The sequence below is a fragment of the Battus philenor genome, unplaced genomic scaffold (genome assembly GCF_028537555.1).
Source record: "Battus philenor isolate CCGP_79_NKW_IND1 unplaced genomic scaffold, ilBatPhil1.0.hap1 SCAF_19, whole genome shotgun sequence".
NCBI lineage: Eukaryota > Metazoa > Arthropoda > Insecta > Lepidoptera > Papilionidae > Battus > Battus philenor.
In genome coordinates this window covers 7,285,698-7,429,876 of record NW_027181681.1, presented here as the reverse complement: position 1 = coordinate 7,429,876, position 144,179 = coordinate 7,285,698, and the positions used below count along the sequence as shown (strand labels likewise).

The 144,179-nt window shown below is 31.7% G+C and overlaps 4 protein-coding genes across 4 annotated transcripts; 2 read left to right on the top strand and 2 right to left on the bottom strand.

The window, feature by feature from the left end:
• Positions 1-29,354: 29,354 nt before the first annotated feature.
• Positions 29,355-32,398, bottom strand: Polr2E (DNA-directed RNA polymerases I, II, and III subunit Rpb5). The gene is made up of 6 exons (XM_068764057.1): positions 32,243-32,398; positions 32,032-32,120; positions 31,015-31,193; positions 30,482-30,644; positions 29,556-29,634; positions 29,355-29,453 (listed from the first exon to the last, which is right to left on the bottom strand). Exons 1-6 carry the CDS (start codon positions 32,297-32,299, stop codon positions 29,388-29,390), a joined length of 633 nt encoding a protein of 210 aa, XP_068620158.1. The 5' UTR covers positions 32,300-32,398; the 3' UTR covers positions 29,355-29,387.
• Positions 32,399-32,803: 405 nt separating this feature from the next.
• LOC137921350 (leptin receptor gene-related protein) lies at positions 32,804-36,661 on the top strand. The gene is made up of 4 exons (XM_068764059.1): positions 32,804-32,913; positions 33,754-33,827; positions 35,251-35,437; positions 35,880-36,661. The coding sequence occupies exons 1-4, from the start codon at positions 32,896-32,898 to the stop codon at positions 35,991-35,993; spliced, it is 393 nt and encodes a 130-aa protein (XP_068620160.1). The 5' UTR covers positions 32,804-32,895; the 3' UTR covers positions 35,994-36,661.
• A 1,537-nt stretch (positions 36,662-38,198) lies between these two features.
• Arp3 (Actin-related protein 3) lies at positions 38,199-40,994 on the top strand. The gene has a single exon (XM_068764047.1). It carries the CDS (start codon positions 38,340-38,342, stop codon positions 39,594-39,596), a length of 1,257 nt encoding a protein of 418 aa, XP_068620148.1. The 5' UTR covers positions 38,199-38,339; the 3' UTR covers positions 39,597-40,994.
• A 2,540-nt stretch (positions 40,995-43,534) lies between these two features.
• Dscam4 (Down syndrome cell adhesion molecule 4) lies at positions 43,535-100,487 on the bottom strand. Its single transcript, XM_068764492.1, has 37 exons — positions 100,415-100,487; positions 98,821-98,939; positions 83,615-83,813; positions 83,037-83,192; positions 81,532-81,663; positions 81,310-81,445; positions 73,476-73,663; positions 72,401-72,673; positions 71,569-71,676; positions 70,006-70,150; positions 69,225-69,487; positions 67,029-67,190; positions 65,803-66,102; positions 64,854-64,973; positions 64,578-64,751; positions 62,045-62,195; positions 61,304-61,454; positions 60,757-60,886; positions 59,991-60,158; positions 59,751-59,881; positions 58,249-58,459; positions 58,021-58,167; positions 56,998-57,153; positions 56,781-56,920; positions 56,548-56,704; positions 55,453-55,630; positions 54,780-54,970; positions 53,849-54,034; positions 53,234-53,370; positions 52,364-52,520; positions 50,491-50,631; positions 48,075-48,230; positions 46,608-46,765; positions 46,269-46,341; positions 45,396-45,554; positions 44,492-44,657; positions 43,535-44,023 (listed from the first exon to the last, which is right to left on the bottom strand). The coding sequence occupies exons 1-37, from the start codon at positions 100,485-100,487 to the stop codon at positions 43,870-43,872; spliced, it is 5,946 nt and encodes a 1,981-aa protein (XP_068620593.1). The 3' UTR covers positions 43,535-43,869.
• Between the last annotated feature and the right edge of the window lie 43,692 nt (positions 100,488-144,179).

Here is a 144,179-nt window from a genome sequence, read left to right as displayed (position 1 = left end):
TCGAAGTTGGATTAACCAAGCAGGCCCATTTGTCTAATATATATAAAATCATCTACAACTTCAAGCAGCTTTTCCATCAACCACTTTAGTAGGCACGACATGGACATTCACCATGATGACATGACATCAACTTCGTCTCGTCTATGTTTATTTTGAGACCTACTTGTTCAGAGACTCAATTCACGTTCAAATAGCAAGTTTTATTATCACTTAAAAATTAGTAATACTAAAAAAAAATTTACAAGTTTTTGTTTAAATTTTTTATAATTTAGGGATTGATAACTCAGAAACATTACATAGAAGCATATTATAAAACCGTACACATGTGTCCAAAAATTCATAACATTCGACACAATTCAAAACAGTTAAGCTTGAAACGCATAAAAAAAAGTTGTAAATCGTAAATATATGCACAGGTAAAATATTTTTTCACCGCATAATATCTTTTCTATTACTTTTTACGATGCAGCTAAATTTATTCAAATATATCGAAACCGTTTTGAATGTAGAAAGTTGAAATGATACCCACCTACCACTTAAAAGAGTCTTTGCGAAAAAGTCCTGTTACTAATAAATAAAACAGATACACTAACAATTAGCATAACGATTTTTATCGGCTAAAACTTGCTAAAAGCTGGTCACGTATATTTATTACTTTTCGTAGTGTGCGATATGCAGTTATTTAGAATATATTATCTAGTCATTAAGAATACCAAAAATCTATTTTCTGTAAGCAATCAATTTAAACCGAATATTTCAAAGCTATATGCATATATGTGTTTATGTACGTATATATTATTAGTACATAAATATTAGTTAAACTGCATAACAATTATATAGTAAATTATAAATTAAAAAATTACCCTTTAAAACTTTGGGCTTCGGTATAAAATAAAACTGTTAATAAAATTTCTTTTTGTTGATAATATTTAAAAGAAAATTAATTTTCAATTTCATTAATTTAAAACTGAATTAAATTTGTGTTGTCTTCTAAAATTGTATATTTTTCATATTACTGCATAAAACATTTATAACAAATAGTTATAGTAATATTAGAAAAATAACAAGCTGTTCTTAAAAATATTTTAATTTAAGTAGGCATTTACATGCACTTTTGAATTATCAATTATTTTAATATTATAAGTGGTAAGCTACTACAGGCTTGGATTTTTTGTTTGATAAGAAAGAGTCAGCCAAACATTTAACAGTTGCTATTTTTAAATGGAATTTATCAATGTTTGGTTTATACATTATAATATCAACCATGTAAATGGCCCGACAAACCAAGTTCCATACATTTCGGTCAAATAAATACTCTTGAATGATAAATATAATAACAAGATTTATTTAATAATGTACTTTTAATTTAAGATTTGTAATTACAAAAATAAGGTTCAAGATTTGAGGAATTGACTCGGAACCCTTTGCCTTTGCAAAAATACATACTGTGCTATATACAGAGGTATAGTAAAAATTATTATTGATCCCACTACTTATTATTATTTCTAAATAAAATTTAATAATACGCTCCATTACAAAACACTAATTAATATGTATTTTTGCATACATTTATTATATGGATAAATAAATAATAATAAGTTTACTTACAGCGCATTGTTCACAGTTCTTTAATAAAATCCCGCGTCACAATATAGCCATACAAATAGTTAATCAAGTAGTAGATTAAAAATAAAACAACACTGTCTGTCAATTTTATAATCACATTTTTCCCGCGCGATTTTCACTGCGAGGATGCGCTGAGGTTAAACCAGCAAGACGGTCCGACAACAAATGTTGCCATTTCTGCAAGCAGGGGCAATCTCATAGCGGACATTACCTTCGCATCACTTAATTCCGGATAGTTTTGATCACACGTGGTTAGACTGAAGAAGGTCAGCGAAATGACCCATTTATTAATATTGAAATTTATACAGCCACTTTTTTAATCATTTGGATAAATGGGCAACTTAATTTGTTACGGTTTATAACCATGTGCTTGCATAATATTATGCTAGATTTTTCTTTTTTTTTTTCATTTGAGTAATAATATTATTTAATGTTGTTATTCAATATTTAACATTTTTAACCTATAACATATTTTAAATACATTTTAAAATTACTTTTTTATTTAATTTTTCTATTTAACTCAATTAAAACTTTTATAAAATAAAAAGTGAAGGTTAAAAAAACCTCAGTTCTATTTGTGCACTAAAAGAATCAAAGTCTACATTCGCAGATATTTGTCCGATATTAACCAACTATTACCTATTTCATTCTTTTGAGCAGTGATAGTCCAGCGGTAGAGTACTTACACTTATAGTCGTAGGTCGCGGGTTCGATTTCCGCCATACGATCTTATATAATTCATACTTTATGCATTAATTATATAGGATTGCCACTGCACATAAACAAGTTTCCAGAGAATGTTGTAGTTATGGTAGGCAGCGTCATCTGCCTACCATAACTACAACACTGCCATCTACAACCCGCCTGGCAATTGTGAAGATTATGTTATATTCCCCCATAGACATTTCTAATACAAACTGCATTATTTTAAATATAATAAAAAATACATACACTGTTATGAGATGAGTGTTTCTTAAAATTACTATTCTCAAACAATAATAAAAATTACCTACCTTTTTAATTTCCCTATTTAATCTTAAATAAGTACATTACACAACTTTTTTTGTTTTTATCACAACAGTGTATTTTGCGTTTCCATGCACGTTGAATTTCCTCACATGCTAAATCTCTTACTTAATCACACTGTTGAATTAATGAAATGTCTATATATAAAATAGTTCATGGAGTATCGTTTAGTTTGACAACAACTATAAATATATTATTAAGCAGGCGTTCAAGAATATAAAAAATTTAATTAACACTGACCTAATTTGAACATATACGTTTTTTAGTTTGGTTGTACGTGTTATAAAAGTATTTTGTAATAAATAAATAAAATAATGGTTGCGCTTAATATTAAATACATAATTGTTACAAAAGAATTAAAATGGAACGACAATGGTAGTACACAAGAGAGATTTGCAAAGGACATCAGAAGACGCTGAATATAGGCTGCATCCGAACGGTCCTATTGGAAATCTATGGTGGAGACGGCGATGTACGTAGTATGGTGATGTACGGATGATGAATAGTGATAAAGTCGATCATAAAAAAATGCAGTGCCTTCATAAAATGGGACAGCGAAGCAATAAAGAAATACCGTTTTAGCTATGGACGCTATTTCATCGTTGACAACGTTACCGTGTTTGAGGCATAGCTCTAAAGTCGCTTGGTAACTATGTTCGAGATCTCCCTTTCCAACCTGGGCCTAGTCCATTGCATTATTTATTTCACCAGATCGAAAGGCACCCAAGATCAAAGGCTGCTTAGGCAAATGCTGTGTAGTAGCAGTGTATAAAAGCCAGCAAGAGAGTACTATAATAATGTAGTTATAGCTAGAGATATTTGGAATCGCGAATAGCATTCCTTTTCGAGGTTATCGGAAGAATATACAATGATATATAAAAACGCAGCGAAGAAGAGAGAAATAAAGAGCATAAGCGGTACAGCCTCGAGCGTTGATTGCAGACCGACGGAACGGAGCGGCCGATACTCGCCGCGCGCTTACCGAAGGCGCGGTATGGTTGTTTGGGTGGCATTATATCTCAAGATATTGCTACACGCCTATAGCTCTGAATAAAGCAAGCTGTCTTCAAATTATACCAAACGATTTGACTGAAATTCATAATAAAATACTGAACTTTTTTAACATGTAAATATACAAAACTTGGGTATACATCAGTTTAGAATTTTTGATATGATGATGAATATATAAATACGAGCAACGCAAGACCGGTCTTATAACGATCTTTGGGCGAGGCCTATGCCTTGCAGTGGGCATCTATCGGCTGAAAACAAGAAGAATAAGATAGAAACCAACATTCGTTAACGAAATATAAACCTTCATTTTAAAAGTAAACTTAAACTTTCACTTTTAATAATTTACATGAATTAATTAATCGTGCGTGCCACACCGATCATCTCTGTTCATTTTATGAAACGTCGATAATTATGGGTTATTTGTGGAAGTTTACATATATTACACGGCAAGCCTATATTATCTCTCATTGACGCTATCTATTCAAAATGTTATTAAAAATACTGTAACATTTACTTACTTTTTTAATACATGTACACACAAAACATTTATTTTTAATATTCCGTATTAGTTAATATGATTTTATAGCTCAAAAGTTGCAAATCTATTACTTAACCAATTTGAAATCAGCAGTCGAATCTTTGATCCAAAGTTTTAACACCTTGGCCTACTACATTACCTCAGACTGATATACAGGAAATATATTTTTATTAAAAATACTTGACTCATATGTAAATATCGAAGTACTATATAAATATAAGCAACGTCGAAGAAGTACATAAAGTTTTCTTCCATCATTTAAATGTAAAAGTAGTTCGCAATTTCCCTTAACGCATGACTGCTGCCAATAATAAAAGGTTCTTTTTCTCATGTTTATTTTTATTCTTAACGTTTAGCCTATGAGTACGTCGTTACCTATTTAGATAACTAAATTAGACTAATTATTGATTCTCACATATTTTTGAAAGAAACGGGATTTTTTTTAGGAAATATGTAGGAATTATGAGTAAATTGTTCAAACAACACACACAACCTCAAAATGATTTATTTCGAAAAACAAGGATGTCTATTTTGTAAATTCTATAAAATATTAAAACGTTTGAAGTAAATAAATACTAAATATGCATGATGCAGTTATCTTCGCTACGCTTTAATGTTGATAAGGCTGTATTTAAAGTACTTCAAGTTGATTAATATATTAATCTATCATTATCTTTATTTCACCGGTGGATATCCTACTGCTGGATCTCATAGACTTTTTTTAAGACCTGCAGCCTGCATCCTGTTTCTTTTGATTACCTTAACACAGTCGTTCATTTACCTTGTAGGTGGACTTTCTCCACTGCACTCACGTATGTATGGTATCCACTGGTACAAATTAAAAGCCCCGGCGGCCATCTGTTCTGCGCTCTATGTGGTCTGCCCACATCAACATGCTATGTCGGTAACTTTTGTTCATCCACGGGTCTCCTCATCGCTGTTTCGATGTCGTACAGAAATCCTGAGCATAGTCCTCTCCGAAGCTTGTTGAACGACTAAGAGCTTTTCAATGAGGCCGCAGAGAGATACGACGTTTCGGTGACGAAAGTGTTATCGTGTTATCATCACCGTCATCATTATTATCGTATAAGCCAATAGGGCTTCTACTACAAGACATGGTCTCCGCCAAAAATCGCTCCAATGACCGGTCTTTCACTGCTCGCATACAACGACTTCCCGCGACCTTGACTGTGTGGTCGTTTCACCTAACGTTTCAAACTATACCTGTTTAAAATAATGATCGCGGAAGTTTCTCTGTTATCATTAACTCCTCTGTGTGGTTCTTTATGTCTTTGTAGCTTTTATTTTACTGCTTTTCTAGAAAAACTTATTGCGTATGTCTTAATCAAGCAATATCTTTTGTTGCATAGATATTGAATCAATAAATATAGTGATATATGTCTGTAATATACTTTTTGTTTTATTTATTGAATTTGTCTGCTAAAGCTGTGTGTAAGGAGTTATGATCATGTGAATATAATTATTTAACTCACAGGTTCACGACCGGTTTTGGAATAAGTGATTGGAAATCGGTAGAGTCAAATGTCGCGTCGGTCTTATTTAATGAATGGCTAATAAAATACTTAGTGGTGGTGCAAGTGCGATTTATTGTAGTAGTCGACACTTCTAGAAACCGTAAAGCGTATGTGTATACAAAACTTTACGTACAATGTAATGTTTACTAGCTGTCCTTTGCCTTCGCATAGCCCCCACAACCTTTTGTCAGTAAAATTTCACTATTTTTTTATAATTTTAACATTCCAAAAATATATTCTAGACTATGTTTATATATCTATAAGTTGTAGTTTCAAATAATTATTTTTTTATCAATATTATCAAGTTTTTTATCAACAGAAAACGCACCTTCGACCTTTATGGTGGGTGAACTTTTATAAGATTCGTTCTTTGTTGACCTGACCATGGCGAATGAAATATTTCTCCCAAATTTAAAGCTTCCAAGCCTTATGGTTTTAGAGATTATTATATTTTTTATTGAAATGCAACAGTCCATTAACTATTAATCTTCTATTGATATCCCTGATAATAAACAACAATTAATTTTAAAATGTGTGAATTCGATTTTTAATATCCTTTTCTTTGATGTATTATCATTACGTTAGTATTTCTGAAACTATAATTTTGGATAGGGTTGTATGGGTCATTTGCTACCATATTTATGCGTTAATTGACAGCAAATGACCCTTACGTTTATCCCTCATAAAGCTTTTACATCAATAAACAGTAATCTTTTATAAAGTGTAAGTAATATTCATGGCCATGGAGAAAACACGTGATAAACCATTAACTAGTATATAATACAACCATATAGGAACTTTGTATCAGAAGCAGCTCATTCTGCATTTTAGTCATTATCTATTCCGTTAATATTTTTTCAATACGTTTTGCAATAAGAAAACTTTCAAAATAAACTGGCAGCTTATAGCAAATGAATATTTAACAAATATGTAGCACTGACAACGTTCTCCTATTAAAATATTAAAAAAATAAAGAAATTTGTAATAAAACTAACGTCGTCATCATATGCCTCCTTCAAAGGTATTTATACCATAATGGCCACGCTTGGCAGGCGGGTTACAGGTCGCAGTATGGTATTATGTACGCAGAGGATGCTGCTGACCATCATCTAGAAACTTGATTGTAAATAGTCATAATCCTATATAATTAATGCACAAGATAAAGAGAATTATATAAAGTTGTTTCTCAGGAATCGAACACGCAACCTACGATAACAAATCTGAGTAATGGGTAGAGAAACTAAGGGCAAAATACAATTTGTAATACAATATTGAATGTCTATTAATTCTTTAAATTCTTTGTCGATCAACAATATTTGATTTATTGTTTATCAACATTTTACAATGGTTAAATTACGTTAATAATTCTAAGAAAAAAAATCGTAAAATTTATTAATTCATTTTACTCCTTACTGTATCTACCATACGATTGATTTCTTCAAGCGTAGTCTTGAATTCAAAGATTATATTATAAGAAATAAAGGTCTCATTAAATATCTACAAAGGAAGTTGTTGAAAGTCCATAATTCTGGAGAAATACGGATAATAAGAGACCCTACGGATCACGTCCGACATAGTGGTTTTAAGAAGTGGTTAACATAGAAATTGAAAATAACGCTAGAAATCGAGAACTCATTCCAACTGACCTAATGATCATAATGTAATGTTTCATCTTTGATTTACCTTCTGTCTGTCAATATATTTTATCACTGTTGATGTTAAGTATTTTAAAAATATATTCTTATTATTATTAATTAGCCATATATACAAAAATCGATTTGCTTCTCGTATAACTCACAATGTGTTAATATCATTCATTTGTACTGCTTAACAATGTTTAATAATATAAGTCATGATCAAAGCTATTTTTTAGTAGTTAAAACGCTAACCTGTTACTAACACAGGCTTTAAGTTAAAATTGTTACTGGATGACTAATATTCCATGTACTAACTAGTAACTAAAATAATATATATGTAATTATTATATACCAGTCAAGGCGTAGAAATCTTTAGCTAGAGGTCTTCTTGGTTGTTACCACCAGATCGTCTATTTCTCTTAGTAGTAGGGTATAACAATAATCAAACGTCTCATTCAATTTTCCTGATAAACCTGAATCAATAAGAAAACTTAGAAATTAAAAGATAAATCGTATTATTATATTTAAAGTACGTATTAAATCTGAAGTATCAGTACACACACTTTCCTTTCTGCACACATTTTCAATTACATTGATGTAACTGTAATCAAAGGCAGGAATAGATTAACAGCCATCCATCAAGCCAACACCATCAGTTGGCGCAGGCAAATGATCATTAGCAAAAACTTAGGTCCGACCACTCACGGAACTAGAAAATATAGGTCAATGCATCTTATTGCCCTTGTGACTAGCTATCACATGAAAGTCGTTGGATACATAAAAAGATGCAGACGTTGTTCACCTCGCTGGGTGTGGTTTCATTTCAAAAAACAACTTTCGTATTTTAATTAACGTTGTTTGCTATCGATACGAATTAACGGAATACTTAAACCCTATTATTCGAATCTAAGAAACGTTTGTAACTTACACCTTTTCGCCGAAGTTTTGATGCGTTCACGTGGAAAACAATGCCGCAATTCCGTTGATTGATCCGCCATTCTTACTCCTTCGATAAACATGCATTTTTCTCACCGATCGCGCTCATTTCCTTGCGTGTAATTTAGCTACTATTACACATGAAAACTAAGGTATTTTTTTTATAGAATAACATAATTATTGCGATGTTCTCGTTTATGTGCAGTGATCCGTATATCGCATTGTATCTTCCGTAATTGTTTTTGGAAAGAAAAAAGAAAACCATTATTTGTTGAGACCTTCTATGGGCAATTAAAATTTACATAGATTCTCGGGTAATAGCGAGTATTACCTATTATTATGGGAATTAAAGGTAGATTTGGCGATTGAACATTAGCAACGATTTGTGCTGCATTGTCTCAAAACTTAACTCGTGGACATAGTCACAGACAGATAACGCATTAAGGACTATTGTAAAAGTAACTGCAGTTTGTGTTATTTATTATTAATTACAGGCTTTAAGGGAAGCTATACTTTTACGAAGTCATACTAGGACAACACTATAGAATAAATAATTATAATTTTGACAATAATAACATCAGAAATTTTCTCTACATCTACAAAATAAATACTTCAATATTTTAGCCATTGAAATCTAACTTACATGTATTCCGCAACAAATTACGGTTTAAAAAAAAACTTAATTTCCGTCCCGCGACCTTCAAAGTTTTCATCAATTTTATCACGGTTACAAATTAATTTAATGTTTACGACCTAATTTTATCTAATGTGTTTTTTAATTTTATGTCGTTAAATAGAAAATAAAGATAATGGCAAGAACTGTGATCTTTAAAGATGGGCCCTTCACTTGTAAGAATTTGAAATGAGCGAAAGCGAAAATAACTTTAATGCAATTAACAAGTTAACATTTTATTTGTATTTTCGTTGCTTAAGGTTGATTCTTTATTGAGTCACGCTTTCTTTGCTTTTTCGAAAAATTTAATGAACTATACGAGGTTTCTGGCGGTTAATTAAGATGAGTGATGTTGATCATAAAAAATCTCATCAAAACTATAATTAACTTGTAAATCAAGTCCCTACTAGATATAATAGTTTGTTAATAGCTAAAAATAGTTGGGTTACTGGTAAAGAATGCATTTAAGTCCTTAAGTCTGACATGACATGTTCTAAAATAGAGTAAATTAATAAATAGATACATAAATATACGAATAAAAATAAACCGAAAGCAAACTTTTATTGACCTATTTTAAACCTTTACTTATTTGATTGTATCACAGATAAAGTTCCAGGTTTCTTCATAAGATTCTGTTCCCCGTATTTAGTCTAAAATATGAGCTTTCGCCGTTTTCTCAATCATTTTAATATGTCTAACAGAGAAGGAATACAAAACAACTTTCCTTTTGTGATAAAACTATCAATCTACAAAATAGAGCATAACATTTTCTACTTAAACGAGCTGAAATAAATAATTCATGAAATTTATACTAAAGTATTAATTTCAGTTGACAAAAGTTCTTTTTATGAATTTATTTAGAGTATTCAAGCTTAAATTGTCCCAAGAAAATTTCTTAAAATGAGAAATAGTAGTAAGTAATGAAGTGTGCGTTGAGAATTAGTAGTAATTTCAATTTGTTTTTTCTAAACATAGATAACCGAAATTTTGTTAATAACCAATGTTTGTTATATGTTATCATTTATTACTAACTTGTTACTTCATAACAACGAACAATTATAAAAGTTTTACTTTAGTATATTGTAGTATTATTTTATAGTAATTCTTGTTAAGTTACAACGCCTTTTATATGTCTCACTGTACACAAGTACAATTTATTAATTAGATTATCAATATCGCCATAATTTCAGTTGAAGGACATCCCCTGCTATGTTTAGGCCTTCCCTATAGATTTTCGATAACAGCGGTTGGAAGCGCCTTCAACTAACCTTTTCTAAGATTAACAAAGTCATATGTTCACCTTTTATATGAATGTCCTGCGTTATTGAATCATGGTATCCATCCCAGAACCATAAGGTCCCAGATGCCACATGTTCTGCGTGATATGAAGCCCGCCTACTGTCACTTTAGAATACCAATCCGTTGAACACAATGGGTTACTTTTGTTCGTCTACGGATCTTCATACCTAATTCAATCTTGTAGAGAAATCCCGAGCATAGCTCTCTCCATAGCTTGTTGAGCTTGCTAATGAAGCCAGAAGGAAAAGACTACGATGCTTTGTATTTATGCAACATAAAATTTAAATAACTATACGTAGAACGGCGGTGGAGGTCAAAAATAACCAGTCCACCAGATCGCTGTGAAGCTGACGATGATTGAAGAACATACGTAGAGAACCAATAAACATTATCACATTGAATTTATTACATTTTTACATTAAAAAGTACGAAGATTACTATAATAAGTGTTTTAAAAATCACATCAGTTAACACGCTTTAATTAGACTGCCTCTGCCTCTTAAGAAACTATTGCAGCTTAGGGTTAAGAAGATTTTCTCCTTCATAATTATATGCGGCGATCTGTTCATTGATTCTCTACCAACAGCAACCTTATTTGCTGGGCTATTTCAATCACATGAAGAAGGCGAAGAGGTAAAAAAAAATGTCAAAATAATGTTCGAAATATTTATATTTTTAACATATTCATTATTGTTGTTACATATGTTTGATGCATATAACTTCATTATTTCAGCCCTAGGATGTGCACTGTATATACGCCTTCCACATAGACATGAACATATGATATATACGTAATTGAAACAATTTTTGTATCAAATATGAACAATAAAAAACCCTGATTCCTAAATGAAATGCTACGGCAATGAATAGTTTTAGAATTATTCTTTAAAATGAAATAGAAACTAAAAACTTTTAGCTTTTTAGCTTTTATCTTCCAGATAAATATACAAAAAGATTGGTAATAGATGTAAAATATCTATTGTGCACCCTATCCGAAAATAAACCAATTTATAAGAATTAGCCTCGTGACAAGGTTACAAAGATATAAATATAAATATGTATTTCAAAATAAATATGTGTATAAATATAAATTTACATATAAACAGATTGACTAATTATACCTGCTAAAGCTTTAAAGGAGTGAATATATAGAGTTTTTGCTGTTAAATGTACAATACACTATATCCAAAAAAATCATTTCAGATATAAAAACAACGTAATGATAATGTAGTAAAAGGAATCGTTTTCGGAATTCGAATTACAACCAATTAAAATTAATAATCATTTACTCCTTGTCCCTGTAAATTATATACTGACAGTAAAAAGTGGCCAGTTGTATTCCAATAAAAAAGGCATATCAATGTGATCTATTTTTACGGGGTGTTTGGAAATAGGTGGAAAAGCTTTAAAGCTTTTAACTATGAAATGGCTATTCATACCTTTAAAATTTTTACACCTATAACCAATAACCATGTGTAAATACGAACTGTATTACAAAAGAAACATTCTTAAAATAAACTTGTGATTGTAAGCGATTGTTCAACATGACTGTACATAACTCTCGTTAGCCTACATGCGCGCGTTAGATAATTCTTAACAAATACGCACCTGCACAAGAGCAATCGTCCATGTCTAGTGCGTAGTGGTGTGCATCAGCGTATGAACGATTTCAATACATTGTGTTTTGTAACGTGTTGTTGTTTACGTTGCATTTAAGACGCACCACATATTATAAAAAATTTACAAAGGAGTTTCACTGCTGCCCTAATGGCGTTTGTAGATTCCATTTTGCGTAAAACCTTTTTAAGATACTGAAGCCGGAGGTCTGATTGCATACAACTATTTCTCTCTTAGATTATTTCGGCAGATGTTCGTGAGATATACGAGTATTCCATTAAGCGCTGTTATAACGGCTAAAAGTCGCCATCGAATCAAACTCAACTTCTGGGAATCCGGAATTCGTATATAATTAACTTTGATTTACGTTGATTGACCTAGGCTCTATGCCGAGTTGACATATAACAGTTGCAGGTTCGCGTCTATGTTATAAATTTACCTTTATTATTTTGAATAAATTTCTGTTTTATTTTTTATAACAATGCTTAGTGCTTAAATACAAAACTAATACGATTCTATTTATTCAGATACAGGGCAAATATTCCGATAAACAAGTTTTTATATTACGTATGATTACATACATTATTACTAATACCTTTCTAAATTAAAATTTATTTCATATTATTAATTTATATAAAATTCTATATATGACTGCAATGCAGGAGAAAATTTGCAAGCTTTTAGGGCCATTGAATAAAAACTCAGCTACAGCGTGATTGGTAATAATTATAAGAGCTTTTATGAAGTTAATGTATAGCTCATTTGTTGTTAACTAAACATTTATTGTTATTATATGGTACACCTTATCCGAAAATAAATGGTATCAAAAATAAAAATAATATAGTAAGAAAGCGTTTTTAAAATTTAACTATAGAGAAAGATTCATTATTTTATATTCCTGCAGGCTTGCTGCCATAAGTTACGAGGGTGGATTGAAAAGTACTCGGCCTAACACAGATCCATTCAATTCTGAAAATCAAATCTGGGTACATTATTTACTTCAGTTCAGACTAGTTCATTGTGTGAAGTTTGAAACGTGTGCGATAATTAGTTGTGATTTTATAAATTTATTAGCAAAGTAATCGGACATAATTTCCGCGAATGGAGCAAATCGAGCAGCGTGCCGTCATTAAGTACCTCCATAAGAAAGGGCTATCATCAAAAGCCATCCATGATGACATGGTCAGTACATTAGGCGATTGTGCTCTGTCATATTCATCCGTCAAAAAATGGATAGCAGAATTTAGGCGTGGTAGAGAGAGTGTGAAAGATGAACCCCGCTCTGGAAGGGCTTCGACGTCAACTACTGACGAAAATATTAAAAAAGTACTTGATTTAATAATGGGAGACCGCAGATTAAAAATTAGAGAGATAGCCGAGATTATAGGCATCTCTTATGAACGAACTCAAAACATCATTGTCAACGAGTTGAGTTTTCACAAGGTGTCTGCGAGGTGGGTTCCGCGACTGCTTTCAGTTGAACAAAAAAGGACGCGATTGACTATTTCATGCGATTGTTTGGAGTTATTTGAAGCCGATGCAGATGATTTTTGAATCGTTTTGTTACTATGGACGAAACATGAGTTCATTACTGTACACCGGAAACGAAATAACAATCAAAACAGCGGAGAAGACCTGGTTCACCACCCCCTAAAAAGGCTAAGTCGATTTTGTCGGCAAATAAGGTGGTGATCAGTATTCTGGGACTCGAAAGGTGTGATTATGATTGATTATCTTAAAAGGGGTCAGACTATAAACTCTGATTACTACTGCACCTTACTACGTCGTTTACGAGAGGAAATAAAAGAAAAACGTCGAGGAATGCTCAGAAGAAAAGTCCTGTTTCATCAAGATAACGCCCGTGTTCACACGTCAGTACAGTCAATGGCTGAAATTCCCAACTGTGGCTTTGAACTGTTACCGCATCCGCTATATTCATCTGATCTGGCACCATCAGACTTCTTTCTGTTCCCTAACCTAAAAAAGCACTTGGGAGGTCAAAGATTTTCGACAAACGACGGGGTCAAAGCAGCTGTAGATGCATATTTTGACTCTAAGGAAGAATCATTTTTTTTAACGGTCTAAGTGCTTGGAAGGGAAGGTGGCAAAAGTGTATTGTACTTGATGGTGATTAAGTAGAAAAATAAAAATATAACTGATTTAGTATGTGTTTATTTTCTTGGTTAGGCCGGGTACTTTTCAATCCACCCTCGTATTGGCCTGTCCTATTCCATTACAAAAATTAAATTAATCTAACATACTTTAAAGGAATCATTTTATATGGGTTGATTGTAATAAGTGTAAAAATTTTAAGTTTTTGCTGACAAATGAACTGTACATTAACCTAAAGCTTATGCCTTATATCTATTTCTAATCAACCTGTATAAAATAGACGTTATTGCAATTTAGTAAAAAAAAATCGGAAATAATTTAATTTAAATACTAATCTATATCTATATAGCTATATCGAAATAAATGTAGCACTAATGAACCCAGCTAGGGCAGCTGTGCTATTATAAATAATAAACAACAGCATTCAACCTTAAAACTAAGAATTTCTGACGTTTCCACCTACAAGAACAGCGTAAAACTTTAAAGCGAACGTGTTTAATATGTTAAACATCCAATTTCTCCACCTAATTGAATATTTAATTGCCAACGATCATCTAACGTTCACGTCGACTCTCACTTAAATGTTAAAGCTAAAACATCTGATCCCTCTTCTTTTGTTACTTATCTAAACAAAATACGGGTTTATATTACAACTTTAAAATTAGGAATAATTAATTTTGGTAATAATATTTAATCACTGGCGTATTTATGCGGATTCAAAAACCATGTCATTAGAATAACTTGTTCAAGGCTTATTTAGCATGAATAATATAATCTCGCGGCTCTAGAAATTACATCTGACACTAGTCTCTTAGTGCATTAGCGCATTAATTGAGTTGACAAAAAATAAGAGACGATGTGACCTCTTTATCTCTTCAGTTGACGTTGTCTGATTGTAACGGGTTGGCGATAGAATTATATACGCTCATTAAGAACTCTTAACGGTCTGTTTATTTATTAAAAATGTATAAAATTAACAACATTTAATTTATTTATGCTACCTTTACATCAGGTAAATAACATTTTTACTTACATTGTCAATTTAAAATCTGAAATATCATCATTTAAGTAGGCATTTTCGCGCATTTTTATTTCGTCAATTATTTAAACATTATAACTTGTAAGTTACGCTCGGATGCTGATCTGTCCAGAAGAACCAGCCAAATTTCAACAATTGCTCTTTTTCAATGAAATCTAACATTATCTTGTAATATCAACACCGCAAATTAGTCAACAAAACAAGTACCGCACATTTCGTTCAATCAAAAACTTTTTAAATTTTATAATAAGATTTATTTGATAATATACTTTTAATTTTAAACTTAAAACTAGGAAAAGGTATATCAGAAATGGTGTCTTTAAATGACTACTTTATTTGTTTATGTATATGTTTGTGTGTATTATTTTAACTATGAAATTGGAGTTTTTTTAAAATCAGCTTTTTTTAGTTATTGTTCCATTATTTCTATATGGGGCAGAAATCCATAAACTATATAATTTTACTGTTAAGTTTTTAAGGTTTCACGTTCTTTTGATGAGAAAACCATATTAGTACCTATGAAATACTTTTAAACCAAAGTAAGAAAAAGGATTCTCTTTACCATTGAGTCTGTTTGTTCAACTAATACACCAAAATTAATACAAATGAATAATTATTAAATATTAACTAGAAGTACGTCTAAGTCAAAGTCTAAGTCTAAATGAATGAAAATTATAAAACGAATAATAATTTATTAGTAGATCAATTCTAAAAACTTTCGTAGTACTTCTTCAATTAAGTATAATTGCTGTTTTTTTTTTTAATTCTCCGCCCGTTTAGTGAATGAAATGATATTGACATTTTATACTTTTACTTTTTATATTGATTGATTGCAATTTTGCACGGTGCTCATTCTTAAAACATCCGAGAAGAATAATCGATTCAATAGAGTAAATGGAAATATAATTTGTTTGTGTTTTGTAAGATATTTATAAATGAAATATGAGTGAGCAGTGGTGGCCCAACGGTAGACGACTGCGACTAGCGATCGTATGTCGCGGGTTCGATCCCGTGATAAAATCTTGATTGTTTTTGTTTTGACAAAACAAGTTTCCAGAGGACGGCAACAGCTTCATCGTCCTTTGCATACCATCTAATCAATCATCCAATTGCCGTCCCGCCTGTCCAGGGTGAAGATTATAGTATATCCTCTATAGATCTTCCGAGGATGGCTTTCAATGTCCTTTTATGGGCTAAAATTACGACATTGATGACAGGTAATAAAATTTACTTATCTCTTTCGTTAAAAAAAATGTAAATCCCCTCCTAACAAACGCATATTTAGATTTGAAAACTATTTTTTCTATCGGTCGGTTTTAAACATATATACATTAACTACATTGGAAAAATATTCCTTTATCGACAATATTTTGATAGTCTCTTGATATTTCTACGAATTTTTCAAATACTGTATGATGTACAACAAAGTAAATAATAGTAAATAATACTTTAGGTTTAAAGATGAATAACATACTGAACAAAATGCGTTTACTTTTAAACTAGAATTACTTAAAATAACGGACATGTAACGCACAACATCCGGCACCTAATAGACCGGGGTAGCATATTGCGTTATGAAACAAACGCAGCGAAAGTGATGATTTACTGTTCAATTGAGGCGAGCTAACCTCGGAACATTATTGCAAAATGACATTTTAATAACTACCTCAGTTTCTGTTTCGAGTTTAATAATATTTTGTAATACGTGTAATGGAGCATAATTTCATTTTGTATAAGGCCTCTCACCCACGGCATCTTCTTAAAATTTGATGCTGCGACAGCAAGCTAATACCTATTAGTCGTATTTGCAAGACACGACAGTAGAGATGCCAATGTGGTGCTGCATCACAACGAGGAGAGAACGGAGGTTACTAAATCGCGCTTGCATCGCAACAGTATCTCGACTGAATCGTGAGCGAAGGCACACAGCTAGCAACCGCTTCGCAACTGTATCAAACCGGACACGCGACAGCATCGCTACAAAAACTCACCGTGGGCGAGGGGCCTTAGACCTCTCAAAACATTTTCAAACCAGTGAAATTGTATGTAGTCGCCCGAGGCTAAGCGCCCCCTGCGCCCTTTACCCTCGAAATTACGGAATCTGCAAATGCCACTTAGGCAGCAATGTAAGCCTGGTCAAAAAATCATAACATTTTTTTAAAAAAAACTAACTGACTTACGTAAATCGAAATTTCGCTGTAGTTTATTCGTCTACGCCGAAAGTATTAAGCTTGCGGTTAATGCAGTTTCACTGCATGTACTTTTTTACGGCTCCCACTATTGGGGGCCTCTCGTACCCTTTACTAGTTTGGGATAGGGACTTCTATTTTTCTTTTAATTAATTTTTACACATATATTATTTTATTCTCGCGCTCTTCTACCATGCCTCTTGAGATCTTTCATTCTTTACTTCCTACATTTCATCTGTCTTTCCTTTTCATTCCATTTTCCCTCTTGTTCGATGCCTTTCATCCCTTAGGTTTTAGGCATTCAGGCATTCCTCAGGTTATACAATATTTATTTTTATTTTATTTTACAGAATGTAATTTATGTACATGTTAATATTATTTACAATTGTTTTCATTTTGTTTCTGTAAGTAACTCATTCGTGAGGTCATGGCTCATCCACTTTGCATATCTACCCGTAAACAATAAGACGCAATAAGATGTGCTCGAATGAGAAAGACGCCATTGCTAATAAAAATCTCGTACTGCTTATATATAGGACCATTATGAATATCAATATGACTATGGTAAAGTTGGTCCTTCGCAGAGTTTTAAAAGCTTGTTGGAGATTTCATTAGCAAGGCGTACCATTTATCATGTGTAAACGAAAATGCAGAGCCTTGTAACACAAAACCTGTGGTACATATTGAGAAGTAACGTAGAAATAGTGTGTAAATAATGTTTTGTAAGTTTCAAAATATGATTTATTATAACACAAAAAAGGGAGCAATTCAAAACCGTAATTAATTCGAATTGATGCTCCATGATTATTTTAAGGACTACTATCTTCCAAAATTATACAAAACTACATACAGAAGAAGTAATCAAGCTTTGTAGCTATGGTATTACGACTATTTAAGAATTAACAGAGAGCAGAAGAAACAGATATAAATATACATTTATACAAGGTCACTGATTATAGGTGTAAAAGCTTCAAAGAAGTGAATGTATAGGTCATTTGCTGTTAATAAATATATAGTAAACCATATCCCAAGATCTTTCCGTCACAGAAATAATAACGCAATGATAATACAGCAAAAAAAATCGTTTTCAAATATCATGATGACATGATTTACTATCAGAAGTTATTTACCAGTCGCAATTTAACAGAGTCTCTGTGACTTTACTTTTTTGAACCTTTTCATATAATTTATGTGCTAATTGAAAACAAGTAATCTATGTTCATTTTAAATCTTTTCGGTTTTATTTATTTTTGACACTTTCGATCCTTTCATTATTAAGAGATTGCTTTAATCGGATTGAAAAATTAATAGTTAATTTACATAGAGAGTGAATGACACGTCTTGAAAGTGGAACAAAAATCCACTTCCAAAACTTGCGTCAAATTATTGCAATCTGTATCTTGGCCTTGAATCTCGAATATCTGCTATGTAAATAAGCTATCGCCGGACACCGCGCATGAAGTGCATAAATGTTTTTTTTATAACAAAATCTAGAACATTCCGTTAATTGATTCCATTAGTGAACAATTACAAAGGATTAACATTCGAAATTGATCGATACGGAATTTTATACAATCGGCATACATTAAGAATGCATTGGACGAAATTTACTGTCTTTATAACATAGCAGATTTCTAGATTTTAAATAATGAATACTAATAGAGCTTCGTGTTTAAGTGCATGTGTTCATCATCAATATTATTTCACCCGCGAAACATCCACTGGACGTGGACCCCTTCCAAGGAGTCCAAATAGGATGGATTGGAACCGGTTTGCATGCAGATTTCACGACGATCTTAACAACGTTTGTTCACCTTGTGACTGGGTGTCTTATGCTTCAAAAAAAATTAATCGTCATTGTCAAATATTCAATTCAGCCGATAGACGGCTTACAACAAGGCTTAGACATCCTCAAAGGATCGCCACGATGACCGGTCTTAGGTTGCCCGCATCCAGCGACCTTGACTATGTCGTCCACCTAGTGGCGGACCTACCAACAAATAAACAAAAAAACAAATAAAAAAAATCTAAAAACAAAAGGGAAAATTTGTACAATTTTATGAATGCATCTTGAAAACAAGCTGATACAATTAAAATACAAATACGATACAAACGTTTGTAAAATGTAAATTATTTAAGAAAAAATGTATAAACAATGACACAAGACTAAAGTATATTTTAAAAACTTTGTTAGTTTATGACCGTAGAAAGTATTATCAACGATTTATCTGCTTTATCTTAAACACAATGTCCCCAGTGCTCAATCACGTCGCTAGCTGCCATTAGACGCCTCGGGACGCTCTGATAACTTTCCGGAACGTCGAATCTCGCCTTCGTACGGACTTCGACCATTATAGTTATTTACCGAATGTCGCCTGCACCGCAACTTGGCTCGCCAATCGCTCTAAGATTATGGCTCTTCGGTATTCCCTGGCTACATTTTAATCTTTTTATTGACGTCTACACCAACTTTACGTTCCTATTTATTATGCTTTTGTCTTTTAAGTACATAAATGATACTATAAAACTATGCCCTGGTTTATTATCATGCCGATTCTCACTTGTCCAATATAAGATTTATAACAAAAAAAAAAATATGAATAAATACATGTTTAAATTTCCACTATATCAATTCCATCATAGGAGGTGCTTAGCAACCTATTCGTAAGAAGATCTTTTTTTTTCCTTTATTTCATCGTCTTCTGGAAACAAGAGTATTAAATATATGTATACATTGGCACTAAAACCCATCATTATTGTAATAAATCTTTACTAATATAGAGAGTATAGGCCGGAACACACTGGTTATAGGCTGCATCTAAACGATCCTATTGGAAATCTGTGGGATGTCCATTGTTGGACATGGGCCCTCCGCATGTCCAACAATGGACATCCCACGGTTGATATGATGACTACGATATGCCATTTCTCGCCTCGCTTGGCATGCGTGTTAGTGAGAGCAGTTTATTTAATTTCAAATGTATTTGGGACATGCTGTTGCCCATCGTCCTTTAATATTTTTCCCTTGGCCGGCTGTCACGGTAACCACTCACGGGAGGAGAGGATGGGGACAATTTTATGTTCTCGTACCACCACGTCAAACAGTCCTACTGAGAACTGATGGGAGAGGTCTATGTACGGCCTATAACCACCGAAATGATGATCATGGTTTTAGCAAATAGGTATAGCAGAGTTTTTTGAGAGTGTAAAACAATATTTGTATACAGATAATAGTTTAACACGAATTCATGTATTCAATAAAGTAAATACAATAATGCACACACAATTTTGCCATAAGTATTAATTATTTAACAAAATTAATGATGCGAATAACGTAAAAAAGTGAAATAAATTTAAATATTTAAATTCTCGTACATATATTGCATAAATTTGCAAAATTTTAGTTATAGGCTTAGCTTAGAAAGCGTAATTTAAAAACGAATTTTTAATAAAATACTTCTTTCAAAAACTAATAGCTTTCTGCGCCATAGCAGTTAACGGCGTTTACTACTCTCAGCAACACATTATCGTAGTTATGACGTCATGATCAAAACTAAGAATAAATATTATTAAATAAAACCAAATAAAAGAAGCTGTAGAATACCAAATGTTACCAGGAATATAGACGAAGGAAAAAAGTTGATGTGTGAAAGAATACTAGAAATGAATAGGTGAAAGAAAATGTCAAGGATGCACAGAAAGAGAAAAATAAAATTGTGAAGAAAGATTAAAAAATTATTTAAACCAGAAATAGTAAACGAAAGTTCCTGCCACATAGAACGAGAGGCCTTCAAAAACGTAGGTAAAAAAAAATTAAGTATAGAAATATATTACTCGATTAAGTAAGTTATTAGTAACATTTAACGGTGTAAAGATATACATAGAACAGTATGGTCGAAATCAAGTAATCGCATTGGAGCTTTCACTATAATTTTCCTTGAATTAAAAATCAAATACCGTGGTACCTAAACTAAAGTGTTGTTTATTTATCGCAACTATCAGATATGATGCAAGTAAACCAACATTTCGGATTCGTAGTTATCTTAGAAGACATAACAAGCACGTTCCAACATATCATTCGATTAAACGATGTGTGTAATTTTGCTCATTAAGTGGTCTATTGGATGTGAATGATGCACATTCTTTTGCTTATAATCTTTACTAACCGTCTTCCGCCCGCTTCTCGCCCCCTCATGCAACTCACGCCACGCATATGCACAATATATAAATGCACGCCCCCTCAACTCCTGCGACTGGAATTTTGTAAAATTCGTTCTTAGCTGACCCTTAATTAGCAGAAATAATATTCTTACTAGATTTTAAATGCCATATCCCATAGTTCGTGAGATATTGTGATGAGTCAGTACATATGTGGAAATCTCTCATATAGTATATAATAAGATAACAATTGAATTACGAACCTAGTAATAACTTTTCTAATCATGTCGTGCATTTTTGTTTGTTTATTAAAGCGAATGAAACATAAAAAGCACGAAAAACAAGAAAAACAAGAAAACGGCAAAGTTCAGAAAACAACATCGACGGTGTCATGGAGATGTGTATGCTGCAGAGAAAATTTTTTAGAAATTATTTTTTTGGTTATTGGCGAATGCGAACATAATATTTCAAATTTCAAACGGAAGCTCAACTTTTTAGAAATTTCAATTTTTTATAATTGTAAAAATGATAGCTGTAATTAATAACACTTGTCATTCCAGCAGAAGCGTTTTATCAACTTCGATTAGATGCCGAGATATATAGTGTGTGTTGTATTTATTAGAATTAATCATTTATGTTTTATACGGTCTTGGTTGCGTATTAAAAATTTACATGTTAAATATTTTCCCTTTTATTTTTACTCACACCATATTTCCCAAATTATAGGATTACGTAGCAATATTAGCTATACAAATATTTTAAATTAAGAATGGCCACTAAATTCTAGAATAAACAGTACCGTCAGCTGCCAATGCGACCGGTATATATAGGTCCTATTTAAAAAGAAAGTCTTACATTATTTAATCGATTAGTGTATTACTGAATGAAGGTGAAAATTTATAATTAAGGTATTTATGTAACCACCCATGTTTATTATAAGGGATATCTATAAAAATAATTATTGAATTTCAAACGTTTCGATTTTCGTTATTACTAAATAAAGTGCTATTCGTTATTACTTCTCACATTTAATCGTAAGCAAAACATGCATGCACGCTTTACACACGTTTTTGTCGCTTTACTCATGTTGTCATTAAAAATCTATGTCAAATATAACAGAGTATGTTTCATAAATGTGCCGAGTAATAGAGAAAATTTAAAACTAAAAGTTTTAAAATACAAACATGGGTTTGCAAACAACGTGGTAAATTCAAAAAAACAATATTTCTTTCTCACTTATTACACGCCATTAGTCCTATAACTAGGACACGTTATAGGACTAGAAATGGCGTAAATTTTCTGTTATTTTCTATTGACAAAACAGCTAATTGCTCTGTACCGTGAAACCGGTCCGATTTAAATATTCAATACAGAAGCGGTATCATCACGAATTTTTAACTTTCTAACTTGTAGTTCGTGATCGACCCGTGCGTAGTGAGAAGGTATGCCTTCTAATTATATGTCAACATTGCAAATTATAGGGACGTTGGTTGTTGTAGTTGAGCTGTAAAAAAAGCAATGATTTTTAATACTTATTGTTAGCTTCTCATAATCTACTTCTAATGTATTCGAGTACACATGTATACGAAAATAAAATAGTGATTTTTAATAAAAATGTAATCTTTTAGTACAATATTAACGCAGAATTTGCATCGTATCAATACGAATAACGGTTGTTAAAGGTAGTTGATAGATGCTTTGCTTAACAAATTAAAAGCTATTATTGACACAAAATACTGTATAGCTTGATTAAGAAAGATTAACGCTCACTTGTCGGCAAAAATCTATAAAACTTATACACCATTTCCAATCACCCTGTGAAATCATTCTGAAATATGTAACATTATTTTATTTTTTATATTGAAATGCAGACTATTAACTTCTGACAGTACAAAATTAACAGAGACAGATAGTAATCAATAATAAATATTAATATGTAGTAATCGATTAAACATAAAAGTTATGATTGTTTATTACATAATCATTAAGTTAGTTATTTTTTCTGAAACCATTGATTTTTGAACAGGATGTACCATATATTAATTCAAAACAAATGAGCTGTGCATAGCTTTTTAAACCCTTGTGCAGTCTTCACTGCAGTAATTTTCAAGAGATTCTAGTGTAAGAAATTTGTGAAATAAGGAACTCTAAATAAATACATATAGTAAAGATATTAGTATCTGTGCCTCTCACCCGAAAGAAATTAACAAATAATTTTGGAAGAGATGACGCTGTTATTGGGACACCAAGTTCAATTTACTGATGACAATGACCAGTAGAGGACACTTCGAGGAAGTCGAGACCCGTGACGTTGAAAGTACGCCGCAGGCACAAACATTATGTGAAAATTAGAACATTGCCGCTGCTCACAAATAGTCAAAGAAAATATCGTTAGAAGACAGTAATATGAAAAGCAAAGCTACAACAAGAAACCCTAGTAATATTGTTAAATATGTCCACTGTGGCTAACGGGTTCTAGCTAACTCCACATTTGTTGTAGTTCCGTACACGGCGTTAAATGCTACCGTGGGGTTTAAAATTGTTTATGTAATGTATGCGAATGTTACTTGCACGCAACCGATTGTGCATAAAATTTCTATTGAACCGTCTTAACACTTACGATTAGATATGGAATTTTAATACTAGTTGGTTCACTAGAGGTTTCTGTTTACATTGATGACTGTCTACGACTTCAACAACTTACGCTTGGTGGGTTTTGAGATTATTACAAGCGAAATCTTTTACTCCTCAGTGTAAAAACATTAAACATTATTTTTTTTTAAATAAAACAGAATATTTAAGTTGTCTAAGGTGCGATTCCTCGAGAATTCTTACATTTATATGACTTAGAAAGCCTATCATAAGTTAGAATTTACAGTAATATAGTTGATAGAATTCAAAAATTATTGTATAAATCTCTTGTGCATTAATTACTTGTCTATATTTTGAAATCCATAATATGATAAATATATAAACAAAGTGGAGTATACTGGAATTTTTAGGAATTAATTTACTATATATCTCCAGTGGAATAGTCCTCGTGATCCTCTGAGCAGAGATTATTAGATCTCCAGGCGCTTAAACGTGATCTTATGTTCCTGTATAAAATCATTACGAATTAAGTGAATTTCCCTTATCTTCTCAATAAATTATACTTTGATCGCTTTGAATTATGGAACGTATTTATTACAAAACATTGTAGTTTGTACAAAAGAATATCTATGAGTACTGACTCTTGGCATTTTTTATCTTCTTCCATCTCATTTTAGGAAGAATATTTTAAATATTTTTATTTTATGAGGTAATTTTAACAGACTTTTACTTAAGCGTTCTATGTGAAGGTTCTTACATTTATCATATATACCAGCTTTCTTTATGTCATATTTGAATTTATTGAAATTGTGTGTATGGTGTATTGCTAAATATTTAAAATTTAACTTTTTTTCTGTTTTTTCCGAAATAAAATGTAATCCAAAATGTTAACCCGAATAAAATTGTGAGGGAAACTCAAATTAGAGACGAGGTATCCGAAATTTTACGGTACTTTATCGAAATTGAGCTCGCGGAAACAGAAGAGTCCGCGAAGGTGCATATTCATACAAAATTACCTCTGAATTTTAAAGGCTATACACGGATTAAATTCGTTTCGATAACAATTATCAATAATCGTTATGCTATAAGTAAACGTACAGCTGATGTGCATCTAAATGTGTTACACAGAAGAATGAAAAGACACAGTTATTAAATGTATTATAAATATACTGCTTAAATTGTTAAATTAAAATGTTCAAACTTGTTATATACTTACCAACAATGTCATATGCGCTCAATGATAATTGTTATTATTTATTCGTAAACATTTGAAGTTTTATAAACATCAGACACAGAATTAAATCAACATTTTTTTAATAGCAACAACAAAAACTTTAATACGAATAACTTTATAGATAATTATTTGTACACAATAACAAGATTTTAATGTTCAGCATAGCACGTCTTAACTACAGCACAAACTCGTCGACTCTCGGGAAAGCGCAAAATCTCGAGCAGCGCCAATCAAAATTCAATTGTAAAATTAATGTTGTGATGCATTTTATTGTTGTTCTTACTTTTTACGCCGCGATTGTTTTCGCGACGTGTAACAACTGCAATGCGCGGCAAACGTGTGAACAGCAAACAATGTAGCTGAGCCCGTAGTAGTAGCTTGGGCACTACTTTTGAAGAATAACAAGCCACTAAACATTAAGCTTATTGGCTTTATACAAATGAATTCAGTCGTTGCAAATCATTGTTTATATATAAAGAAATATCAGCCCGAAGTTATTACTCCTCACCATATTAACCCTTGGTTCCTTACTAAACATCAACACCATTGTAATGATTTAGTTTGTTACTCTTATCTTTACAATATCTTGCCTGAAATCATTCTAATTTAATATGTAAATAAAATTTCTTTCTTTCTATTAATATTTGGCTTATATATTAAGTGAAAAGTTATTTAGTTAAAAACACATAATTTAACTCATGTCAAATTAGATGTCGCCAACAAAAGGGACGTAGAAATATCTATAAATACATACATATATATATATATATATATATATATATATATATATACACACATATATATACATATATGTATATATATAATATACATATGTATATTTATATATATATATATGAATGTATATGTGTACATATATGTGTGTGTGTAGTAGATGATTGGTCATAAGTCGTAGATGGTTAGTCATAGTCTTTAAACAGGTGAATAACAGTAAAAAAACGTTTAAAGCTTTCACACCTATATCGGATCACCCTACATATAATCATAACTCGGAAATATTTTACATTCATTTATTTTTTTCTATTGGAAAGCGACAACCCAACTTCTGGTAATACCAAGTCTTCAAGGAAAAATTGTAACCAATAATAAATTTTAATATGTAGTAATCCGAATTTTGAAAATACTTTGACTAATATTATCATTATGTTATATATTATTTCTAAAACCATTGATTGTTGGAAAGAGCTCCCTCCTTTAAAGCTTTTACACCAATTACAGTGGTAACCCAGAGCATAAAAAACAGTATTTACAGTATGCTCTGTTTGATATACGTTTTACCAACAATTTAGTATTACTTCATTAATCGGTATTTTTTCAAGTAATCTATTTCTCTGGTCGAGTTATTTCAAGCTACGTATTTAATTGTTAGCCCTGTATACTCGTATTATGTACGTAAAGGAACTTGCAAAACCTGTACTAATCATACGTGGATCTGGATTACTTGCCATTAGTTCGAATCACTTTAATATTAAAAATGTTTAAACTAAAATTCAGGTTTATCCTGTTTTATAGTGTTACCGTAACCACTATACCGCGCCTTAGTAAGGCGCGGTGAGGTGGGGACCAAAGAAAGCATGAACACCGTTGCCGCGAGAGTTGACGGCGAATAGACGGAACGGAGCGGCCGATACTTCCTCCGTCTCGTTTCCCACAGCACGTAAGACGCAGTACAGTGGTTTCGTTGGTTATATTTACCTGCCATGAGTGATTGAATGCCTTTGTTTAAAATATTTCAATTATACCGATATTTTCTGCTTTTATTATTTAGTTATAGACGCTATCACAGATCTAAGTTATTATATTATATACTCCACTCTCTAATATATATATATATATATATATTAATAAATGTATTTAACAGAAAAAAGATGCAGTTATAACTAAAAAGCTGGAGATTCGCTGAGAGATGTTTTTAAAGAAATTGTTTTTTTAATGATTGGATCGCAATATATTTTTAATAACTAGTTATTTGTGAGCCATCATATAAAATTAAGTGTTATATATAGTGTCAGACATAAAATAAACATAAAAATAAACTCGTAACGCCTAAATTTCGTCTTGAAAAAGGAAACAATTGTTCATGGGTATGCATAAGTTCCACAAGTTGTCTTAGACCTTCATATTCTCCAGATCTGACGCCTACAGAATATTATGTGTTTCGGTCACTGCACAATTTTTTGGACAATAAAACCTTTACCACAAATGAAGACGTTTAAAATCACCTGAATCAGTTTTTTTTAACTCGAAGACCAAAAATATTATGAGCGTGGAGTCATTCTATTACCAGAAAGATGGCAAAAAGTGTTCGATCAGAATTGCCAATAAGTAGTATTAGTTAGTAGTCTTTCAATTTAATCAAAACAAAAATGAATTTACTTTCCGAGCAACTCAATAGTTCGAGAACCAATTACTGTGTTCGCGATTGAGAAATAACAATTATGTTTAGGAACTTCTTTCAAGCTGTATATATCAGGGGGACCGGAAAGAAATGACGTTTCTGTCGACATATTTTACAGAACAACCGATTGATTTTTACCGCTCCGGCACTGAAAATTTGTATAGTAATGGCAAAAGGCTATTAATAACAAAGGTGAATATATTGTTGGTTAGAAATAAAAACTTGTTAAAAATGTAGTTGTGTGAATTTAACATAGGTGGTTGCTAGCAAGAAACTACCTGTATCTGTATGCCAAAAATCTGCTAAATTTCTTCATCATACAGGTGGGACAATTTATCTAAACGAAACGTACAATCTTGGTTAAATATATAATCGTCAACATTGGAGAAGATTTAGTTCAATTGAAGATATTATAGTTCTTGTATATTACACTTCTAGTACAACTACAGTTTTAGTACAAAGGGTTAATAATTAAAAACTATATCTAGTATGGATACATCTTCCTTTAGCGGTTCGGTAGTAGTTGTACAGAAAATTTCAATAACAATTCGTCATTAGATTTCACCAGCACCATTGAAATGTTTTGAAATTTTTTAACAATCAGTCACACAGAGGGTGAAGAATTTTTTTTAAAAATTTTTCTGTAAGATGGTCAAATAAGATGCCTTAAAAAGTTTCGCATAATTTTGAATAAATTCAAAATAGCTTTTTTGATACTACTCGGTTTAAAATATTTACCTATTTTTTAAATCGAATTATTTATGAAAGGCAAATTCAAAAAGAAATTAATGTGTTTCTCTATATATATTTAAACATAAGACTATATAGCCAGTGGCGTAGCTAGGGGGTGGCGAGCGGGGCGGCCGCACCAGGCACCACAAGCAGGGGGCATCAAAGTTGAAAATAATTTTTTTGAATTTTTTTTACTGATGAATAATGAAACGTTAAGAGAAAATGAAAACCATAATTTAACATACAAATTATAACATACACAGTGTTTAAGCCTTTCATTCGCAAAACAAGTGTTTTTTAAAAGGGCCCTAAATCACAAAATACATATCTGTGTTCATGAAATGTACAAGAAGATATATATGTGTTCAACATTAAAGGACTTGATCCTCTCCCTTAATGTATAAGCCACAAAGATGGGTTCATAAAGGGTTCCAAAAATTCTGGAAACACATTTTTGTTTTATACAAAAAGGGTGAAGATCATGTCCCTTTAAGAAAAAAAATTATTTTGATTTCTTTAATATTTAAAAGAAAAAAAAAAACAAATTTGTGCTTCGGATTTTTTACTATTTTATGGGCAAAAAATAAAAAATTGTACCAAAATGTGAAAAATATATAAATAAAGAATTTAGACTCTTTGGGGGGGCGCCAAGCCCCAATCTGCCCCAGGCCCCAAATACCATAGCTACGCCACTGTATATAGCATTATATCCTCAACATCTAGTGATTAATTTATACAGAATGATCGGAGAATTTTAGACGCATTTCTTAATAAAAAAAATAGTTATTTAAAACTACCCATAGTTCGTACTTTTCATCAATCTCAAAAATAGGTTATACGAGGTTTTTTTCTGTTAATGTTATTTAAGTGTTGCTAAGATGACGTCCATGAACTCAAACGAACGTTGTTATTTTTACATCCTTATATATTAAGGAATGATTCTAACCAAATAGAACATATATTGACAGATGAACAATAAAAGAAAAATACAGAAAAGTATATTTATTTATAACCTTAACACACTAGCCGATATGAAATGTATCTTCCGGCAGTCTCCGAAGATCTGATGATTTTTACCACCTGTAATATAAAATTATTTATAATTATTTTAATCATAATTAAAAAAAATCACTTCATTAGATCAAAAATAAATCGTCGCGTTGCAACAATATAAATACAAACCTGCCCTCTTTTAAGTCCAAAATATCTTGCCACTGGATCTCCTGCTTGAATTCTCATCAACATATTTTCCTTTAATTTACTGATTTGTGAGTTAAGTTTTAACTAATTCACATATTAAGTTAGATAAATATAAATTTCGGGTCCTTACTGTAGATTACAATCTAAATGAAATGCTTTGGCAACTGTATATGGTATCATTATACAAACTTGTTTAATATAAATAATTACCATGTAATAAATTTAAAAAGTGTATTAAGGTTGTAAAAAAAACCCTGTTGATTTCTCAAGTACTGTATTATTCTTCTTCTATATTGTAAAAATGACAGCAAAAAAATTGTCTGTGTTTAATGTCAGCTTTTATCATATCAGGGAAACACTAATAAGTTAAGGCCAAGAAGAAGTCTTATTCTAGTTTCTATTTAACTGGGGTTTTCTGGTACTTTTCTACTTCTGGCACTCATTACATACACAAGTGATCATTGTATTTAATCCTGAGAAGACAATAATATGATTCACCATCACCATATCAGCTGATACCAGCTCACAGCAACGTTAAGGCCTCCCCCCCCATTGATGATTAGTAGATATACACTCGACAACATAATTGCACTACACTTGCATCCTGTGAAAAGGTTCTTTATTATTTTTATAATATAATAGATGAAAAATTTATAATATTTATAAGAGACAAAACTTCTGAACTGAAAATGCAGGTTATAGAAGACAAACTTAAACTTAATAAACTAGTTAACAATTTATCAAAAACTACAAAAATATACTTGGGTAAATTTCTAGCTACAAAACTTTTACCGTGGTTTATCTCCAAACTTATAATATAATAGCAAGTAGAAAGAATAGTAAAGTAGTTGTAATTTTGAATCAAATTAAATTCTATAAGTAATATCTCATATTTTTAAAAAGGATACTATCTTGCCAGCAACTCCTGCTTCTCATCAGGAGTTAAAACAATATGTTCTGGCACTAATTCATGTTCTGTAATATTGATTAACAGCTCTGATTCTAAAAATTGTTCTAGAATATATTTGGGAGCCATATCAACCAAAGACTGTTTAGCTGATGGAGTCATTCCTGAAAAGTTATAATATGTAACATTTTGTTAAGTAATTAGGTAAAACTTCACTTACACTGCTGCCCAAAGTGCATTTGTAGAATTTGCAGGGAGACATGGTATAGCAGATTATGCACCAATGTTATGGCCTTAAACTTCTTTTAAGGTAATAAAGCTCAAAAGCTACCTGAGGAGACTCAGCTCAGGCCTCTAAATACTACAATTTCAAGGCCTTGGGATATTTTTGTTACATTAAAACTGGTAAAAAAGCGAAACTTACTTTAATTTTCCTGATGTAAAATAAGCACCATGAGACTTGGTTACAGGAACCAGTTCGCAGAGACAAGACAAGTTAATAATCTTATGAAAAATAATAATTTGTGTAAATACCTGCTTGTACAACTACAATAGCTCTGTGAATATTTTCTTCTTGCATTCTGGTACAATAAGTTTTAATTGTTTTAATTCCTATTTTAGCTTCATCAGGAAAGAATACAAACATCTGGTCAGTTGGATCATCATTGTGAGCAACAAGTACAATCAAATCACTTCTTGCTGGCCGTTTTTCACTGAAAAAATATTTAAATTATGAAATAATACAACCTACACTCCAGAATATTCGCTTGAGTAGCCCCTTTAGAAAAAATTAAATATAGTTGCTTAAAATATGAAGATTTTAATAGTTTTAAATTAATTAAAATTTTTAACACCTGTAAATGCCTTCTTTTTTAAAAGTATTTGTTACCTTTTCTTTTTAAAATTTTAATTTTAATTGGGTTTATATCTTTAAAAAACATGGGAAAAACTTTTCTTCTTCCCAAAAAATATTTGTTTACCTTACTTAATTAAGGAAATAGTGTTTAATTTACATTGATGTAGGTTTTTTTACTAATAGTTGCAAAGGTCTCTGTCTATTTATATTCATTAACAAGATGGACAGTCTTAAATCAGTCTTAGGAAAAGAAAGCACCATGTCCAGTATGGCTAAAAACTTTATATAGTACAATATCAGGTTTCAACTATATTATTTTTATATTGAATTTCAAATTAAAAAAATGTCATACATATAAAAATCCAATCACTGCTTACTTTAAATGATAGGCAATTAAAAAAGCAAATTAAGTATTGTCAAGTAATTGACAGTTATCATAAAAACATGTCAATTTTTTAAAACATATATCTTGATTAAAATGAAACAACTTTACAGCAACAGTTAATAAATAATCATCAATCAAATCATAGTAATATTCATTTCACTGTTAAACGAATCGTCATTTAATGGAGACGAAACTTCTGAATTGAAAATGCAGGTTATAGAAGACAAGCTTAAACTTAATAAACTAGTTAACAATTTATCGAAAACTACAAAAATATACTTGGGTAAGTTTCTAGCTACAAAACTTTTACCTTGGTTTATCTCCAAACTGTTCTTTAAATTGCTCTAAAGTTTGATCCAATTCATCTTGTGTAACTAAATAACCCCGATCGTGACATAGCTGGAAATAAAGAGTATAAAATGAATAACATTGTATGACAACGAAAAAAAATGTACACACAAACAGAAAAACTACTTTCTTTTGTAAGTATATAATACAATTTTTAACTATATGAACGGTACCTGCATAACTGTCTTACGAATACGCCAAAGTTTGTATGTTTCTGCATCGTCATCCATATTTTTTTTAATTTACGAAAACGCTTGTGAAAATATTACTCCAAAACAAGTTTAATCTTTTCTGTTTCCCCCTAATTCTGCTATAGGTTAGATGTCACATTTCATAATTTTTTTACTTTTAATATTGTGTAAATCAAGGAACTAAAACACATACAGGTGTTTGTTACAATGGAGTAAGTATTTATTTTATAATACATATACTATATATTATAAAAGAAATCTATTAGAAATGAATCAAAAGCTAGGAATTTAATTAACAGAAATATTTTGAATTTGTCATTTGCATGCAGAAATTTTTAAGTATTTCGATCTTTGATTTGGGGAAAAATATTACCTTAACTATATATACTTAAGTTAACATTTTTATATAACTTAAGCATATAATTTTAAATAATTAAGCGGTTGACAATTAAGGAAACAAATAAAATAGATAAAGTTTGTGGGATATAACTCATTTAAATAACTTTTTTTCGACGGGTAGCACTCGAAAATGTAGTTTATTTATTATCTATAAATTAAATGAAACTTGTATTACATTTGTGTCATCTATTGTGATTTTACTAGATGTAAGATAAGAATTTTCTAATTAAATTACAATGGCAGGAATTAAAGGTACGAATATTATATTAATTTGTCGGGTTTAAAGATATTTGTTCCGTATGTTCAATTTCAGTATGAGTCATACCTTATATTTACAAACACTTATATTTCATGATTTTAATTATGTTTTTTCTTTTTCATGTCGTTTTCATCGATTGCTAAAGGGTAAGTGTAATGTTTTGTTTAATATTTGCCGAAAATCAACATTTCTATAAACCTTTTCTCTACGAGAATTTGAGTTTGACTCATCTTATTTTCCACATTGAAATAATGTCATTGTAACATTTTGTTTTTTACGTATATTTTTATTAGTACATTTTCCATATCAAACAATGCAAGTACTACTATAGAAAAACCGTTTTCTTTTATAACGAATATCTGCATGGGTGATGTTATATCACATCCATAATTGATTTATTTGCTGTAGTTATGTCATTAGCATTAGGATTAACTTATAAGTGTTAAAAATAATTAAAACTAAGAAAAATGCAGTGAACAATCCGTTTACGTATATATTTGATATTATTAAGACAAATCATTGATAATTCTGTGATTTAAAGAAAAAAAAATTATAATTATTACATATTTTTTTACAAAACAGAGTACATTTTAAATAAAATGTGTTATTTAAAATTTAACTGTTTGTGTTTGAATAATTTTTGTAAATCTTTGAATTTAAATTTGATCAAAATGGTTTACCTAATAATTTTGTCACATTTATAAGCAATAGAAAATATTTTAAAACTTTTATTAGGCTATTAATCTTTTTTTATTTTATTGGTAGTGTTAATTTTTAGTATGAATGATACATTTTTAAGCATAGCAAATGTTTTTATAATCATTTAAATTTCAGTTTGGTGTCTCTTGCATTTGCTGGTTCTATTGGAATGACCTTTGTGATCCTGGCATGTGCACTGCCTCAGTTTAAGTAAGTAAATATGAGTATTCGATACATTACTTTGAAATACACATAGTTGGAAATAAATTGTCCTGTGTTTTGTTGACATAAGACTTTTGTCGCTTTATCTCATATAATAAAGTTTTGTCCAGTTTTTTATGCATCTAGAGGAAAATGTTTATCACTGACCATTACAGATTGTATTTACAGTAACTGTATTAAAAATGAGATTTTATCATGTATATGCAAATAACTGGTTTATTTAATCATCAAATAATATTGTATCTTTCGACCCATACTTTAACCAGCATTATTGATTATAGGTGTAAAAGCTTCTACAATACCCCTTGTATTGTATTTAGGTTGTCACTTAATGTATGCTAGACTCTATCCAAAAATTAATGGTTTCAGAAATAATAATTGAAAGAATAGTAATATAGTAAGATTTTTTTAACTTCATTTTAATAAAGAAATTAAAATTAGAACTTTGTAGTCTTCTCACAGTTGAATTTATGTAAATCTATTACCAAGACCACAGTGTTAGATTTGAATTTTATAAATAACACTAACTGTATTGTGATGCTTGGTCGTTAAAATATGCAATTTTTGGCGGCACTCGGGGTGAAATTAGACTGATTATCCATTGCAGTTAATGAGCTGACCTATTCTACCGTCCTAGCGACGCCCACTTCTTTCCCATGAACAATAAGGTCGCTATATTGCCCACTTCTATCAGCCACATTGTTGACAATACCATACATCCTGCACCTGTAACAGAAGTATAATATTTTGTTTATTGCTTGGTGTATCATATATTGGGGAATATACAATAATTGCCAGACTTGGCAGTCGGGTTGGCGATCGCAATATAGTGTAGGTAGAGGATGCTGCTGCTCATCCTCTATAGCCTTGTACGACACCCACGACAGGAAATGGGGTGGGCCTATGCCGAGTCCCCATGGCTAAAAAGTGAAGCGGCAGTGGGAGGGGAGAACCGCTGGATGCGGGTAGCGCAAGACTGCTCATCGTGGATCTTTGGGAGAGGCCTATTTCTTGCAGAGGCCTTCTATCGAATGAAAAAAAAAGAAGAAATTAAATTTTTATCTTTGCTTAATGATTTTCCCTATATATCAGTTTGTGTAATGAATTTGTAATTATATATTATTTAAAAATATATATTTTGTATTTAAATATGTAATACTGACTATGTAAAGCCTTTTTTTGGCGAATTAAATAAACTTAACAAATAAAAAATTAACAATATGAGAAATTTAATATATTTTATGTGTGTATAAAAATTTAAATTTGTGTATATGTGGGTATATATGAAACATTTGTTTAAGCTCATTTGTCTAAATTGAAGAAAAACTTCGTTTTTAGCTAGTTTTACACAAATAAAATATTATGTTTGATAAGAGACAAAATACTTACTGATTTTTGTTGTTATTTTTAGGTTATGGTGGCCGTTTTTCGTAGTACTTTTCTATGTTTTGTGCCCAATCCCGACAATGATTGCACGACGTCACACAGATAGTGCGGGAGGCACCAATTCCTCTTGTATGGAGACTGCAATCTTCATAACAATGGGTATCATTGTAAGCTCATTCGCTCTACCAATTGTACTGGCACGGGCTACAGTGGTGCGTATTACTAGTATTGATCAAATTTTTATACAAGTAGATGCATAAGAGATGGGACATTATATTGAGTGTTAACTACCCTTAACGCTCTTCTACAATTCAATATACTGGTTCATACTTAACCTAACACATTGATCACTTACATATGAGAAGCCTTCTAATCGTCTTAAGAGTTCAGGAATTGTATTAGCTCTGTGGCTCTTATACCAGAATATGTTTCAATTTACAAACATTATGTTTACGCATTAATATTTTGTGACACCTACCTGAGTAGGTCTAAGACAGTACTTTGCTTAGTCCTACTTGTACTCCTACTTTAATTTTTAAAATGCTTTGCCTGTAAAGCATTTTATGTTGTGTTCTGTTTTCTGAAAGTTGGAATCGGTTATGGTGAGGTTTCACAAAAAAATGGTTTTAAAAGCATTTATTTTTTTTCTTTCAGATTATGTGGGGCGCATGTTACTTGACTTTGGCGGGCAATGTTATTGTTTATTTAACCATAATCGGCTTCTTTACCATTTTCGACATGGACGACTCAGATTATGCAATGTGGTGAGAGATCTAAAATAATGATCCCTTGGATACGTCAGAGACTGTGAAACTGGTTTTTGTATAATAATAATGTTGTGGTTATGTCTATATATGTTAAGTCTGAAAATATGATACTGATGTTAGCATTTTTAAAAATGGCTGTATAAGTATACTCAATGACTTTAGTAAGGGAGTGTATTGGCTGCTGCATAATTAAAATGCCTTTGTTAAAATTGCTTGAAAATAACACCTGAGATATGAAAAAACAAAAAAATAAATAAAAACTCACCATAAATTTTTGAATTAAAGTATTAATTATGTATAAATTATTATTTCAAAAAAATTTTCATGTGCATGTTCGTAACATAGGAACTAATGTATATTTTATAATATTTTAAATTAACCTTACATTATAGTATAAATAATGATTGAAGTACATGCTTCAGGTATGAAAATTTTCGACGTAAAATAATTTATTTTATTAATAATTATTCGCCTTATTCATAGAATAGAAAATATGTTATAACTTCTTTTTATCTTATTTATAAATTCATTCAGTTATCTTTAAAACCCGAAAACATAAGTTCTATTTCTATCGTACAACATTTATCTAAATAATAATTAATTATCAAATGAAATATATTGAGATTAATACAAAATGATAATCAATAAAAAAAATTCAATAAAACGTGTTACATATGGAATTTTCAGTACCTTTCTAATTTTGTTACGTCTAAAATTGTTCATTTATTGGTCACATTCCTGTAATATATATTGTGTAAATATATTTTTTAGAAACAGGTCACAATAAAAAATTTGCTTTATTAACAATTTTTCATTTTTTGAATCTTGTTAAATTGCGAAAATGAATTGGTATAAATTTGTTAAGAAAATAAATTTCCTTAAAAGATATGGTAATGTATTAACTTAAACGTTCATATTTTATCGGCCTGCTTTACCAGTCCTGACCAATTCGAAAATAAAGGTCTTGTTGATAGACTTCAAGCAACGACTGATATGAAACACGACTACAGATGTAAAAAAGCCGATTTAAAACATTTAAAACCAAAAGTGGCGGTTTAAAACCCCAAATAAATCTTTTTAAACGGTTTAAAACTCGCCTACTAAAATATAAGAACAGTGTTTTTACACATCATTATCGACAATACTTGGTCTTGTGTTAGTTACCTATGCAGTTTATACCTATGTATATTACATATAAAGTACTATAATTATAAAGAAACAATATTACATACAATAGATTAAAATATGTACCTAAATCATAAAGAAATTGTGGATAGGAGTTTTGACCTTTATTTCCAAGTAGTTAAGGTCTACTCAAAGGTCTCATGACGTCTCTCCGCGTGAGAAGTGCAAGTGTGTGAGTTTGGTTTTAAACCGAACGAAACTGATTGATAAATCTTTTCAAAATAACCAATATAGTTAACTAGGTAATAGTTTTTCAACTTAGCTAGGTAATGTCTACGCTTGGAATAGATAATGTGTTTATATTTAAGAAAAACATAGTCGTCAACATAAGCGTTTAAAATCGAAAAAAATAAGTTTTTTCGGTTTTAAACGGTTTTTTTCGTTTTAAACCGATTGGTTTAATTCGTTTTAAACCGGCCTTACATCTATAAACACGACCCTAGCTTAAGCGCTGCGCGACTGTGGGAGCTTTCCGTGATATTATTCTGGCAGGTATATAAATAGCAATGTAAGTTTGAAAAATAAAAGTTTAACGTAATGATATTCTGTATGGAATAGTCTTGCGGTTTACTTCACTCAACTGTCTTGTATTTCATTTAGAATAAAAGAAAAATTTCTCTACTAAAATACAGCTAAAATCGATTACGAACGGCACAGCGTTTCCGGACGCACTATGAGTTAACGCTATATACGACATATTGGTTATCGTACTATTCAGTACCAGTTGGGTTCATTTTCTAAATATACCAGTAATTTATATAATGAATAGAAATTTCTAGAGTATGAGAATCATAACAAAAACTAACAATATAATAAATAACAAATTTAATTTGTGTTTGGCATTTTCGACAACTGCCCAAGGGAGGCTGTAAAGCTTGGTTATTAATTTATTTTGTGCTGGGTATGGAAATACAAAGAAATTGAAGTTTGTTATATGATTTTATTACTTGATATATATTTTTATGACATGCAATACATTATTATAGCAATATGTTTACGTCCCTAAAATGGAACGCTTTTAATTAATCATCGCCCGTGACATTTAGTATTTGTCATTAGATCTTGGTTTCTGTATTTTTTCATATTGTTCCGGTGTCAAATCGCCGCACCCAACTAGTTTGTGCAATTGTAAAAACATTTTCTAGTGTAATTAAAACTAGCTATGGGTGACCACCTACCAGCATGTGTTATAGACGTAGGAACTGGCTACACAAAGTTAGGATTCGCCGGTAATAAGGAGCCCCAATTTATCATTCCGTCAGCCATAGCGATAAAGGAAACTGCTAAAGTTGGCGATCAAAGCACTCGGCGTATGACTAAAGCTGTCGAAGATTTGGATTTCTTTATTGGAGACGAGGCATTTGAAGCTACAGGCTATTCAGTGAAATATCCAGTACGTCATGGCCTAGTTGAAGATTGGGATCTCATGGAACGATACATAGAGCAATGTATTTTTAAGTACTTAAGAGCAGAGCCTGAAGATCATTACTTTTTACTTACTGAGCCGCCATTAAACACTCCCGAAAATCGCGAATATTTGGCTGAAATAATGTTTGAATCATTTAACGTGCCTGGATTATACATCGCTGTTCAAGCCGTTCTTGCACTTGCTGCGTCTTGGAAGTCTCGTACATCTGCTAAACGCACATTTACAGGAATTGTGGTAGACAGTGGAGATGGTGTTACCCACATTGTTCCAGTTGCAGAGGGTTATGTGATTGGCTCATGCATTAAACACATTCCAATTGCTGGTAGAAATATCACATCATTTATTCAATCTTTACTTCGCGAACGAGAAGTAGGTATACCACCTGAACAAAGTTTAGAGACAGCAAAGGCTATAAAAGAAAGATACAGTTATATATGTCCAGATATAGCTAAGGAGTTTGCTAAATATGACTCCGATCCTGGAAAATGGATGAAAAAATATACAGGTGTTAATACAATAACCAAGAATCCATTTTCGGTAGATGTTGGTTATGAAAGATTTTTAGGACCAGAAATTTTTTTCCATCCAGAGTTTTCGAATGCTGATTTTACTGTACCATTAAATGAGATGGTTGATGAAGTTATTCAATCTTGTCCAATTGATGTAAGAAGAGGCTTGTATGGAAATATTGTGCTTTCTGGAGGCTCTACAATGTTTCGTGACTTTGGAAGAAGACTGCAAAGAGATATTAAGAGAACTGTGGATGCAAGACTTAAGTTGTCAACTATGTTATCAGAGGGAAGAATTACACCAAAACCAATAGATGTGCAAGTTGTGTCACACAATATGCAACGGTATGCTGTATGGTTTGGAGGTAGCCTTTTGGGATCTACACCTGAGTTTTATCAAGTATGTCACACTAAACAGGCATACATGGAGTATGGACCTAGTATTTGCAGGCATAACCCAGTATTTGGTACAATGACATAAGATAATTAATGCTTGCTTGCTTTTATTAGTCTAAATGTCATTGCCACGTCTTCTTTACTTCAAGTATTTAATTTAAAACAAAATTGGCCTTACAATATTCTCACTCAACTTGTTTACATGACAGTAGAGTTGTATCAAATTAGAAAATATCTTCAATGAAATAATATTTGAAGTTTTTTATTTTAAGAATCATTTTATGCTAACTCCAGTAACAAGTTTAAAAGCTAGAAACCTCTGTGCACAGATTATTCTTAATATTAATTTTTTAAGGATGCTCCATGAAAGGATTTTTGTATTCATGAGCTAAAATAGAAATGCTCATATGTAATTTCATTTTTGTAAAATAATTATTTATTCATGTATAATGTGATTCAAATCATCATTAATCATTGTTTTGCTGGAATTGCTTGGAAAAATTATAGGCATTTATTATTTCATTCCAGCTTTTTACCAAATATATTTGAGGAACCTTTTTTTTATGTATTCTTTTTTTAAAGTTTTATTTTTAAAATCTAGCCTAATTAATAGGAACTATTTGAAATGTAAGAAAGATTGAGAATTGAAAAACAGTGAATTCTTTTATAACCCTATGTAAATGCAGATGTGATGTAAAAATACATGTTTTGTTCTTGTGTTTATAACTTTTTTATTGTAATTATAGTACTCTACATAAATTTTTATCCAAATGAATAAAAGGTTTCTTTAGTCTTTAGACAGGTTACTTATTGTTAACTCACATATAGCTATATTTTTTAACAATATGAAAATACATTGCTTTAGAATTTTGAGTTAGTAATGAAAGTTTGTGGAATAAATTAGTCCATGATTTAATTTTGTCCTGATATCTACTTTTGATTTGGATCCACCGCTATCCTGTTTGGTTCAATCTTGTTCTTTCAAGTATCTTTGTATAAAAAAGATTGTATTTTTAAGATTATTGCTATATACTTATTACTTACTTATATAATAATAACAACATAATATAATTTTAAAAATAAAAAATCATTTAAAAATATTTCAACCACTTAAAATAAATTATTGACATTAGTCTAAAATATCCATATTAATTGGATAAAATGAAGAATGTAATTGGATTTTTTTTAAGTTAGATACACTTAAATAAATATGTAATAAAACCTTGAGAAAGAAATGGCCATGTTTTTAGAAACTGGCAATTTTTTTACATTGGATGAATATGTCATTGCTCATAAAGTGACTGGAAGCATTGCAAGTAAATTGGTTACCCACCATTTACTAGGAGTCTAAAAGAAAACCCAACTGCTCTGGACTTAAGAGGCTTACCGAGACCAGGCTAGAATTTCTACAGCGGGAACATGATAAGGCAAGACCTGACAATGATTTGTAATGTTTTCTAAAGCAATAAATAAGAATTGTATTTCAGAATTGTTTTTTTTTTTCTATTCTTTTTGTTTACCTTCACTATTTTATATTGAGTGGATTAGGATCTATTTGACACTTACCTAGGGGCAAGTGATTTTCAGTTGGATCTGATTCTGATTCTCTGGTCTGATTTCAATTTATCACAGTAATTTTTCTAAGCGAAATCAGTGTCTATCCCTAAAATCTGAATATTGTAATATTTGTTGTATATTGAAAAGGTAAGCAACTGTAGGAAAATGGAGGCACTATCAATTGCAAGAATTTTTTTTATCAACCAAAACAGGAACACCTTTCCACCTTTCCTCACCAGCGTTTCCTTGTGAGGAAATAAATGTTTCATGACAGACAGAGGAGGTTAAATGAAAAAAGTAGATTCAAGTAAATGTACTTTTATTTTTTTCACATCATACTGTTCCTAACTCGTTTGTATGCTTTATAAAAACATATCTGCAACAACATTATTAACGCTTACATTATGGTTACTCATGATAACGGAGTGTTAAAAATGATATGGTAGGTAGACTAGCGTCAGGGAGATACATTAATTTTATTTAGTTTCATTTTGGGATTCCATGCATCTATTGATAACATACTTATATGAATAAATATTACGATAAACATGCAGGGGTCTACTGAGGAAATAATATTCGAGTTTTATTATTTATTAGCTATTGTTTTTTAGCCCTGCTAATGAATAAGATAATTTTACATTTAAATTAGATAGTAATTTAAGTAAAAGTTCACTGTAGAATCAACGTAATATATTTGTTTATCAACGTGATGTATTTGAGTGTAGTGTTTAAATTGACATGTAAAAATCAAAAATCATCACAAATTTTTTTTAATTATTTAGACAAAGGTCGAAACATGTAAACTTTTAATTAAAACAGATTTGTGCTACCGCAAAACAATAAGTGAAATTCTGAAATTATAAATAATCTACTTTGTTTTAAATATTTCACTAACAAATAATATCAACATAAACATATCAGCTTGCTAAATCCTAAGATATACTTTTATTTTGATTGACTAGCATTAAATATTTGTGTCTAGATTATATAAAATAGATTTCAATTAAATATAGGGCAGTCTTCGTTGGAATTACGACAGAGACAACATAAACGATTGTAAAATATTAAAAAAACACGCAGTATTCTCTTAATATCGTCGATTACAAAAACCACCAACCACTAACCATTTTTACGTCAACATCAACACTCACAGAGATATAACTACCAAATATAATTGAAATGTACAATTAAAGATAGATAACTTCCTGCCATATTCACCAAAAAACTATAGATAAGTATATTGTCTTTTGTCTTTGGTTTAAAAGTATGGTTTAATAGATTTATCAAAGCAGGCGCATTTAACTTACATATTAATCCATAAAATATTCTCATGGGGTCCATTAGATTGAAATTATTTGTCATTTATCTGAACATATTCGGTTTAACATTTGCGTTAATATGTAAATGGCGAAACAAATAGGTAAATTTTAATAATTTATAAGAAAAAAACTCAAAACAGCTAAAGCTATTGTCGTTATTAGACATTTTTATAACAAAAATTTCAGTCCCTGGATATCCACCATATAGGAAACAACAGTAAAAAGCAACCCCGTCTGTTTTCGTTTATATTAACTTAAGTCAACGGCTACGGTACATGTGTTTGTGTGTAAATATGTATTAGAGTGATAAGTTTCGCCAATGATAAAGTTTTCATAAACTTCACAACGTTTAAACATTTAAACAAGTCGAATTTTAGACGTAACTTTACAATTACATCAGTAACTAGTTTTAAGACTTTGGTCAATAAGGCATTAAGTTTAATATATGTATATATTTATTATTTTAATTATTGTTCTTCTTAATATTTACGTTCGTTACTTGTCTGTTACATTTAAATACAACAATATTTACAACGACACACAGTCGATATTAAAACCTAACTAGACCAATTTCGATTCTAAATATTAAATTTAACTTTTGTATTGCAAATATTAGGGCCGATAATATTGCGAATACGCCACATAAATCGTTTCATGTTGTCATATCTTTTGGAAATGAATATCAAAATAACTATTGGATAGTTTTAAAAATAATTGTATTTGCTAGATCTATAACCATATATACATACTATGAAATAAGTAATTATCCAACATGGCAATTATTTTTAATATTCATTACACATTTTGAGATGACAATTTAATTATTTTTGACTTAGATAATTTGCATACGGACTTTCATTATGTCCACACTGTACATTTAATATAACAAAAAAAAAACTAGTAAGACTTAAAATAGTTATATCTTAGACGTTATGGTTATAAAATTTTTAAAATCACCACCTAAAAACTAGAGCTGTTTGAATAAAATTTGGAATTGTGTAATTATAATTGATTGAAAAAGTCTTCTTAAGAACTTATGTTCTAAATAAGATGTAATAATTTAATGACAATCGTTTTGGTTTCATTTTTTCAAAATGGGCTTAAATATTATTAATACGTCAGTATACATAAGGATTCACAGACAAAGTAAACCTTAATCAAATTAACATTGTTTTTTAACGCGCTTCATTTTAATTTTATAAGACGTAAAATAAAATTTGATAGTTGAGAGTTTTTCAAAGGATGAAAAAAGTTACACTAATTACCTTTTAAATAAGCTTCACCTGCTATTCGGTGGCCATTATAAAGCTTCGTTAACTAGTGACATTTTAAGAAGTTACGATTTACAGTTCGTACGAAGTTTTATTATTTTTATAATTTTGTATTCATAATTTGTATAAATTTCTCGTCAATTTTTAATGTTTGGTTACAACATTTTCTAAACACGTACAATTTATTCATTTTACAAATATTGTATGATATTTAAACATTAATCTGGAATGCTTCACGAGAGATCTTGGGATCGTTGTGGGTTGCGTGGTTTCGTTTGCGGCGATGGTGACTCTCGCGCTCTGTGTCGTCCGAGAATCTCGAAGGCGGGTGAATGTGCTCGTTGAACGACGGGTAGTTTGATATGCTGCATCGGCAAGTAACTTTGTTTGGACATTTTAAACGTATCAGCGATGATTATATGAATTTATACAATTATAAAGATGAGAAAAAAAATTATGTACATTTAAAAACAAATATATGATTCAATGAAATTGATGAAGATGAAAGTCAAAGTAATCATTTAATTTAATTAAGCAAATCTAAACGTTATAATTTACATCACAATTAAACATTGCAATTACTTGTCCGATTGTGACTAGTTTTTTTGAGTAAAATATGTAATGAAATTCAAATTATTTGGATACTATTTGTAGAAAAATATTAGAAGATGTTTAATCATCACGTTCAACTAGTAAAAGATGTAAGAAGCCAAAACTATTAAATTCAACCATTACTTTAACGCTCTACTAAACTAATACCGGCATGCATGTTTTGTGAGTAAAAGTAACTATTTACGTATGAAAAGAGTGATACGAAAATGAAGAGTAATCACCTGAAAGTAGTTTCATCGTTGTGACTGCTGTAACCGCTGGACGAACGGACGTGGCGTTTGCCGAGCGCACCCGCTTTGCCCTTGCGGCTCGGGAACGCTTTGCGAACAACGCCACCTACCGAGTTCTCCGAAGAAGACGACGATTCTTCGCGCTCTACGCTCGGGTCTAACCATCACAATAAAGCCAGTTACAGTTATTAAACAAATTTCTTATACTTCACATTGCTGCAAATGACATGGCTACAAACAAACATTGCTTTTAAATTTGAAAAATGAAATTGAGGAAATTACATATTATTCGACGATATTTCCTAATGCCTGGTTAACGGAAACGTGTCTAATTTTACAGTGGCAGTAGCCGGAACGTGTTTAACGATGAATGGAGATTACACTATTATCATCATCATCATTATTTCAGCCGTAAGATGCTGCTGGACATAGGCTTCAGAAATAAAATTCCAATAGGACCGGAAAGAAGCGGGCTGCATCCAGCATCTTCCGACTTTAATAAAGTCGTCTGTCCACCTTGTGGGCTTCCTTTGCCGGTCGTGATCTCCTTTCTAGAACCTTAAGGTCCCACAGCCACTTATTGTGTTCGTTTTGTGGTATGCCACTTCAATTTGCCAATCCGCTGGGGTATGTATGTTATTTTCGTTAGTTTACAGATCTCATTAGTGATTCGAACACGTAGGGACCATAGTTCTCTCCATAGCTCTTTGAGTGACTAGAAGCTTGCCAATGAGGAATTAGTTGTGCACGCCATGTGGCCCGCTTATAGCCATATCAACTTGCCGCTGCGCTATGACGGTTATTTTCGTGTATGATTACATTATAATATAAATTAAATATTTTTCAACTGTTATTTACAAAATATTAGTGTTAAAATCATAAGCTAGAAATTTACAGGCGGTAGGATGCGCAGGGCGTAGTCTTGCCGCTGGTTCGCTGTCGGAGTGAGGGGCGCTGGCGTCGTCACTGGCGTCATCCTCGTACTCTGTAATGGGCAGGTGCAGGGTTAATATCTTCTTCACCTCCGAGTCCGTGGAGCCCAAGTTGTCCGATTCTGTAAAACAAGCCAAACAACACAATCTCAGGTTCGTGTCATCTCAGATCGCACGATGAAGCTGATTTATATCCACACGAAAACTTCTATTTTGACCACTTGATTTAATTATGATTTAGATTTCTTTTAAATATTTAAATTTCGTTTCATACGATTGTTTTTTATGAAAGTCGTTTAATGAAGCCACGTCTAAAAGTGCATTAAAGAGTTTTCGTGTCGTATAACATCAGCGCGAAGCAAGTGACACACAAATGGATATACGTACGATGTTATGGTTTAAGGACACAGTGATTTTGTTTATGACTCTATGAGGTTATGATATGCTATAACAGTTCACAGTTATGAATGTCGAAGGTTTGAATTTGGGCAGTAGTTGTACAAAGCTCTATTTAATTGAAAGATGGCAATGGAAGGATTTACTAGATCGGAGGTTGGAAGCAATGGGTCGAATTGTCGAAATAAATATCGAATATTAATACGATACACTGTGTGCATGCTTACCTTTATAAATTACAACACCAGTTACGCTCCCATCAGGTTGCATAAAAGGCGATCATTTTGTCAAATTTGAATCTCTGTACTTAAAACTTAAATGGGTTAAATTAAATTTAATCGATACAAAGTGCAAACTACTAACTAAATAAATGTAGCTAACTACTTATTAGTAAGCTTGGTTCATTTTATGCGGACTAAATATAATGGTGAAGTACACACCTTGACTCTCTGAATGTGGGTCCCTGAGACGCGCGCCTTTTCTCCGGACTTTTGTGTATTCTGGCTCTTTACCCTAACAATGAAAATAACACTATTTATATTGTGTTTTATTGTGAAATACACACATATATATATATATATATATATATATATATATATTATATATATATATATATTTATACATATATGTATGTGTATTTACAAACACATGCCTACACATACATATATGTATGTTTATGTATACAAATATAGTTTCACCTGTGGATATGAAACTGGTCAGGCTTATGACATGTAAATAGAGCATGTTTGTATTTATTTTAAGAAATAATTAATTTTTACCTTATACTTGTCGTTCTGTTTCAGGTCATGGTAAACGAAAGAGCCACGGACTGAATGATAAGGCCCGCTATACACGTTCCCGCTGTAGCTACTTTCACTGTATGCTGTTGGTTTTGTCAGTTGGAACGTCGCGTACGGGCAGATGTCTTCTATATACTCTAAAAAAGTTATTTTATTGATGTATATGTATATGTACATAGACAGGCATAGAAAGAAATAACCAAAAATAATAGTTTTAAGTAATGTCAAAATTCTAGAAGTATTCCGGCATAAGTAACTCATTAGTGTACAGAATTACAGTACAAAATTAGTATTTAGTTTTCTCAATTATCACATCACGAGTCAAATTAGTATAAAATGACTTTTACAATTATTAATTACTCCGAAAAGTATTTCATTGAACTCATTACATTTTCTAAAATTAAGTAACTTCGATTTAATAAATATTAAGTTTTTATCAGTTAATGTTACTAGTTCGTAAACATTACTTGGTTCCCGATTAAATCCTATTTTATAAAGCAATATGTTGTGAAGTTTCTTCGTGTTTATTCTCTGTAGCAGTTTCTATAATACCAGTAGAGTAGAGTCAAAAATAAAATAGATTTAAAAAAAAAGTTGATGATCATTAAGAGTTCCAATATTAAATTAACGAATTTTATTTTTAATTTTAAAGCATATAGCACGTGAAAACAATGCTGACGTTGCAAAAGAAATGTAAAGACTTTAGACCAATTAATGGGTTTGATTAGTTGTTCTTAAATCATAGGCACAAGTCCAACGAGTAGACCGCTGAAAATTAATATCGATAAACAATTATGTACACAGAGTGGTACTTAATGGAAATGTAATTAATTGTACACACGTATTCGTAACCACTGCACATACCTACAGATCTTCACTTCTACTAAATTCAATTAGTGTACTAATGAAAACCCGTCAGGCAACTGGTCGATTTGCAAACCAATTAAGTGCTACCTAATGTTCACCAACATTTTATTTTCCGATTTTTGTTATCTATTAAGATTGACACTAAATTCCTCTCAAAAACCAACACAACGCATCATTACCAGGAACGCTCTGTCATCGTCATTAACATTTCAGCCGCAGGACGTACTCTACTGCGGCCTTCATCCACCGTCTCCCGACGTGGCTATGTGGATACTGTCACCTCAACTTACCAATTGGCTGGGTTATACCGTAAGTCAGCGAAAACCAAGAGTTAGCACCGATAGAGGTAATCCTTAGACCCTTTATGTTTGTTACGATTATGTAATATATAGTAAGTAAATTATGTGGTTATGTAGTAATAAGTCGTGACTCCCGAGGAAATTTTTCAGTTTAGTTACTGTAAATGCCTTTCATAGTACATTAAGCGCCTTCAGATTTCCGTTTTAAGAAAATATCTGTTGTAGCGATGACAAAAATCTTGTTATAACGTAGAAAATGTTGTAATTTGTGCATATATACCGTTGGAAGCGTGCTTGTAGTGGTGGGGAGGTGCCGGGTGTTGTGCGCGTGCCGCCAAGTATTGTTGGTCTCGGTTCACTTTGTTCTGCAGTTGCGCTACTGAAGGAGATTCTCCGACGCCAACTTCTGGTGCGGCCGTTTCCGTATTACCTGCTTCTAATAGAACAAATTTATTTAAATTCCTTAAAGGCACAATTTTTTATCAAATTAAAATTGTCTATCTGGCACATTCAAGTAACAAAAACGATTCAGATATTAACTTCTCTAAAGAGCATTGGTAGTCTACTTCTTTAATTATTATTCGTATTATGCTTAAATTTATAGATACCTAAAAATAATGTTACGTAAACTTAATTAACGAATGATTACGCAGTATTAAAGGTATAACTTTTGGTCCGTTACCAAATCTCAAACTTTTAATTTTCTTTGCCAAATAAAGTTTTGAAAGTTAGATCGTAGGACAGGATAAGCTGGACGTAGAAAACTTTTCTGTTATTGTAAGTTTGTACTTTCAGTACTGTTAGTCAGCACGTTTGTATATTTATGGGTATTATTCAATTTTGTTTTGCTACATTTTCAAAATTTTTAGTATTTTCCACAACCTCGCAAAAAAAGAAAACAAAAACCGATTCAATTAAAATTATTTATTTCTAGTCTTCAAAGATCGATACAAAAGTTTTGTATAGATTGTGTAATTTATGTCTATGATATATACGGGTGTCTGTTGGCAGATTTCCGTTTTCAAATTTAAATAAAAAATGTAATATTCAACTCATAGTTTTAATAAAAACGTTAATGAATAGAATATAAATGCGAGTATTATTTTTTAAATATATGCAATGCAAATGACTTCCATCGAGTTGCAAACAGTGTTTAAAAAAACCCTGTGGTCTGCGCCAGACGCTTCAACAAACTTTGTTCAACTGAGCTGATTTCTCGACGAATATATATTTTTTTTTAAATCACAAAAGTTCAGGGACAGTTATTGTAAGCTCCCTTTTTGAGGAAAAAAAATTATTGGAATTATGCGAGCGACCTTGGTGGCCACAGGATCTCCGCAAAGCGACTGATAATTTTTTGACGGGAAGCCTCCCAAAACAAAGCATCGAAACACCGGCCGTAGTTGCAGTTGCACTATCCTAGTGGAACCACGCGTGTAATGAGCTCACCAGCAAGACAAAAGAGATCCGTAGTCATGCGCCGATAATTCTCGCTATTGACATTTGGCTTCTGTCCTAGAGCATTTTAGAAAAAAAGTCCATATATCCTATTGGTGGATAAGACACTCTAAACAGTTAACCTGTGACATTGCAATAGTTTTTGATGTTGCCGGTTCTTGGAGACCAGTAATAGTAGTTTTTTTCATTGACAATGCTTCAACATCGTCTAGTAACTATTTTTCTTGAAACATAGTCAATCTCTTTCCGCGCTTAAATAATTTTTTTTAAAGAACGGAACTTCAATTCATTTATGAAAATTCATAAATAATCGCTCTTGGAAGTCCCAGTGAGGCTGATCTTTTCTGTATTGAAATCGTCGATTTTCACTAAAAGAGCTATTTCAATGTTTTCGGCAATCCCTGAATACCATCTGGGTCCTTGCCGTGGGTTATTCATAACCGAAGCAGATGAGCGGAATTTCAGAACCCAGGAACGAATAAATTTACAGTAAGTCCATCACTTATCCGTCAAATATCGTAGTGTGGACAAAATTGTTGACACGCGGTTACATAAGAATCCACTACTCTTAAAAATGCCACCACGCTGAATGCGCGATGCTCGTTCAACCACTGCTACTTCGTGACTAAGAAGTCCGCACGGTCAGTGATTCCAACGGCATTACCTTCCCCTTGCACATTTTATTACTTTTTGAAATAATCGTGTTTAAAAATAATAAATCTGCCAGCAGATACACTGTACAAAAGTCTATCCAAGTTAAAATTTCTATAGAATAAATTTTAAGCAGCAAGCGGTCTGAGAAATACTTTTATTTAGATGTTTTATTACTTTGTTTCGTAATGCTATTTCAATTTTTTTGCTGCGTGCTTACATGGCATTAACTTTGGTCGCAACTAAATGTAGGAATTTATGAAAATTACTTTATGGTTTTTGTAACTTTATTCAATATCTGTCTTATCCTCTGTTATAATATAGAATCCAATCAAATAATTATACAACTGTATACACTATGTACATCTCCTCATCATTATGTCACCCAATAAACGTCCGCTGTAAGGCTTAGGGGAGATCCCTAAAAATCGCTACCATGATCGTTCTTGCGCTGCCCGCATTCAGCGAGCTTAGCAATATCGTCGGTGCTTATTGATATAGTTGTACTATTTCGGCAAAATAATATAATTCAAGGTAAAAAAAAGGTCATTGTTCAATGTTTAAAAAAATATAATCGACGGACTTACTATTTCGCCGCACAAGGAGGACAATGGCAATCAGTGCGGCTAAAACCAGAAGCGACAATGCGGCGGGGAGGAGGACTCGCGCACTGCCCAGCGAGCGTGAACCGGCCGCGGGCACAGCAGGTGAAATCTCCCCCTCTACTACTGCGACACATAACCATAAAAAAAAACATATTAGTATAGGCAGATCTTTCTGTTTAGCAAATTTTAAAGCATTGAATGATAATGTTATTCACGTCATGAATGCAGATTGGGTGATTTTTGACTCATGAGTTAAATTGCATTTGTTTTATCTTTACAGTTCACAGCCGTATCCATATACTCGTAAAAGAGAAAAACAATGGTTTTCAAACTTTATAATTTATCGCACTTCATAAAAATGAATTCGATGTCCCCTTTTACGTAATAGTTATTCCAGATATTAGTCTATTTCATATCTCTTCTTCTCTTTCTAATCGTGCTTCTGTTGCACGTGGCCAAGTTTCGTGATTATAAATCAATTTATAAAAATGCTGTTATAAAAACTTGTTGTTATTCAAATGAACGCAATTAAAGTATAAGGGAGACTAAAATTAAAACTTTACCAATAAATGTAAGATGTAAACAATATTAACAAAAATTGTTAAAAAAAAAATAATGAAATTAAATACATTAAGAAATGACACCAATAATATTAGGCGGGTACAGTTTCGTCAAATCGTTAGAGTCGGGATTCACTTTAGAGTAAGTTGCTGATCACCATGCTCATTTATCTGCAGTCTATTCCTTTTTTTAGATCGTAAATTAGCTACTGCTTATTGGTAAATACGGTGAAGGAAATACAATAAGAAATTTCTGTTAAAAAATTCCGTACACTTTTCAAGGAGTTACCGTAGATCTGTATGTAGCGGTAAGCCTTAAAGTCATCGTCATTATCGCTTCAAAGTTGTCCATATAATCTCATAAGACATATAACGAATAGCTGCTCTTGTTGTTTGTATATGTATAAAGTAATGGAGCGACGTCTGCAGGCTTCTTTAAGAATTTTTGCTACTAAGTACTCATAAAGTACAGAGAGTACATTGGGTACTGTTTATTTTAAAAGAAACGCTTGTGAAAATCTTTTATTACTGGAACACTAGCCGTAACAAAAATTAATGTTATTAAATATGGATTCTCTTCTCGAGTTGGTTTTTAAAGTATATAAAATGACTCTTATCAATATTTTTCTTCTTTTATTGATCGGATCATAGAGCACAGTGGAATAAAGGAATGTTTTTAAGTAATCGCATAATGACAGATTGTCTTAAGCCAGTTCATCTATTCTTGTAAAGAAGTATAGAAAAAATATTACTGTCATAACTGAAGCATTTTTTTTTTCATGATATCTCTTCGCATGTTACGGTCAATAATTGTTTTAACTGCCTTTTTGATTGCTTATTTAATTAATCTCTCGTCTGTTACTCAATTGTGGTCAGATTAAAATTAAAATATTTTATAATCATATCAGTATTTTTTTTCAAGTTCTCAGAAATTGGATAAATCGTTGCCATTTATGAGAATGTATTTCATTTAAATTCTCTCGGAGCAGCCTAATGATCCGTTACAAAACTTTTTGACAAATTAATAATTTTTGATAATTATTGTTTTATTCGAGATTGCGTATCTATATTTCAAATACACGTTTACCCCAAATGTTTTTATTAGTTTCAGTCTCTTTAATATTCATAATTTTTTTACGGTTTTAATAAATTGACTTTTCAACTGATTTATATATTTTTAGATCTCTCGAGGGTATAGAGGATCTTGAATATTTTTTGGTGCAAAATTTCCTGTGATACGAAATGCAATTTGAAATCTACAATTTAAAAGGATGAAATATGCAACAAAGACTGACTGCCCGACAACGAGTGTGTTGTGAAGTTGTAGAGAGCGAGTGCGTGCCCGGCGTTATTGTGTGCGGTGATGCGTAGTTGGTAGTGCGTGGCCGGTGCGAGGCCTGTCACGCTGAAAACACGCTCCGTTGCCTGCACGCTGTTAGAAACGAGCCGCCACTGCAAAAATATACCTTAAAATGTAAAAGCAAAAAGCATTATATCAAGCGTTCATCAAAGGCTCTATTAATTAGCTGTAAATTAACTAATTAAATTATATTATTGAATCAATTATTATTTAAATAATTATTATAGACGATGGACGCAAAATGTATGGGACAAACCTATATACAGCAGACGATTAGTGTAGTGGACATTATTAGAGTCCGCGGAAGGTACTAAATACAGGCGGCTTCTAACCTCTTCTATTGGAAAACTCTGGGTTAAGCCTTTGCCCAGCGGTGGACGTCTTTTGGCTGAGATGATGGTAATGATGATGATTAGTGAAGTGGCTAGAGAACTTTGACAGGGTTCTTGGAAGATGCTGAATACAAATCGTTTTTTACTGGTCCTTTTGGAAATCTATTGGGAAGTCTATGTCAAATAATAGATTTCCTACCGCTGAGATGATAATGATAATTAGTCCAGAACTCACTTTTATTGACGGATTCTATAATTCACTCACAAGTAGATGACCGCCCCGCATATTTTACTGGTTTATTTATTATAACACTTCATTTTCAGTTTTATTAGCACAAGCAGCATAATAATCATATGCAGATTGTTCGGAATATTGTATGTATTGTCTTCTATAATTTAATAAATCTAGCGTTTTCAATATTTTCTTCGCCATCCGGGTATCAAGAGTATTGTTATATCTGTGTTCATGTTACCTGTGTTTGACTTATTTCCCGGTACTCAATGACAAAGTACAAAATTCCACAGCCGCCGTCTCCCCAGGAGTCTAGCCAAACGGTGACGGTCGTCGTGTTGAGGGTGATCATTTGAGAGTGTTTAGGTTTTACGGGTACTATAACAATATGGTTAAATACAACTTGTTATTATGCTAGTAATTACTTGCAATGATATGTGTATTTTTCGTAAGTTATTTATGTAACAAATAGATGCATTATGACATAAAAGATTACATCGCTACTGAAAGCGTTGTAAGGCGCATAAGGTACTCACGCGGTTATAGGCGAGGAAGTACCTTTAACGTTTTACTCGGCCCCCACCTCGACTCGCTTTACTAAGGCGCGGTACAGCGGTTACGGTAGTACTATAGGAAGATTTTTTTGTTACTAATATCGCTCATAATGTGAAAAATATTATTTATTATTCAATTTTTGAATATTTTAATATTAAAAAAATACCAAAAAATGAGCACGGGGTACAAGTACAACTAAGTTTAAGTATATAAAATAGATGAAATAGATTAGCATATAAAGCCCTGTTTGATTAAAATAAGGAAACTGCTTGAATTTGAATACGAATTGATTGTGACTCACCAGTTCCCTTTGTATAGGCGTGGACAATATCGCATGGGAGTCCTGTTCCAATACGATTGAAGGCTGTGATATAGAGCTGATAGCGAGTGCCGCACCACAGGTTTGGTAGCACGTGTTCCGACGTGCCCGCTTCCACTTGAAGCTCCTCCCAGTCACCGTGCTCACGTTTGTAGTTAATCACGTATCCTACACGAATAAAGCAAACTTTACATTAGAATGTTGTGTTAGTAATTATTAAAATTACGAGGTTAAGTGAGTATACTTTTTCAAGTGAAAGTTAGTGTAAGATAAATTTTGAAAAAGTAGTAGTGATGTAATACAAGAAATAAAAATAAACTCAAAAAAGATAATAAATCCTTCTTGGGTCTAAGTGTAAGAACATAAGTTATAAATATAAAATATGATTAAGATATAAAATATAAAGCACCATAAGATATCTAAAACTTTTCATTTCTTTCTTTTAAATCTAAAATTTAAAGTAAAATTTATTATAATTTTCTATAGTCTTTTATTTGATCGGAATGTGTGGAGCTTGGTTTGATGGCAACCCTATAAGTTACATGAACCAATGTTAAATGTTATTTAAAAATGCAACACTTGAATTTTCGGCTCTTTTCAGCAGATCAGTATTCCTAGCCAGTGGTAGGTAACATATAATCTTAAAATAACCAAGGAATCAAAAGTGCTAATACGCAGTTGAATAAAAAGAATTGGATTACAATTTGAGTTTATAAAAGCGGGCGTTAGTATCGCGGAGACACCGTTATTAGAGGTGGCAGGCGTGCGATGCAATAGTGTTATTGTGTTAAGAAGGCAGTATATTTAGTGTTATATTAATAACTAGGAACGTAGATTAAAAGTTGTTTCTTTACAATTGTTTATATTAAATTATGACATCAGATATTTAAATTGTACGTATGTTGTTACGAACCTAAAATAGGGCTTCCTCCATCACCTTGGTCGCTCCATTGTAAGTGCAGTGAATCTGCGTAAGAGTCAACAACTGCTAATACTGGAGGCTGCGGAGGTACTTTGACCTCAACGCTATATGTCACTTCATCTCGACCATGAGCGTTTTCAACGCCGCATGTGTAGTTACCGCTATCCGCGTATTGTGTCATGCTGATAAAACATTGATTACCTTTAATATGTAACTTTCACGTGATAATGCTCCTTGTTATTGGCTACTACGGTCATAGTACTTTTTAGAGTTAAATGATTATTGCGTTTTCGAATTCATATGTGCGTGGAAATGACTTCGGACGCCATTAATGATATAGTCGCTATTGTTGTGTGTTTCTGCGTGCCATGTGGCCAGCCTATTACCACTCCAACTTGTTAATGGACTGGGAAATGTCGATTACTTTCGTTAGTTTACAGTTTTCCTTACACCATTTTGCCGAGAAAATTTCATTTTATTAAAATCTAGCACTTAATACATAGGTAAAATTTTAAAATTATCATTTGAATTTATAAGATAATGTGAATTAGGTAAATAAAACCTTTTTCTGAAAAATAAAACTAGAAAATCGATAAAAAATAAATAAATGACACTATTTTAAGCTAATATTATTATTTAATATATAAGCTATTTAATACTTTACCTGATGACTAGAGTTCCATCACTAGTAACATTTTTTCTTAAAGTTGATTCTAAAACTGCGCCATTCATACTCCACGTGGTCGAAGGAGAAGGTACACCTACTTTATTACACGATAGTGATATGTTTTCTTTCCACGGCGTAACTATACTACGACTGAAGGACGTAATTCTTGCTGGTACTGTGAAAAAATAATATTTTCATTGTCTTGGAATCTTTAATGAAAATAACTTTTTTTTTAATTTTGACAATGTGGCAGTATATTTGTGTAGTATAAATGTACGAGTAGTATTTCAGTAATTTAATTTAAAACATTTTATTACACACATACATCATAAAAGTTATAAAAAAGTGCAATGGTCTTATGAAGTGTGGCAATCTCTTACAGACAACTTCTAAAAAAAATTAACATAATTCAATCATACTTATTTCATATGTGTAAATATTCCGGTAATTAATTTAAAACGTTCATTAAATTTAAAAAAACAACTTGTAAAAAAAAACATGTAACAGTGTGATATTAAGTGTAATCACGTTTGTTATCCTTGTAGTTTTAAAATGAAGGATGTAAATACAGGTGAGTTCCATTTAATTCTAGATTCTACTCTAAACGGGCTTCTGGAAATCTTCCCTTATATACACAAGTTGACACCATAAATGATCCAATGTAGATAAAAGTATGAATAAATGAATATAAAAAGTTACCTAACAAACAAAATATGTAATAATTTAATTTAATGTACATAAAGTAAACCGTTTAGCCGTCTGTCTAACATTCGACTTGCTTGTACGGCGAACTAGTTATGGTCAGAATTCGCAAATGTGGCGCACGTGGACACTGTATAATGACAGTTAAAAAAGTAGATATTTTTTAATGCTACAATATCTCAAATTAAGGGAGTCAAGTATAATTACGTGTATTGTTTGATTGTGTAGTGCAACTTGGTCTTTATAGCGTATTATCGACTTTATGCAGAAGTGTTCACTTCTAGAAAGCCGTAAACTCGGTTTATTTTTATATTTATACATTATTTACAGCTTGTAATATATGTAATAGGCTAGTTTATTAAAAAAAAATACGTTAAATAACATTTATACCAGAATCGGTTGGCAGTACAGTAACAACACGCGTAGCTTCTCCTTCCCCGAGTCTTGTTGAAGCCGATACCCAAAATTGATGCGTCGCTCGAGGAGGTGACCGCGCAGTTTCATGCGATAGCGTGCTCGGAGAGAGCATACGTTTATGTGTTCCTTCCTAAAATGAAATATCGGTTTTATGCAGTCCATGGTAAACATGTTTTATTCGGATATATTTTTAGGGAGTGACTTACTTCTCGACCGTCCTCTATAACGCTCATGTATAACGTGTAGCCCACAAGAACACCGTTAGGAGACGCCGGTGGAAGCCAAGATACAAGAATTTTGTTACGAGATGAAACTACCGCTTTAATATCAGCTGGTGCAGAAGGTACTAGAAGATTTATTGTGAAAAAAAAAATGTTAATGCAATGAATGAAAATTGATCTTAATTACGATGTTTGTTATTACCATCTTCCTCTGTTTGACAGTACACCGGGGCGGCTCTCACGCCGTCCCCTGCGGCAGTGAAAGCGCACACCGTAACCGAATAGTTTGTATATCGCCTGAGTCCAGATAGCGTCGTATGCAATGCTGATATTTGCTTAGTCACGGCCTCTTCTATACCTTAATAAATCAGAGTCAATGTGAGGTTGAACGTATGATTTTTGTTTATTTATATAGTTAGTAACTAATGCAACATAAAATCAAGGACTATAGACATCATTAAAGTGCAAGTATATATCAATGTTATAAAATTCAAGTAGACTTAAGTTTAAAATCTTCATATATTATATAACAAACACAAATTTTAAATTATAACTAAACAATACATAAAATAGAAATCAGAAATACATTATTTACAAATTATTCAATTAAAATTGATTAACAATTGTCCACTGTTCCAGCATAATAATAAAAAAAAATAAGTCATAACTTAGACACGATGCCGAATGCATGTCTATCACGGAAGTGAACCTTGTTTACTGCCCTAATTTCCAGTGCTTAAAAACTATTGCCTATAGGGCTAGTGCGCATCAACTATGCCTATTCTTGCTACTTTACTATTTGTCTTCCGTTTTTCTTAGCGTATAATAAGTAATTATAAGTGAATGTTAAGGGTCGAAATAATATAGACAATCTATGAAGAGGATGGGCGGAGTGTTTTTATTTTCCTGACCGCTCTTTTGTGCGTTAAGCTTATTATATATCAACCCTTTTAACGTTAAAAGGATATTAGACGAGAAGATGTTTAGCAGTTTTCTAAACGTTGAGCAGCCTAGTTAGATTCGACGATTAACCTTTTTTGAACCTTTATTGAAGTTGGATCGAAAATATGTATATGTAGGTCCATTCGTTTTTTTAATTGCCTGCGACTTTTATTATAGTAGTCTTCCATAATGTACAAAAGATAGTGACAATTTAAATACAGAAATGTAGAATAACGAAGAAAAGAATTTGTTTTTATAGCTTTTACATTGATTATTAACTTACCATACCAATCGGTAACCGGCGCATACGTGACTCTATATCCTTGTAAAACTCCGTTGCGGCCGCGTACCGGAGGCGGCTCCCAAGTAACTCGTACAGATTGTGAGCTCAAAGCAGTGCATTGAAGAGATCCAGGTGGAAGACTTGGCACTGCAAAAGTAACAAGATTGTATAACTTGTAGCTTAAAGTATCGTTCTTTTCTTTTTACTAAAAGTTGTACGAAGACATACCGTCTTCCATGGTAATGGCGGTGGTAGGTGGTGAAGCCGGACCTGCACCGCGGCTGTTGTAAGCCTGTACAACAACAGCATACGCAGTGTGTTTCTGCAGTCCGGACAGCGTAGTTCTAGCGCGTGCGGTACCTGTTCCTTCTACAGTACGAACAGTGTAGGATGCACCGCCCGGTCCACTTGCGATTAGAACAGTGCTATTGTTGTTTAGCTAAAAAAATAACGGGAGCTATAGCATATATAAATATTTTTTTAAATCGTTTATTTAAATCATCTTTTTGCAGTGCTAACTAAAGTCTAATTAGTAATTTAAGTTATTTTTATTAATATCATCATCATCAGCAGCCCTGTGTTCCTATTTGTCAACTGTGCATCTTGAGAACCTATAGAGCCTATAATCCAATCTATTCTGCGCACTACGTGGCCTTCTCCCTATCTTCTTATTACTGATTCCATCTTGTAGAACAATTCCGAGCGTATCTTTCTCTATGGCCCGTCTCTGTGGCGTAAGGCATTATCTGGTAACATACTTTTATTAAAACGAAAAACAACCTTGGTCATAATGAAAACTTTTAATATTTGCAATATCCTGTTTGAAATGAGTAGCATAGGGGTAAAAAAGACTAAGTAACGATAAGTATTTCATTGAATTAAGAGGCACGAGTAGCTACTAAATTAATTTAAAAATAGCTTCCTGTTGCCTTTAACCACAGAAAAGTTAATGTATTTATTTTAGTTTCCATGAAAGCGTTAGTTGTATTTCAGCTTTAATAGAATTTAAATTACCTATTTTAGTATAATGGAAAATTAAAAAAATCTATTATAAAATCTCTAAGAATTTTATTTTGCAAATATTAAAACTTACATTTATGACCATCTACAATTCAAATATAATTAAAAATATTTCAACATTCAGTATTTAATAAATCGTGTCCGGACACTGCTCCTTCTTAATCAGATAAATACAAACCGCTTACTTATTACAAAAAGGGAACAGTTTATGATGAACAAACAATAATAATATATATTTTCACAAGATATCTCAGACCTTTCTTCTTTTAGTATAATATATATACATATATATAAATCTAAAATTAAAAGATTAAATTCGTCTATAACTGTTAAGTGTTTTAGTTAACAGAATATGTGAAAGTGAAACTTGGTTGGTATTATAATATATCTAACAACCATTACTAAATTTCTTTAAAAAGTGCAACTTATGAGTTTCTAGCCAGCTGTTCTCAGCAGAGCAGCATTCCGGTAGCTTACTACTAATGATGTTACAATAATTGATGATTCAAAAGTACTTATATATGACTATTTGAATAAAGACAGAATATATTTATGTGGCAAAAGTGCGTACGCATATCTCTGTGTAATGTAATATAAGACATATATTTGTTTAAATTATATCATCATGTTTAAAATATTGGGTTAATATTGTATTGGTAGATTATAAAATGAAGTCGTCTAAAAATTGCGTAAATTAATATCATCCTCACTTCTTGAAATCCTACGTAGTAGCCAAGAATGTTTCCATTCCATAAATCTCTTTGCGGTGGATCCCAACTAACTACTAATTCTGTTGAACTTTTGGGTTCGACTCTAACATCTATCGGTGGACCGCTCGGAACTGAAAGCAAAATGTCAATCATAATTGGTACTATTAAAAGTTATAAATAAAAATATTAATAATTATGAAAATTGCTCGTATGTAACTTCAATTAGTCCGATGCTTTTACCTTCTTCAGTTGTAGTGACTTGCACGAGTTGACTGGGCTCGCTCTGACCGAGTCTGTTTTCAGCAATGATGCGCAGATGATAAGATGTCGCTGGTTGTAAATTTTGTACACTTGCAGATGTTACGCTTCCGGGCACTATTACTTTTTGCGGTGTAGACGGCCATGGTTCTAAAATTTATAACTATGTATCGCTTAACGTATTTTTGAACAAATTGTGTGTACAGAGTGATTGGTGTAAAAACTTTAAAGGAGTGAATGTATAGCTCATCTGTCAGAAAAAAGCTTTTACACATATTTCCAACATACCTGTATAAAATGATCACTCTAAAACAGGTTATAATATTTCTTTATTTTTTTCTAATTAGGTCAATAATTTATGGCAGTATAAAATGGACAGGGATAGATAGTAAATAATGATTTATTTTTAAATAGATTTATTCGCATTATGAAGTCGTTTATTCTTACGTTATTTAATATTTATATCTATAAGGTGTACACTAAATAATAGTTTATATATAATAGTTTTAGCTCTTATAATTAAACATCCTGTATTTCATACGTAATGTGCTTAAACTATTGTAATGGTTTATTTGCTTATTTTTCATATAAACATAAAGAATAGTTAAAGTTTGTTTAAAGAGTATCGTAGACATAAAAATAGTGAAATTGAATTTTTTAAAACATTATTAATGGATTTCAGTTAATACCCCTAAAATAAAATACCCTCAACAACAATATTTAGAAAATAAATGAGTATTTTTATTACCTGTCGCTTCCTTGAATTGCACAATATAATTAATTATTGGACTATTTCCTGCATAGGGTTGCGTCCACGATATCTGTATTGATCTTGATTGTTGGTCGATTATTCTAATATTTTTTGGCATTTCAGGGACCTGGAACAAAATATAAGTATGATCGAATCAGACTTGATTCCCATTCGTCGTCGTCGTCGTTTCAGTCCAAAAACGCCTAAAGTAAGACGCAGGTCACACTTGGCAGGTGGGTTGGTGAACGCAGTGTGATATTATGGTACGCAAGAAACGCTGCTGCCTATCCTTTGAAAATTTGTTGTTAGCAGTGGCAACCCTACACAATTAATACACAAAGTGTGAATTATGTATAACACTGTATTCCGGGAATTGAACCTATTATCAAAAGTCGGCCCTTACCACTGGGGTATATGTATATATGTATAAAATATGTAATATCCCTTTCTTAGTGTGTATACAAAATATAAACTTTGGTAAAAAGAAAATTTTGTCTTGAAAGTAAATTGTTATCAACTATTCTATTTATTAATGCCGACCTACCTCTTGTATGACTAGGTGAATAAGCATTTCGTCTTGTCCATATGCATTGGACGCTCGACAAGTTAATGCCCCTGTATCTTGCCGGTATGTCTGTAGTATACTGAGTTCCGAAACAAGACCATCATCGAGAACTTGTTCACGAATCGTGTATCTGAAATTGGTAACTATAGTTATTTATTGCTATGGACCAAGGTTTATCTCTTTAAACGATATAAAATATTAAGGCTATTATTTCTACACTAATATATTGAAGTTTCCTTCGCCTCCTTTCTCTGTATCCTTGTTAGTGACGTTCGTACCACCATGGACACGTATTCATCTTATATATCATTGCGCTGTTCCACATGTCTCTATCTTTAGAGTATCATTTACGGAACATGAAATTTAATATCAGATTTCTAGCAGATTTGGTCCAACCATCTTGTTGGAATACGACTTCTCCGACGTTTACCCGACACTTTTCCCGATACCATTATTTGTGCGAGGTTATATGACCGTCTTACCAATTTGAAACCGATAATCTCTAGTGCTTAGAGCAGACAGATTGTAGAAATTGTTGGTTTCGCCATTCTTATTTGTCTATATTTTTATATTCACCTTCATGAAACTTTTATATTTGCCTTTTTTTATTTAAATAGCAATTGTATAACAAAATATTATTATGTCATAAACATTACTACACATTTTTATTATACAAATATAAATGTATCAATTTTAAAATACCATTAAAAAAGATCTTGCCTTTGATCAAGATGATGTGCTATGGTGTGGTGATGAGGACTTCGCCAACTGACTTCTAAGGGAGCATCTCCAGAAGCAGCGCATTGAAGATGCGCCGCCTCTCCGGCTGTCACTTGAACTGTCTTACTCTTCATGGGAAATCGTGCAGGAGCTAGATAAATAAAAACGAATCCTTCTTTTTTTTAAATTTTATGGGCATGATTATATTAATAAAAGCACGAGTTTTCTTTTTTATAGCTAAAAAGAAGGTTTAATTAAAGTTTGACAAGCTTATTAACTATCTTTTTTCAATTTTAAATATTTCTCGATAAGAAATTTGCCAGCTTTGTATGATATTTTAATAAAAGATTCCAAAAAAAAATTATATTCAGAATATAACATTTTGAGTAATATTGATGCATGTTATAAAATATTACTAACAAATTGTTCCTCGCTTATGTTATTATTATTATTCGAAGTGAATATTATTAATAAGTATTAAAATCGGTTTTAAATTTAGTTTAGGTATATGAACAGATAAATATAATCAGTTAATAGCAACTAATCGATATCTGGTTCAGCCCTCTCGGATATGTTTCAATCAGAATGCTGACAATGTGGGGCACCTTTTGATGTTTTGGCGGTCACCCAAAACACACTGGATTATAATAATTAATGTGATGACCTGAATCGTAGCCCCCGAATGAGTCTTAGGGCTTAATTACTGTAAAAAGCTGTGGGCTAAGCGCCTTTAGTGCTCTGCAACCGGGTATGGTTCGATGAACTTTTGAATACCGATGAAAAAACCGAACAGAAGAACGTGACTTTTTTAATAATAGATAAGACGTAATTGTTAGGAGGTTTATGTTTTACATCACTAACCAACCGATAAAACTTTATTAGTTTTAAATGACCGAAAATTAAACATGGTAGAAGTGTTATCATTATTTCTATAGAATTATTTATAGCGGACCAAAAAATTGTAAAAATATTCCATAAACAGAAGTACTGACTGTTTTTTCTTTCTGAATAATATTTTTATTAGTTAATAGCCTATCAAAGGGCTGTAAAAGTGATAATTAAGAATAGATAAACATATATGAGATATTTAAATTCAATAAGTATGTTGTAATTTTTGCCCTATAAAATATATTTTTTCATAATTTTAATTTAGTTTTTTTGTAAAAGATGTTCGGAATTACAAAGATGATCATTTCTAACTCAATAGTGGCGACATATTGTGACATTAGTCAATAAATCTCAGCTTCGAGGCGAGCCTTCCGGAAGTTTCCGCTGTTGGTGCAGTAAAATGACAAATGGTGTCATAATTATTTTTGAAATATAGACTTCGAAATGCGATTAAAGTACAACATAAGTAGGCATATTTTTTTATAGAAAATTGAAATGGAAAATAAAAACTAATCGAGTGGTTTTAGATATTGTTTTATTTACTAAAATAATTACTATGTTGCAATTTAAATGTAAAATATATTTAACACATTTTTGGAAAGCATATTGCGTGAATGTATTATTTTAATGTTAAAATATTATGAAGTTTTCTAAAAGACACGTAAAAAGAAGGTTAATAAATAATTGATGATAGCTAAGTGCCTGACCTGACAAAGGCATGTACGGTGCTCGTAAAATCGATTCTTTAATGTCTTATACACAGAATATTACTCTGTAATTTTCCGAATCATGAGAGAGCAATGAGCGTTTTCAATAGAAATATTATGCATTAGATATCTTATAAAGGATACTGGCCCTTAAATTATTCATACTCTTAATAATGTTTATAAATATGAAATAAGAACAACGTTTTGTCTGAAAGGGTTGCAATTTAAATTGAATGAAAGTGGAACATTTTGAAATAGAAGTGTGAGAGAAAATGACTTAGTTGCAAAAAGAGCTTTTATTAAAATATTTAAACACATTTAGTGCCAGCGAGACAGCTGTACCGCGCCTTAAGACAGCGCGGCAAGGAGGAGTCTATTAAAAAATAAGAAAGCCGGACTGACAGAACGCAGCGGCCTAAGCTCCCCCCGTCTCGCTGCATATACCTGAGGCACGGTACAGCGATTTCGGTAGCACTATAAGAAATAATCAATGTTCTTTTTATATGTAAATTCTAATTTATAATTTTTAAATGTGCAGTTCTAAGCGAACGGGTATTTATTTACGTAACAGACGTTTATAGCAACAATTCAGCATGGAAATTTATGGATGCATCTCTTACGAATATGACTTTACACTGCCGATTCGATGGTAAGTAAGGAAATAAAAAAACTGAACGAATGTCTGTAATGATAAGGGTCTGAATCTTACGCGAACGAAATTGTAATTTATTATTTATACGCAGTGAAATAATATAGCAAACTATAAACCATCTGAACTAAAACTGAATTCATTTTCGTTTGCGGTTTCGTCGTAGAACTCGAGATACTTCGAATAGATTCTTCAAAATATTTACTTGCTAAGATGCGTTTTTGATGAATTTATATATGTAATATATATAAAGGCATGACTTTTTTCTTTACTCCTATTTTTTACTTACCATTTACTTTCAGAAATATCAATTTACTTAATCCAGCGCCGATATCGTTTCTTGCTTCACATAGGTAGTGGCCTTCGCTGTCTTTTGCTACACGCTCAAATACTAAAGAGCCATTTTCCAGTACTCTTGAGCTGCCCTCGAATAAAAAATCCTTGTATTCGCCCGGAGTGTTTCCTTCATTAAAAAAAGCTTATTGAATTTACATTTTTTTGACTAAGACAACGTTTTACATATCTTTTGCTACAAAATAGAAATCGTTAACTTTTCTTCGCTTACCAACGGCTTTCTTCCAAGTAATGTTAGGCTTTGGATACCCATCTGCTTGGCACTGTAGTGTGACATCTTGGCCTGCCGCTACGGCAATATCATTTGGCTCTAATCGCCATCTCGGCGGAACTGAAAAATGTAATCGTGTATTTATTCGTATTACAAGGATGTGGAGTCTAAGGCTCTATTTGGGATGTACGAAAACTAATATGTAATATGACTTCAGCAATTTCACGTTTATTCTATACTCTTGAAATTTATATACGGTTTATTCATGTATTTATATTTTTATTCTCTAACGATCATTTATAGTCATCACTTGTGTACGTCATAAGAAGAATGCCAGAAAAAACCTAAGATGATAGAATTTAGAATTATATTTAGCTCCCTATGGCATATTTTTACTTATGAGGGTTCCAAACGCGGTCTGAGAGCCCACAATAAACTTAGATGATTTTTTTTGATAGTTATTTTTTTCCTCTCACTATCCTTGATATAAATAGAGTAATTTATGCCCGGGCTTCATTACTCAAAATCTTAAAAAATGATTACTCTCTAATAGATTTTTTTTACAAGTTTTAGTTTAATAAACTTTTTAATTTTTTAGATGATAATTATGAAGTACTAAACGGATTACAATAGTAAAGCAGTATGTGTGTTCTCAACAAAAGAGTTGCTAATTTTAAGAAAACTGTTAGTTACTTATAGTGCTCACTTAGTGTACGTCGCTATTTTCTAATATTTATATTAATTTATATAGAAAAGATTATCATATATGTACCGCACATTTATTATTAAAATAAGCAAAAATTAAAAATTAACTATCAAAGTTTTGGAAATGCTTACAGAAGCTATATATAGAATACCTTACTAAAATTGTAATAAACAATAAATAAAAGTTTTTGGCTCATATGATTAGATTAAATACTATTTCTATATATCACTGTAATATGTTTACCATTAACCGTAAGTGGAACGGTGAAACGTTCCGAACCCGCAATGTTAGATGCAATGCAAGTATAATTTCCACTGTGTAACGACGTTATGTGTTCGATGACTAAAGAAGCGCTATATTCATCCATTCTTCTGGTTATAATTCCACTAGGCGCGTACGGCGACGACGTGACCGGTTGCCCATTTTTCTCCCATCGAAAAGCAATCGGTAAATCACCTTCCAAAATTTGACATGAAATCGCCGCTCTCATACCTTCTCGAAGTAAATTAGTCAACGGTTGTATAGGTAAAATTTTTGGTTGCACTGGAACAATAAAAACATCATAAATAAATAGACTTTACCCATTGCCGTTTTATTGATTTACTATTTTTGTTTAAACTAAATGAAAATATTTACTTAACTTGTATTCACCATAAAAATACTACACAATAGAATTCTTTCTCTACTCGTCGCATAGAACCTTAATGCAGTTAAAGTAACATAATTTGTCTTTAATAACACACAGATGCTATAGGCGTACCATGGATGCACTATACACACTAGTTACATAGACATTATGTTTTTAAAGAATATGGATATACTTTAAAATAAATGTCCGATTCTGCAATAGAAAAAAATTCTCTACAAGATAACCGACAATTATTTTGTAGAAGATTATGAATTTGTTTAGCTATGTTTAAAAAATTTAAAAGAAAATGCTACCCATGTCCATATACAAACTTTTTTATGACATGGACCTCTCTTATAGATCTTCAATGGAATTGGTAAGAAACGACTTGTATTAAACGTCGACGATTAGGTAAGGTCAACAAGGTCGTGTATTTACGTTTTAAAATGACGTCCTACGCTGCGCTTGGCTACAGACAAGCCGTGGTCTGTACTCCAGAACCTAATGTCCCGGGGTTCTATTCTGCGCGCTACTTGGCCTGCCTATTATTCCTTCAACATGCCTATCAGTTCAGCGGATACTTTTATTCGCCTACAGATCTCCTCTTCCGTGATATAATCTCGTAGAGAAATCCTGATCCTCCTCTTTTTGGCTCGTTGAGCGAAAATGAGATAATCAATGTTGTGCGAAGTGAGAGGTGACGTATAAACTGCCATAAGTTATTACTGGTAACACATAATGGACGTAAACCTTCGTCTTGATACATTTAGTACAATAATTGGTTTCACACTAAGAAGAGCGTTATAGGCTCCAGCTCCAATACATGTACGTACGTACTTACCGAGTATTTGGACTTCCACATCGCGTCTTGCAGCGTGACGTTGTCTGTTAGACGCTTGACACGTATAAGTTCCAGCATCCTCGCCTCTTTGAGTCTGTTCTACAATAAGGGTCCCGTTCGGAAATACCTTCTGCCGTCGATTAAGGGGTAATGTTTGTCCATCTATAGACATATTTGTATTATTAATAGTATTCTCAACTAGATATATACCTAATTATCTAATATTTTGAAAATTAAAATGTTTGTCGTAAATGTATTATATTTTAAGAGATACGAGTGAGGAAATGTCATTGTGTATTTGTTTATGAAAAAACTGTTTATAAACTAAGAACAATTAATTCTATTACCCATGTCAATATAACAATTTGCATACGTAATACCTTTTGAATAACCTAAATGTAGTATTTCGTTACTAGTTTAAGCTTGTAGATATGGATCTGTATAGGTTAATGTATATATGAATAATTTAATTTAATAATAAATATTTAAATTACGAGCGTAGTGCGTAAGAATTAATGTGCCTTAATGAAATTATCACAAGTATCTAAATTATCTTCATATATTGTAATTATTAATATTGTAACTTTACGGTAATAAACCAAAACAACCTTTGGGAAGGCAAAGAGAGTATTTAATTTTTTAGGCTTCTTAATTAAGTAAAGGAAACGTGTTTAGCTTACGAAAGTGCTTACCTTCCCGTTTAATCAATATTTGCAAGGTAAGCATTTTGAGTGATTTATCTGCTCCAGTGTTTGCTGAGGTGCAAATTGTTATTTGCTTTGTACTTCATTCTGATAAAATATTTAAGGCATTTGCTAAGATCAGAAAGAATTTCTGTGTTTCACTGGATTATGTACGGATAATTTATTTGAATAGTGTTTGTAATTAGAAACTTTTAAATAAAATTATTGCTTAATGTTTTTGTGTACCTACGAAGATTTTTTATAAAAAATAAAGAGGTTTTAGGAATATACTTAAAATTTACAAAAAAAAAAATTCATTTTTAAAAAATGACTATTTTGGTATATTAAGCGCTTAAGTATTTTTTTTGGATTTTCATGTTATTGTTGAGATGGGAAACAAGTAAAAAGGCAAAGACCGCCTTAACGTCCGGTCTTGCGCTGCCCGCATAACTCCTCGTGACCGAGTATGTCTTCGATTCACCTAGTCTACACCGTCTATCGGCTTGTGGTTGCCACTCGGACGTTGGAGCCGAAAAGTTTTTTAGTAACAGGAATCGATTCGAGAGATCTCTGCAGTTGTATTGTAATATAACTTAGAAATAAGATGAGAACGGAAAATAGTTTAATACAAGATGGATGTTATGATTTTTCGCCTACAAATACTAATCACTCATGACTTCGGATCTAATTTTCAAGTATTTCAGTTTCACTTTACTCTTTCTGACACGTCGTTTAAAAAACATTTGGATCTATTGCACCTATTTTTACTGGTACAGGAATGTTGGTTGGTATAGCCTCAGAGACAGTTTATTCGTTCCGCCACGCATTAGAAAACTCGTCTTATTAACAACTAATAAATCATTCCTATAAGCTTAAGATAGTCTTTGGGTTCCAACGACATCAGTTACCTATCGCTATAAACACACACAGGTAATGCAGACAAAAATTTCAGAGAACAAAAACGGATAGATTGATCAATTTTTGGCAACATAACACAGAAAAATTTAATGGAAAGGAAGCGATGGTGACCAGTGATTCTATTAGAGATATTATTCCTTACTTGCATTGTGCAATATAAGTAATAAAGGTCCGTTTAAGATAATAGAGTTACTATCCGTTACTGCTTAATTTAAAGGTATACATGAATCATATTATTCATGGTTAAGGAAGATTATGTAAAAAAAACTTTAAAGATATTAATGTGTAGCACATGGTCAACAAAAAAGCTTTGAAGCTTTTACAATTATTTCTTATTATCTTGTATAAAGTGATCACTCTGAAACTCTATTGGAATGCGACACGCCAATAAATTTTGCCAGTACAGAGTCTACGGAGACAGATAGTAAACAATAATTAATTTTGAAAACATTTTATCTGGCTATAGTATCATTACGTTGTTTATTATTTATGAAACCATTTATTTTAGTATAGGGTGTACCATATAATAGCAGTTTCAATTAAAGAATTAAACAATATTAAAAATAATCTTAAATTTCAATTAAATTGATCTTACCTCTTTCCCAAGTGATTGATTCAATTGGATAACCAGCCACAGGACATTTTATATTCAAGTCGCTCCCCGCTACTGCGGTTACTTTGGGCATTTCTCGTATATATGGTAGACCATATACGTTCACTCTAGCAGCGTGGCTGGCTTTTCCCGCGCTATTACTGGCGACGCATGCGTATTCGCCTCCATCTTGTTCAGTCACCCTACTAACGTTAAGATGGCTGACCACATCATCTTGGAGGGTAACATGTTGTCCAACCACAAATCTGTGTAGATTATTACATTTATTTTTATCTATATATTAAAAACAAGTTTTCACATTTAAAACAGTAAAATTTGTTTTATCATTTACAAAATAGTTATGATACTCAGCGACAATATTGTTAAATTTATAGTAGAGTTAAAAGCTATTCAAAACTATATCATATAGCAACAGAAGTCTTATGTAGTAAGAAATATTAAATTACTTTGAGAAAAAAATTATAACAAAACATAAAATACAAATCACGAAATAAGATCATCATTATCAACATCATTTCAGCTGCACGGAGCCCACTACTAGACTTATGTCCAAAGATGCCTATGCCTACTCCACAAATTTCCTCTCGGAACTTAAAATATCAATGGCAAATTTAAAATATAAAATGAATTCAGGGTTAAAAACTTAACTCAGATTTACTTTACGTCTATTTCATAGATGATTTGTAGCAATTTATATAAAAATAAATCTGTAAAAGAATTTTAAAAAAGGTATTAAACAGCACAAACTTTTACAAATTCATACCTTGAATTGCTTGGTATAGGGAAACCATCAAGTGTCCACGTGAACTGCGGAGGCGGATGACCCATAGCAACACATTTTAAGGACACACTCGGTCCCGGTTGAAGGGTTTGTTCTGAAAACCAGTATACTAGTTCCGGTTTCGACTCTAAAAACAAAAACAAAAGCACGCATATAAGTTTAATCGTGCAGTAAAACAAAAATGATTTTTCGTAAATAACTGATTTTTACTTGAAAAAACTATTATTAATACAAGAAAAAAAGATTAGTAAAGCCGTTAGAAAATCCAGGGACCCGGGACGACTTTTCATTTCATCAAACATCTGTATAAAAATAGTAAAAAAAATAATAATTCATTGCTAATACCCCGTTTAAGTGTTATATGTTTTATTCAAAAACTTCAGATAAAATTCTATTGTCTTAAAAAAAGTAAAATAGGTTTTAAAATGTATCAGATTTTTACATAAGAATATTTACATAAACATGTTCCGTCTGATATAGCAACCGGATTCTCTTTTTAAGCCGGGTATAAAACAAACGCACCAAATACGAGGGACTTTATAATAATGAGACAAAGCACCATATTTTTCTCGCAGCAATAAATAAAATCGACTTTATGGTCAACGAGATACGATCTTAATTTTAAAATTTACAGTTTAGTATTAAGTACAGGAAACTCAATGCCCCTCCGGCGAGCGAGTCTGCGTCACTGAAGCTTTTTGTTTGACTTGAACGAGCTACCTCTAATAGCTTGCAGCGGATCCGAACCATAAATGTACTTGTAAATATTATATCATTAGGGGACATGCACATATACAATATTGCATTTAATAAAAGTCGTAAGTTAGATTAAAATTAGCAACGTTATTTGAATAATCAGTCAGTTAACGTTGTCTAAGAGTTTAATCAGTTTTAAACTAACCAGTAATGTTAAAAGCTTATAGATATAAATCCAGACGAATTTATTTTTTCTTTGTTGTTAGTTTCGAAATACTACAGATTTTAATAAATTTTTATACGCTTTCTGTTATAATAAACATAAATAAAATTACTAATGTCGCTTTAATACGATTGAACATACTATATACGATTGAATATTATTCACTGTCGTAAATATTATTTATTTAGTCTCTATTTTACATCAACAGGGCATAAACAAATCATATATAGTAGTTAAAAAAATAATAAAGTGTAAAAGGCGATTTAATCGCAAAAAGAAGTTTACTCCCTATACCCATGTTTTTATTTGTACGATATTGTGGATTATGGCTCGTAAATTCTGTCTGGGAGTAGTTAATAACAATTTTTAGCATAGTTTAACTCCAGTGTCCGTCTGTTTTTTCTTTAAAAACCTTGATTTTCTAATGTAGATAGTTCCCACAATCATTAGATGGACTTGAGAAGGAACTTAAGAAGGAATAATAGATCAAACTTTCATCATGTAATATGTAAGTATAAGGTTATGTAATTATTTTTGTAATATGTTGCGAATAGTAATGTTTAGGTGACCTAGTTTTAGGTTTGTAAAAGGATACAGAAGTATACAAAGAAAAATATATATGTTACCCCTTGTGCCGGTGAAGTTCCAGTCGGCGGCGTCGTGGTTATGGGCACTGCGGGCGTAAGGAGTGCGCCTTGAGCGGTTACCTACACTTCGTAGACGTCCGTCTGTCTCTACAAAAAAGCATTGTTTTATTTATGTTAGAAAATTACTCTTAGGAATTTATTCCTTATTGTGAAGAAAATTGAAAATTGAAAACTCTTATTCACCATCGGTAAATTATGCAATGGCTATTGCTATGATATTATAAATCCGTGTTAATTTTTTTATGTACATGTGTATTCTTAATTGTTCTTAAATACTGAAAATAGTCCTCTCTTATAGCTTTGCAAAAAGACCGGTGAGAAATAGCCTTCTAGCGTTTTCCGTCGGCGTTAACAAAATCCTCTGTCCACCTTGTGAGTGGACGATCTACTCTGCTTATTATGTACTTAAATAAACAGGGTGATTAATTATAGATTTAAAAATTTTAAAGAGGTTAACGTGTAGCTTATTTGCTGACAATTAATCTATGGTATTCCCATGCTTAAAATTAATAATGGTTTTAGAAAAAATACATGACGTTATGGTAATATAGTAAGAAAAAGAGTTTTCAAAATTCGCATGACTATATATTAAAATTAATTTTTGTTTACTGTCTGTCTCTGCAGACTTTGTACTGCCAGTAATTGACCTGCTGCTTTCAATACTTAAAATAAAATAACTAATGTAACGTACTTCAGAATTATGACTATAAACGATATTTGGAAGCTTTCGCTGTCCAATGAGGTGTATATTATCTCTGATAATGAGTTATTTCGAAAAAAAATTAAAGCTTTGTCCATGAAAGAAACTTACGATCTATCGTATATTCCGAAATAGCATAGGCTTGGTCACGCATGTTACTTCCAAAACACTGGTAAACTCCTTCGTCGTTTGCTTGTGTGTTCTTGACGTGTAGTCTCAGGCCGTCTTCCGATATTCTAACTCTGTCGCTCGTCGTAACGACTTTTCCGTCGTGTAACCAGTAAACTATTTCTATCGGATGACCAGTTACTTTGCATTCGAAAGTTATGTTGGAGTTCGCTTTTGTTCGAAGTACTTCGGGTTTTATACGGACGGAGATTGGTTCTGTAACAAAGGCAAGGATTCACGCCTTTTCGTATATTAGACTTTCTATGTAACGAAAACGGTTAATTTATTCCACGGCTATTTTGTTATTATGTATTCTCTTTATGTGATAGGACAATATTATTATGCAATAATTTTCAACGTTGAAATAAACAACGTTAAAAATAATAAATAAAAAATTCACGAATATCTGATTACAAAGCATTTGTGAGTAATATCAATTTGGAATTATGTTTTTAAACGAAACATAAAAACTATTGACAGATATTCAAAATGAAGTCATAACTGAATTTTATATTTACTGATAATAAAGCCTATTGTGCGTAGTTTATTTTTACCTATCGTTTTAAACTGATTTCTGTTAATTCATTGCTTGTATCTTCACTATTATCGCAAAACTCATTAAAAACTGGTGAAAAGGCATAAAAATAATTTATCATTATACTTATATGAAAATTACTAAAGGCATAAAAGTATCCATGAAACATTTTCGTTTATTAATCATCATAAATGTCTATCCATTTTAAGTAATCATTTACTTAATAAGAGAATATGGCATAATGAATTAGAGAAATTTATCGTGGTGCTACTGAAACTGATGTACCGCGCCTTAGGTATTCACGCGGCGAGGCGGGAGGGAGTAACGGTCGTACAGGCCACCGTCAACTCTTGCGGTGACTCTTTTGCCTCAGTCTAAAATGTGATACTGTGGTTTCAGTAGCACTATAGTTGCCTTCATCTGCTTCATTTTGGTAAATTTTATTACATATATTTTATAACCATTATTACAAAGATTAGTTACCTGTTACTACAAGTGTAAAATGCGAGGCCTCTTCTCCGGCAGTGTTGTTAAGATAACACACGAATCGACCTGCGTCTTCTCTCCGAACTTCACGGATACTGAGTAGACCGCCACCGAGCAGTGTCGTCCGTGCCCAAACGGCGGATTTTTCAAGCGCTACCAACTGTTCATGATGTTCACGAAACCATCTAGTAGGAAGAAGCTGATATGAATTTGAACTTTTTGGTCCTGGTATGTTATATGTAAGACATACTAACAGAGCGGACACATCGTCCTTGAGCAAAATGCAGTATAAATAGCTTATAAGACAAGTTGCCCTGTTTCTACTCGTAAAATAATACGGTTATATAAGATTATGTATTTCAAAACTTCGCACTGCCACATTGAACTGGACATATTATATTACTTGATGTTGGGTAAAGTATTAGTTTGTCTTTTGTTGAGCTGATCCACTTATAACAAGTTCTCAATTATTTTGTAATATTCATCATCATAATTTTAGCCGTATGATGTACACAGCTGGACATGGGCGTTCTCTAATCATCCTCTCTCTCGGTTGGAATCGTCCTGTATCCGGCGTCTTCCGAAGACTTTTACAAGGTCGTCTAGATTATAGGTCGTCAAGAGCCTTAAGGCACCAGCGGCTATATATTTTGCACGCTGTGTGGCCGCTTCATCAACTTAGACAATAATACATTTGGATAAGTATTGACTGATAATTCACAAGATATTAACCAGATCTTCATAAAGTTTAATTTAAAGCATAAAAAAAATTCTATTTTAATATTATTCTTGGAGTCTATTTTGAGTTCTAGAGAGAGGTTAAAAAACGATTACCCGTGTACAAGAATAGCTTGTTTAAAAGTCTGGCGAGTGAGGCAGAAAAGTAAGGTAATATTTGCGGGAGTTCATTCTTAAGAGGAAATGAATTCTATTTCCTTAATGTAAACGCGAAATAGTGGACTTAATGCTATAAGCATATTATGCCTGTCAACAAAGAAATACGCAGAGATAACCAGAAGGCTGAGTGATATTATACCTCAATATATGACTGACATAAGTAAAATGGATTTGATAATTTCGCTGTTAACGGGAATGTTTATATAAGAAAATATTTTAATTTACAAAATAAATAAATGAGGTTGTTTGGTTTTAAGTAATGCCTTTGATGATTAAATAAAATTAACCTTAAGTCGATTGGAGAAGTGTTTACGGGCTGTTTATGTACTCAAAAAAAGAAAATTGTTATCCTATTTAAGTATTTTGATATTATAATATTATTTAAATACATTTATTAATTTTCGCAATGACTAGAAGAACATAATTTAAAGTCAAACAATGACATAAAAAAGAAAAACATTACTAAACAGGGATCAAAGATCCAGTGCATTCTGCACATCACCACTATAATTACGAGTCACAGCAAGCAGTCATGTTCCAATGAGATTTAAATTGTATTGTGTGTATTCAATAATTTCGAACGTGCCTTTTAAAAGATACGAGAAAGCACGAGAATATATCAATATCACTAATATAATAATTCAAGCAATAACATGTAATTGAAAGTGTTACTTTATGCCTTATCATGTTTTTGTGAATATTAAAGTATCTGGTGAAATATGATTTTTGTATTGTTTACTTTAAATGATGTAAATGATTAATGTTATAAAAATATTATAAAATAGGCCATTTCTCACTTTGTGTTATATTGTTTAATGTCCGCTGTCCGCTTTGCGTGACCCGCACTGCTGTAGGTGTAATTTCGTAAAATCCGTTCATGGTAATTTTTAACATATCCAAAAAATATTCTGAACATGTTTTATACCTTTAAGAGCGATAATTTGAAAATATGAATTTTTTATTATAGCGCCCCGCAACTCTCCGCAAAATCTGTTTTAGCTGACTCTTTATGGTTGACTTGACACTTTATGGTTCTAGCAATATACGTCTACATAGATACTTCATCAGACGAGAAGAAACATTTTTTGGTATATCGGTTGTAGTTCCTGTTCCTGTTCCTGCAGTGGTGTTTTGAAGAAACTAAACAAACTTTTAGTATTGACGAGTATTGTGTTTAAAATGTATCGTTAATTTTCACAACGCAACAAGTCTTGTTTGTTTTAAGTACACATACACATTACGCTGAGCACTGCTAGCCCAGCGGCAAAAGTCTGAGACTTGCGAGTGCAGTCGCCGAGACGGTCGCGGGTTCGATTCCCGAGATTGAGATTTGTATTTAATTCACACTTTGTGCATTAATTATATGGGGTTTCTATTGCTCACAAATATGTTTCCAGAGGTTGTGCATCTTTTGCATACCATAATACAAAACTGCGACTACCAACCCGCCTACCAAGCGTGGTGACTATGGTATATTCCTCATTGATATCTTTGGGAGAGGCTAAGACGAAACGTTACTCACATATGTCGTTATTGTTTAATTTTATTGATAAAGTTGTATTATTTGTTCTACTTTAGACCGGTATTTAAGTCTTCAATCAAAATGTCAACTACGGTCTGTGGTAATTTATAACTTGATGTTTAGAATGTTCACATACATTAGGGAAATACTATTTGATACTAATGTCCGTTACTATTTGAAATGTCTTAATGCACTATTACCATTAAAAAGATTTTATGAATGTGATGGACGGTTTAATATCCTTTTAGTTGGACTTTTTTCAATTAGTTTTGAAAGGAGTTGAAATGCAGCGGGAAATCTGCATTCTAAAGACCTTTTTGCGACCGTCGCTAGCCACGGGGCGTTCACCTTTCTGCGTTCTTGCTACTTAATTCTGCCGATTCAACTAACACAAAGAGTATGAAATCGGCTCGAAGGAAAATGAGCAGCATTTATCCGTGTTTTATTCTTTCTATTGTTCTCATATTTTTATATTAATTTTTCATGAAAAAATACTTTATTTATAGTGATTTCATTTAATTGTTATAAAAATTTTAAAGCATTACTTTAAAATGTTTTTTTTTGTTTTATTTAACTATCATAAACCTTTTAATTTTATATAGTTTTCTTAAAAATATGAAATGTGAAAATTGTTTAACAATAAGGTAATATTTAATAACCAGATGTTTGATTAATGCGCAGAAGACCGACTCGCGCAGTCTGTTTTGGCAAGTGTCATGTGAATGAATGAAATGAATATAAAATATACATTAGGAGAAGCTTTTTAACGTTTTTCTTATATGAATGGTCCAGGACTCTTAGACATGACATTGGATAATATGTTTATTTATATGATTTATTATTTTAAGAAAAATTAGCGGTTTACCGTCCTTAATAGTATGAAATTTTTTTCCAAACTTTAATTTCGCTCTTTCCTTACAATAAAAAGGTTTTTCTGGGTTCCGCCCGGACACAAGCTCGCGGTCTTCTTTGACGTCTTTAGACAAACTACGGAAAGGCACATAACATACTACCGTAATTTCTTTGGCGTTTGCTGAGTATCTCGATGTCTTAGGGAGTTTTTCGGAACAGCAGTTTCTCAACTTTTATCATAAAGAGGAGCAGAAATAGTTCGCGCACCACCGCGGGTAGAGAGTATACGTTTGATGGAAAGCTCCGAATCTTTCACCTAAGTTTATGCTATATAAGTTATGTAGCAATGGGTGTGGTATAATTGCAAATTTGGATAACTTTTTATAAGCAATTAAAATTAAAAAGGGAGACTACGACGCTTTTGACTGTTTACCTCAGGACAAATTGTGTCAACGTGATAAAGTGTAATAAATTCATTTTATGCCATTCACATTCGCTGTATCTTCGTTTATTTACAATAAAAGAGCATATAAAGAAATACGTTTTTGTTAAAAAAGTATTATATTACACATTTGGAGGACTGGTGCTATTTTGGAAGCGGCCATTTGTGGGCAATATAGAGATCCATTTGCCTGGTACGCATGTGGTTGTCGCTAAGGACGTAAGAAATGACAGCTGCGAACTTGAACTCGCTTGCCAGTTTGATTTGACCCTGCGTACCGCGAACATTACATTATTTTACCAGTCACGCATCACAGAATAGTATGTGTTATTTGTAAAATAGTTCTATCAATATATACGTTTATTTGCATTGTCTTGGTTACATCTTAACTTAGTGAGAAGACTTCAATTTCTAAAAATAATTAAGTAACTATTTACAAGTACTAATGTCATAAACTTTTTATTACCTGATATAAAAATTTAAATAACTTCTGACATATTTTTGAGGATAGTCAAAATATTAACAGCATTTAAATGCAATTCTCGTGATATTGCGGAATAAATTGCTTCTTGGCAGTTGGAACGAAACATTTCGCTCTGAGATTATGAAATTGCACATAAATCTTGGAGCACGATCAGATTAATATCAGGACCACAGAATTATGATAATTCTGAAATTGTATATTGCCTTTAATACGATTCGAAGACATTGAACGTTTTGTCAAAAAAATTAAGAAACATCGATCATGTTTCTTAATTTTTTTGAAATAGTTTTAATCGTGATTTCATCCGCATCTCATCTCATTACATGATTCTTGTTTTTTTTTAAATATCTTAGGTTAAATTGTTAAAATTAGATTTTGTGCTTTATATTATTTTTTTTAAATACTTTAATCGCAGCAAGATCGGTATGGAAGGAGACATGTTAGAGGTATTCGCAATACTAATCCATTTTTATATTTTTTGAAAAAACAATCTTTTTATATAAGAGCCAAATATTTTTTTAATCGTTTCCAAATTTAACCTTTTAAAAAGCAAACCTAAAAAAAATAGAGTATCTAAACTTATTAACGATTATTTTTACTGCTGGAAGGTTTTTTGGTAAGATATTTTAAAATTTGGTTAGAGTAAGAAGAGAAGTCTGATCGGAAAAGGTGAACACCAAAGCATTGCAAGGAGGCGGCCTCCTTAAATATGCTTGGTGGGTCGTCAGCCTAGAGCACCTTACCTTCATACCTTATCTTCATAATTTTGTTATTAATTTTAAATTTCTACAAAAAGTATTTACAATGAACAACATTCAAAAATAAAAATATTTAGGTCGTGAGTAATTTATTTAACTTGGTACGGAGCGAAATGCCAAGGCGATTAATTACGCGGGCACCTGTACATGTATAAGCTTCTGTGCGAACCGTTCCTTATTCGACAAAACTTTTATCAAACAAACTCAAACTTTGCCAATTAAAAATACAAATAACATTGATCTTATGTTTATTAAATTCATACAAACATGACGGAGTTAAAATAAATTTATTCATAAGTATGAATTATAAAAATGTTTACCACATATTATAATTTATTAGAAAGGAATAAATTACCAGGTTTAATTTACTATGAGTAATACGAAGATAATAATAACGGCGTTCACTCTAAGACTATCATATATCGAAGAATAAATCATTTTTACAATGTAGCGGTCATGTCTTCTTGCCTGACTAATGTGTGGAAAGTAGAAAGAAACAACGAACTCGGTAACAGAAGAAAAATATATTTAATCTAAAAAAGTAGTGGGCAGAAAGTCTAGTCTGATTTTACATCGCAAGTCGGAAATGCCCTGATCGTTGTGGTAAGCAGCTGCACGATTTCCCGGGACTGGTCCGGCGGCAGCAGGTCAAAACGAAGAGCGCCGGTAGTAGACACGATGTGTTCGCTCCGGTGCTAGGCACGAATAGGTTCAACCCCGTTGGGGTGCGAGGCGATATAAAGATTGTGGCGTGAATTCAAAGATGCTCCGAAAATGAAGTTGAAGAACGGAGACGAGAATTTATAACGTAATTACGTGCGAAAACAGCACAGATAATACAAACAGAACAAGAAAATGCATTTATCAATTTATGAAATTTAAGTACGTGGCTATGAAAACAGCCATTTAATTCTTAAAACGTATAACTTCAGTGCATCGGAATTATTCACAACCATCTGTTAATTGCAGGTGCAGTCACTTATATCCTGCACTATTTTAGTAAATCGAAGCGTGGCATCCTCTGGAGACTTCGACATTGCCTGGACCTCACCGATGATATGCCAAAAATAGATCGGAACCAAATTAAATTGCTTCGTAGTCAGCCTACAGTTGGTAAACTACTTTTCACTCTGTATTTAACGTTTTACAATTTCGTATAAAGTAAATTTAAAATGTTGTTTAACATATAAAGTAATACGTAACATTGATCATACAGTAACTTGTACTGTATTTTTAACTTACATTAATTTACTGCTGATGTATTTAAATAAATAATTAGGCCAAATAACGCTATATTAATATCAGTATCGGTTCTTCTAAATCAAATTATAATAACCTATCGAGAATTCGCCCCACGAAACTTTAACCGAATAAGACAAGTTACATGACATAAGCGATAGTATTGCTAAAACTACATAACAGTCTTTTAATAAAGAAAAAAATGGTATATGTGAGGACAAAATCTGTGAATAATTAATTTAAAAAAAACATGGGCTATATTCATAGAGGAATTGGAGATGCGCCATATGATACAAGTTAATTAGAAGAAGTTATTATTAATTAGACGAAGTAAGTACTCCGGGTACTGTATTTCAGTAACTTTGTGTAAAAGGCACGTGAGAGTATATAAGTGGTCTCTCGTAACATCGAATAACACTAGGATTACTGATACTTAGTTTATATATAGTACATATAATATACAGCGTAAATAACTAATGAGCAACGAATATTGTTTAAATTTTAAAGTGTCTTTTTAAGAGTATTTACAGTCATTTAACAAGTTGTTAGTAAATTAGACAACCTAGCGGATTCGCAACTTGAAGTGGTAGCGGACAGGCCTCAAACCGTGCAAAACATATGGCCATTGGGGCCCTAATATTTTAGAGCGGAGATCGTGGACCTGCACAGCGAAGGACGCTCATCCATACGCTGTCTGCGGGCCGCTTCCAACCAGTGTTATTGAAAATCTATGGAGGAGGCCCAGTTATTGACCTACCCCAAAGTCCTGAAGTGTGATGAAAAATTGTGTCACTATATACACAACAATTTCATTTTTTATTATTCATTAATACCTATAAATTATACCCTAAAATCTTAAATACGAAATCTACATGAAGTTGACAATACTTCATTATATCTATTAATTTTGATTTTCATCAGACGCTTTATCTTGAATGATAGTGGCCAACAGACTTTGTTGAAGTTAGACTTTAACGATAGACGCTTAATTTTAATGAAGATATAAATAAATTTTAAAGTACTTCGAAGAAAAATGTAATGCCAGACGATGTAATCCAAACTAAGCAGCGTCATATTATTTTTCCGTAAATAGTTTATATTTACGGTCACTTCTACAGCCATGCGATATTTCTAGAGACATATATCTGAATTTTCCCGTATTGTTAGATTAAAGTATATCATCATATTGAGAAATACCATTTCATAAATAAATACTCAAAAGGGACAAGTCTGACATTACAAATTAAGTTACTGTTAAGTTTCCAAATTTAAAGTAATTCATCATCATCGACAATAAAGGAATAAGGAGAGAATACAAGAACAAAAGACTAAAAAAATACAGGAACTATTAAATGAACTGAATAATAATAATAGTTATTATTACCGAAGATCGTTAAAGACTAAGATTGGACGATAAAATTAAACAATTAACATATATTTATGTAATTATGCATTTTGAATTATTCATAGGAGTAGTGATCACTTGAAGTCACAGGAAAAATGTCAGGAGAGCTCAATTTGACAGAAACTAGAATAAAATTGAGCTACTCTGTATAGGCCTCCTAAAGCTATAAGTGAGTTGATCTGAGAGGAGCCAACAACTAAAACGCGTTTTTAGACAAATGCTACGATCATACCTGTAACTTGGCACCGGCCACGCATGCCCTGCGCATGGTAGCCTTACGTCATGACCAACTTGTACACGACGTGAGTGCGGTTCCAAAACTAATCTGGGTCTCACTTCACCTTTTGGTTCTGTTACAATTATACGTCCTAAAAATTAACATTGGCTTATAAGTATGTCAATAAATAAAGCAAATTTCTATAACATGCGTTGTCTTTTAGCATGCAATACTCACCAAAGTACTGGCTAAAATGCATATTGCCAGTTATCCGATCTCGTACACGGCAACGGAATGCGTTGTACCGGTCGTCGGAGCTCACTGCGCTTATGTACAATGATCCATCGTCTAGACGCTGGTACTTCGGTCCTATAGAAAAATAATTTTGTATAACTTGCGAGAAATAATTCAAAGTATTATACAGAATGATTTGTTAATTTTGAAATAGGGGAAAATATAACTCATTGGCTGCCAATTAATATATTATACACCTTTCCCAAAAATCTATGGTTTCCGTAACAATAAATAACTAAATAATATAGTAAGAAAAAGCGTATTTATAATATAATTCAGATTAATTATTGTTTACTATCTGTCCCTGGAGACTGGGTATTGCCAGAAGTTACTAGCCTGTCGCATTCCAATAGAAAAGTTATATTACTGTAATATATTTCAGATCGAACACTTTACAGGGTGATTGAAAATACACAGAAGTACAATCTATAACTAATCAACCTACATACACACACAGCTTTAGGGGACTTTTAAAAGATTAAAAACATTTTCTGAATAAAAAAAAGTTTTAAATTTCATCTATTAGCTACCGATATTATCTAAATCTATTTGGCGATCAGGATTAATAAAACTGTAGGTAAATAAATGTATTCTGTCACGTACTGTAGAGCATTCTTAATGTTTTTGTATCGCTACATTAAAAATATACAAGAAACGCTGTTTGGTATGTTATAAGTGAGTTATTTTAATAAAATTATACCCTAATTTGAATAAAAAGCTGACAAGAAATTTAAAAAATAATCGCCTGGTGAAGAAGAAATATTCTTAGTTTTTCAACTTACGATGAGCAATTCAATATCTATGGAGAACGAGAGTTTTCAACATTTCTCATAATCGAGACATCAATTGTCTAGAAATGGATATGTTTTAAATTTTTTCCTTATTTTCCTAAATGACACATTCTAGGAAATTAACGATTATAAATTAATTGTAGGTCTGCGATGTGCCTAAAGCTTTAGTGTTAATTATATGTGTATTTATTGTTCCATATTATTAAAAAAAATTACAATATTATTTATTATTGAAATCAAAATTCGTTTACTTTCCGTTATCACTTTATGTATAGTAATTTGTATCGGACATTTCGTTTTTATTTTATAAAACATCATTTTGAAAAATACGTTTATTTTTATAAGTTTATTTTTTTTAAAACGTATATATTATATATGCTAATAGGAACCATGCCTACCTGAGAATATAAGTGTATATCAATACTTTATAGTTTCTTCATTACTAAAGACTACTGAGTAGTATAAACCTTATTAAATTTATTTTATTTTAAACTTTAGAATTCCAGTAATAATTGTAATAAATATTTATTAATAGTAAAATGAAATAAGGTCTGTACAAGATGATTTTTGTAATATTGACAATATTTTGTTGTATAAATAGAGATATCTCAAAACACACATGGTGACTAATTAAAATTGCTTCTTTTGGAAGCTTACCTAAATAATGAAAAACATTTATGTCGTCTTCTGTAAACCAGTCCGTAGAGTTGATGCGGTCGGCGCAATGTGCGGACACCAAACATCGCAACACTGCTGCGTTGCCCGCCATCACGTATTCATCGGGTACATGTACTTCCCACGGCACGTTAAGAACTTTAAAATTAACCACAATAAAATAGATCGTATAAATAAATATAAAAAACATATTATATAATTAATTTCTCTATTTTTAGTAAATTGCCACAATTTTTAAAACAATTATGAATCATTTCGAGAAAGATGACAAAGTTTTTTAAATAACACCGTTCACATATAACATATGTCGGCAGACCAAAAAAATGCTCGTTCGGTTGAAGAGGTTAACGCTGAAATTAAGGCATGTTTTGAAGAGATTGATAAATCGTTTTGGTATTGAAATGTTAGAGCAGTGCTGGAATAACCGCGTTGCTAATTTTGAACAAAAAACCCGTGTTTTGTAAGACCTGAGACTTTCCAGTCCATCTATGCTAACAAAATCTACCTTTACTAAATTGTAGAGTGTGTACAATTAATGCATTTTTATTAAATAATAGTACCTGCATGAACGTGGATATTCTTGGATAGAACAGCGTAACCGCTTTTAAGCTTGACTCTGCATTTGTATGTGGCCGAATGTATATCTCGTCTATACCGATTTGCTGGAAACGGTAAGAACTCTAATGATCCGTTCAAAAGCACCCGTCGGAATTCAGTCACCGACGTCATCGGCGTGTTGTCAGCTAACAACCAATCCACCTGTAACAAATTACCATGTAAGACCAACATTTACCGAAACGTTAAAAAATTCGAGTATTATAGCCAGTTAAGACCAAGTAAAACTGGATAGAAGACACTGGTTATTTAAAGTATATGTTTAAAATATAATTATAATGGTATTTACACCCAAACCATCTTAAAATAATCATTATACCTGGTAAAATTATTTCTTAGATAAAAAATATATCAGATGACAGAAACTTTCATTTCAAATTTTGCAATCGTTAAAATATTCATTATTACTTCAACGATAGGACGCTCACTGCTGGGCTTTGGCCTCGTCCATAGACTTCCTATAGAATCGGTTGCCGGTTCGAGGTCTCAACTTCAGAACCTTATGGCCGCCAGCGCTCATCTGTTTTGCGCTTTATATGACCTACCTAATCTCACTTAAACTTGCTAGTCCGAAACTTGCTGGGCTACAGTTATCCCTTGTTATTTTCATTTATTTACGGATCTCCACATTCCTGATTCGAACTCGTTGAAAAATGTTGACAGTAGTCCACTCATCGGCTTGTTGAAAGACCGCGATTACCACCACCTTTCAGTGCCATTAGTCTTCACTGTTAACTTACATTGCCGTAGATGTTCATTTTAAGGTGCTGAAGGATATTAAATTAATGTTGCGTAGTTTCTCGAATGCTGCCCAAATGAGAATGAAAAATATGTAGATATATTTTTTTAACAATAAATACTTGACAGAAAAATAATACGGAATACGTTTCAGCGGTTAATTTGTCACTTTCTGCGATACAATTTTATATTTATAATTCATTTGGGAGTTTTCGGTGAAGACATAACGTGAAAATTTTGCTCGCGGCGCGTGGTAGTTCAGTCCCTGGATACGTATTTGCACAGCAAATTTATCAGATTACTTGTTTTAACTTAAACATATGCGGGCTATTCATTTAATATTTACTAAACAAAACAAGTAACATGCATTTAAAGTGATTTGTTACAAAGTCAAAGTCCCCATCGCTTCAGCCGATAAACGCCAACTAGTATGGGCCTTTCTCAAAGATATCTATGGGGGCGATATACCGTAATAGCCGCGCTTGGCGATCGCAATGTGGTGTTATTGTTCGCAGAGGACGCTGCTGCCCATCCTCTGGAATCTTGTTAGTGAGCAGTGGCAATCATTTTTCCAGTTAATGTACAGTATGCATTACATAACGTTGCATCCTGAGAATCGAACCCACGTACGACCGCAAGTTTCAGCTCTGTACCGCTGGGCTACCAATGCTCAAAATAATTTTGTTATAAGAGATCATCACAAACATCTCTAATCATCAGCATAAAATTAAGTTTACGTTAGACTAACGCGCCGCCTACTGAGAAGAAGTAACAAAAATTCGGTGTGGTTTTTATTTATTTTTGTTGATGAGTGAAAAAATATTTTTTAAAATAAGTAATTTAAAACAAATAGACTTTTCCAAACATTGTTACCTTGAAATTGGTCTGAAATAGAGTAATAGTAATATACCTTTAAACAGAGTTTATGCTTAATAAATTTCTTGAATTTAATATGTGTAATTTACAGCGTCGCTTGGTAGTCTGTTATGAAATCTTATATATTTGCGACATTAACATGCTGGTATAACTAAATGTAAAATTAGGCCAAAAATATTTATTTTACCATATCCTCTACGAAATTTGAATTTACGTTTTTGTATTGTTTGACAATAATTATAACTAATTACAACATAAATAAAACGATTATGAAATTTATTATATATTAATGTACAGGTTGATTGGTTATAGATGTAAAGTGTTAAAATTTGTAAATGGTGAATAAAAGAAACATCTTAAAAAAGAGTGATGTTCAAATAAAATACAAATAATATCATCTATTGTCTAAACCATGGATGCACAGACCGCGGCCCGCGGGCCGCATGCGATCCGCCGTACATTGATAACAGAAACAAGATCACTGACGTAGCTCGAAGATTTGCTCGTCTAAATTGAGCGAGATATGTAGTTTATTCGACGGTAGTTGGTTAAAAAAATAAAAGAGGAAGAGTTATTGTCTTAAATTAATGAAAAACAACATTACGTCCAAAAAAATATGTAAAAATTGTACAGGCAAATTCATACCCTATATCCATTTCTAATTCGATTAACGGAAATAAGTCTAAATACTGGATCAATGCGTTGGAAAGCTATCAATTTCACAATCGCCCGTCATTTCATCGAAATATATCGAAATATATCGAAAATTTTACAGAATAAATTTTACTTCATGACGGAAAAAGTATGATCTCCAAATATTTTTTAGTCGTAATATTTTAATTTCAAGTAATTCACATGTAAGACCATTTCTTCGATTAACCTGGGAAGAATTGTCTAGTGTAAAAAGTTTTCCTCCTTCTATCTCACAAATGTTTTATAATATCTCCATCAACGATACCATTTGCTTGATTCCCTATCATACTGTACGTGCTGTTGCAACAACACAAATCTCCTATTTAATTAATGCTATATCGTAATAGCAACGCACATGATCATATTGTTTTAAACGCTGTTTGAGCAAAGAGGCTTTATTATCTCTGAACATGTGAAGCAAGTACGGACGCGAGATTAATTCCCGGCTTCATCACAGTATATTTTTTCTTTTTTTTTTTTGGGACGGACAAGCAAAGAATGAACACAATGCCGTGCAACGGATCCGTGCCACTGATTCGTCCACATTGGTCCTCGTACGGGAAAATTTCAAACGATTGGCAATGAACAAAAAAGCACGTAAAAGGTTGTAACATATTTTCGAACAACGCTCATGAATCAGGAGAGTCGTTTGAATTTATTTTATTTTAAGCCGCTGGATATTATTGTAATGTACTGTAGAAATGAACACCACTTGAATGTCCGGCTCATTTAGTAACTTTATATTATATTATTATAATTATTTGTAATTATAGCTGTAATTGATACACATGGCCGCAAGGGCCCAGAGGTTTTAGAGTTCTTAGTTTGAACAAGGTGGATAGACCACCTCGGTAAGATCATGAGAAGTCGTTAGATACAGGCCACTAATCGAGAAGTGGCGTCATTTGGTCGAAAAGATGATGATAATGATAAATCTGATAATAACCTGCAATAACTTAAGGATTTCTATTTAAAATAGGTATTAATATAACCATTCAAGTTCTTAGGTTATGTATGCAACAGTTAAATATTATAATTGGGCGCTATAATAACTTTAACAAAATTGTCGCGGAACGTAGGCGTCTACTCGAGTCACCGCTACTCCATAACACAAGCCTTCCAGCGTACCGGCATAATTTAATACGCGCGAACTTAGTTCGCCTAATACCGTTAAAATTAAGCAGGTAACATACAAACTTTATGCATTAACTTCCTAATTTTCACCTTCAGGCTACTGTATCGTTTCTTTTTGTTGCATAGGGTTGACAAGAAGTGAAGCATTATCAAGATATGATTACTGTTACGTCTAATCTTTTGCCTGTATTTTAAGTTTTGAGATATTAAAAAAAAACCCTTGGTAAATAAACCTGCAGCGGATTGTCAAGTTAAAGTGGCAATGGGCAGGCTTTATAACAACATATGGCTGCTGTTCTCTTTAGATTGTGGAGTGAAGACCACGAAGTATCAAACTCAGCGCAGGACGTCCATTCATAAGGTGGATGAGTGTCCTTGTGAAGGTCGTTGAAAGACTCTAGCTGCAGGATCCAACCTACGGGGAAGGCCTATGTCCAACCGTGAATGTCCTGTTTACATATATACCAGTACGGTACGGATATACCTAAAGTGCGGTACTAGGTTTTGGTACTACTATAGTAAAATTTCTAAGGTTAATTAGTCTATCACTAAATTAACGGTGACAAGCGTTTAGACAGCTAGCGACAGTTTAGACCATGGTTGCACAGACTTATTAAGACTGGGGGCCACTCGGGCAAATCATGAACTGATGGCGGGCCGGCCGCCAGAAGTACAGGTAATTAAATTTTTTTGGTTTTACTCTGGAATAGAATTCAATATTTTTCGAATGTACGAGTAATGTAATATAAACAAAACAAAAAATTAAAATATATTTGCTCAAATTGCTTTAATTTCCTATTTATCGCTTCTTTGCTAAAGCAATTTTATTAATGGCCGACCGGACAACAAACTACAGTTATTTAGTTAAAGGTATTCAGCATCCTTTTTGCATTCAATGTTCATCTTAATGAAGTGTAGGTAAGGAATTTCTAAAAGCTTACAAATACCTTAAGAATAAAGTACAATACCTGGCTTTTAATGCTTTGTTTCTAGCTGAAGCACTTTATTTTTTTTGATGTTTTTAGATAAGGTATAAAAAATTTAATAAAAGTTTAATAAAACTTTTATTTTCGAAATCTTAGTGTCATAAAAAGTTAGGTAATGGTAGGTAAAGATAATGAATTTATTAATGATTAAAATTGTTAAAAGACTCCTTTTACACACATAATCCTTAAGTAAATAGAAATTTTATTTTCGGGATTCTTATAAACACGGCACATGTTAATCCTTGTTAGATTTTAGAGTCTCAGTTTATATTTCGGTTGTAGCCGGGATTCAATTACCTAAAAGCGTCGCGGCGGCACTTCATTAGTTATCCCTCCGACGACTCCGACCCGCATTACCGCAATTGTTTTTCTCTCAACTTGTACTTTGAGGCAAGGCTGACATTTTTACTTACCTATTTTCTAAAATTTCTTTTCAAAGCGTAGCTCTACCAGACGTATTCAATATAAACGTGGGCGGTGATTACTCTTTTACTAAAAATACACATAAATAAGATTTTAATACAATAAGAACATCCATTTTATAAATAATTCTCTAGACTTTCAAAGACTATATATAAAATTTGATCCAAAATACATTATCAAATCCTAATGTTTTGGAGGAAGCCAGTAGTACAATTATATTATCAAGTTTAAAATCGGTTATATTGTCATCATCATTCTACTGTAGAAAATCGCTTGGATTTCCAACAGGAACGTAACGGCCAGCATCTAGTGTCTTCCTTTAAGTCTTCACCTTAACCAGGTCGTCTGTCCATCCTGTAGATAAACATCCTACACTGCGTTCGCTCTAGTTTTGGCCGTTTGTTAAAAGTAGGGCTTGAAATATTTTTCACAATTTTAAACATGATTTTTTTTGTATTCCTGATTGTAGAAAATGTTATTATTATAATTCAAAATAATATAAGAAAAACAGCTTCGTAATTACTAAAAGTACCACAAAGGTAATGCTTCATTTTGGACCAAAATTAGTTGAAAACATAATTAAAAAGGTTATAAATACTCGGCAACGATCACAGTTACCCAGTAGTTAAAATAAAATCAAATAAAAATAAAGCATAGACAGCTTTAGTACTATTAAAATTTTGCTAACGTCGATGAGTACCATCACTGATACAACACGCTTTTGCGACATCACACGGTTACTCGTTTATACGCTAATGGACATATTAAGTGGAACTCCACAAAGGAGCGATAATTAATATGAAAATAGGTTCTTTGTATAATTTAAGCTATTAAAAATTAAAAAGTTAAACTTTCTTTTACAAATATAATACCAAAAAGGGAGGCAATAAGGTCACAACATGAATTTGAAGCAGTTTATTAGTCAAAAATAATGAATATTAAATTCAATTCTTTCGTTCATTATACCGGACAATCGGTACTCTGGAATAGTTTCTATTGCTGTTAGAAATATCCTATGTACCTCTAAATAAATCAAACTTCTGGGCCTAAAGACCGAAACCGCCCTGTTATCCATATTGTTGCAACCTAATCTCTTTTAGACCTTTTTTACTCTTCAATCTTATTATAATTACACTCAATAACACTAACATGGTCACGTATTTGTTTTGTGCGTATCGTGTTGCGTTTGTTGCAATCGATTTCAAGTAAATGCGCTGCTCTATCGACTAGAGTAACGTATCCGTTAAATATAAGAAAAATATCATGATTGGAATATATTAAATGAAGTAGCTTCTAACAACCTACAATGTTTGTATAAATCTACAAACAATATTATATTTCATATTTTATGTTAAGGATAATTTATAAATAATAAAATAAAGTAAATTAAAGCCGGAGTAAACATTTTCTACAAAGTCTTTTATCGGATTACTTTTATATTTTCTACCTTTTTATTTGTTCCTCTTTTTATGTTTATGCGTGAACGTTTAATTTACATGAAACATGTTTAAATAACTTATTCACTTATTGTGAAGATTTAAGCGAAACAAATATTTGTTTTAATTTAAATTTGAGATGACTTTTAAAAACATATGTTGTTGTAACATTTTCAAACATGGTTAGACAATAATTTAAAGGAGAAAATTGCATCTAATTTGTTAGTTTTTTATAAAGACCGAGGAAGAAAAAACATTTTGTAAAGGAGACAATATTTTCCGTTGTTTTTCGTTCTTACGATAATTTTGAAAAACTAAAAAGATATCCCTTTTGCAACTATACACAATCTATCTCGTATAATATGTTACAGACACCAACGTTGTGTGCCTTGTGTGTTAACGCTGCCAACTGTACTTTATTTCCATTACAATAATGCTATATACTTTTTCGGATAACATATAGTTAAGAGTACTAAACGAATTAAAAATACATTTTTTCTGTCACTAAATGAATCGAGACAACACCGAAAGCAATTTTCAAACTATTATCAAAAATAGAGGAGCTTAAGTAAATCTTTCAAATATGTTTTTTAACACAATTATGCTTTATATTACCGATAAAATACATATCCTTATTGCTATAATATGTATATAATGATTTTCTTTATAAATTTATTAGAAAGCAAGTATTTTATACACACTATTATTATTGTGAAAGATTAGATATTTGGATGCCAATTTTCCTCATATTTGTTTTGCTATAAAATTATGTAGGGACCTTTAATGTGATACTATAAGATAAATTAACAAAAGATGTACTAGGTCTCTATATGCTGCACAGATAAGCATAATGATCTATCCCGATCGCCCATTCATACATAGATTTTTTATAGAAAAGGGCTTTCCTTGTTATGAAAACTGTTCAACACTTTAACTTAGGAATATTAGTATAAAAATAGATAATAACGATTTGTGTTATATAACAACGTTAAAATAAATTTAATATTTAAAAGTTATTATTAAATTTTGCTAAATATATCTTTTAATATATGAACAATGTCCCTAGATTGAACTAAAACAGTCGGAAAATTTACTCGCACGTTTGTTTACGGCAGTCAAAGGATGTTTAAGTTGTTAGTGTTTGTTATAGTTAACCATATAAACTTTGGACATGCTGCGGGTCCGTGAATGTTGAGGAAATTCGGTCCATTCCGTTTTCGTGTTTGCCATTTGTGTTGAATTTAAATATAAGGAAATTTCATTAAATATGTGCTCACTAAAAAGATTCTGTTTTTTACCAGTTTTCATCAATTTTATCAGACAATATATTATGTAGTAGTAAAATAGCAACAATGAATATTTAAAGGTTTATTTTACGAAAATAGTCTATATTAACAGGTAAGAAAATGTATATTCAACATTCAAACATTACAAAGTGATAAAAATGTCTTTCAAAACAAGTTTCCTGACCTGTGCTAAAATTAATGTTTAAGTATTCTTTATTACTTACTAACTATTTTAGGTTCTCAAATTTAAGAATACATGTTCTGTTCACTTTGTTTTAGGTATTACGCAAGTAATTTTTTTCTTATGTAATTTGGTCACTTAATAAAATTGGTGTATATTTCTAGTTAAGTCGAGTAATAAAAAAACCAACCACCTAAATACAATAACTACAATAACCTAACCTAACTACAATTAAATAACTTGCCATAATAGTTACTAAAATATAAATCAAATTTATAACCAAGCCGTTGGTAATTTAATGTTAAAGATAATTTTCGCAAACAACATGCCGACCCATAGTTTCTTGACACAGGCCAAATATTTTAATATGTTAATTGTCTGTGACTTGAAAATAAAAAGTTATTGGCCTTAAGAGAAACATTATTAAGACAAATTGTTCAAGTACTAAAACCGTTTAAATTCAAATGTTTAACGGAATCGAGACAAAAAGCAAAAACTATGCTTGAAATTTTGATGCTTAATAATGAGAAAATTGTTTAAATTTAAAAATAAAAATACTTATGATAAACAACATTATTACATTATATGCTCTCGCCTTCTAAACTTTTCTTTGGTAAATGTACTTGTATTGTTTCACAACAACATCACAAAAAGCACACGAAGAGTAATATTATATGTAGAAAGTCTGAATCCTTAAAGAAAAGCCTTTGTTTTACTTTGCTCTCATCTCTCATTCCTTTATATCTTTGCGTAAGTTAGATAAAATATAATAAACAGAAAATAACGATGTACTCAGTTCGTGTAATGTTTATGACATAAACCTAAGTTGTCCATGATCATATTTAGACAACGCCAAAAAATGGCTATATCGTATGAAAAACACTTCTTCACATTATGATGGATTTTAAAGTATATTAAACGCTATGAACTGAATAAGATAATTCATAATTAAGATTAGAGACTAGATGACGGAAACTTTTCGGCTCTGATAATGTCCGAAACATTCGTTTTAGCCGCGTCTGGGTGGACCGAGCTTAATGACCCGGTGCTGAATCCTGGTTAGAGGCTTAACCACCTTCCTAAAATTCGTACCTTAACATATATTCCAACACCTTTTTCACAATAATATAGCTCACTAACTCTGTGATAGCTAACACCTCACCAAACCATTACTAAATCGCTTTACGCCAATAAAGCTTTGAACAGAAATTCAGTAATTTAGCTAATACATTAGTCAGTAGTCAATGAATAATTTTTTTCTGCGACCTCCCTTTGCGAACCGCTTCAGAAATAGTTTTGATTTTAACTCTAATTGATTTTTAAATTTTCTATTATATAAAATTAAGAGTACGTCACTCATTAGCTACAGGTTCCAAATCTTCTTTTAAAATATATGACATGATTCTCGAGGCTGTATTTATTTCCCCAGATAAAACATTTTGCTTTCAGAAATTTTTTTTTCGAATTGTTTCCTTCACTGCTTTGATCGCCTTTTTCGTACGAATATTACGTGGAAAGCCAGATCTTTTGTTATTGAATAAAAGGTATAGAATGTAATATGTATTAACAATGTATATATGTTATGTATCTACAAAACCCATCTGCCTACTGGTTATTTTTTCACGACAGATTAACTGATAGAGAATGTCTATACATTTATACGATACATTTTGTAACAATTAGTCTTTATATTTGCAATTTTAGGAAAACCATAATCAATTTTTGGGTGATTAGTCTTACCGTTTAGATTTGGTATTATGTAACTCTTTCCATTAATTAAAAATCAGCTCAAATGGTCAAAGTTTTTATCACGAAAAGATGAGGTCAGGACGACCGAGGAAGCCTTCGAGGAAAAGCTTGTTATAGAGTAGATATACTTTGCATGTGCCATGAAAATTTGTTCATACGTGTACATTTTTCTATAGAGGCGGGAAGAAAGTTCTCTGAACATATTTAATATAAAACATGTTACACAGAATTTTACTTTCACAAAACTTTATGAGTACTACTGTAATGAGTAATAAGCAAATGCTCAAAATATTAATTAATTTATGTTTTTATTATAGTCGTTTTTAAATGTATAGCTTATATATTACCGTTCTATTAATATGTATTATGTAAAAGTATAATATTAATTTTTTATGACACTTTTACTCATATGTGAACATATACAGAGATTATTTGCAGAAAGCTTAATTTTTTACATTACGTACTCAACGAAAAGGGGAAACAACCTAATATTTTAATTCTATGTACTGGCGTGGAGACCCAGATGTTCATGAAAATGTTCCTGATAGAGGAACAGCACTGTCGTAGTGTTTTTTTAACGCTGGGCGGCATATGCTGTTGGCAGCGTCAGCGCACTTTTGGCCGACACATTGTTGTTAATTGTAAAATTTAAATACCTACTACTAGTTACAATTATTTTTATAAGACTTACTATTGTGTTGATAAAATAAAAATATATATCATCAACAGTAACCTTATAAAATAAATGTTTTATAGATGAAAAGAATAAAGAAGCGAAACTGAAGACGAATAGGTTATTATATATCATACTAACGTCTTTTAACCAGCGTAACGGTTTACTTTTTCTGAAAAGGAAACTAGAATCTTTGATGTCGGATAATCAAATGTACATAATATTTGTTTTACATTTATTATGCGTACATTTCCATTTAACAAATCATTCCGTGTGTAATTGCAAAATATTTTTTTTTATTTAAATACTTCTTAAATGTACAATGTATAATGATGAACTAAATGTCGAAGGCATTTTCTACCATTTGGGCGTTGTAGGTATAAATCATTTAAGGTAAATGAAAAACGTATATATCATAAAAGGCAATAGAAATTCTATGTTAAAAAATGAAAAAAAAACATGATACTAATCGCTACTATTGTGGTACATAAATAGAATCTTTATATAAATAATCATATATCTATATCTACATATACCATCTATATAAATATAATAAATAATAAAATGGAATTGTCGTGATAATTCCGTCTGCTTATCGAGAAATAGTATTCGAATCTTCCCTTTGACTTCGCAACAATTCATTATGGTAACGATCTGTTGCTACCGTAAAGTAAAATTTACTTGTATTATTTGTACTTATCAAATAGAAAACAATTCTTTCATAAGGATAACATAATTTTATAAGAATAAAACAATTATATACATTTTCACTTTTCCAGAAGATAAAATACTAGAGTATATCGTTTCTGTATTCCGGTTTATACCAAAACTGTTAGTGACGGTAGTAACGGCACAATATTTTTTAGTAAATGACACTGATATTTAAACTTGACTAATTATAAATAAAATGTTGCAAGTAGAACCCTAAAATTGTATAAAAAAACTCCTGTGAAGCACTAGACAAACGCAGATATTGTACTTAACTCACAAGTAGGGGAATCTTTACTTAAAAATACAGTTTATATAATAATTATAGTTTTTCAGTTGTATGTTTTGCTATATGTACTTCTACTGGTTTTATTTTTAATTTTTTTTCCAAACAAAAAATAAGTTGAAAATATTTAAGTTGAATCAGTAGAAATATAAACGAACAATGAATGTCCATAGCACTGTGTTAAAATTCTAAAAATAAAACATAAAAGCATATCTTTTGATACTCATTTCATATATACATTTACTCGGGTCTGAAGTAAAGATCCACTTCGTGCCTGAAAGCGAGAGGCGCGGATTTACGCGTTGCCCACCCGTTTCCGTAATACCGACTTATGCTGCTTAGTGGAAATGTTAAATAAAATAAATTACTCTCAACGCTTCCAACTTTCTTTGCTTATTTATTAACATAATGAGTAACATATTAACATAATTTAAAAAAAATGTTTTAATTTATAAGTAGGATTAATTGTTTATTATCATTAATGTATCTTTATTGTTGCACTAATATAACAAAATTTGTCTAATATTTAAAATTAATCTCTTTGATATAATGTTTTACTTAAATAATTTACAATGTTTATTAAATAACGATATTATGGTATGCGGAAAGCAATAATTGTGAATAAAAGTGATAAGTCGAGCACGACGGCCACCAGACGAATAACTCCCAGGATTTTGAAATTAAATATTATCGCCTTTGTGATCCATCTAAATTACCTATATCTCTATAAATAATTATTTCGCCTTAATAATAAACTTGTTTCAATTTCTTTGCTTCCTTCGAAATTATCATTTTTATAAAATTACAAAAATATGGTATTAAAACTGTGTATGTATAGTAAATCCTGCAGGTCATTGGTAAGCTCACTGTTGGTTAGCGAGATATACGCTTTTAATTTCTCTTCGAGATTGAATAAAGAATGAGGAGATTCTAAGACAATGGACAGATGATCTTGTCGGTTCTCTTGGAAGCCCATGTTCAGCTGTGAAAGTCTGACATCTGAAATGTAGATGATGATGATTGTATTTCTCTATTATTGTTGTACAGTTCATATTTTCTGTTTATATAATTTGCAACAAAGTGTATTGTTATAATCGATTCGAATGTAGTATACATATGTAACAGACTAATGATGTATACATAATATAAATACTCAAGTTTTTACTGAATGTATTCCTTGAATACATTTGTCAATTTTATATGGTTATTTTAATAAAAGGAAAAATAGACTTTGCTATACATTCTTAATTAATAGTAACGTACTAAAACACCTTTCGTATTTAATAAAATTGATACGCTTTACCCACGATAATCCCGCCGAGAAAATCCTTTCCACAATTTAATAAGCTAGGCACGTTCACACGATCCAATTAAGTAAGAACAGTCGTGACCTAAGCCACGTTTGTTATTTAATTTTCGTCGCGCAACTTAAAATCGAAATGAATTTTTCACTTTTTTTTGCTCTAAAATTATATATATAAATAAAATGGTGCTGTTATATTATAAATATAAGCGAGATTTTTATTCTCTTTACAAATAAAAAATACTAAGATATTGTAAATATATTTTCCGTTTCGTAGTTGACGTGTTTCTTATTGTATGTATATAAATGCCTATAATCGATTGCTGTTGGAAGCTGTTAGTCGTTTTGGCTTTTACGGCTTCTTTGGACTCCGGGCTTGCGGATCCGAGACCCGCGAGCTTATAAAACAAAAAAATTTATATGTTAGATGCGTCGCCTGGCGTATTATATTGGCTAATGGTTATCTACTCGGGCTATATTCGATTGTTGCTGGATGCTGTTAGCCGTTTTGGCTTTTACGGGTTCATCGGACTCAGGGGTTGCGGATCCGAAATCCACGAACTATTAATAAAAAAAATAATCTACTCGGTTCGGATTGTATGTCTAAATATCGAATATAGCCCGGCAGATTGGCAAGTTAATTTGACAGTTAGCTGGCCACATAGCGGATCAGAACACGAACATTGTTTTTTTTTTAATTTGATAATTTTTCTTGGGGTCTATATTTCCCCTATCTTATATTTTGGATAGGGATATAAATCTTCCTATTTTCACCGCCACTCTTTTATTACTTCCTCTTTCCCTCTCTCATCCTTTACAATTTCTTTCTTACATCCTTCCTATTTTCTATCATTCTCACAGCATTCATTAACACTACATTCAGCGTCGGACATTAGCCCACGAAGTGCACAGGCGACTTTGTTGGAAGATACCGGATGCAGATCGCTTATCGTTCTTATATAGATCTACATCTACAGCGGAGGCCAATTTCCGGCAGTGGACGGCTGAAATAATGATAATATATAATAAAAACATGGTTATTTTCTTAAATATATTGCGGCTATTCTCACAGGTTCAATAAATAATATACCACCAAAGATTTTGGCATTAGTGTGACTCATGTATTTATATAAATAAATCATTAATTTTTTTTTTTTTTTTTTTATTAACCTTGACTTGTATCATAATTTAAATTGAAGTTTTTAAAAGTGTAGTCAATATTTGATCATCTCTAATCATCGTGTTTTTCTCCACTATCTTATTATACATGGTTTCCAGTAAAGAAGTTTTACTATGTTTTGTTTTCTGTTTGAGTTTTACTATGTTTGTTTACCAACCTAAACGCGACGTAAATATATGGGTACCTAAATGCCATCAAGTAAACACGCTCTGCTTTGTACTCTGAAATTGTGTCGCTTATTGTTTGTTACCAACACTTACTGTCGATTTTCGCTGGAGCTATTTATTGACAAACAGAGTAACTTAGTTGGGCACCTAATTTAAACATATGAGTACCTATCTATAAAAAATATTTATTTCGTCTTTTTTTAGCCGGTGGACGCCCATTGCAAGCCATAGATCCATAGATCCTCCATAGATCGCCGTGATGACCGGTCTTGTGATACCCTCATCCAGCGACTTCTTTAGCGACCTTAACTATCACGTCGGTCTACCTAGCGGGGGCCTATCCACGCGTCTACCAGCACGTAGTGGCTACCCAAGAAAGTTTTGACACCAACGGCTATTGGATGCACGAGCAATAAAATTTTTAATTATACAATTTTTTGCATATCAGATTTTAATAAATTATAAAATATTATTTTCTACATACATGTTATACAGTTTGTAATTACAAATAAAAAAAGAAACAATTTGCGAAATTACTTTCCTTCGAATAGTTTAAAGTTGTGGAATTTCTCAGTGTTGTCGGCCACGCTATGAGTTTTACTTAGCCAAGACCTCGATCCCAAATGAAAATTCTTTTCCGTTTTATTGCATTGTTCAATGGATGTCGAAGCGTAAATGTGTTAACGGAAAAATTCATGAGATTATTTTCTCATAATTCTCACATTCTAAATTATTTAATATTTCTCTCGGGATTACACTCTATGTTTATTTTTTATATTTAACAGTGTATATTTGATTCATATGAATAATTTTTCACCGCGTAGTATATATCTCCATTACCCTTAGTATTTTATATCAAAATATGTAACGTAATATTTATAGTGATACATACAGAGTGATTGAAAATAGGTGCAAAAGCTTTAAAGGAGTGAATGTATTGTTATATATAGTAATATATAACTAATTTGCTGACAAATTTAACTTACATGAGTATTTCCAATGACCCTATATTAAGTTATCACTTTGAAATAAGTCACATTATTTTATTATACAGTTTTGGAATGCGATAGGCCAATAACTTCTAGCAGTATAATATATGGGGGGACATGTAGTAAACAATAAATAATTTTTACGTAATATTCTGAATTTTAAAAAAGTTTTTCCAAATTCAAATATTATAAAGTTATTTATCTACTTCCCCGGATTTTGTGGATTTGTACCATATATTAATTTAAAAAATAAATGAGTTGTACATTCAACCTTTTAAAATTTTACACCTTTAACCAATCATACTATATTTATACGAATACTAAAGTATTTATGTATACTTACTTGGTACTGGCCCTTCATACTGCAGCTTAGAATAGCTCCAGTGTCATTGGTGAACTCTACGTGGTGCGGAGGCTCTTCTAACACCGAAATTCGATGTGGTTCAGGCGAAGCGCGTTCTGCTGCAAAAAAGTTTTTAACTATGAATTAATTGTACAAATTAATATTGTTATTATATCCATAGAAATTATATTATTCAAAATCTTAACATAAGAATTAATAGCAAATGCTCTTTGCAAATTGTGGTCTGCGTTTATTATTAGTAATTGACCTTTATCCATGTCAATAATTTTTCACAGCGGTAAAAGTAATTTCATTTCATTTTTAATACAATGTCACTATTTTCTTAATTGAATTGTCATGATTTTTTAAAACAAAATTTTAAGACATTCGAAAAACTTAAAAACGTCCTTCGCTGCGCTTTTCGATTCGTGGTCTCCACTCCAAAGTATCAGCGGTCAATGTTATGTGACCTTGCCAATCCACTGCGTTTAATCAGTTCCTATCGTTTGTCAACGAATCTCTTGATTCTTGATTCGATCTCGTCAGTAAGAGATCACGTTTCAGTAACTTCACGTAAATAATCACTTTTACTTTCAATTTTAACTATTTATCTGATGCAGTGATCGTTTAATTTGACAATGTTTCATTAAACGTTGTTCCAGACTACCATTTTCCTATAACAGACCCTTTATTGCCTAACGTTCAATTATATTGATATAAGCGACGCCCGTATTATGTGAAGCAGATATTATGAAAGTGATTTCCTTTTCCAGTATTTATTTATTGATATTAGGAACGAGAATGGCCTATTACGACCTCTGGATATCATCCGATAGGAGCGGTTAATTTGTTTGGTTATTTAGTTACTACACTTAGCATTTGATTTGGCACATCGGGCAGAAGAACTCTCTTAGCAAATATTGACTAGATTTGGTTTTGCAGCACATTATCCATAGCTTGGTATTTATTAACACATAATATAGTTGACACCTTTTGTGTCTTATTAATTAAGACAATAAAGAAGTGAAGATATATTAGTGGCAAAAATAATAAAAACTATCATTGATATTAACAACAATTTATGTAAGAAGGTTTTCACTGTCGATGTAGACTAGTTGATTACCAAACACCATCTTTTCTGCTCTATCTATCCGGGAAATCATCACTAACGAGCCAAAAAAGCTCATAAGATATTCGTCTATGATTAGACTATTGTTTTACTATTTTAAGATTGAATCATTAACTAAGATAGATGATATGGTACAGACTTATATTTTTGATTTTGTAACCGGTATTTTTACTACTCGTAGTTTCTCCCTTGGTATCTTCTTCAATAGTGACACTAAGATTGCATTACGCCACAATTCGTTAACAATGGATTAAACAGACGTATCTTCCACGGACAACAAATTCAGCACAATGCAATAATCTTTTATTCTCGGACGTAACAATGAATGAAAAATAATAATTATATGTTGTTATGCGAACGTGATTTCTCAATAAGTGGAGATTAGCTCGTAATCTATAAAAAATAAGCCCATAATCATCGGACATGCGAAGCGTATACACATTACCTAACATTGCACGACCAAACCGCCATTTTGCATATTATGTTCATTTTCATCACGTGGTTTATGCGGAGGCCCGATAATACTGCTCTTTTCCATATCCTTTGGTGAAAATGCAAATATGTCTACTAATTAACAAATTATTGACGGTTCGCTATTTCTTTCAACTATTTTTACTGCCATTTTATGGAATATCCACTATGTGTTAGTAACTCTCTCACTATTGTATCATACGTAAAGACGTATTAATCGATTATATAAGCAGATGTTATAATTTGTTGTTGCATACCGCAGTTCACTATATTCCTATTATATTGAACTATGTTATACTACGGCAAAAAAGAAAAGCAGAAGACGCAGGCAAACTAGTTCGAAGTATTTATTACAACTTATTAAGTTTTAAAAAAAAAGATCTTTATCAAAGTCACACTGAGAGTATGTAATTAAAAGTATATCGAACAGTTGCGATAACATTCTATATATTAATCTTGAAAGTAAAAAGTTGAACATCCTTATCTACAGAAGATCGAGCGAAATTACAAATTACATCAAAGTTGTAATAATTACGTAAACCTATATTTATTTCAACCGATTTTATTTTTGCATTTTATTTTATTAATTCGTTAATGGTAATTTATGACATAATAAAAATTAATAAAGCTTTTTACCATTTTTTTCTCATTAACCAAGATCACACTATACCAAAATTTTAAGAAAAATATTAAGAAAATAGTTAAATTATTTAAAGTACTCACAAGTTACCTTACCTTTTATTGTATATATTGTATACGTTATATTATTTTTCATAAAAATAAATCTTTGTAGGAAATGAAAATTTTTGGTTGTTGAATTAACAAACACGTGTTAATGTTTTTTTTTTGTAACAAGATGTACATTTGTATTGATTTATCTATGAAATGGTGTTTTGCATATTAAAACAAACAAAATTATCATGAGGAAATTTCGTCATGAAATGAATACACTTGTATAATGCGGCATGGCTTTAAAGTATGTTTAAGAAATGCTGCTGCCCTTCATTCTTTAATATTTATCATTAGGTTGCTCTTAAGGCAACCACGGTAGTAGTGAGTGGGGACTGTTCTGTGCCATCAAATAGATCTTTTACAAATTTGTGGAAGAAATATATGCAGGGCAGTGGACGTCTTTTGTACGAACTATTCCTTTGTTACATTACTAGGCTACCTTTGAGAAATATAGGTAAATTCCGAATCTATTGTACATACTGCGATAGTTATTGTGCATTTATATTAGCAAATATCAGCCACACTAAGCAACTGAATCGCCGTGATACACAAAAACTTGGTGACAGCTAAGAAGAAACAGGTATCTCCAATTGAAAAAAATCTCCGTATAGTATGAGACTAATTGCAGGAAAGAACGGAGAAAAAAATGTTTTATCACAAGACAGTTACACCAAACAACAGTATATAAATGTATTGCGATAGTTATTGAGCATTATTGTGCATCGTGCGCTAGTTTATTCGTGAACGTGAACACAGATTGATGCGTGATAAAGTGAATGGGTGATACATGTTGCTTATTTCCGTTTAATTTCATAGTAAAAGCAATAGCAATCTCTGAATTTGTCTGCGAAAGAAGAGTATCTCGTCAAAGTAGACATAAATTGTAATGGTAACAATTTTACTCAATGATTTTATATAACAAAATAATTGTTGGCACGTGTGAGGATTTTTTTCTTTATTATAATTTAGCACAGAGCATCTGCTTTTAGATAAACAAATAAATATGTTAAATATCATTGATGCAATTTTTTAATTACTAAATGTTTAAAATATTAATATAAACATATTTATTTAAAGTTAAGGTATTTATTTCTAGTATGTAGCTGGCAGCGGTACAAGCAATAAACAGTTTTACAGCCGTCAACGACCTTCACCTTAAATAGCGAAATAAAAGATACGTTCAAATTAACAATTAACATTAAACTCATAAAGAAAAGAAATTGTTGTCACATGAAATAGCTAAGTAGCTTTGTTTTAGCTATAATAGCTTATAAAAATGTGTTAATTTGTGTTTAATAATGTTAGTAAAATTAACATTGAAATAACTTCACGACAAACTCCTTAAGATATGTAAAACTAATAGTTTATTATAAAAGGTATATAATACCCCCAAAAGTAATTAATATGGAGGTGTGATACCATTTCAATTATTCTTCTAACAACTATTTTTATGTGAAATTCGATTAATTCATATGTTGTTAATTTATTCACCTGTGTCCTTACAACAATTTCTGTACTATCGTGGACCTATTCACATGAACAACATATGTTCGTATACATGATAAACTTATTGCGTTATATTTCCCGTAGAAAAAAAGCATATGTTATATTAATAATATATATTCTGACTAATGTTGATAGCCGCAATATATAATTAAAACAAAACAAACATATCACATGCTATATTATTAGGTACATTTTTTAAAAGTGTTACGTATTTTAATTTAACATGAAAAAAGTGTTAAAAGAACCATTCCGGAAAAATAAAAATGACAAAACTTCTGTCTGTATTTTCGATCGATCACCTGATGGCATCAGACTGGCAGGTATCTACGGCTATACCTACAATAGCCAAGTCTCGTGCCGCGATTGCCGCAAGCCACAGATTTCGATTTCCGTTTAATTCCACCGCTGCAATGTCTCTTTATTATACGTACAGTCGCAATTTGTAGTAAATTTACGTTTCAGAAACTATATAAACTTACAAATGTTTATACGGCTTAACAGTTTACACTTTTCTCTTGGATGTTATTTAAACATTTTAGTTGACTAACAGTTTTTATTGACGGTGCGGCCACTAAGTAAATAATGTCCAAAAAGAAATTTAATAATAAAAGTGAACTGAAATTGAAACTCGAACTAAAAGAAAATATTTACTTATAAAACAATTTTGAGCTAAATATTTAACAGAAAGAGTAAAGTTCGAAACGATAGTGAATAAAATTTTCTAATTCACTTTGGTTTTAGTGTCTTCTCCATTTAACAACTTAGGTCTTAATTAAAATTACTATATGCTGAACGCTATACGCTTTCTTGGCTTACCCATGTTTAATTAAACAAAAACCATCCACTTTTTAAGAGGTGCAATTAAACCCTTGTAAAATCTGTAATTAGTTAACAAAAAATTGTACGAATAGCAACATGAAGCTCTGAAAAAAGTCAAATTTTTGGTTCACCCATGATTTCATTTATATGAATTTCGTAATTGACAAACACGAGTTTTCCCTTACCCACCCCCTCGCGAGTGATTTACAAAGGGCGTAAAGTCAATGTCAGAATCCTTTGTTCTCTCATTAAAGTACCCTACGGTAAGCGTATACATATGAAGAGGTAAGTATAGACTGGGGTTAATTACAATGCAACACACCCCAACAACATGCTCCCAGCGTAAACCAGAGCCGCGTCTGTGTAGGATGGGAAGACGCGTGAATTCAGCCGCGGCGATCGCTCATTAGCGGGACAATAGCAGGCCGCACAATACCCGCTATAAATAATCGCATGTGCCTGTGTGTGCTTGCACACGCAACGAGCAACGAGCCAGACACTTTCACAGCGCTTGGCGAGTTTGCTATTTTGTAATCCTTCAAATTTTTTAAAACCTAAACAATACTACAATTCGCTCTTTTACAATGAACAATTTTACATTTGTCAGTTGATGCCTTTATAGCGGAAAACAATTTTGTAATTCAAAAAGTGACAAACAGAGAAAGGCCATCGACTAACATTAGTAAGCGTTCTATAAAATAGTAAATTGTAATGCTTAACAGAGCTTGGTAGTCAAAATCCAGGGAAGCTATACGTCTGTTGTCATTGCCTTCCGACGAGAGATAGCCTAGTATTTTCAGTATACACAGAATCAAGTAATAATGACGACAAAGTCATGGTCTCTGGAAGCCGCTGGAAGCAAGCAAACCGATCATTTTGGTGATCTTTGGGAGAAGCCTATGCCTTGCAATGGGCGTCCATCACAATCACATGATGTTGATAACTATTTTAGAGATTCAATGAGCTGATGCCGAGTCGAAAAGGGCTGGACACGCAGCTCGGAGCTGACGACCCAAGAAGCTAGGCCCAAGAGTGGCCTTCTTTTAATGCATTAGCATTCGCCTTTAACGATTAAGTATTTCTCCTTACGTACCCAAAATTTAAACAATCCTTATCATGCTGTTTTAGAAGTCCGTTTCAGAAATGAGGTGGTATTAGATCTTGACAGACGTCAATCCTTTAGACGATTAAAGAGATATTTCGCTGTTGTATCTCTCGCTTCAACCTCCACCGCATACAAATTCAATATGAATTTATTCCTAGCTATTATTAATTCGGTTCTCGTACTTGTAAACCTTAGTTGTGTAACTATGTAAATGTTTCACGAGCAATTATCTTCTAATGGTTCTACGTACATATAAAGAATAAATTGTAATACAAAATAAAAATTATAAGCAAGGCGCATTTCAATATTGTGCAGTCCGACAAGTAGTTTTGTACGCAGCTACGAGATATGTAATGGTTTGAATTAAAAATACAAGAACATTTTTCGTTTTGACAGTTAGTAGCTCAACAAATCAGACTTACGATCGCAGATCGCGGGTTCGATTCCTGAGATGCAATCTTATGTAATTCACACTTTATGCATTAACTATAAAGGATTACCACTGCTCACATACACGTTTCCAGAGATCGCCAACCCGCCTGCCAAATGTGACGATAATGGTATATCCCCTCCTCCCCCGATATCTTTGGGGGAGGCCTTGCAGTGGTTGTGTATGGGCTGAAACGATCCATTATTGATATCAGTTACTTTTTATTATAACATCCTATCGAGAGTTGATTATATTCGGCATAGACAGAACATTAAGGACTGCACTTTGTCGTCAATGTAGTGTAGGATTTTATTACATTTTTTTTTGGGTTTTAGATCATTTATTTCTTAGATAATTTACTTCCAATATTTTAATTGTAATGTTTAAAAATTAAAATTTATATTATAACACTTGTTTTAAGAGTTGGGATTATATATATCTTTTTAATACGTAGAAATTGTTACTGATGAAGTGTAGTCCCTATCATTGGATCATTTCAAAGAGAGATTTTGCACGTAAACATTATTTTTATTTAGTTACTTATTGTACAAGCTAAAATATATAAACAATTGCATAATAGTAAAGAAAAGGTACAATGGGATAACATAATATGGAAAAAGCAGAAGTATAAATAATGGGTAGTTAACGCGTACGCATGTGCACATACATATACTGTATATACATACATATATATATATATATATATATATATATATATATAAATATATATATATATATATATATATATTTAAACATACATACGCATTTAGCATATATACTTAAAGTAAATACGGTATAATACATAATAATAAATGTTATAATAAAAAAAACATCAAACTTTTGTGGATAGCACTTGCCTCAGAAAGAAAATTGATATAGATTGATAAAAAATGATTTATTTATTGCAATGCATTACTATAGTCAATATTCAAAATCAAAATATGTATTATAATAATTACTTTAATTTTTATCGTCATTACACACATTTTACAATCTTATTTCATATTAACGTCTTATTTTTAATGACGTGTTTTATGCATTATTCCATTCACTTTTATTAAACCCACTAAATTCACGAATAAATAATTTCTGTTCGTCTTTCATTTCGTACGTTTTATTATTTTTCTTACACACGCGCTCGATGGCATCGACCTCGCAGTACTACGTAAGCAACCACAATATCGTCACATCGCCTTTTCACTAGAAATTTCATCTACTACGTAGTGATCGAAATTGTTTTTGTGAGGTTTTGCAATATCAAATAAATCACTGTATATCTGTTTGTGGATAGTCTAAGCTGTCTTTATTCATCCATTCGATTTTTTGTTTGACGTATTCAATATGTGTTTTTAATTAGGGAAGTATTGAGAGAAGCATTGAAGGAAGTGAGAGAAGGAAGGAATTGAGGGAAGTATTAAGATTATTAATTTGAAACAATATTGCGCTGTTCTTGTCTTTATGACAGTTACTGATCTTGAAATCGAATTTAATTCATATATAATAACAGTGAAACCCGCTGTCATATCAATATGAGATTTTTAAATCATTTACATTATTAAAAATTATTTTAAGACGCCAATAGACAGAGTCGCCATAGAATCGTAATCTATGTTAATTTTTTTTTCTATGTATTTACAACCTACAAATGTAAATACATTTTGACAAAAACAATACAATGCCATCTTGAATTTTCAAAAGATATCAAATCCTGTCGTCATTATGAGTATGAAATCGTCGAGGAAAATATTGTAAGTTATTTTTATTACTCTTATATAAAAGGATCGAAGTATAACTGATATTAATATTTGTTATCCGATTTCAAGGGAGTATTGCTGTATATATTACAATGAAGCTACGTTATTCTATATATAAAATTTAAATATTTCGTCATTCAATTTTATTTATAAAATACTGCTGGCCGGACAATTTTCCATACGAAGTATTCCAGCTGTTACGCATGTTAACGTATTTTCAAAGTATTTCATTTCATTGCTTCTTTTTTAATCTTGTTTACAGTTTGATTAAAATTTTTATTTATTTAATTTTAATAACAAGGCTTATACTGGAGCTTTGTGAACGTATTCATTTAATTATTCAATCCAAAAAGATATTTCTCGATCCTTTTGATGTTGTTTATGTGCGGCATCCGATTGACGGTAGTCGCTGTACAAAGTTTTTTATTAGCGCTTCTTTATAAATTAATAATTCTTTATCTCGCTAAAGTAAATAACAATGGGCATTCCATGATTTAATTTCTAAAATACTTTTGTTGAAAAAGAAATAGTGAAGGTACAATTCGTTTTGTCTAAAGTTCATGATTTTGTCTATTAAGCGTTTAGGTAATAATTGTGATGTTTATGTGTAATGTCATCCCAAACAAATCTCGATTTATTATGTTATCGATTTTACTTTACAAAAGTTCGTAAGTCTTTTGTCATCGGCTTAAGTAGTCCGATCGATTGTTGACAACGTCAGCGTACCTCTCGAATATCGGCCTCACTTCATTAAATTATTTTTAAAGATCTAATGCTGTTAGGACTCCCAATACATCATCAGCAAGCATTATCGAAATGAGCGATTAGTTTTAATTTACATAACTCGCTATTACATAAAAGATGGTTGGTTACATGTAATATAACTAAAGGCAGGCGCTCAACAAGAGATTATGTCTAAAATATTGCTATAAAGATATAATTTAAAACCTACACGCTGTGAGGATTATAACACCTTGAGATGAATTATAAAAATTTACGCAATTTATTATGTACACTTTTTAAAAGATATGACATCCATCTAAAAAATTTACGCTTCAATTTTGCTTGTCAGCTGTCATGGAAGTCACACATTTCGAATTGCAACAATGAATTGGACGGCTTCCAACTTCTAAGTTCAAACGAGGTCACTTTTGTTTCATCACTAAGAGCATTTCAGAGATGCGTCGTCACAAAAAGCCTTTTTAATTCACCATATAATGTATAACAACAACAACGATTAATTTTATGGTTGTTTCAGGTGATATGTATTTTAGGGATGAATAATGATTTTTTGGAAATATTTTTATAAAGTATTACATAATTGGCAGAACCATCGTAGTTATAGACAATTAAATAGGTAAAGTATCGGCAAAAGTTAATACTTCAGAAGTACATTTTTGTAAAAATAAAAGCATTTCTATGTTAACTTCAATTAAAATTCCGTATAAAGTTTCGCTTCAGGGTCTTATTTGATGTTTAAATCTTCAGCTTTTCAAAACGATTAAATTTCTGTCTCGTATAAAGCTTATGAAAGCTTTGGTTTATATCTTAAACACATTTTACGCTAAACGAATTAAACCGTGATCTTCACGTGATTTTCACAGAATAATTTCTGTATCTATTGATTCGTTTAATTTATATCGTTGTTGTTATTTACATATTCTTTCCTAAAAAGTTTTTAACCAAATTACATTTTTAAAATGTTTTTTTTTTTTTATAGTAACCAATACGAAAGTACTACTTAAATATGCGTTTATCATTGTAGTAGAAGTCGTAAAGTAATTTTAATTTTAATTGCGATCTTATTTGTTTCATTTTGCATTTTAATACTTTTTGTTTCTTGTTGTTTAATAATTGTAATTTATATGGAAAATTATGTATTGTAAGCATGTCTGTAGCTATTGCTATGGTGCAGCTTTTAGTGAATAATTCATTATCATCATATCATATAGACGCCTGATGAAAGGCAGGGCCACCCCTAAATTTCGCTGCGATTTTAAATTGCAGCGACTTCTGATGTGTTAACAAATGCTTAATATATTTTCATGGTAGACTATCACATTTTGACTGGTTTATTTAAATTTTCACGTATAATTTTAAGTTGTGTTAACATGCGTTTTAAATAAATACACAAATTCATCCCAGGTATCTTATTTTGTTTTATAACAGTTATGTGATATTTCCCTAATACAAATTTATCCTTTAAAATCATTAAGTTCTTAGTAATGACCTCATCTTAAATGTGGTGAGTATTTCGTACAAATTTTTAAAATTTCTCCAGGAATATTTATGCTTGTGCAAGAAAAAATAGCTGGTTACCGATTTTTCATTATCATAACTCACTAACATAAAATTAATAATAATGTGTCGTACATTTGCTGTCAATCAATGTATGGTACATCTTATCCAAAAATCTTTGGTTTTTGAAATAATAAATAACGATAATAATCAATTTTAATGCGTATTAAAATTGATTATTATATACTTTCTCTTTCAACAGTCAAATCAGCAGAAGTAATTGACCTTTCGAAAAAAAAATTAATGTAACCTAATACAAAATGATCACTTTGCACAGGCACTTTGGAAAAAGGTATATGTAGCAAAAAGTTTTAAAGCTTTTAAAACTTTTTGCTGACCATTGTGCCGGGACATACCCCTTTTCTTTTTTTAATGATTTTATGAATTAAAGTTACAAACAACATTTATATTTGCGATAAACAATGAACGCTTTAAGAAACAGAATTACTAAATAGGTTTTAAATATTGAATAGAAGATTTTTTATTAAAAAAGTTTTAATAAGAATAAGTTTTAACTTCATTGTTATGAGTAGTTTACTTGTGTCATCGTACCGTGCTTGATGGTAATTTAATATTAAAATATATTAAAAATAATCACGTCATACCTTACAGTTGTTTTTTTTTATTTAACATATCCTAAACACGCCATAAAATGAATTAAACATCCAATTTTATAACCGAACATAAATTTTATTGCAGTTTGGGCGTTGAATGTTTCGAGGGCGATAAGCTTTATTAGCATTTGACAGAATTATTTTGCGCTATTTGAATAAGCGGTTAAACAACATTTCCTATTTACAGCCTGAAACTTTAATGGAATTTGTTATATAAAATGACACGTTATATTTAAGTAATGGTTAAGCATTATAGTATAATAATAACTTTTAAAACACTCCTTTACTCTTGAAGACTAAGACTTGACATCATTATCGGTGACCGTTGAATAAATCTTGTGTAAGATATTTATATACTTTAGGACATTTTTCCCGGGAGAAAATATTTAACAAAAAAATTGTTATGTTGTTCCTCGGAGTCGTAGCGTAAATTACACGGTGATTGCTTATAGGTGTAAAAGTTTTAAAGGGTGAATTACCCTGTGTATGTTTCGGTACAATCGTCTTAGTCTGGAACGTCTTATTCTCTCCACAAAATATTTAAAATATAAAAGTATAATGTTACAATAAGTTTAAATGTGGAACTACAAGAAAATATAAAAAATCTTGCTCTATATTTTGATGCAGAGTCTACGTTTGTTCATAATGGACTGCTAAAACAAAAGTCGTGAAAGTAGAGAATAAACTTTGACCTCCTTTACTAATTAATGGAGAAAGTAACACTCAGGTCAAAGTCATTAATACTGACTTGTGTGGATTAAAGACTTAAAAAATAATATTATAAGCAACTCCTTATTTTTAATTTAATTTTTTATTGGATTGGGTAATTGTTTGACTTTTTAAACACGGTTGAAATAGTAGATTTATTTTTTGTTGTTTAAATATGTTGTGACAAATGAAGATAGAACATAACCAGCTAGCCGGTAGACGCAGCGTGGGTAGGCCCCCATTAGATAAACCGAACAGATACTCAACGTCGCGGGAAGTAGTTGGACGCAGACAGTGCAAGACCGGAATGGAGGCCTATGTCGTAGGTGTTTAACGGCTAACATATTGATAAAGACTACTTCTACTACTTTTTCAAATTATTCTGCTTTGTATATCGAATAGATTTTTGAGATTTTAAAAAATAAAATTTGCATTGTCTTAGTTATTACATAAGTCGAATATATAGAACTTCAAATACGTTAAAATGAATCATGAATGTGAAAAAGACGGAGCTCGGTACTAGACCGTGAAGCATAAACAGGTCAATTGTCTTTTAAGTAATTGTCGAAAGAAAGCGACGTAAATGGCTCGCTGTTCACATTATAATGACGCTATCAAATATTCAATAAGGAAATTGATCAGACGAGTTTATACGTTCCCTTTCCTTATTGTTTTACATATATGAATAATAAAATTATGGCACTGGAAATATTTGGAATTTCCTTATCAAATACAATGAGTAAATTTCGTTATTAATTTTATTGTTATTGTACCCATTTTCTAAGCCTTTATCACAAACAAACGAAGATTTTTTTTTTGTTTTCGTTTGTTAAGCTAACATAAGCTAAACGATGTAGTCTTCGAAATAATTGAAATCGTGTAAACTTATTTCATTTCGTTCGTGGACCGTATTTTAATTAATTTCTTGGACCTGTGAGTAACGTAACAAGTTAAGCACCAATTTCAAATATAATATTATGTTAAGTTTTTAATATTTTGATATATTTAATGTATGTATTGTGTTGGACATGGATGCATAGCGTAAGAGCGGTACGTCAAATCTAGGTTATTGTAGATAAGTTGCTTATTGAAATTTCACTGCGCTATCTTCCAAAAAAAACGTACCAAAAGTCTATGCAGACGTTGGAATTGTCAAAACTGTTTAGCTATTAGTTGTCTCGTTACTATATCTCCGAGTAATTAATAAATTTCTGCTTTAATTGAATAAAGTAAGGTAAGTTCGAATTGTTTAAAATTTAGAGATGTTGAGCAATGGGTTGCCAATATGAAAAGAGGCTGAAAATATATGGTGTGATATTATTTCGAAGGGAAAATGAAAGAAAGTATGTTACATATTTCTAGTACCCGTTGTCGGCCGAAGCCACCATAAGTTAAACTTCATCGTCCGCCATCGTATCAGCCCCATGTATAGAGCATGCGTGTGTAGTATTTATAAAATAGCGGTTTAGTGCTTATGTTCTATTATTCTATTGAAAAAAAAATTGAAGTAGAATATGAATGTTCGTGAAGCAGTTAAGCATTTCAAAGTAACACCGTTGTATTAGGCGTGGTAGAAGTTTTTAAATTGACTTGTCGATTGCAAGAGTCATTCGTCATCGTCGTTTCAGCTCATAGACGTTCACTAAAGGCTTAGTCCTCTCCCAAAAATATCTACGGTAGAAATTACCATAATTGCCGCGCTTGGTACGCAGAGTGCGCTGCTGCCCATCCTCTAGAAACTTGTTTGTAAGCAATGGCAATCCTTTGTAGTAAATGCACAAAGTGTGAATTATAAAAGATAGTATCCCGGGAATCGTACCCGTGCCCTACTGCTCTACCGCTGCGCTACCACCGCTCAAAGTGGTTATACTACATGCCGATAATATCGTCGAGAGTCGGCAAAGCGTATAACATACTACAATTGTGCTATTACATATATGCGTACCTTTAACGACTGATTTTTTTTAAATAAAAGAACTAAAATACGTTTTTATAGTTCAAAATTTATTTAAAAAGATAAAGCATTTAAAAAACTAGAATTTTTCTGAATCCTCCGGCTTTTTAATGCATTCCTCATAAACCTTCCCTCGATAGCTAACAATTCCAACGCGACAGATATAATTACTTAGGCATAATGTTATAAAGTATATAGTTGCAAACCTACCGTTTAGGTAGTACTTTAATCAAGCATGCTAGAAGCAAGTAGTAGCAGTACTGTAAACGAATAATTCAACACCAAAACGGCTCAAATTGGTAAAAGCTGTCTGTCTAGTTTAATCATGACTAATAAAGATAAATAAAAGAGTGGTTTACAATTACCTGTCTACCGCCCACTTCGCGTGACCTGCACTGGCTTTTGTGGATGTAATTTCATAAAATCCATTGTTTGTAATTTTTAACATGCCAGAAATTATTCTGACCAAGTTTATGTACCTATAATAGCTATTACTTAAAAATATACGGTTATAATGAACGCCTCCTAAACCATAATTTAAGCGTTAATAGCTGAAATTCAGCAAAAGGAATATTATTTTACCAAATTTGAAGTCGTTAAGACTAATGTTTTCAGAGATGGGATAGGTCAGGTACATAGCTGAAAACCTCTTTTATATGTATATATTACTCCATATCTCTCTACACTTAATACAAGGTAACTAATATTTTTTTCCTAAAGAGAGCCAACGATGCGATGGAGGGGATATAAAACAAAGATATGAGTAATTACACAGTGAAGTGAATAAAAAAATATGCCATTATTATGGAAAATTAATTATTGCACTAAAATCAAAAACTGTCGTAGCGTTCACGCTTCGTATTGATGGCCCGTACGACTACAATACCTTTGTTTTAAATTATTATTTCACTTTAGAATTCAAATTCGAACACCAATTTTAATTTGGACATCATTGATTGTAAATTGTAAAAAGTCTCTGTGTACAAATAAAATACAACCAACTGGATCTCTCTTGGCTACCATCTGCCACGCCATGCGGAAGGCACGTGCTCAGGTGGTAAATTACCTTCACCCGCTAATGTGTATACCGTATAGTATCATTCGTTTACTTAAGTTTTATAATGTGATCAAAAAGATTTTGTTTTAATTAATGAAGATTTTCTGCAGTTGTACATAGAATGTGTTGAAGCTTTTTGAGTAATTAGTAGTTTCAAAAGGGATGAAAAGTACAAAAGCGATAAATGGTTATACAAAAAATATAAAAAGGTACAAGTTAATATAACAAATTACAGAAACGCTTTAATGGTAGCTGTAGCTTAAAATTTATTTATAAGAACAAATTCATTGACATAAAAATGTTCTTTACTGTAATTAATTCACCATGTTAATCATCATGTTAATCATCATTATTTCAGCCGATAAACGCCGCCTGGAAGGCATATGTCTCCTCCAAAGATCGCCACAATGACCGGTTGGGCGCTAAATTGAAATAAATTTTATTATTACATTCAAAATTAATTATTATGTATAAAATAAGTATTTTTATCTTTTCCAGAAGATCTCATATCACGCTTTGGGTTCTATAATAGAGTCGGATTATTTTTACTAACAACGAAATTACTGTTTTGTTCTTAACGCTGAGATAATATTCTAGGCCAGGGGTGAGCAACCTTTTTAATCAACGAGCCAATTTAAACTTGCAATTTTTTTGGCGAGCCGCACATAATGTGTCACTGATTAATAATTTACAAAACATTACTTTTAATAAACCATTGAATATGAAAACATACAAATTTTGAACAAAAAAAACGAACATACTTGAACATTTTAATTAGAAATTTGGCATCGTTTTTTTAAGTACAAGGGTATATGTAATACGAACGCAGCTTTCTATTCGTGCATCGCTCAGTTTTGATCGGTGGTTATTAATAATGAATTGTTTCGGTTTAGCATGTACCACCATTTTATTATAATAAATTTTATAACAATATATTGACGAGAGAAAGTCGATACAATAAAATCAATTTTAGAAATGCATAGCGGGCCGCATAAACATGTTCAGCTGGCCGCAAGAGTTTCGCGGGTCGCGTTCCTCATCCCTAGTCTACGCCGTACTATACTTGGTTGCGAATGGTTACGAAGTCAAGATTCGATAACGTATAATTACGTTAAGTTCTAGCTATAAATAAAAACATTTCAATTGTTCTTTTCTTGTTCAAGCCTTTTGTTTTATATAATCAGAGCCGCCAGATTTTCAAGCTATTTGAATGTTTTTTATTGTTGATCTACTTCTATTGTTGATCTAGTTTGCAAAAGACATCTAAGCGATTCTCATAAGTAGGCATAAACATGATTTCTAGTTTGATAGACGGCATTGCTGGGATATTTTTGAGATAGCTGGGCCAGCTATCGTCTCATGGATACCATGGAAACGCTATGCTTATCAGGATTTAGTATACCAAAATCTTTGCAGCGGATTACCATAGTTTTAATAGCGATGGCCTTGTGCATCGCCTTAGCCGGGATGTCCAGTAATAACACTAAGGAGAAAAAATAAAATGTGACTGGAATTGTCTTATCGCCTCTTCTTATAACGTACGAATCACAGATCATTCCTGATTATGTAGAGCATTACGTGTTAATCTTTTAACACTAACACCTGCGTCGAATTCTCTTACATATATAGGAGATATGTTGGAGAAATAACTGTAAGAAGTATTTTTAAAGTAATATGTAAGCAACTCTGACAAATAATAGATGGCAATTACGGAGAAACTATATAGTCGATTCTTTCTCGTTCTGTAGGATGTCTATGGGAGAGGCTTATGTCGAGCAATGGACGTCCTGCGGCTGATTGTTTTGCGTATTTTTATAATAAATGAATGATTTGATAGTACATCGTAAAGTCGAAGAAATATTAATTTTAATAAATAATCCGATTTTTAAAGAGCTACGTAGTTTTTGCTCTTATAAAAATGGATGATGTAGTGAAAGAATATTTTTAGGCTTCTCTTACTTAATATATGGTATTAAATGTTATTATGTATGTCCGAGTGAGTGTGTGTGTATGGGTGCGCGTTATATATATTAATTTTGCGTTACATATTTAATACAAATTTATGTTTAATATAATTAATGTCAAAAATTGACTACTTCTACTATAATTACCAATGAATCTACCAGTGAAGACTAATGGCTCAGAAACTTAGTTTTTCCCTTTGGACCTTTGATAAGCTCACATTTACTGAAAGAGAGAGAGAGCTATGTGATTTCTATATAAGATTAAATCAGTAATGAGTAGTCGTAGTTGAAAAAAAATAGCCCAGCTGATTCGTAAATTGAAATGGCGGAAGACAGGCCAAATAGCGCATATAATAGATGTCCGCAAGGGCCTTTCGGGTCAGGCAATCATAGACCAGCCAGCGCAAAAATATGATGAATTCGTCATCAGAAGACACAGGATGCGTGTCGTTTCATAACGGTTTGATTGGAATGTATAGAGAAGGCTTATGTGTAGGTATCTTACGGCTCAAAAGATGGTTACAACTATTGATCGTAAATGAAGAATGTAATGCATGCTTGATTTGCTCATGTATGTTAATCTTATCTTAAAGTTCTCTTATTCTAGGTTGTATCATAATGTATTGTCTAGTTTCTGAATAATTTTTTGTGTCACAATAAAAGCATCTGAAAACCTAGATTTTTTGCAATGTTTTGCTTTTCAAAGAATAAAAAATATCTCATATTTATGTCAAGAAATACAAAGGTAATGAATTAATTAGACTCGAAAGTCGACATACAATTTTTGTAATGTTATCTTTGCGGTCTGCACAATGTTACAATGTAATTACATCTGGTTTTTATAGTCATTAATACGTGCAGATAAGCTCTATCGCCCATGAGTTTAAAAATTTTACATGAAAAGCCTTTTGAGGTGAAATTCCGTGATAAATCAATGTATAACTTTGCTCTATAATTTGATAAAGGTAATAATCATGTACTTTAGAGAACAATATAAAATTTAATGTTTATTTGTATTACAAAATTACTCATAATAATACATTGAGTTTATCTTATGAAAGGCACTTTGCTGTGTTCTGAGCTATTAATCATTTACTCTGAACCGACACATTTACAACAAAATTTTCCGGTTATTATTAGATGTCGTCTGGGGAAATTTATTGGAGCGGTGTCGCAGAGTGTTCTAAACCTCTTCCTTTGGACTAAACGTTATAACACTTATATATTTTTTTGATAATGTATTTATATTTCCTTTTGAACATTATCATAATAATAATGATACTAATAATAACAATAATATTAATACTAATTAGTATAACATTATTTTTATTAATAATAACAATAGTTATGAAATTATTAATCATAATAGCTTTTATTCAGACAGTACATAATTTAAATGCTACGACTGTCGATTCACTGCTAAATGACACATGCATCCTCCAACTGTCATTTTACCTTGTCGTCAACTAGGGTAGTCCAAGTGCCGCCTGCTACCGTTTTGATTTTATCTACCCATTGCCTAAAAAGTCTACCTCGTTTTCTTTTCAAGCTATTTGCTTTTGAAAGGTTTTTTTAGTAAAATTAACTGCCTCATTATTGGTATAAGTAGTCGGAGGATAGGAGTCTATTTCCACCACAGTGATCGACTTGGGGTGTTTATTTAACATTTTTTTAAAACACAATTAATTATTTTAATAATAAAAAAAAAAACAAATCGTATTTCAATCGAATGCTGATGCGATCGTACGAAATTCATATAATTGATGTATCTGTTAAATAAGCACCACTCAGCGTATGTAAGTAGTTATATTTCATTTAATAGGACCAGCTCTAAGGGCACCGACTTTTCTCACTTTTCCAATTCGTTTCAATTTAACAAAGATTTTATTTACACCGAAAGCTGTCTGTTGGATGCGGTTTAACAATAATCCAATTTAGTGATGCTTTCACTCACCGGTCGTTAACGGGATTCATTTATGGACCCAAATTTCTATAATGGATTCGCTAGAACCAAAATTGCATCGTGCGATGGTATACAGTAGTTGGTCGATACAAGTTTTAGTTTCTTTGAGTAGTTTCTACAATGCAGATTCAACGGTAAAACAAGCATTAAAAACGTTTTAGTTCTCATTCATTATAAAAAGGATGTTGTCAGCCTAAATTGCAATGACACTGAAACAAATGAACAACTTCAAATTCCAACCCAAACGCTGGCTAGATACTTAATTTAAAAGTTGTTAGTACTAACAATAGATTTTAATATATCAGAAGAATAAGAAATAAAATTGAAATTAGGTAATAGGTATTCAATTCAAATACAAATGTCTCTATTTAAGCAGAGATTTTACAGGCATTTTTAAATTATCAATTGTTTTAACATTATAAGTAGCAAGCTGTCGCCGGCTCACGATTCTGATCTGTTGAGAAAAGTCAGGCTGAAACTCTATAGTTATTTTTTAAATGAAATTGAATAATTTTTAAAATGAACATTTTAATATCATGTAAATGAGTCAACAAACCAAGTTACACGCATTTCGATCAACTGAAAACTATTGAATGCTAGTAAGATTTATTTAATAACACACTTGTAATTTTAGATTTAAAACTATGAAAAGGAAGGAAAATTAGCGAGTACAGTTAGTACAATTTTGTAATATTTCAAATTTCATGGTTTACGTTTCATAAGCCCTTTTCTTGCATCGAAGTAATTTATAAAGAGCATATATCAAAAATTTGTGACACTTTTATGTCTCTTCTAAAAAGAACAAAGTTTTAACGATTCACTGAAAAGTTTAAATAGGCTTATTATCCAGAGCGAGAAAAAATAAAATAAAATTGTTGCCATTGTTCGTGTTTTGGGAATTTGAACATAATTTATACGTATGGAAGACGAAACACGTCACACGCATTTCGATACTTTGATGCACTTGTATATTTTTTTAAATAAACGATAATTCGTTTAAATTTTAACTTAAATATTTACTACAAAATAAGTGCCTACAAAAGAGTACATTATAATAGCACACACTTGAAAAAATATTTATTAATCAATTTAATAAAATTGTATGCAAATTTTTAAATTGTTTAAATCAAAATTAAAAATTATAAATGATGGAAAGATTTTTTTTTGGTACAAAAACGTTTTGCCAAATAACTATAATATAAACATATGAAGCATATAAAATAGGTCCATAGGATTATTTTACAGTGAAGAAGATTTGAGATGTTAAAAATTTTTGGATTGTATGTTGTGGATAATTTGTTTGTATTATTTTTACATTAAATAGGCACGCCAACTGCAAAACATATTATCAGTTCACATATGTTTGTGTAATAATTTAAAAACAAAAATAAAATTTAAATATTTCTGCTTGTCGAAGCCGAGCTTGTCGGGCTGTGCATCCCGGGCATTATTATGCTACCTTATTTATAAACGTTACGAAATTAATAAAATGAAAAACAGTATTAAAATGAAAAACAATATTAAAACACGGGAAGAACAAAAGAGTCAAATTAATTATAGCCAAGGTTTTTTTTATATCCATTATGGTGATATAATAGAAAAAAAGAGGAGTGATTTAAGGATTCTTTTTTTTGTATACATTATACAGTTTCTATCTTTTATTAAAATGAAATGAAAAAGGTAGGTTTTAATAAAACATTTAAAAAAGGAAATGAGTGGTGTTATAGTATTTACTAAAATAATTAATTGGTAGTAATAGTAATAATTACATTTATTAAGTTAGCACATGTTAAATTTAAACAAAGACCTTGTTAATATACCAAGAATACATTTAATTTAACCACGAGTAATGTATTGCTGGCTACAAGTCTCTACTTTTGTGTCAAATCATTCTAACGCGTTCAAATTCAAATTCGATCACCGATTTGAATTCAGACGCCATTAGTGATGCGTTCGCTGCTGTTGCGTTAGAGTCGCGTAAATACTCTTTGGACATATATGTATACACCTTTTTCGATCAATACTGGCTCGCATCTTCCTCGCCAACATACTTGGGTGGTAAATCCCTTCAATCCGCTAAACACACATATTTACGCTTTTTATTTATTTAATTTTATTATATTGTTTAACAGTAGTACAATGAGTCTGAAAACCTATTAATTGATTTTACTATAAAAATAATCACCAAAACGTAATAAATACTGGTGTATATTAAATATTTTAGATATATATATTTTTGAAGGATATTTAAATACAAAAACTTACAATTAATATTGATAAGTTATCGCATAAGATGAAATCGTTTAGAAATAGCGAATCATACATGATACGCATACGAATCATGTACGATTCGCTGTTTCTAATCGATATTATACATTGATATTTTGGTGATAAAATGGCTAGTGATAGGTTTTTTATAAAGCCGTGAACTACATTTCATTATTTACGTAGCTAAAATATATTATAAAAGGCTGGCTATTTTCCATTCCTGATACGAATATATTTTACCGGCGCCCATGAATTTTCCAATACAAAAAAGGTCGTGATGGACAATTTATTACATTCAATTTGATTTTATTGAATACTTTGCCGGCGAATGATAGCCCCCCGACGACTTTAAGCGTTTGGTAAATCCCGACCTGCCATCGACATTTGCAGTATTTTACATAATACTGTAGTATTTTTTTAATTGGTGAAAATGTTTAAGCATCACAAATAGATATAAAAATAATAGCTTTTAAACATAAAATGAATCAACGAATATGTATTACAATATTTAGACAACAATTGCATACAAGATATCAAAACTAGATTATCATCATCACGTCAGTCGATGGACGCCTACTGCGAGGCACAGGCTTCCCCTCAAAGATCGCCACAATGACCGGTCTTACGCATCCAGCGACTTCCAGGACCGATGACATATGTAGTCAATGTTGTCTACGGGTTCATTACCACACATCGCACGCTTAAAACACTTACTACACTGCAAGCGATAACTCACCAACTACAGCAACAATTCCACTACCGACCACTCACCGCACAAAAAAACGAGTGCGATGCTCAAAAATCATTCACCACACTTCCTACCGTCCGTTACGTAAACGGCGTCGGCCTCCCGACACCGCCGCCGCGAACAGCGTGGGCGATCCGAGGTAGGATCAGTATCCTTCCTTAGTTTGCCGAGTGGTCCACGCTGCCCTCCACACTTAACTTCTCATTCAGTACACTATCAGTAACACTGACTAGACAGTCGTACATAGGCCACTACCTGTGTGACTTCCTCGTCCTCCCGCCGAGTACTGATACGGGTTCGGAAACTCGAGTCCTTTAATTTTATATAGTTCACGGACCCCTCCGTTCAGTGAACTCGTTTCCGACGAAGCTGTAAAAGCCGCAAAGCTAACAGCAAAAACTTCACATGAGACAATATACAAAAGACAATAGACAGGTTCGTGGTTGGCCCCTAGGGCCAAAAGATTTTGGTTTGGCAAGCACACCAATAAATATCAATAACAAATGTTAAAATAGCTACTCAATATCTTTAAAATCTACCTTTGTTCAAACACCATTAACGTCATTGAAAACAACTAGTAACTATAATATTGATGGCTATATAAAGCCAAAATTAATATAGCAACTTTAGCGTATACGTGTTTGAGAAGATATTGTATTACACGCCGGAGGCCACCGTTACTTATTGTTTCCGTTGCTCTATGCTCGCTGGAACGAGAGGGTTATAAGGACTACAAAATAAAAGGTTTATCCCTCCGCAGACGGGCATAAGCCTACTGGATTCAACCAATTTTTATAAGCTTTGTTTCAAATACGTTCTTTTTTGGTTCCGTTCATTTCAACACCTATTCTATGTTTCGTAAGAGTAAAAATAATGTACAGACCGATCGGTTCCTGTTGTAAAAGCTTTAAAGGGGTACATATAGCTAATTTATAGGTAAACAGCTTTAAAGTTTTTCCACTTGTTTCAAGCATCTTGTATAAAGTAATTTCTTTCATAAACTTTACATTAATTACGCGGTACATAGTATGTAGGGACGAATAGTAAACTAAAACTAATTTTAATATGTAGTAATCCGAATTTTAAATACTCTTTTTGGTTAGGGCATACCATACAATAATTAATAGCAAATAAACTATAAATTCAAAGCTTTTTTTAATCTTTAGTAATCACCTTATATAATGATATAAAAATAAATTATTTTTTTTTCTACAAGATTCGAACATGTATGGTCGTTTTAAATTTCAAGTAAAATTATAATACAAAAATATGATTATATTAATTTTCTAAGTAATTTTATTACAGTAAGCAATCGCAAACTAAAAAAAAAACGATTAAAATCTACACAACAAATTTTTGGCTACGGACTTTTATATGAGTTTTCTGAATAAGTTTTTATTATCTTAAGTAGTACGCTATCATAGCATGTAATTACCATATTTAGAGAATTTTCTGTTTAAAAAATAATAAGCATTTGGTTATTATATTCCGAAACGGTTTAAATGTATACGTTTATGTGTATAGATTAAAAAGAAACGTATGATATGATTTAGTCATAAATTAATTGTTATTTGATTTTTGAGTCTGTCATCATTATTTATAATATTCGTTGCCTTAATACTTTAGATTTAATATAATTAACAGTGAATTCTAACAAAAATATTAATAAACTGCTGGCGTCTGTTTGATTGTAAATTGTTTCGAGCATTAAGTACCAGAATTCCTTCTGTAATAACCATTTACAAATTAATATAATGAATAATCGACCGCCATTTTGCGTTTATTGTACTATCCACTTCAAAATATACTCATAAACTATTTACTTATTTAATTCTCAAATTTTCTCAGTAAATTTTACGCATCTGTTGTGTTGACATAAATCTTATATTTTGATTACAGATATATTCAACTCTAGGGCACTTTGACTTTATACAACACGCCCAGAGAGTCTATTAAAAAGGTAACGCTATAAAGGTTTTCACGGTGTCCATATTAATATTAGTAATTACTCGGCTACTAAAACCTACCATTTAATGTCTAGCGTCTAGAGTCTAGAGATATAAAATCAAATAATTTATTGCGCAAAGCACATGTCAAATATGGTGATAACAAAAGAGAACAAATAGTCTAAATAGGGTTCTGCCCAGTGTACGAATTTTATGTACGTCTGTATAAAAAAGGATGTCAATTATTTGTTCCAATTTGAATTTACATTCACTATTGTCATTATAATAAAATTTAAAATATCAAAATCGAATTAATTAAATAATTTAATAATTATAATAATAATATATACACAAAACACTATCTAAAGTAATAATTTATTATTTAAAGTTTTTTTCTAAAGTATAATATGCTTTACCGACCATAATAAGTATGTGCAAGTCACGCTTGAAATGAGCTGTCAATTTAGTCTAGCGGAGCACGCGCGTCAATTATTTATATACCCACACAGACATAGAGAGTATTTTTTTTGGAAAATGTGTTTTTAGAATTTTGACAATTAAGTTTTATTGTTTTCCGTTGGCCAGAAAGACATTGGTGCAAGTGTATATTAGCCCTCATGAAAGGCAGCAGCTTCGTGAATGTACGACGATGGGAACGTGAGTAACCTCAAATTTCTGAAATATGGCGTACAGCTACCCGTTTGTTTCAAATTACAAATTCATTTATTACATTTTTGAGTTATAAATATGTCAGTTTATATGAGAAATCGGCCCAAAACATTAAACAATATCGCAATGTGGCAAAATCACGTGAGTAATAAGTGAAAATTATGCGCTATATAGCATATTGCGTAATAAAATATTTTGAATTAAGGCAACGCTATTTGCGAGTGACATCTTTTAATGTGTCACTACATAAAGTTTTTTTAAATGTTATCGAAACTAAATTAAAAAAATACAATATACCAAAATAATACAATTGCATAGCATGTGTTTTTGGGAAATGGCTGGTGACATAACCTTAAAGTGTAATATGTACATTTATTTTTAACAGTGCATCATAATTTTATTGATAGCTTCAGTTTCTAATATTAGTCACTTCGACTATGTTAGTCATTTTAACTAATAAATAGTAATATTTTAAAATAACTAAAATCGTAACATAATAATCTCCCAATTTAATACAACAATTAGACAAATGAATGACATGTGCGTGTATAAAAAGAAGTAAATTACATTTTCGAAATATTTCTATTGAACTCCTATTGAACCATTTGTAAACAAAGCCCAGTTAATGTTCTCTATGCGCCAGCAATTTATCTCTACTTCTTCTAATCCAGTTGTCATTGAAAAGGTTTGCAGTGGCTCATTTGAGCAAAGGTGCTCATATGGCATTACATGTTAAGGAATATCGTACAATTTCAATTATGATGTTATTGTGAAGTAAATATTATTTAAAAGTTACGGATGTTAAATCGCAAATCCATCAATATGTAATTGTAAAATTTAGTAAGTACTCAAATAATCTAAAAATTACATGTACTAAGAATAAAATGTATTTTCTTTAATTTTTTTCGGTACACGTAGAATGTACATTAATTCACTGTCTGATTTTTCAACATTTTTGTTAATTCATAATGTTAGTCCTGGAAAATAAATAAACGATTAATATTGTAATACTACCTTAGCTCTCTCTCTCTCGCTCTCTCTACGAGCCTCGTCAAAACGAGTTCGCGGAAACAGAGTGATTTGCGACTTTTCTTTTATACAAATGTATTGATTTTAATTCATTAACGACGGGTGCCATTAAGTTTTAAAATAATATAGAGACGGAGAAAAAAAGAGGAGTTGGAAATAACTCACACGGTCTTTCTTTTTATTTATTTTTCTAATGTTTTGTACAAACATAAGTTAATTAATCAAAAAGTAACATGGTACACTTAGGTACATGTAATGACATCCTCGAATGTTCTCCGAAAAACAAAATATCTTTTAAGCTTGCGTAAAAAACATCTGAAAAGGTAAAAAAGAAATCTCTTCGGTAATCTATAGTGGATGAGTGCTGACGATGTCTCGAGTGACTTTTCATCCTGGTAGAATCATCGTTTTTAAATTTTGAGGAAAATTTTTGTTTTAGTTACATGCTAAGCATTGGTTATATGTAAGTGTTAAAGCAAAAAGCTTACAAGCAAATATAAATCATATAAACGGATCACACGACAGGCCAATAATTTACTCTACAAAGTCTACGTGGATAGATGTTACATTATTAATTTTGGTATGGACTATTTCGAAATTAGTAAAAAAAATCTTATTGTATTATCACACAGTTTATTATTTCTTAAACCATTGACCTCCATTTTCGAATGGAGAATTGGCCTTCTAAGATCGTCATACATCAACTGGCACATAATCAGTCCCTTTATAATCCTTATACATCCATCCCTTTAAAAGTTCTACGCCTTGTCTTGTCTTTTCTCTGCGGGCTAGTTTCAGCAACCAAGCGGCACCGCGTTCATTTTTCGACGTGGGCTTTTATACCCATAACTGATTACTATGTATTCACACGTATATAAAGCGAGGAATGACTAGAATAATATACTCACTAAGCTTATACCTGTATTATATAAAAGTTATTTTTATACGTTTTTGAATATTTTTTTCGTCAATTACGGGGCAGACAATTAATATACCAAAATATAGCGAACACTAAATTTCATTAGTGTCTTTGAAATAAAATATATAATATTAAAAAGACTAAGTTTCAAAGCCGTATCTTTAAAACACGGCGAATATTAATTTATTAATGTATGTATAAACGCCAAGATGATGAATGCGTATTATTCGACCTACTTATGGGCTAAAGCAGCAACGAGATACTTTCATCAAAGGCGCATTAGTAACGTTGTGAGTTTTATAAAATTATAACATTTATTTCTGAGTATTTAAGATCATGTTATAAATATTTTTTTAAAGTTATTTCATCTTACCTTTAAAAGAATATATAAATGTTGATTCATATTAAATCTTTAATAAGCATCGCTTGCAAGAAACGAGTTAGGTTTCTAAGCAAAGCTTGTTGCATATTGCAATGCTACAATCTAAACGTGTAGCTAGTAATATTAATATGTATCAGCATCATCATTTCAGCCGTAGAACGTCTATTGCCGAACATAGGTTTTCCCCATAGATATTTAGTAGAAAGAGGCCTGACTCGCACATCTTACGGCGGCTTTAACAATATCTTCTATCTATCTTGACCGTGGTCGTACTACACTGTGCTTGTAAATTCGTTATCTCTACTCCAGTATCTTACAGGCCCAGTGACCCTCTGTTTTACGCGCTTTGTGCCTACTGTCAATTCAATTTGGTTGGCCGCGGATGTCACTGGTAACACAAATTGTTGGAAACTTTCGTCCTGTGGCACTGAGGGATATTAAACGAAAATATTTTCCGTAGTTTAAGGAACACTGCCCAGGGTTGGATGTGTCCATTGACTTCATTTTCGAAGTTGAAGTTACATAGTTTACTTCAGGTACATCTTGGGGCAAACAGTCAAACTTCAAGTAAGAGTAGACATCTTTAAGAATCAAGCCTGCAAGTGATTTCGTGGTAGGCACGACATGGGCCTTTGACATAATTTCAGTTTTATCTGTCTTTGAGCAACCTTATCGTTGGTTAATAGGAAATACCATTATATCTTAAAGCGAAGAGCGGGTACAAACTTTATGTAGCAAAACTGCAATGGGCTAAGGGGTAATATTTTCCTCTCTTCACTTTGTTACCTATAAACTAAATTATTTCGCACTTAATTAAATAAATTGCGCTCGGTGGTACTTACATTTATGATGAAATTTTTCAGCCTAGTAGGTTTTATTCATTACGCTCCCATTTAAATTTCAGTAAATTATTAAGAGGCTGACTTATATATCAGTCGAGTAATTGCGTTTCTTTTGGAGAGGTATTCAAACTCCTTAATTTAGTAATGATTCAGACCTAGAGATAATATTTGGAAGGTTGAAAAATTTTATGACTATTTGATTACGTGACTATATTTAACTGAATTATTTTCGACTGAGAGATTCTTATTGTTTTTATAATATTTAATTACTGATAGACGCCCATTGCAAGGTATAGTCCTCTCCTAAAGACCGCCATGATGATCAGTCTAACGGCGCCCGCATCTGGTGACTTCACATGACCTTGCCTATGTTATGAGTCTACCAAACGGAGGGATCTCACCTCGTCGCGTCTATCGCCTCGTGGTCACCATGCAGGAATCTTTCGATCCCAACAACCGACTAAACTAGCGATGTACATCGACACCTGCTACCTAGAGACGAGTAAGTGATCTCGGTTCTTCTTCGAGTTTTTCCAGCTTAGTCCTCTCCGTTGCTCTCTGGGTGATCTTGTGTTTTTCTTATTTTCATAAGCAGACTCTAAAATTTACAAGTTTAATAAAAGAAGTTTTTTTTATTCATATTTTTCCGTGACTATAAAGCCCTATAAACGTGCAATTTGCGGTATTGGAAAATTCGCAGCTAAACGGGGTCGCACGTTATTTTTAATTGTTTGTGTACGGAAATTTTATTTTCGCCATTGACGCTAAAACTTTGGTATTCTATAACTGCTATTTATGACTAACCATTAAGACTGGAGAAAATAATAAGTAAAATAAATTTTTTGCTCGCCTTTTATTAAAATAAAGTACCCCTTTTCATTACATATTACTTTATTAACAGGACTTGGCCCTTAATTAAGTGGACCGACCACATAGCCAAGGTCGTGGGAAATCGCTGGATGCGGGAGCGCGATACCGATCATTGAAAAGATATTTGGGGGAGGCCAATGCCTTTCAATTGGCGTTTATTTGTTGATATAATGATGATCATTGATAAATTATATCATTTATGAAGACGTACTTAGGTTTTTAAAGGAGAAAGTTGAAGTGTTAGCGAAAAGTAGAAAATTAAAGGAATTTAATTAATTCTTTGTAATTTAACTAAATTAATTTCAATGAAAATAATACTGTAAAACTATAGGAACCCGGTCTGTGGTTGATTTCCTTTTTTGTTATATTTTTTTTACGTCGTTTAAAGTGCGATTTGTGTGTTAATTTATTTAAATCCCTGGTATTACACTCACATCAATAATTGAAATATTACGATAATATAATTGCAGGACATACAATTAAGTGATATCTCTCGGATTATTACACTAAACAGTTATTTTCGTAATAGTCGTCGTTTTAACCTGTAGGCACCCGCTGCAATTCATAAGCCTCCCCCCAAAATAATCTATGGGGGATATAACAATCGCCACGCTTGGCAGGAGAATTGGTGAACGCAATGTGGTATTACAGTACGCAGAGGACGCTGCTGCCCATTCTCTGGAAACATATTAGTGAACAGAGGCAATGTCATATAATTAATGCACAAAGTGTGAGTTATATAAGGTCGTATAGCAGGAATCAATCGGCGACCTTCGACAGCTAGCGTCAGTCTTCTACCGCTAGGCTAACACTGTTCATTTTTAGTAGTAAACTGCAGTAAAACTCTGTTTTGTCGCAATTTTATATCTGTTTTAGATATTATTCAATTTTTATATATTGTAATGATTAACCTCATTAAAGTATATAATAAATAACTGTTTATTTTTAATGGAGAGACTGAAACGTAAGAGGGCGATATATTTTTTGAATAAAATAATGCCTTGAATAGTAGTTTCTTATCTTTACTCTCTGAAATCATATCCATTATCATATTCATCCATCTATGGAACTAATAATGGAATAAAACAAATGAAAACTATAATGTTAATTATATTAAAAAGACGAAAAGTATGCAAGTCATAAAGAGAAACCAAAAAACAAGATTTATTTAATCAAATACAGAATAGTAATGAACATTAAAAATAGTTTCCGTATAATCATTCAGTATAGTATAGTGGTGTACATACCTACGTTGATACGTCCCATACGTTGAGCTCTGATTGTTTGCATAGAAAGATATGGGTATGTGTTGAACAAGGGGCCCTTTTTAATTACGTATCCCTTTCCTTGAAACGATAAATACTCTAGTGTGATATTGGAAACGAAGCGAAAATTAAAGCAATATTTTGTTTTAATCATATATTTTCTGTCTTATTTTTGTTTTAAAAGATATTGAGCTTGCAGGAATACATTATAATTAATGTAAAATATTAGATATTGGTAAAGATACCTTTAAGCTTCTTAGTCAGCGGATAGACACGATCAAGTGGCAGCTGGAAGGCCTCATAGCGTGCAGAACAGAAGTCCCTTGGGACCTTGAAGTTCTAGAGTTAATACCAAGGATAGACGACTTTGTTAAGGTTGTTGGGAAACGAGGATGCAGACAGCTTCCAAGCGGTACTATAGGGCACCTATAAGGAGGCCTATCTCCAGCAGTGGAGGTCTATCAAAGATAGCTATGTTCATTCATTTTATGCTAATGCTGATGAAAGTTAATATGTGTATCACAATCTGATCTAGGCCCATAAGAATACCAATAAATATATGAAATAGTAATGTAAATAAGGTTCGCACTAGAAATAAAGATAAGCTAGTTGGACCTTTCTCTGGGCTTCATAAATTTTGTATCCTTATTATTGGCAACTGTGTACAGTGTTACAACATGCTCCCCTGTGATTTCTTTGATTAACCATTTAATTTAAAAAAGTTCTTCTAACCACAAGTAGTTAAAAATCCGCTAAGTGTAAAAGAATTTATAATTGTAATTAATATTGTGAATGAATAAACACTTTATGATTGAATTGCTCCTGTTTTAAGGACATTGTGAAAATGAAAAAAACACGTACTTTTTAACAATTAAAAAAATATTAACGATTGTGAAGTGCATGAATGTAAAAAACCATATTTTTAATTTGATTAAGAAGCATTTGAAATCCTCGTAGGTCTAATTTGAAAGTCGCTATTTTAAAATGTTTTAATCTGTTTTTAGTTTGTATCAAATCGGGTTCTTCTGCTATTCTTTTTATTAACACTTAATAAGTGATCACTGTAAATGATATACAAATTAAAATATAAAGGAGCTAACATCAATTGACGAGTGAGATGATTCGCTCACCAGCCAACGTATAACGTTACTTTCGTAGTTTCGTCGAGGAAAAGGCTTCATAGCTCACGTAGTAGGAAAGTGGGATTTATGTGTACATTGGCGGCCATTTTTAATTACACGACGGCGCTATTGTAGGGACCCTCTGCATGTACTCGATGAGGCCTTGCCACGGTATATACCGTCGCTACAGTGTACAATCGATTGCCATATAAAAAGTCCTTTTAGTTTGTTGTATCAAGTTGGGAGTTCCGAGCGTTATGTAAAAATCAAATTTGACTATTTATTTAATATCGAGCTACTAGCTTTGTATAATCATTATTTAAAGTTTTTTTTTTCATTTTAACTAATTATTGTTTTAAACTTTATTAAATATATATATAATAAAATTTAAAATGTACATAAAAGGTAAATATTTAAAACGACGATACGCTTGTTACATCTTTGTCTAGACCGTAAAAAATTAGTAACTTTCTTTTATGTACGGTATTAAAATACAGCTCAATGTAATGTATCTAAAATTTTAATACAATTAGTATAAAAAGTGTGAAGGATTTTTGCTTATAAATATATGATAATAAAGCTTGAAAATGAGTTTACCTATTTCTGTATTAAGAATGTCAAAAAAGACAATAAAATAAAAACTCGTCTTAGTTTATTACGAGTTCGTCTCAGATAAGGACGCTTTTGGAACCTTAAAGTTACGAACTTTAAGTTGAAGAAAGCCATAACAGGGAAGCTCAATCAGAATCTTGATTATCAAGTTAGGCTCTTCTAGCATTTTTCTTATTACGTATATTCACGGTATGGTAAATGGTTACTGTATCTTGTCATGTATTATTATGTGTTTATGTAATTATGTAGGACCATACATCTTGAAAGTGTTACATAAACATGGCCTGTCCCAGAAATCGGCACGGTGACAATAATCATTATTTAATTTTTAAATAGCATAATTAAAAATAAACTTGTATTGCTTTTGAAACTCTGTGCGAGTTCTTTACTTTGTTTTATCAATTTCCGGCCTTAATTCTATTTTTTGCGCTATGTTTTCATAAATGGTCATCGTTACGTTCAAATCACAGTTATATACCTCTTGATACGTTTTCACGCAGCGTCGAAATTCTATATCAGTGGGATCTGTTGACTCTACGCTAACATCGTTCCACGAGGTCGTCGTTCCTTCTAGTGGAGGGTCGACCCACACTACGTTTGCCGGCGCCACGTTTCCACTCAAGTACCTTTCTTCGTCGACGATTGTTGCCTCTGTTAGCTATATTGCTTTAATACGATCATTCGGTTTTATTTTAAAATATCAAAATAAACGTTAGTAAACATCTCTTTTGTATTTACTGATGTAAATAAATTGTAGTCCGGAAAATAAACAACGAATTTCAAATTAAAATAATATGTTTCTGGCGGATGTATCGGCGTCTTAGTATCTATATTCATATTATTACTCACATGTCAATATTCACAGAGACTGCTCTTGAATGTCTTGAATGTTTGAAAAGTTTTTTTAATGAATGGAGTTTCTATTACCGTAACTATATTTATTCTCATTGTCACTCTCTGTACTTATTTCATCTATTCAACTTTTTAAATTTTATATCATAATGTGTCAACTCTCACAGCATTAATGCTATAAAAAGACGAATCAATAAATTGTAAAAAACATTATTTTTCACAATTCATATGTTAGCTTTTATAGAAATAGTTTTTAGAACAATTAAATTGTAACTTTGTTATGCAAAAAAAAGAAAAAAGTTATAGTTATAATATATAATAGATATTATAGTTATAATTAATTTAAATTTAATTTTAAAATATGTGATAAATTTAAATAATATCTTAACAGCTTGTCGTCTAGTGTTTTTCTTATGACGTTTTTTACTTTGTTTTTTCTTATGACGTGTTTTGTTGACGATTATTATTTCTTTCTGATGACGTCCTTGATTTTTTCAAACATCAAATGTTACTTTGTAATTTCATTTACAAGATTCCTCAAAAAATCACACATTAAATTAATTATAAAAATTAATTAATTCCAACATTACCTTTTTCTCGATAACCTATTTTAAATAAATCACGATATTGTTAATCATTTTTTATGCAGAGATAATAAATTTGAAGTATTTTTAAAAAATAATTACATTAGTCTAGTTCAGAGGCCTTTATTACCAAATATTCTATAACAATGTCAAATTTCGAATAATATTATTAATAAAACATTATTCTCGTGAACATGAAATTTTAATTTCTCTGGTAGGTCAAACTTTTAGAAATTATGTTCGAAAATGGAAGCTTCATTAATTTCGGGAAGTGTTTTAAGACTAGAAGCATTACGGAAATTTCGGCCATACTGAAATGAAAATGGGTTAATGAAACGTCTGTCAATTGGATTCAGGGTAAATTTTCTCTGAAATTCGATCATGCGCTGCAAACTCCATCGATGGTTTTTATTACAATTATTATTTTACCGATAGTCCTTTTGATTGCATGTCCGCTAAATGTTTTCATACTAATAAAATTAAGCTACATGACTTTTAATATAACAATTATTATATAATAGCATCTATGGCTGGATTCCCTGCTAAGAAGTGGCCTGCGTTCACCGTACACTTTGCACATCTTGTTATTGAATAGGGTCACACGCTACACTTGTCGGTCCGGTAGGTCTGAGCACTTTATTACCTGTCGACTGCCACTTTAACTTGCCATTCCACTGTTAGTTTCATCCACTCCTCATTCCTCATTCCGTCTCCATGCCTCATAGAAAGACTGTGAGCTAGCCAATGAGCCCAGAGTGAGACAATACGTTTCAGTGCCGTAAGTCATCATTGGCAACACACAATAATTCTATTTATAATTATTTCAGATCTCATATTAAGTATTTTCAAATACAAAGCGAACTACGATGCGGGTTTTATTTTTAGCTTGGACGATTATTACCTAAACATTAATTCGTTTATATAATTGCCCGTATAATATTTATTCAAATGTCACGGTGTTTATTCCTTGATGACACCATATTGGTTTATTACGTAGCAATGGCAATACTTGGTAATATTTATGAAAGATTCTTTTGAATCTTTTGTATATTTTAATATCTTTTTCGAAAAAATAACGGAAATGTTAGAAGTGAGATGTAAACAGTATTATTTTTTTTCGAATAATTTACAGACTTAGTACAGTAAAAGCATTCACGTAATGTTTCGATTCATTTGCTTTCACGAGCCATTATAATCGAAAAGTAACGTTTAACTGACGGAATGAGTTAACATTACTTGCGTAAGGTAATATATCTTGTACGTCTGTGATCTGTCAAGTACCCGGCCATTTTAATCGCTCTGTATATTAACTGTATCGATGAGTTAAGTTTTCAAGTTTTTGAACAACATTTTCTCCTCGAGTCACTTTTAATAAATATCTAGACGTAATTATTGACGAAACTTTTCCTTTCTAAAAATATTCCCAGCTACTGCATCCCGAGTAAAGAAGATAATATCTACTCGTTCAAAAATTTTTCTAACATAGCTACCACTTAACTTCTTAACCCTTAAATGCATATTGTTGTTTTTAAACAACACTAAAAACCAGAGTTAAAATTGACCTTCTTTTAATTTTTTGTTAAATTTGATAACCAGTTCTTATTTGTGAACTAATTTTGTACATTTTTTAATGTTAGCGCTATCCAATGTTTATAAGCATTGAAAATAAGTTAATATCAAATGTCACTTTGAAGAAAACTTTTCTAATGGCGCGAAACTTAAGTTTTGTAGCTGTGTTTGGACTGATAAAATATCATGTAAGTATATAATATATTTTTATTTGCTTGATTATATCTTCAATTAAATGTTCACGTTGTAAAACATTGAAAATCACTTGATGCTACAGTCGAATAGGGCGGAATGTGGTATGTTGTAGGAAAACTACAATGCGCATTGCCTGCTAAATAAATGCATGTTTGGTGAAGGATTTTTCTTTTGGTTTTTACCATGCTGCGATTACTAGAAAGCAAAATTACAAAGTATTTAGAAACTCTTGAAGATTCAGAAGATGGCTTAGACGGGTGAGACTCCGAAGCAGAAGATGAAGGTCACTATTATCAAATCGCTCGAGATGTTCTTCGAGACATTGAAAATAGTGATGAGGGTGAGAATGCGCAGCCTGATGAAGTGGATGCTGATCCTCGTCTTGTTATCGACAACGATGAAAATATGCCAGACCCTCCTATTTTGGAAGCCGAAGATGCAGCACCCCAAAGTAAATCACAAGGGATTCCTAGACGACCTCTGGTTTGGCGAAAACGAAACCTTGTTACTGCTGAAGACAGCCTTATTTTTAGGGGAGAAACTCGGATAACAGAAGCATTGATGTCTTGTAACACGCCGTATGTTTTTTTAACATCAGATCTAAAAAAGAAAATTGTATTTAGAACAAAGTAACTTGTACGCAGCCCAGAAACAAATCTACTACTGCAAATGGCGCTAAACGTGGTCGACCTAGTGGGAGCACTATACAAAGAGAAATTGTAATGAAGAAGTTCCGAGGACTAGCTCAAGCAATTCCTTTGAAAGACGTCAGATTGGATTAGACATGTCATTGGGCAGTTTGACTGGATAAGCAGCAGCAGGTGCAAATTTCCAAAATGTTCAGGCTTTACATTTAAAATGTGCCAAAAATGTCGTGTATCTTTATATAATACGAAAAAACCAGTTGTTTTTATAAATATCATAATGAAGCATAAATAAATACTTCTCAAAAACAATATCCACTCTTATTTTACCCATACTTGCAAAATCTCAATGAATGCGCAATGTAGTTTATAAACAACATTCACATTATTGCAAAAAAAGTATAGTAAATTCATGTCTAGACTTTTTTAATCATTTTCCTAGGCTGTTATACATGTCTATTAACAAATATATTTTTTTCAAACGTGAAACAAAAATCGTCCATTTAAGGGTTAAAAAAAATAAGTCTCTTCTTGCCAATCTATCCTCTTCTATTGCATATTTGCTTGGGATAGAACAGTCACATCGTACTTTTTACTTGGAATAAAGAACATTTTCAAAAGAAATTTGATTACTATTGCATTAGGAGGCTGTTGATTCTTAAGTGAATTCTAGAATGAATGAATGGAGAATGAAAACACCTGGAGACTAAGTGTATATTTGCTAAACCAATGCTCTCAAACTCAAACAGTATTCGCTATACCCTTCAGCTTCTACATGTACAAGGTCCATAACAAATTCAACAAAATGAAAGACTTTGCAATCTGAATTATTTAGAAGCTTTAATTGTCGTCATAAAAAACTGATAAATTTGGTTTTATTTACACACCGAAAAATTAAGAAACATTAACTCACTAATATGTTATATAGCAGCATATTTTAAAAATTAAAATGTTTATTATATTTTTTTAGGACCTAAATCTACATTATTAGACTAGGTAAAGACCTACCTTCTTTCAGTACTGCCTAATACTACTCTCTAGTCCGAAATGTTATTTCAAGTAATACACTCTACGAGACGGGCTGTATCAATTGCAGAATGTTTTAATAGACAGTAAGTTTTATTGCAATTCCGATGTTACAGAAATAAAAATGATCGATCATTTAAATCATTTGTCGATTTATTTTGGTAATGTAAATATTTAAAACTTGAAAAGCCTAAATTGAAATGATACTTGTGATAATTCCCTCTATTTGGGTTACATTTTTTGTAGTTATTTTTGGTTATTGAGCCTTATTTTTTTCCATTACGCTCAATTACTTTTTGTTTAATGTTTGCATTTAGATTTCGTATTATGTCTTATTGTTTCTAAAATGAATAATGATATATGACACCATGTTATTTTGCCTGCTTTATTCTACATATGAAAAGAAAAATATCAACTTTAACCCGCAAATCCCTACCGTTAAGTATTTTTTCTTTGTAGACGGGTTACGAGGTTTTCACCTACTAAAATAAAAACCTTATTAATTTATTTCATTTCTATTTTGAGTCTCTCGGTGGATCAATGCATACATTAGAATGATGTATAATTAGAGAGAACATTTGAAATAACATATAGTACATTTATCACATCGGTGTAGGGCATTTTTTACTTCCATGCCCATCCATCCAGAACAACGTCAAAAAAATTTCGAGCCAGAACTCTCCTTTTACAAATAGAACATCGAGCCTTGTAGTAAATAAAAGACTTTCTCACAATTGCCGCGTCCCTCGATTTGAATGAATGCGATGTAACTCGACCTCGGAAACAATGCAGGAGATAAGGCGGCGAGAGTACCTTTTCTCATGACCTCTTTACTTTACTCATACATTAGACAAGAACGCTAAAATGCAGCCATTTAAAAACATTACTAAAATATATTGAGAAAACAAGTAATGAACATTTCTTAAATAAACATTATTTTATCTTTGAAAAAAAGCTAACAATTCTTTTCTTTTTTATCGTCACAGTTATTTAAGCCCATAGACACCCAATGCAATGCATAGGCCTCCCCCTTGGATATCTACGGGGAGATTAAACAATCGCTACGTTTGGCAGGTTGGCGATTGCACTGCAGTATTACAGTACGTGCAGAATGCTGCTGCACATCTTCTGGAAATTTATTTGAGTGCAGTGTAAATCCTATATAATTAATCCACAAAGTACGAATTATGTAAGATTGCTTCTCGGAAGTCGCACTCGCGATCTAAGATCGTAAGGTTCAGTCTCTACACCCCTACACTCATGTCTTCCATTGTTTTCATTTGATAACTTTTATTTGTTTTCTTAATCTATACTTCCTTTACAACATCGAAGCGAGCACCAAATTTATAACTTATAATATTCCGTTAATATCGCTGCGTGTTCATACAAAAATGTAACAAAATTGTTTACCCAGTTCATATTGGCTAGTTTATGTTTATAATGATTTTTATTGTACATAAACGCACTCACCTCTCGCGTTTGTGTTAGGTTACCGTTTTATAGTTTAATTAAAGCAAGTGCATCTTGAATTTCAATCAATGTTTATGTATAAACTTGCATAGTAAACGATTTTACCTTTAAATAGTAACTTTACTTTTTATACAAATAATAAAATGATTCGCAGGCCGCCTTCGGGCGACTTTGTTCAGGAAATCAAAATGGCGGCCGTTATATATTGCTACTACCCGACGTATGTGCTAACAGTGAACAGCATTAGTTATTTTTAATTTAATTTAACAGCGTATTACACGACGTAAAATCCTAAAATATATGTAACATTTAAAAACTCTTCTTAATACTGAATTCGTGACGGGCACAAATCGTTCTCTCAAATCAGCTAGCGAGTAGAAAAAAGTTTTCGAGACCGAATTTGATTTGTCTTCAATTGCAATACAACATGCTTACACAATTTGTAAAACAGGTCGTCTAAGCTAACGTTAAACGTTTAACTTTGAATTCTAAAATATGTGAAACGAACATACGTCTCGGTTGTAGAGATTAATCTTTGCAATTAAACTGTGTTCGCATAAATATAAGCAATGTTTTACCGCTTATAAGCTTAACTATTATACATTGTCGTCGAGCCCGGAGCTTTAGTGCGTGACGCAAACTTTTAAGGCAAAGGCTTTCTAAAGCTCTAAAGCTATTGTAACGTCAGAAGCGAGTTATCATTGAGCTTGAACTTGAGTTTATGCATTAATAATATAATTGTATCCGGCGTATACTACTGCCTTTTAAAAGACTTATATATTGCAGTCATTAATTTCAGGAAAAAAAAAAGTTCTTGTTAAGGTGGTCGAAAGGTCCAGTACCTTCTCCTATTAGAAAGTTTGACATCCTACGGCTGAAATGATGATGATGCGAAGGCATTTATCCTCCGATAAACAAAACTTAGATACACAAACATAATAAATATGCATGTAATCATTGGAGTACTATGGGCTGCTTTAGCGGCTGTATGTATTATAATTATTCTGTGTATATAACAGCTTAGACGGCCTGTCGAAAACAATTAATTTTACAAATTGAATAAGCAAGCATAGCGCCATATATTGCATTACCACCCGTAACACACCATGTATTATCTATGTGATGATAAATTTAAATTCGGTCTCGAAAACATTTTTCTACTCGCTAGTTGATTTGAGAGAAATATTAATGTCCGTCATGAATTAAATATTAAGGAAACGAATTATAATAAAAATATTCATTATTTGTTTTCTCAATATATTTTAGTAATGTTTATAAATGGCTGCATTTTAGCGTTCTTGAATAATGTATGAGTAAAGTAAAGAGGTCATGAGAAAAGTTACTCTCGCCGCCTTATCTCCTGCATTGTTTCTGAGGTCGAGTTACATCGCATTCATTCAAATCGAGGGACGCGGCAATTCTGAGAAAGTCCTTTATTTACTACAAGGCTCGATGTTCTACCTGTAAAAGGAGAGTTCTGGCTTGAAATTTTATTGACATTGTGCTGGATGGATGGGTGTGGAAGTATAAAATTCTTTACACCAATGTTTATTACGTAAATATAACGTATGTTAATAAATGTATTGTATGTAATTTTAAAATGTTCTCTCTCATTACCTACACATCACCTTAACATATGCATTTATCACTCGAGAGACTCAACACAAAAATGAAATAAATTAATAAAGTCTTTATTTTATTAGTAGGTGAAAACCTCTTAACCCGTCTACAAAGAAAAAAAACTTAATGGTAAGGGGTTTGCAGGTTAAAGTTAATAATTTTCTTTTCATATGTAGAATAAAGTAGGCAAGGCAATAAGACATAACACGAAATCTAAATGCAAACGTTAAACAAAAAGAAATTGAGCGTAACAGAAAAAAATAAGACTCTATAACCAAAAATAACTACCGAAGATGTAACCCAAATAGAAGGAAGTATCTTTAACACTCTATACAAATTTAAAAAAAATAAAACAGGTGTCATTTGAATTTAGGCGTCTCAAGTTTAAAATATTTACATTACTGAAATAACTTGGCGAAGTATTTAAATGATTTATCATTTTTATTTCTGTAACATCAAAATTGCAATAAAACTTACTATCTATTAAAACATTTTGCAAATGCGCAGCCTGTCTCCGAGTGTGGATTACTTGAAATAACATTTTGCACTGAAGAGTAATATAAGGCAGTACTAATTAAAAGTTTTGGTCCAAAATAAAAAAAAATATCATTGTAATATTAATTTTGATTGTTTAAAATATTAGAGGCCTGCTATATTGATGAGTTTCATAATTTTTTCAGTTTGTGAAAGGGACCAATTTATTAGTTATTTTGTGATGGTATTTAGTATATACCAAATAATTTAGATTACATTCTTTGCATATTATTGAATTATTTGGGACTGAAGGGTCTAGCAAATAGTGATTGAAAGCATTAGTTTAGAAAATACACACTTAGCCTCCAGGTGTTTGAATTCAGGAATAGGGGGAACTTCTCTATGAAATTATAGAAATCACTTAAGAATCAACAACCTTCTAATGCTTGTAATCAAGTTACTTTTGAAAATTACCTGTTCGAAGTCAAGAAAGTACGATATTGATATTTTGCCCCAAGTGAATATTTAATAGCAGAGGATAACTCGGCATGAGATATTAATTATTTTTAGAAGTTAAGTGTTAGCTAATATTTCAAAAATTTTGAAAGAGTAGATATTACGTTCCTTACTCGGGATGCAGTGGTCTAGAAATATTTTTAGAAAAAAAACTTCGTCAATAATTACTTCTTAATGTTTAATGGAAGTGGCTTTGGAACAAAATAATGTTAAAAAACCTGAAACCTTAACTCATCGATACAGTTAATATACAGAGCGATTAAAATGGCCGGGTACTTGACAGATCATAGACGTACAAGAGTGCGTTACCTTACGAAAGTTATGTTAACTCATTCCGTCAGTTAAGCGTTACTTTTCGATGTTAATGGCTCGTGAAAGCTAATAAAACGAAACATTACGTGAATGCTGTTTTACTTTATTAAGCCTGTAAGTTATTTAAAAAAAATAATACTATTTACATCTTACCTTTAACATATCCGATGTTTTTAGAAAAGGTGAAAAAAATGTAGAAGTGACGCAAAATAATCTTCTCATCAATACAACCAACGATTTTTATTGTTAAGTAATAAACAAATAAGGATTCATCAAGGAATAAACATGACGTATAGTTTGAATAAAACTGACAAACCATGACAGTTGATTAACTGTTATACGCGCAATTACATAAACGAATTAATCTTTAAGTAATAATCGTCTATTCTAGAAATCGAATTCAAATCGTGCTAAGCTTTACATTCGAAAATACTTAATTTAAGATGCCAAATAATTATGAACAGAATTATTATTTTAATAAAGAATGAAGTACATGTTCGGTTAGTAATAAACAATGTGTGTTACCAGTGATGACTACGGCACTGAAACGTAGTCTATCGCTCTGGGCCTCATTGGTTAGGTCATATTCGTTAAGACGAAGAGTCATTAAGACGGCTATTCTATATATAAAATAAATTGCCCAGTGAATTGACAATCAAAGTGGTAGGTAGTAAACAGGCCACATAGCGCCGAGAACTAACTGAGATATCAATCAACAACAACACAACAAGGTGTACTCGGTACAGTAGGCTGAACGCAGGCCGCTTTTTATCAGGGAGACCAGCTATGGATGTCCGACGGCCGAATCTGTGCTCTTATTAAAAAATTGTTACTTTCCCGGCCTTAGCATTAAAAAAAATTCATATAAATTGTTATATTGTATGTCATGTAGCTTATTTTTTTAGGTAGGGAGTTTTATGAGACATGCAATCAAAAGAGCAATAGGTAAAATTATAATTATAATTAAAAACTATCGATGGAGTTAGTAGTGCATAAATCGAATTTTAGAGAAAATTTACCCTGAATCCAATTGACAGACGTTTCATTAACCCATTTCATTTACCGTTTACCCATTTAGTCATAAAACACTTTCCGAAATTAATGAACCTCCCATTTTCGAGCATAATTTCTAAAAGTTTGACCTACCAGAGAACTTAAAACGTCGTGTTCGAGGAAATAATTTTTAATTAATCGTATTATTCAAAGTTTGATATTGTTTTTGATAAAAAAGGCCTGTGAACTTGATCAATGTAATTATTTATTAACATACATTGACTTTGATTATTTATTGACATTTAAACTGAACTTTCTGTAGATTATACAGAAAGAAACGTACGAAAAGTTTGTAATAAAATATGTAATTTCATAAAATTAATAACTCCTTAAAATTAAAGAAATTACGTTGACCCTAAAGAAATTTTTGGTGAAATTTAAAAAATAATTTTGGCAACAGTATATTTACTATACATCAAAAATTACAACTGTGAATTAAGTGATTTGTTTTCTTTGATATAAACTTGGAATTAGATTTAAATAAGCAAAATTATGCGGAGGGTGTTACAGTTTAAGTCTTATAAAAAGATGTGACATATGCAGCAATATGTATTTTTCATAAAGTATAGAATCATTGACTTGTAATTTATTTATAAGTAAAAATCTCGTTTCAATTTGTTATTCTGCTTTCTTTGATCTCTCGTAGATTTAAAAGGAAGGATGTTATTTTAGAGAAAATTATTATGTTTCTAGTTTCTCTCAATTTGAGCTAACTACGTAAGATTAGTGTAAATGATTCCATGTGGATAACAATATGAATAAGCTAATACAAAATCTAAAACTTGTCCATCCACATTTGCTCTCTCCCAGAACATAGCTGGTAAAAAAGATATTCTGTGCCACTTTTGTGATGTCTATGTGTAAATAAGTTTCAAAATAAATAAATTACTATCCATTATTTAAGTTAATTATTGTTCCAGTATTTATTGATATTGCGCTTAATTGATTTTGGAATGAGTAACGTGAAATATCCAGTTATCAACTATTCATGATGTAAAGACATTCAATAATTTTAAAATATGACAATGAATAACTAATCCGCCCTTTATGTTGTGTGCTCATTTGTTAAAGAGAAATTCTGGTTGACGGTCTGGCGATTTGCAAACTGTCTAGAGCTAATACATTATTTATCTCACCAGATGGGCGACCAACATTCTTATATTTAGATGCTCTGTGAACTGACTCGCCGCAAGGACTTCTCGGCATCCCGATTTGAGGGTACCTAAGACTACACTAGCGTCGGTAAATTGTTAACAGTAAAAATGAAGGAAAATTGCGAGCTATATATAAAATTGTCAAATGTTTCAATTTCTTTATTTTATCTTTGTCTACTTTAGTTATTGATGATTTGAATATAATCTTTTTATGTTCTGTTTAAATTTTAATTTTTTGTAATTTGCATAAGGCATATCTTCGTTCAGCTCATAGGCGCTTGCTACAAGGCATAGGTATAGGCTTCCGATAAAGATCTAGGAATAAACATTAGAGTACTATTATGGTACGCTGAGGACGCTGCTCTGGAAACTTGTTTGTGTGCAGTGGCAATCCTATAACGATTGCAATAAATGTGAATTATATAGGATTGTATTTTTTTTATTGATATGTGCATAGTATAGGTTTAATTTAGACAGAGACTGCTAGGATATACAGTGTTACTCGAAACAAAGACTTGTCCTCTTCACGCATTCCGTTTTTGTTTCATTTGAAATTATTTTGCTTAGTAATTTTTAATCAATGTCAACTCTGATGCACAAATATAAACCAGAAAAGTTTATTATGCTACTTTCTACCAAAAATAAGACTCTTGTTTATATACATTTAAATAAATAAAAAAATTATAAATTTACCGTATATAAAGCAAATTGTGTTAAGTTGTAACAACAAACTGAACACCTGTCACGTTGAATTTTAATTAGTTATAACTTGCAGCGGCTCCAGCGATTTCTGACCATCTGTTGCTTTGAGCTATTATTCTATAAACAACAGAACTTTGCTTGCAGAACTTTATCGCATTTTGAAAAAAAAATCTTTAAAATGTATTAACATAATTGTGTATTTGAAGTTGTGTTACATAAACAGGAATAGAAGAAAGCTCGCAAGGCTTCTTTGAAACGAGAACAGTGTATATTTTGTTTGTACAAGTATTTGAAAAATACAAAGGAGCACATGTTATACAGTTATACCACTCAAAACATTGCTTTTTCCCATACTTTCTGCGTTCAGAAAGTCGGGGTAAAAATCAGTTAAAATTTATTTCTAAAATGAATTGCTTATTAGTATATCTATATTATAGAACATTCGTTGAATATTGGATATTCATATCAAAATAAAAAATATTTATTAAATAAACATGATAAAACAAGTTTTCGCTAAAAAAAGAAGTAAACCCGTAGAAAAGAGTTTTTAATAATATAACTTTTTCACAACATCCGACCATCATTTAGCTATTTATTTATTGAATAAAATAATTATTATTAAAGATACCTAACACGTTTATTACATAAATTAAAAACGTTTTTGAACCTCGTAAAAGTATATAATACTAAAGGTAAAACTTACTTATTCTGTTATTGTCATCATTTTAGTCGTAAGACGTCCACTGGGGGACATCCCTATAGACTTTTCAGTAAAACCGGTTGGAAACGGTCACCATCGCCCGTTTCCCAGCGACCACAAAAAGGCGTAATAATACGTTTTATCTCTCGTGTTGATTTGTATCTGTATTTGCTATTTATTTGTGTATTTAACTTTTCTTCTTTCAATAAATTTACACTTACAAACTATAGATATAAAATATATATAAAGGTTATTGAATGGTCTATCCGCATGTTATAAAATTATGTACATTAACATTTATTTCAGAAACTGTATTAATAATACAAGATCAATAAAGTTTATAGGAAATTTACTTTGAACACTTTTTTTTTTAGAAGAACTAAGCAAAAATTCCACGAGTAATTGTTAAACGTAATAAAGATAAACGGATTAAGGAATATTACACAATACATAGATGATAATTTTAGCGATAATGAACAATATTTCTGAAATAACAATACCTCATTTTTCGTAGTCCCGGAACTCCTATGTCCTAGTCTGTCGTGTATCGATGACGACGTGCTAAGTTCGCAAACTTTATTACCGTAATTTTTCTCAAACGTTTTTTCTCACCTATTATAGCAATATTAAGTTAGGGGACTGGTATATCGGTCTACTGTTAAAGAAGTAATGTCACATGTTCACGCATGAAGAGGATACATACCACTTTATTATGTACTATATTATTACGGAACTTCAAGGTTCTTGGTTTCGAGACACAAAATTCAATGTTTGTACTAGCTACATCTAGACATCCCGAGGTTCGTTATTAATGTAGAAATTTATTTAACAAACCTCATTTCTAATGAGTAAATAACTTACTTAAAAATACTGTATAGCCGTAAAACGTAATATATTTCAAGCGGAAAGGCCGTACGAGAAATGATTGATGCGACTATAATATAAAAGAGAGAGAGAGAGAGAGAGAGAGAGACAGATATATATTAATCGTAATCTGTCACTTACAAGAAAATTGATCGTGAATGGAGGTGTCACCAAAATTACACGTATATTTGGCGAAATTGGAAAATGATGTTACTGGTTTTATTATAAATAAAACAGTATGTCTATACTTCAATTTAAACTATAAATATTTAAACAATGAAAGAGGATTATATATAGAGATAATACTCTAGAAAAACTTATACTTTACAACTAGCGAAAATTAATAAAATTAACAAAAAGTTGTTTAGCAATATTTAATGGAATCAGGCGTTACCTCGCGGAAGTTCATCCTAAATAAGAAAAGGACCAATATTTAGCCACTTCCGCAC

Coding starts and splice junctions, on each gene's coding strand:
- Arp3 (XM_068764047.1), top strand. CDS start 38,340: ATGGGTGACCACCTACCAGCATGTGTTATAGACGTAGGAACTGGCTAC.
- Polr2E (XM_068764057.1), bottom strand. CDS start 32,299: ATGGATGACGATGCAGAAACATACAAACTTTGGCGTATTCGTAAGACA. Junction 32,121..32,242: donor TTCGTAAGACAGTTATGCAG/GTACCGTTCATA, acceptor CTTTATTTCCAG/CTATGTCACGATCGGGGTTA. Junction 29,635..30,481: donor CAGGAGTTGCTGGCAAGATA/GTATCCTTTTTA, acceptor CTCACAAATCAG/TAAATTAAAGGAAAATATGT.
- LOC137921350 (XM_068764059.1), top strand. Junction 33,828..35,250: donor TGTGCACTGCCTCAGTTTAA/GTAAGTAAATAT, acceptor TGTTATTTTTAG/GTTATGGTGGCCGTTTTTCG. Junction 35,438..35,879: donor TACTGGCACGGGCTACAGTG/GTGCGTATTACT, acceptor TTTTTCTTTCAG/ATTATGTGGGGCGCATGTTA.
- Dscam4 (XM_068764492.1), bottom strand. CDS start 100,487: ATGGAAAAGAGCAGTATTATCGGGCCTCCGCATAAACCACGTGATGAA. Junction 71,677..72,400: donor TTCGGAATATACGATAGATC/GTAAGTTTCTTT, acceptor GCTTTTTTGTAG/AGACAGACGGACGTCTACGA. Junction 55,631..56,547: donor TGTACTGCCAACCGATTCTG/GTATAAATGTTA, acceptor ATTTTTTCACAG/TACCAGCAAGAATTACGTCC.